This window comes from Oryza brachyantha, chromosome 1 (genome assembly GCF_000231095.2).
Source record: "Oryza brachyantha chromosome 1, ObraRS2, whole genome shotgun sequence".
Classification (NCBI taxonomy): domain Eukaryota; kingdom Viridiplantae; phylum Streptophyta; class Magnoliopsida; order Poales; family Poaceae; genus Oryza; species Oryza brachyantha.
In genome coordinates, this window is record NC_023163.2 from 22,678,659 (window position 1) to 22,795,012 (window position 116,354).

The window sequence follows — 116,354 nt, forward strand, 5'->3', positions numbered from 1 at the left end:
TTCATCAGTCATGTTGCATGGCCCAACCTGACGGTTCAGCAGGGCCTGCAAAATCTGCGTTGGGTCAGATCGATCAAAGGCGCTGGAAGGGATACACCATTGAAATTCAGACCGTATGCTGAAAAAACCGAGTAACCTCCATGGATCCCGCGGGGCCAGATTTTCTGATCATCGACGTTCCGATCCAACCCAACTGTGTGCAGACAAGGGCAAGATATGTTTCTTCGATTGGCTGGCAATCAAAGGAAGATGCCTCGCAGCTGATAATTTGCGCAAAAGAGGGTAGCCGAGCCAAACCTGGTGTGTAATCTGCCATTCAGCAGAGGAGAGATGTGATCAACTAATAGGGTATGGTCATGGAGATGTTGGTGCAGTTGGGCGAATGTATCGTTCCAAGTACCCGGCGAAATGGACCTGGCGCTCGATGAGTGGTGGCTGAAGACGCGCCTGAGGTTTCGGCGAGCGTTCCGGAAGTCCTTTAATTCGGTTTGTCTCCTAATCTCTTGGATGATTTGGAAGGAGCGCAACGCGCGTATTTTTGATAGTCGCTCAGGGTCGGCGCCACAACTCTTCAACAAGATCAGAGATGAAATCATTTTGTCGCTGCAAGACATTGAAACGTTTAAAGAGCGAGTTGTCATCCCCTACGTGTCTCTTCTTTAGTTCTTCCGGCTCCTTGTCGGACTCAGCTTCTCACGCTGAGTTACAACTAAGAGCAAGTTCAACAACTACTATCTTCAATTCATATATAGTCAATCTAATAGTTAATTTATACAATAGTTACCTATAAAACATTAGTACATGGTCCCATATGTCATACACACACTCTGTTTTGGAGCCCATGTGCAGCTGACTACAAATTAATAGCCTATCTATCTTCTTTCTCCCATCTTATCTCTTTAAAATATACTTATAGCTGGCTTATAGCCTGTTATTGTACCTGCACTAAGGCCCTGTTTTTTTAAGCTTGGGATTATTATAATCTAGATTATTGAGAGTAAGCTGAAAAAAACAAACAACTTATTAAAATAACTTATTATAATCTGAAGCCTAGGTGAGCTTTTTCTAGCTTACTGGGTGAAAAATTACCCACTTATACCACCCCACTCCCTCGCAAACCCAATAATCTAGGCTCTAATAATCTAGGAAAGAAACAACTCACCGCTTATTCTACTACAGATTATAATAATCTAACTTATAATAATCTGACTCAATAATCTAGATTATAATAATCTTAAGCGGAAAGAAACATGACCTAACTCTGTACGTGCTTCCCATCTTAATGAAATGAATTGGTTGGCCATTCCTGGGCCTTCCCCGCAAAAGATTGTCAAGCGTGCTGTTTGCTAGTTGTAACTACTATTGCAGCAAGTTAGTGGTTCCTTTTGTCACGAAACTTTCGTAGTTTTTGGCACTGAATTAGTACTATCCTAGAAGCATCTCCAATAAGAGACCAATATGATTCTTAAAAATTAAATTTTGGTATTAAAGGATAAAAATAGACTTCAATAGTTGTCTAAAAATACTTTTAAAATTTTAGCACCTCCAAGCATCAGTATATTTTTATCCAAATTTTGGCCTTGTCATGGGACTTCCAATCTCATGTTTTTACGCCATTTTTATCACTGTCGTCATTTTTTCATTCCATCCGCGCGCGAGAGAACAAATCCATCGTTGCCATCTCTCCATCTATCCACCACCGCCGCCCCTCCCCTCCTCCATCCATCGCCCCTCCCCTTTCTCCCACAGTTGGTCGGCGGCGCCGCCCCATCCACCAGCCGGCCGGCGGCGCCTCCTCCCCCTACAACCATCACTGCCCCCTAAAATTATCCTTAGATGTAATATATATTTTTGAATTCTGAATGAGTCGTCAATATTATTATGTTTGACTCGTGCATATGTTGGAATGGTTGTTGCAAAGGGCCACAATGATGAATTGATATATTTAAAGTTTTTGGGACTATATTTTTAGGCACCTCTTGAAAATGAAATGTTTTTTGAGTCCAAAATTTATTGACTAGCCCATAATATATGATTTTTGGGACTATAATTACCTATTGAAGATGCTCTAAATCGGTAGCGCATCTGCTCATAGCCGTGAATAAGTATTAGCTTTGAGCTCATCTGCTCATGGTTTTCGTGTTTTTCCTGTGGGCGATCCTGAAGGGCATCTTTTCGTGTTCAAACCAACCGGTTGCAGAGTTGCATTGCCTCGTAGATATTGCCATATTGGCAACTGGGCGCTCCATGGCAGCCAACCTCTTGGCTTGTCCACCATGCACTCCTCTCCTATGAATAGGACGATATGGAACTTGGAACTAATAAACACGGCTTCTCGGTGACACCCGGAGCAGTTGTCGAATACGGCAGCATTGGACATAAGATGAGGAAGTTACTGCTAGTCTAGGGCACGTCATATTTATAAACGAAACATAGTTCGTGTAATATTTTTATATATATATTTTTAGCAATATAAAAGCTAAAGCTAAAAAATAAACTCCGATGAAAAAACTAAAATCAACTCTAGTTTCAAGATTAAAAATTTAAATTTTAGCTTATAAGTATAAGCAGAAGAAAAGGACGCGTGTGAGTCTCTTTGCTGGTATGAGAATGAGGCCCTGTTTAGTTTCCAAAAATTTTTGGGAGAGAGGTTACATCGGACATTTGACTAGATGTTGAAAGGAGTTTTCGGATATGAATGAAAAAACGAATTTCACAGCTTCGCTGGAAACCGTGAGACGAATCTTTTGAGCCTAATTAAGACATCATTACCACACGTTGGTTACTGTAGCACTTATGACTAATCATGAACTAATTAGGCTCAAAAGATTCGTCTCAAGATTTCTCCTATAATTATGCGATTAGTTTTTTTGTTTCATCTTCATTTAAATGTCTAAAAATTCGATACGATATTTTTGGAAAAACTTTTTGGAACCTAAACAAGGCCTGAATGTGGACAGCAGGGACATTGCTGATGTTATATGTAGAGGATGCATAATGTTGTCTGAAAACAGCAAGAATGTAAATTATTGCTGGGGGTTTGACGCCGCCATAAATAAATTTGGATATATTTGTTTCGCAACTAAACAGCGACAGTCTGACAGATGTCTTGCATACGCAGATACGCTAGCTGCATTAATTAAAATTTTCTGGGCAATTGAAATTAATTGCTTCCCTTCGTACGTAGGCGTGCCTGCTGTTCATCGTCACTGCGGCCGGGCTGCGCTTGCATCACTTTGCATGTTTTTTGCGTAGACACCTACGCTGTGTGGTGCCATGGTGGTTGTCGAGGTCTCGAGGACATGGCATGACAGATTGCTCGAAAACGACTGATACCGACCATGCCGTAACTAGGTTTTTTGAGCGACCCCGTCGCTCGGCTCAACTGAAGAAAGAAGCGCTGCTTTCGTCAGTGCTTCGCTTGCATCCATATACAAACACAACTGAAAGCAGCGCTGCTTTCGTCACTGCTTTGCTTGCAACCCTCAAGGCATGGATTATATATATATATATATATATATATATATATATATATATATGTCAAATGGACCTTGGCTCGCTAGATCCTCTCTCACAAGAGACTCGAATAGCATATAGCAACTGGCATTATTTAAAAGATATTTTCCAAAGGATCCAGAGCTCCACCGACGGATTTAAGTCTACGTGTGTGTCTAGACGGCAGTCATCGTCTAGTTTGTCGACACTGTGATACTCCCTCCGTGACATCGTTAATTTTTTTATACACGTTTGATCATTCATCTTATTTTAAAAATTTAATAATAATTATTTATTTTTATATCATTTTATTTATTATTAAATATATTTTTATGTGTATATATAGATTTACATATTTTTAAAAAAATTAAATAAGACGAATGATCAAATGTGTATAAAAAAATCAATAACGTTAAATATTTAGAGATGGAGGTAGTAGTCAACTATCCTCTTTTGTTTTGCCCGTTGCCTGTTGTGCCGTGCGCGGTGCGCCCGTACTTACCTCGCTTTCCAAAATCGCTTCTGGGTGGTAGGGAATTGCAATGATTCGAGTGACTTAAAATTGCTAGAAATTTCAGTCGCCGCTAGAGCCACGAGAATGGATGCAGACGATGGTTGGGGTCAATGATGGGGCGAGGGAGGCCGTGGGTTGGGAAGACGGTGACACGGGGGATAGCACCAATGTTGCTTAGGGAGGACGAGACGGTGAGGGGGAGGAGATTGGCTAGTCGAGCGAGCTCGGCAATGCTGGCAGTTTCCTACGCCGACTAGCCAGGGGTAAAGCATGAGGTCAGGAGGGGAGCGATCGGCAGTGGTAAGCTTGATCTACCGACTGCTGCTCATGGGGAGGAGAAGAAAACTATTTTTTTGGGTGGGGGGGTGGGGGGGGGGGGGGGGGCAATATGAATAGTCCAAAAGTTGACTAAAATTAGTAGTATTTTCAGATTACTAAAAACCAGATAGTCCCCAAGTGCTAAGCTCGCATGTTTCTTCCCTTCCCTTCCTAATGTTGAGACTAACCTGCATCATCTTTCCATCTCCATTCGTTTGTAGATGAACTGAAACTTAGAGGCTTTTTTTTTCTCAAAAAAAAAAATCCTAGGTGTTATTGGAGGACAGGACCCCTTGAGGAATTTTACTACGTGCGCATGATTCTCTGAAACATATAATAATATGAACAAGGGTGCCAGATGTATATGTTTTTCTCATGCTCCTAATTAATTTGTTTGAAAAAAGCAAATGAGATGCACATCATTGGGCAAATGGGCAAGTTTAGTTCTTCACTGTACAAATATGGAGAAAATTACTCTAATGCCCCAAAATGAGGCGGCTACTCAAATTCTCAAATTTGCCCATGAGTTGGTTAACCTTTGCGAAATCATCTTATAGTTCAGTGGAAAACCCTTTAATTTGCCTAATTTGCCCTAACTACGCACAAATGTCCAATTCGACACCCTTTTGCTTCTTCTTGTGGCCCAATAAATCCATTGTTGGCTTCTATTCTATCTGTTTTCTGGATTTGTCTAAATTCATTTAGATATTAATAAATTAGACACATATACAAACCATATAGATAGATATATGGATGAATCTTACTAAACATAAAAAATCATATAATACGGAACGAAAAGAATACCTCTCTACCCTCGCCACTCTCAACTCCACCATTAGCCTTGTCACACCGAGTTCCGTCTCAACCGGTACGCTATCCCTTCTCCATCACTAGCCTCATCATGCACGATCTTCACCACTAACCCAAGATTCTTCCCGAACCCAAGATTTACCACTACACCCTTGTCACTAGTCTCACGCGTAGGGCTGCTGGAGCTCAAGCCTGTGTGCGATCAAATGAGATTCTCTATCTTTGTGTAGAAAAGTTAGAGATGAACAGTGCCGTGACTTTGGATGTATTTTCAGCCGTTTGATTCGCAACCAACGCGCGAGATTGATCGCTATAATACCGATGAACAATACATATGCTACAACATTTTTACTGCTTTAATTGTATTTAAAGTCAGAGTATCGTAGTGCAAGACTAATTTTACTATACATTTTTGTGACTTTTCTTTTAACAAAGTCAAAGAATCCGAATTGGTATGTGATATATTAAGTGGCAGAGCTCGGTCAAATACAGAACCAAGTAGTGATCGTTGCGGCCACAATATTGGTAGCAGGGTATTCCTGCTGCTGCAACGGTTTTGCCTTGTTAAATAGAGAAGTAAACATTGTGGCCACTATGTACAACGACCTCTATTTAGTACATATTGCTAAAACATAGTTTTATTACTTGGCGGAGTTGATGTAAATAATAAATATGTTGTCTAAATGATAAATGGTGAGTAAATTAACCATTAATCTACAATTTATAATTTCAAAAGGTAAAATGACATAAATTGATGATATATACATAGTTTACTAATATTTTGAGTGGTATTTTTTATTTTACTGTTTGGAATATAGCGTCCGCAATCCTCTATCCACTAGGTTGATGGGAATCCACTATGACCCCACTGTCTCCTACTACATAGATTACAAAATTTAAATATTTTTAGATTATTTAGGAGAGATTAAGAATAAAAAACTATAATACCCCTCAGTAAATGAGGAATGGGTGTGGTGGGAGAGTAGATGATTATAAAATGAGAAAAAAATTAAATAATAAGTAACTGATGAGATAAGTAGTATTATAAATAGTGTCATAAATACTTATATTTTGATATAAGATTTAGACCACATAAATATTTACATTTTAGAACGGATGGAATATTTAGTACCTTGGTCAACGTGACTGGCAACAGCCAAGCCGGTAGTGGTAGGAGTTGCACTCTATCTTTTCGTTTATGTTTATGTTTATAAGCCAAAATTTGAACTTTAAACCTTAATGTGGAGTTGATTTTGGGTTTTTTACATTATAATTTATTTTTCAGTATTAACTTTTAGATCGCTAAAAGTTTCATTCACATTTTTTTAAATATATTGTTTCGTTTATTTCTGGGCACCCAACAGAGCTGAGCAGGCAACCGAATCTGGACACTGGATCGATCGAAGGATGTGGTATTTTAGTGACATTGGGGCAAAAGAAAGGTTATAAGTAGTGAGATGGAGAAAAGATGGCTTAACAAAAAAAAAGAAAACTTTAATTTAGTAAAAAGGGCGCTTGCCTTTCTTGTTTTTTTTTGTTGTACTTAGGGCAAATTTGCAAAGCCGATCAACTTTAGGGGCAAATGCAAGTAGCTAATAGCACCAAACCTTAAGAAGTTTTTGCTAGCGTAACTGGTTAATTATTAACTTTTGGAAAATATTGACATCAATCCACACGCCTAGCTAATTGGAGTTTTCAAACAGTTGATGGGGCAAATTTTGGGTATCAAATCAGAACAGCCCATCAATGTAAGGGAGAGCTGGAATCCGGTCCAACTATATATTTTTGTTCCGGAGAGGAATCTGGCCCAACTGTCCCGGCAAAAAAAAAATCTGGCCCAACTGGTGAAAGAACTCACCGGACAAGTTCTCCGGCCCACCAGTGAATCCAGGCCCATAAAGGCCCAGTCCTCCTCTCTCGTCATCCCCTCCGCTCCGCTTCTCTCTCAAGTCTCACCGCAATGCCCGCCACCGGCGACGGCGGTTGCGCGGCGCGCGCGGTGGTCGCAGATGCCGGCCCCGCCGCAGGCGGAATCCCTGCCTCCCTTCTTCCCGGGGGACCGGAAGCTTCCTTCACCCGCCTCCCTTATGCGGCGGCTCCCCACCTGATCGCGCCGCCGATGTGACTGGTAAGTGCTAATTAATTTTCTTGCCCTGACATGCTAGCGTCAGAAGATCAACGAGCAGCTAGGGCCATAAGTTCCTCTTTCCTCGGTGCCGCAATTTTCACTTTCATTGATGCGCTCTCCTGCGGCGTTATTTGATTGGATTGGAGTTGATCTGGATGGCGATTCGGGATGTCCACGTTCACTTCATAGCACGTTTTGATTCTGTCTTGTTTAGTTCCCAAATTTTTTTTCAAAAAACATCACATCGAAATTTTAGACACCTAAATAAAATATTAAATATAGATAAATCAAAAAACTAATTGTACAGTTATGGAGAAATATCGAGACGAATCTTTTGAGTCTAATTAGTCTATGATTAGCCATAAGTGCTACAGTAACCAATATGTGCTAATGACGGATTAAGTAGGCTCAAAAGATTCTTCTCGCGGTTTCCAGGCTAGCCGTGAAATTCGTTTTTTCATTCGTGTCTGAAAACTCCTTCCAACATCCGGTCAAACATTTGACGTGACACTTCTTTCAAAAAATTTCTAATCTAAACGCCCCCTTAAGGATGGAACGCTAGAAACAACAATGCTCTCAATTATTGGGTATAGTACAGTTGAACCTGGAAATATGTGACTTTACTGGCATGACATCTATCTGCATATCTATCCTCTTTTTTTTTTGTAGGATATAATATTTAAAGTAATTTTAAAGAAAATCTTGTAGGAATTGTATCCTCCATGTCGAAAACAAAAATTTCATGCGCCTTATTTATTAAATACCATGGACCTCGTGTAAAACTTAACTCTCAGGATCATTCCTTGATAAGAAGTTAATTTCTTGGCTGAAATTTCCTTTTTTTTATAAAAAAAATGCTTTAGTCTATCCACACTGCTCGAAAAGTAATGTGAGCATCCGTAGTTTTCGTTTGGTCCAAAGTATAGCTAATGCACTATGTACTTTATTGCGTGTTCAGGACACACTTTACTTGTGGGGGGTCCGTTTCCTTCTGGTATACCCCCTCCGTGAAAGAAGAACCACCTTATGAGAATGTGAATACAATGTCCAGGTTCTGTTTTTTTGGACAGGGGGAGTATAAACTTGTTGTATGGGTTTTTCTCGTTGGAGTAAAGCCACAGGATAATCTAATACCTGTTTTTTTAACATGAGAAATAGATCATAAAATATTAAAATCCATAAAAACTTCCCTTGGTGACTTGCTGGCTGAGCTTGGGCAGCTGTTGGGGCTGGCCGGGAGCTCCACGACTGAGACAACATAAAAGTTGGCCTCACTTTCCAGACTTGGCCACCCAGCAAAAATTTATTGATCCAAATAAATGGTAAGAGTAAGAGAGTGAAATGTTCTTTGGACGGCCACGAGAGTGATGTGCAAAGAAAGGTACTGAAGAAAAAAGAACGCACCGTTTTATTTTTCTTCTGAGTGTGATGCATGAAGGACTGTAGAAAAAACAGCACACTTAACGTCGTAGAGCACTACTGTGTTGATTGATCTCTCCCTTATATATTTGTTTCACTGCACCATCTTTTGGGCAGGTTCACCATGAATACGCTGGTTCCTGCAGCCATAACTGATATTGCCAGTAGACTTGCATCCTCTGCCATCAAGAAATATTGGCAGCCGCCAGATGCTGAGGTGATTCTGGAGACACTAAGCAGACTGCTGCTAAGAGTTCACATCATCATTGAGGAGGCAGAGGGAAAGCGTCTTGCCAATGAAGGGATGCTCCTTCAGTTGCAGATGTTAATAGAAGGGATGTACAGAGGAAACTACTTGCTTGATAGGTTTAAATACCCAGCCCTTCAAGAGGACACAAAGGAGGTGAGTTATGTCTCTTTATCTTCAAAGTTCAATCCAGCCAAGCGTCTTTGTTTCTCCAGTCATAGAAAACCACTGTTTAGCAGCAGCCTAAAAGAGCTACAAGGAATAATTGCTACCATAGAAAAAGGCATTTCTGACATGACGGAGTTTGTTGTATTTTTGAGGAATTATCGAGTAGTGCACGACCAGCCTCGTTACACATACTCAGTTTTGGAAAATTGCATATTTGGTCGTCAAATTGAACAGGAGCAGGTTCTCAGTTTCTTGCTGCAAACAGATCATCTTGGTGATGAAGATTTGGCTGTACTTCCAATAATTGGTCCAAGAAAATGTGGGAAAAGTACTCTAGTCGAGCATGCTTGTCGTGATCATAGGGTGCGCAATCACTACTCTTCGATTTTGTTCTTTAGAGAAAACAACCTGAAGGATGTAAACATGTCAAATCTGAGAGAGTATGCTGTAGTCAAGCACCAAAACTATTCTTCAAGCAAAAGGTTGCTGATAATTATTGAGCTAGCTTGCGATATCTGTGAACAAACATGGGTAAGCTTGAAATCCTTGATGAGTTGCTCGGCCCCTGGGACCAAAATAATCATCACCAGCAGGTCAAATGAGATTGAGAGTCTGGGAACAACAGCAGCTCTTCGGCTAGACCTCCTGCATCCAGAAGCCTACTGGTATTTGTTCAAGACGCTTGCATTTGGAAGCAGGGACACAGATGAGCACCCAAGGCTCGCATCGATTGCCATGGAGATCGCGGCAGAGTACAGAGGGTCCTTTCTGGCTGCATACATCATTGCCGGGTTGCTGAGGGATAATTTCAGTGCCCTGTTCTGGTGCTCTGCTCTGAAGCACCTGAGGGCATACGTGCGCAGCCAGCTCCGCTTGCTTGGTGATCACCCCAACAACCTCTTGCGGAAGGATCAATCGGTGCATTGCTTGAGATTTGCCGAGGCCAGCTATCCCCTGTGGATGTCTAACTACTATGAGACCGACTCCTGTCCGGACCGGGCTCCTAATATCTCGGACATCATGCTAGGAGGTGACACACCTCGCGGGAGGTTTGAGGTTCTGGGATGGAAGTCCAGGATGGCGCCTTACTACAGCTACATGATATGCTGCACCACGGAAGCGCCAGGACACGCGGTCTGCAGGAAGCACAGCTAGGCGCTGTAGGGTTAGTTCTGTGATAATGGTTTATGCACTTTGTGGTGAACGAACATTTCTTTCTCCTTTTTCTTGTATGGTGAACAACCATTAATCGACACTGCTATTGTGTATTGTGGATCTCCCTGACATCCAAGTTCTGTAATCATCTGTGATCTGAACTACGGTAGTTCAGTCTCGGTAGTAATTATATAATTATATTGTGTTTCTCCCTGGCTAGCTGGTGCTGTGATGCATCAGGGTGGAGACCATCATCCTCTTGCAATATGTCTAGTTCTGTAATCAGTAGTGCAGTACTCATCTCTGCCTGCTTGTTTTCTTTCGCTAATAAGCACACTTTGGTTATAACAACTGCATTGCCGATGACAGCCTTAACAATCAAAATGGATTGTTTAGTTTGGAGCTAATTTTTCTCCGCTACTCGCATGTTTGCTTTGCTACCAATTTTTATCCACGTTTAATTTTTCGTAAAATCTACATGATGAACGCACATGATTTAAGCTTAACGAGCGACGAACGCTTAGATGTCCAATCCTGAGCGAGGGACCAGACCAGCAAAATAAGGAAATAACCTATCTAGGCCTTGTTTAGTTGCCAAAATTTTTTTGGCAAAACATCACATCGAACGTTTGACCGGATGTCGGAAGGAGTTTTCGGATACGAATGAAAAAACAAATTTTAGATACCGCCTGGAAACCGCGAGATGAATCTTTTAAGTCTAATTAATCCGTCGTTAGTATATGTTGGTTACTGTAGCCGTTAATCATGTCCTAATTAGGCTCAAAAGATTCGTCTCACGATTTCCCCAATAAGTATATAATTAGTTTTAATATTCATGTATATTTAATACTTCATTTAGGTGTCCAAAAATTCGATGTGTTTTTTTTGGAAAAGTTTTTGAAAACTAAACAGGGCCCTAGTCACAAGACCGAGGGTGTTCAACCAACCTAAAAATCCTATGCTTCACATATAATTTTCTCTTAAACTATTCATCCGGACGACGATCTGATTACACTGTTGCGTTCGTAACAATTAAATCTTTATAACAAAATAAGACATGATTATATTCTGATAAAAATTACAAATTACTTTTGTAATATATCCAAATTATTTTTAGATTTTATTAAGTTATATTTTAGACATATAAAAGTAAATTTAATACGACATAAGTAATTTACATATATTATAAAAGTAACTTAAAACAAAATAAGTAACTTGTCATTAGAAGTAACCCTCTGTTGTAGGGTGTTGATTAAATCTAATTTTTAGATAGACTTATGTTTTTATCCCCACAATAGATTTCTTTTAATGCCTAACAAGTTACTTTATTTTTTATTTTAAGTTACATCTATAATATATATAAATTGCTTTTAGATTTTACTAAATCTATTTTTATGACTACGAAGTAATTTAATGAAATCTAAAAGTAATTTAGGTATATTATAAAAGTAATTTATATTTTTTTATAAAAACATAACCATGTGATATCTTGTTATAAAGATTTAATTGTTACTAACACAATGATGTAATCGGATCGTAAATTGAATAAATAATTTAAGAGAAATTTCTACGGGAAGAAAAAAATGGTACAGTATAGTTTTTTTTTTTAGTTTTGGCTGCCGCCCGTTGATAAACATGTTGCGTCGTTGGTTAGAACTAACACGATACTGTGCGCTAGGCAGGCATGTCCTTAATTTTTATACAACAAAAATTTAAATCTACCAAAATTGTTTTGGCACTGCTAAAATTTTGGCAGCGCAAAAGTTTGCACCCGCACTGTGGAAATGGCCGACGGGTGGGCAACGAGCCGACAATGTTAGAGCAGGTACAATAGGTGCAATGAGGTACTACTATAAATATATTTTAAAAATATAAAAGGGTATAAACAAACTATAAACATATTTTGAAAAGGTAAGAGGGGAGAGAGAAGAAAGATGTGTTACTAAGCCAGTTATATATGGGCTCCAAAACAAAATGTGTGTATAACATATGGGGCTATATATTGATGTTTTGTAGGTAACTATTGTATGAATTGGCTATTAGATTGACTATAGTTGAATTAAAGCCAGTAGTTGCCTATACTATTGAGCCTAATTAATCCATAATTAACAAATGTTCACTGTAGCATTATATACGCTAATCATAGATTAATTAGACTCATTAGATTCGCCTCACGAATTAGTCCAAGATTATGGATAAGTTTTATTTACAGATTACGCTTACTATTTTATAATAAGTGTTCAAATATATGATATAACTAAGTGCTAAAGTTTAGCCCCGAAACAAACACCCCGTACGGCTTGGCCTTTCAGCTTTCCCCGTACGGCCGTATACGGTATATCCACTTCCCAGCAGCCAATCCTTCCACCGCGTGGTGGAGCGATGGGGGCCAGTCGGAGCCTTCACTCCGGCGATGCGCTCGGCCGCGCGGGCGGCGGACCTCCTTCGAGGGCTTCTCGCGCGGCGCCGGCGCACTGCACTCCACCGCGGCGGCCCGGTGGCGTGCGCGCGGACCTTGTTTGGCGTGCTTCTTCGTGCTGCCAGGCTGATCTCCGGCCCCCGCGGGCCACGCCAATGCTCGGGCCTATGGGTAAGCAACGAACCCTTGATTCGATTTGACTTTTGCAGATTGTCTACTTGTATCATTAGAAAATAAAGATGGATGCAATTGGAATGTTAAATTGGTCAAATATGAATGTAAAATGAGGTAAATGTAAGATGCCGTATGCTTGCAGTAATTGTAGATAGTTTCATCTTAGTTGATAATCCGTCAAACGCACGGCGTTGAACAAACCACGTGGTTCGCCTGCGTTGACCAAACAATGCACGCAAGATGTTTGAACTCATCCAGCCGGAGATCAGTTTGTGTCCTGAATCAATTTAGTATCCCCAGAGCAAGAAACCGCTTCCTCATCCATTGCGAGAGTTTCAGAATGGTTCTGGGTGATCTTTTGAGCAGATCCATATCCCTATTTGTCCACAAATTCTACCAGCATTTTATCTTAAAAAAAAACAAATTCTACCAGCAGAAGATGGGCATGGGGGTATACCTGCAATAGTGCAATGTCTGCACGATCGAGGCAACTGTCTGAGGGGCGGCACATTACAAATCAAGCGATGCTCTGGCAGCTTCGGATGCTAAGAGAACATGCACTATAAAGGATACTACTAGGTTGATACTATCAAGTTTACTGGGTTGATACTTTCAAGCATGGAATGATTGATAATGAGATGGTGGTCAATGATGAGGTTGGTGGTCACTCATTTTCCTTCCCCAAAACTTTGACCTTCCAAAGCGGCTCTGTTTCTTCAGTAGGCCGTTTAACATGTCATTTCAATGTGAGGAGGTCAAGATGCCTGGTAGCTGATGATATGAAAGAATTTGTTGTTTTCTTGAAGGGGTATCCTCACATATGCGTTAACCTGCCCACACTTTGTTTTGGAAATATGCATGTTTGGTCGCCAAGCAGAAATGGAGAGGATATCTGTTGTTACAAAAGTCTCTGGGGCAGAATATTTGGTGATTCTTCCAATAATATGTCCAGCAAGAGTTGGAAACTGAAGTAGTACTCTTGTCAAGCATGCTTGCTATAACCAGAGGGTGCATAATTTCTTCTATTCTATTATTTTCTGTATACTGGAAGTGATATTGGAAGCAAAAAACTTTTCTGATCTGACAGAGTGGTGTCGTCAAGAATCAAACTTGTGTTGCACTTGAATGGTCATGTATCCTTGTTGAATTTCTTGAGGATGGTAATGTAGATGAGGAAAACTGAGAAGGTCGTACTCTTCACGAAGCTGCATATCAAGTGGGAGTAAGATTATTATTATTACAAGTGGTCTGAAAGGTTCATGAATGCTTGAACAACTCGACCTCTTGTGCTAAAATTTTGAGAAATTTAAAGTTCTTTAGAAAGTACTTAGATGCATCAAATATAGCGTAAAATTTTGGTACCTTAGGGTACCTAGTACTTGGATACACTAAGTTTTTACACTATAAAATATAAAGTGTAGTGGCCTATTGGCACTTCCTCAGCATTCTTTCCTTCGGAAGCACAAACCCTGAGGAGAACCCATTTTTAGCATCAACATATATGAAACTAGCACCAGAGCTATTTGGTTGTTTCATAGGTGCAAATGTCTTTGTTTCCTTATACTGAGCTTTCCAATTCAGAAACACCCTGTTCTTTTTGGTGAACACCCACATACTCTTCTTTAGAAAAATCACAAAATACATCTTTGGGGAAATCTTAGGGATCCAAAACTTTTCTACCTATGGCTGTAAAACGTTACCCCAGCCCAAAGGAATGATGTTACTGGAACTGCTAATGCTCATGGGAAATTTGAAATCCTAGTGTAGAAAGCAAGAGGCATATAATGGTTAAGAGGAAGTGGTCTTGTCATTGGGGGGTGGGGGTGGGGTGGGTTTGGTTTGATATTCAGGTCCGTTGATTTGAGTATTTAGTTTCAGTTGAGCATGTTAACTTGGGCATCTCTTATGTGAAGGAATCACTATGTGTGCGCATTGAACGGATCCGGTGTGGTATTGTAGCAATTTATTGCTATTTTAGAAGTTGATTAGGCTGAATTGTTACCTATTTTCTTAATTCCAGAGATAAGCCTTTTGTGGGTCAATTCATCCAAACGATGTAAGGATGGGTTGTATCTTTTTCCGTTAAAATCAATATGAAGGAATTAGTCTGGTCTCCTCATATGTTTAGTACAATGAAAAATAAGGATCAGCTACCAATGTATATACAAACAGTATGTAAAACGTCATATCTCATTTCTTCAATGTAACTAGGGGATTACCTCGTGCAATTTTGGGTGGGCTGGATAATGAAAGTAGAATTATATTTGTTATGCAACTCTCAAATTCTATTTCTATATATTTAGATTTCTTAGACAACTCTTGGCCTATTTCCATAGATACAATTGTATTTTGTATACAACTAATCGATCAATTAACATTATTATAATTTGGATCCATCATAATCTAACGGTTCAAATTTTTATCTTTCTTCTTGGATTAATGTAGTAATATTTAGCCTCTAGAGCGAATGTGGTGGCTTCCCTTTTAGCTATATTTATATAGATAGATAGCAGTTTGCTTTTTTTTTTTAGGCAAAAGGCAGGAGCTCTTCCATTCATTGATAGAGGAGAAATAGTTATTTTGTACAAGCTAACACCTCTTATAAAGATCACATGTTATTATGTGAACAATAATTTGAGAATTTCCTCATCATTTTAGTTCTTAGCCCTGATCAATCTTCAAACTTTTGTTGCCAAGAGATACATGTCCATACATGTGTTTCTCCTTTACATTCTCAGTGGCACAATCTTCCCAAAAAGTGCGTACATGCATAGCCTCTGTTTCTGTGATGTGATAAAAGCATTTCCTTTAAGGTGGTCATCATGCTGTGTAGCATGTTTATCTGAACTGTGCCTTTTCTTCATCGTCATGCAATGTTCGCAGTGGTGTGTAGGACTGCAGGATATTAAGAAAGGCACATGCTGCTATGTATTAGTAACTTCTGCATAAGTTCTTAAATTACTCGCACTATCATAGTTCAACTGGACCAGTATACGGTACCAATGCCAACCAAGAAAGTTGCTCCTTTTTTGGGCACAACATTTTTGTCAGCGTCCCAACATATGGGAAGTTCTGTTAAGAATGTAGTGACAGCCCAAAAAAGCTATAACTAACCAAACATTTCATGCATCGAAGCCAACTTTGATCCAAATTTCCTGTGTGTACAATTGACTCCAGGCTATGTAGAGTTTCTTTTTCATTTTTGGATTGAAGATTCTTTTACTAATAGGGCTAGATGACCCCTTTCCATTAAACTGATCTTTTTGTATCTAAGGTGCAGGTCAAGAGAGTATTCTCTCCTTTCCCTTGACAATCTGGCATGCTGATTGCGAGGTTACCATGGGATTAAGGCACTTAAGACACTTCTTATATCATTTTCAGTCACCACGGATACAGAATTAGGTGGAGGATACTGCTTCCAAACAACTCAAAGTGCACAAGGCAGGTATGCTCCTCTCTGTGCCTGTGACTTCGATTTCTGACCCCTCTTCCCTGAGCTGCACATGTACGGTATTTGTGGAAATTTGCAATGTGTACCATTTCTGCTAATGCTCCAAAGTCCGAACTCTTTGAATGATAGTCATGAAAAATTAGTGGAAAGAATACACTGTGTTAGTGTGCGAGGTTACAAGTACGCCCACAGAATTTCAACCGGGAACACCATGCACACAAGAAAAGACAAGAAATCAGAGACAAATTCCAATAAATTGGCCTAGTACCGGGAAAGTGAAATGCGCCATTAGGTTCATCTGCACCGGTCTCTGTCTCACTGTGTCGTCTAGCTCCGGAAGCAACTGAGCAGCAGCAGCATGCGGGCAGGCATCCCTCTCGGCGCGGCCGATGTGAATTCGTAACGAATAAGTGCGCCGTCTGGATAGCTAGCTGCATGGTGAGCTCGCCGTTCCTTTCCTGATGTTTGCCAAGCATTGAATAGCCCAAAACATGTGTATCCCATAGTGTGTTCAGCAATCTGTCACCCTGTTCCTCACTCCTGCATCCGCCCAAGGTTTGAGATACCTGGAAAGACACCAGGACGGTTATTCTTAGTAGCGAAGACCACCTAAGCACTGTAAGTTAGTTTCAGTTCCAGTTCCAGTTCTTTTTTGGCGATGATGCTTGTGTTTTTCTTCTTCTGTTTACTTTATATCATAATCATGCAAGTTTTCTCTCCTCATCGGAAGAAGGTTGGGTGACCGACAGCATGGAGACATTCCTACCAGCGATCTTGAGCGACCTCCTCGGCCGGTCCATCTCGTACCTGGTGCAGCGATACCGGCAGCAGAGCAGCGTGCAGGACGACCTCGAGAAGCTGCGGCTCGCGCTGGTCAGGGTGCACGTCACCGTCGAGGAGGCCGAGGCGCGGCACGTCACCAACAAGGCCATGCTCCGGCAGCTCGACGTGGTCAGGGAAGCCATGTACAGTGGCTACTACATGCTCGATACCCTCACCTACCGAGCCCACCAGGAAGAGGCTTGCTCCTCGTCGTCGTTTGCGCCGTCCAGATTAAACGCCGCCAAGCGCCTCCGCCTGCTCACCGTCGACGACGGCGCCACGGAGGTGAGGCGCATGGTCGACAACCTGGGGAGAATGATCGCCGACATGAGGGAGTTCGTCGTCTTCCTCAAGGGCTATCCTCGCATCTGCAGTCAGCCTTACAGCATGCACCTGCTCCTTGACAAGTTAATGTTCGGCCGGCAGAAGGAGGTGGAGCAGGTCGTCGGCTTCCTGCTGCAGCCGGAGGTCTGCGGCGATGGCGTCGACGTGCTGCAGGTAGTCGGCGCCGCAAGGGTCGGGAAGAGCACCCTCGTCGAGCATGTCTGCCACGACGAGAGGGTGCGCGGCCGCTTCTCCTCCATCGTGTGCTTGAGCCGGGACGACGTCGAAGACATGGGAGACCATCGTGACCTCACCGTCAAGCACGGGAACCGCGCCTCCCGTGGAAGCTCGCTCGTCGTCCTCGACCTAGCCGAGGACGAGGAGCCCCTGGACGACGGGGCGTGGAGGCGGCTGCGCTCCTCGGCGATGTGCAGGGCGCGTGGGAGCAAAATCATCGTCACGAGCAGATCGCCGGAGACGGTCCGGGGCATCGAGCCGGCGCGCGCCCTCGAGCTCAAGTTCCTGCGCGAGGACGTCTACTGGTACTTCTTCAAGGTGCTCGCGTTCGGCAGCGTGAACCCCGACGACCACCCGAGGCTGGCGTCCATCGCCATGGACATCTCCGCGGAGCAGAAGGGCGGCTTCATAGGCGCGACCATCGCCGGCAGCTTGATGAGAGCCAACCTCGACGCCCATTACTGGAGCCTCATCCTCAAGAACATGAGGGAGTACACGCAGAAGCACCGCGCCCTGTTCGGCAAGCACCCGCACGACCTCCTGAGGAAGAACCACCCCGTGTACCTGTGGAGGCTGGCCGAGAGCTCCAAGATCTTCCTGTGCCATGGCTTCTACACCGCGTGCCCCGCCAAGCAGGAGATCCCCAGGGTGACGTTCCAGGAGGTGCTGTCCGGCAGGGTGACCCCCCATGGGAGGTTCGAGGTCCTGGCATGGACGTCGCAGATACCCCCTTGCCGGAGCTACCTGATGAGCTGCTCCCTGGACACGCCGTCTGCTCCACTTCGTGTCCTTGACAAGAAGAAGCGTCTCAGGCTTATGTAGATCCTGCAGTCGGTGCCTTTCTTCTTTGGGTAACTTTACGGTCGAAGATATCAAGATGTACTAAAAATTTAGCGTAAAATTTTAGTACCTAAGTATCAAAAGATACTAAATTTTACACTAAAATTTTGGTATCTCTCAAGGACTGTAAAATTGCTCTTCTTCTTTCTGTGGGGGTTAGTTAATCTTCAGTTGCTTGAAATTATGTATCCCAGGTCAACCGAAACTGTACATTGCTAAGTATTGCTACGTAAGTACGTAGTGTGTAGTTTTGCCTTTTCATATATGATTTTGTTTTTGCCTCAAGGGCTCAAGGCTTACAAATTTGGACACAAAAACTACAATTCTGTTTTCTTTTTCTTTTAAAAATTCTATATTTTGCTTGTGATAAGCAATCATTCATGTGAATTGTCGTTAACGAAGGCTAGTTCTACAAAATACATCAGAGACACTTTTTTCCCGTTCTTTTTGCCACCATTGTTAGCCTTCTAATAAACACGCTCTATTCCAGAAGTCCATTTTTATAGTATCTCAGCCTATGGAGTGCTTTGTATATTATAGTTTTAGGGCAACTAAAATAGACTTTTATAATGTACTACCTGATTCAAAATATAAACATTTATAAGATATTTAGTATATACTAAGATGATGTCAAAATTTTCTCTTCCAGTCATTTCGGTAGTCAACTTTTAAATTTTAAAATTGATTAGATTTTCTTCGTAATCATCTGATTGACTCTTGAATTATTAGAACGATTGAAATTATGATAATTAATGTAGAAATACATATATTAGATGATAAAATTTAAATCTAAAAATGCTTATATTTTAAGGCTGAGGTAGTATTAATGAAGTGCATTTAAAGAAAGAATAAAGGTGATGACAAAAATCGTAAAATTGATGCTAGTGCCAAAACAAATGTTCTATTCTGCTTAGTTTACGCCAAACAAAGTTCGTTTTTTTTTAAATCTCTAATACATCTTGGTTCGATGGGTCAGGGGGCATGGTTCACATGTCAGAGTATTCTAAAACTCTTTGAGAGGTTGTCCACTCTTTCGTTGCACTTCATCCGAAAACATTTTGAAAAATTAGATTAACAGGTGATACTCCACAAATATATAAATTAAAATATAATTAATATACATCATGACTCCACAAACATTGCCGCAAGAATTTAAAACACATTCCTCGGCTCTTGAGTGGGATGGCCTTAATAGTAACTAATAAGTTACTTCATTAAAATGCATGGATTTTATGGGGATTAGCTCGAAGTGTTTATTGCATGGTATTGTTAATGACATTTAAAATATTGAAAGAGATTTTTTGATTTAATAAATCCAAAATTCATATTAGTAAATACTGAGTTTTACTTAGTTTTTAGTCTTAATTATAACATTTCTATGTTTTACTAAGTCTGAAATTTCAAATTGCGGAGCAAGATAATGATGACATGGTTGTCCCTTTCCGTCAGGCGGTGATATGGTCGACATTGACAACGATAGTCTTAGCGCAATGTTGTATGATGTTGAGTAGCCTGATTACAGTGATAAAGGCTATGAAAACTTCGCTAAGTTGGTGAATGACTCAGAGACACTTCTATCTGATGGATGCAAGACAGAACATACGAAGAAATTATCTACTAACTTGGATATCATGAAGCTTCAGAAAAATAATGGCTTGTTAGATAAACGTTCCATGTAACTTTGGGTTTTCTACACTACCTACTTCTGGAGGATAACACGTTATCAAAGATGACGTACGGACCAAAGCAAGTATTGTGCCTATTGGATTTGGAAATTCGAATAATTCATTCATATACACAAATGATTGCATACTATAATACAAATAATATGTCAAGTTTGATACTGTAGGATCGAAACAGAGTTAAACAGACCTACCAGAGAGAGGGTGAATGGTAGAGAAAACCAAAACCCAAAAATCTTTCGCGGAATAAAAAATTACCTCTGTCGAAGAGTATCTTGATCGCCTCGCTCCTATGCCACCGCTACCTTTATCTCGCCGCTCCTGTGCCGTCGATCAGATCGTCGAAATATAGAAAGTCACCAGCGCCGATCAGATCGTCAGAATCCATAAAATCACTAGTAAATGAAAGTCGAAGACGTAAATCGAATGAACTTGACTTTATTGTATCAACTATAATTTACAAAGCGCACCAACAACGCTCCTCTCAAAATTGTTGATCTAGAACCAACAACTATTCAACTTAAATTTTCTAATTCTAAATCTCACAAAAAGCACACCGGGGGCATACCCCTCGGTACCTATTTATATCAACAAAATCTAACTCTGACTAGAAATCAGACTACTTATCCTAGTAAGACTCATCTCTCCAAAACTATCTCCAACTGCAATCCGATTTTATCTTCCGCGCTACAGTAACCGAACCGGTGCTACAGTAACCGATTGCGCTACAGTAATAACCCGCACGGCTACAGTAACCCGACCAACTCCTTTTCGCTTTTTCTCATCCGATCTTGATCCGATTTAATTCGCGAATTTTCCGATGCTTACACATGCAACATGTGAAGCCCGTTACGACTCTATCCCACACGGTGTTTCTCCACCATGTGCCATCTCGTATTCAACATCGTCACCCAGCATCCTTGATCGTCCGGACCTCAGCTACTCCCTGAGCTTAGTCACGATTCCACCGCCGGTGACCGATATTGACCTCTGAGAATCACGACTCTACTCCAACCATGTCACATGGCATTCCGACCATCCAGACCTCGGTTCCTTCCTGAACTTAGTCATGGTCCGCATCCCGACCATCCAGACCTCAGTTCTTCCCTGGAACCTAGTCATGGTCCTTACCAGCCATTGACCACAGTTGACCTCAAGTCACCAGCACACACAGAGACAAACCAACCGCTTCCGGGCACAGATATCACAACCTAACCCACATTAGTCACACACACTCACACCAACACAATAACTGTTTCCAAACTAAATCTATCAATTTACAAGCCAATTGTTCATCATAAAATATAGATCATGACTATGATCTTACAGATACATCCCTAGTATGCAAAACTTCACGATACAAGTGAAAGATGTAGTTCTAATGAAGACAGGGGATCCAACGACGTTCTCCAGCTTGCTAACGTGAAGCAGTGCTTGACTCCATTGATCAGACAGCTCCGGCAACTCTGGGAGGAGCATACGGCTGGTGGATCCAGCAGCGCGAACTGCTCCTACAGCTCTGCTACAACGGTGGCTTTACCGTATGCCCCCACCCATTCCACCCTGGCTGGTGGACATCAGAAGTAATATTGCCACTCCCAGGATTGCAGAGCGTGGATGAGCCACGGCAATTGCTTGTCTGTTGATTACTCGCTAGCTAGCTAGAGGGATACTGTCCGTTATGATGCGTCTGCATGGTTATTTATACATGGCTCCTCCATGCATGTTTAATTTATTATAACCGATTGACCGTGCTTTATTGAAGCCTTAATTGATGAGTCGATGCATGCATGCTTACTAGCTAGCTAGTGCGTAAATTGGTAATTAATTAGTTTGTTAGCAGTGACAGATCCAAAAGAAAAAATATTAGGAGAGGTTGAACGAAAAAGAACTGTTTTTAGCCCTTACTTCTCTTTAGTAATACTAGAAATTTTCTTGCGGGGGCTAAGGGGGGCTTCAATGGCGCAGATCGGACAGAGGGGGGGCTAAAGCCCCCTAGCCCCGGTGGTAGATCCACCCCTGTTTGTTAGGTATATCGGTTGAGTTGGATATGTTCAGTCGCCCTTATATATAATATGGATATATGTAGAGACGGTTTGGCAAGCGGCGTTCATATCCTCTATATTTTCTTTTCTAAGTTACAACTATGCTGCCAAACTAGACAGTCATACAAAGAGGAATATTTTCACAAGTGCTGTTCTAGAATTGGTTAGGTCGAAGATACATTAGGGTACTAGTTTGATCATGTGTGGTCGTGCTAACTCATGATGTGCACACTTGAAACTTGTGAACTCTGTTATTATTTGTGAGGTACGTTGATCCTCACTATGGAAGCTTGGTAGGGTATTTTAGCTCTGGCATAACAAATCATGAACCAATTTTTAACATATTTTGGAATACAATACTTAACTGTCTGTGGCATAATAATACTATTTTGTCGCTCCACCTCTCATAATATATTTTTTCCAACAAAAAGAAAAGCCCAAGTGGCCATTTTAACCGGAGTAGAAGGTCATTGGGAGAAAAAAAATAGATGGATGGTATTCAGCCCACAAATCATTCGAAGTCCAGGCCCACAACTGGCCCATAAGCCTCAGCCTTCTTCGTCGCAGCTCGCTAGCAAGCATCATGTTTCCAAGGCCCAGTTGGGCTCTCTCTCTCTCTCACTCTCGCCGCATCCGGTCCGGCGATGGTTGCGGGCGCGATCTCCGCCGGCCGGCGAGCGGCGCGGGCGTCCGCGGCGGCGCTGTGGTCCTGGCGGAAGCAGTGGTTGCTTCTGCACATCCAGTTCCTGCCGCCCATGCTCGCCGTCGCCGGCCGCGCGCTGGAGCTCGGCAGCGCGCTCCCCGCCGCGGCCCTGCGCGCCGAGCTGGTTTGCGGCGCCGGCCCGGTCCTCCTCCCCGCCTGACTTTCCGCGCCGGCGTGATGGGTAAATATCACACCTAATGAGCTATTGGGTGTTGAAATTTGTTGTGGCTTCGAACAGATGGAGCTTCGGTGCCCTAGATGTCGCGCTCTCTACGCTCGTAGTATTTTTTTTCCAGGTTGTATCGAGATCTCCTGCCAAGCTGCTATGGGTATTGGGGATGAAATGCCACACTCGGCTAGCGACTGGGGCACTTTCCTCAATTAATGACTATGATTTGATCTAACTATTGACTAGTCACCATTCTAAAAACAACTATTGAGCAGTCCAGGTCTCAGTGCCGAGTGCCAGAGTGTGGCATGTGATCAGTAACATCGTTGCTGACTCTGTGCTTGTTTACCCTCTGCTTGTTAATACAAAAAATTCCGGCAAAAAGAATTTCATGCTCTCTTACAGTGCTAGGTGCTAATACACATTGAACTTACCCATTCTTGCTGCAATGAACCAATGAATAGCTTCCTTTGATAAAGGTTAATGTATGTTAGCTTCCTTTGATTAGGTTAATGCATGTTATGTCTGATTATAGTTATAGCAAAGCTATTTTGTCTCACTGTTCTTAGTCAAGTATATTCTGGAAGAACTGTTATAGTCAATGCCTCACAGTGCCTTTGTAGAATCATGCTATCTAGATAGCAGCCATCTAATGATTTCGATGTGTCAAAAACGATTGTTTCTTCATGGCCTGAATGGCCAGCATGCCGGGGAACCTGATCTGGGAAACTAGAGCTTCACCAAGGGTCAGGTTCTTCGTATGGCTGGCTACGAGAGGTAGATTCCTCACAGCCGATAACCTCAGCAGGAGAGGTTGGCCCAACCAGCAGCTCTGTCCACTCAGCACATCGGAAGAAGAGACTTGCCGCCATCTCTTCTCGGATTGCGTTTTCGCTCGACAAGTTTGGGTAGCGATCAAGGGTTGGATTCAAGTGGATTGCCCGCTACAAGATCAGTCGCACGAAGACCTAACTTGGGCAATCTGGAAGGAGCGGAATGGCAAAATCTTCAATCAGAAACTGAGCACAACAGCCCAGATTTACAATGGCATTCGAGCTGAGGTCATAATCTGGAAAGAAGTGGGCATATTTAATGATGGAGAAGGCTGAGGGAGGGCCATAGAGGAACCCTCTCCCCACTCTGTTCTTCTTTCTTGTTTTCTTTTCCTTTGGACATGGTTACTGGCTAAAGCCTCGGCAGCATCTTGTCGTTGTACTGCACCCCCTTTCACCTGTACATTCCCCCTTCGGTCTTAATGAATTTCGGTTGGTTGCTTTCGGCCAACCCGGCAAAAAATTTCACAACAGTTTACCATGGAGACCTTCCTTTCTGCAGTTCTTGGTAATCTTGTCAGCAGTTCCATGTCCTTGTTGATAGATACTACTGGAAGCACCAGGGTGTGGAGGAGAATCTGCAATTGCTGTACCACGTGCTGCTGTTGATCCAAACCACCTTTGAGGAGGCCTAGGAGGCACATCACAAACCAAGTGATGATACTACAACTTCAGATGAGAAATGCGACGATGTACAAGGCTACTACATGTTTGATAGTTTCAACTTTCAAGTACCAAATTACCCCAGAAAAATCTCAAGGTGAGTTGTGATCACTTGTACCCCTTGATCCAATTTGGGCCAGCAAAGTGGTTTTGTTTATCTACTAGAACAAGGGAAATAGTATTGGAAGGGGAAGAGATAAAAGAGCTGCGAAAGATGGTTGGTACCTCGAAAAACATTGTTGCAGACATGAAAGAGTTTGTTAGGTTTCTCATAGTTACCCTCGTATGTTTGGCCAACCTTATTGCAGTCATTTATTGTTGGAAAACTACATGGTTGGTTGTCAAGCTGCACAGGAGAGGGTCATTAACTTCTTATTGAGCATGTCTGCTATGGTGAAAGGGCGTGTAAGCACTTCTCCTCAATCATTGTATGTAGGGGAAATGGTTTCAAGGGTAGAAATTTGGTACCTGCAGAAACCAGTGTAATCAATTATCAAAATCTTACCTCAGGCAAACAGTCACTAGCTATCATTGAACTTGTATATGATATGGATGATGGAACGTAGAGAAGAATACCGCACAACCTGAGGTTATGCTGCATAGTGCCTGTGAGTAAGATCGTAATAATCAGTCGGTCAGAGAAGATAGCATCTTTTGGAAATTGGAACAACAGAAACTCTTCAGCTAAATTTTCGGACCCAAGAAGCTTCTTGGTATTTCTTTAAGACTGTTGCATTTGGGAGCACAAATTCAGAAGAGCATCCATGTGTATGGAGATTGCCTCCCTGTTAAGCCAATCATCCATCGCAGCAAATGCCATTGAACATTGGTGGTGTACTCAGATCTAATTTTAATCCTCAGTTCAGGTACAAGGTTTTTCTTCGCTTGAAATATTTCACAGACAGACATACCGTTTTGCTTAGTGAATACCTGATTGTTTCAATGGTTTGCAATTGGTAATAGGTGTGCTGCTCGACATGATGATCTTCCCAAGATAACATCAAGTGATATTCTTAAGGAAGTCTGAAACCTCAAAGAAAATTGATGCCCTACTGTGGCAGTCGGGCAACCTCATTATGGGCACATTGCGAGATACTTGCACAGTCGCCATATATGGTGCCTAAGAGGAAGCATTTCCCAGCATCGGATGGTTACTTTGATCTGAAATTATGTTGATATTGTCAAACTTGTGTCGAAAAATATTGTCATGATCCAGCAGGTTGGACCCATCCATGCGGTTCACTATGTAGAATTCTGGTGTGGTCTATATATTGCTGACTTTACAATCTTTGTAACCCTTCACTGGGATCCTAAATTCAGATTCAAAATTCAGAAAAGAAAAATCAGCACCAAAGGTTTGCTAGGCAGAGTCTTGCTTCTCTGCCAATCTTTTATTCCAAGAGTCAAAGTAAAACATTGAACAACACAATCTATTCTTCAAGCAAATCATCAGTAGCAAGCAAGATAACGTCTGCTAATTCAAAGGTCCAACATGTGCGCGGAAAATCACCGCCTCTGACGAGGCTTTCGTTGGCCACTGATCGACGACCGATTGTGCAGTCAAAAGACCGATGAAAGTCCGGAGCCAACAAGCGGTCGCTGTCAATGAACGACCTAGAAAGCAGCGGCCTTGCAATGCCATAATTCAACAAAAAAAAACACGACAACCCCTTGCGTAAGTCGGATGCCCGATTGATTTCATTGTTTTCAGTCACAACACCTCACTGTGTCACCACCATGGACACCTTTTCTGCTGTTCTTGGTGATCTTCTCAGCAGGTGCATCTCCTTCGCCATTGACAGATGCCACCAGCAGCACCAGGGCGTGGAGGAGGAGGGGAACCTCCAGCGGCTGCGCCGCGTGCTGCTGCGGATCCAAGCCGTCGTCGAGGAGGCCGACGGGAGGTGCATCACGAACAGAGTGATGCTGCAGCAGCTTAGCACGCTGAGGGACGCGATGTACAGAGGGTGCTACTTCCTCGACAACTCCAGGTGCCGAACTATTCAAGCGCATGCTACCTACGAGGTGGGTGATCACTCTCCTGGCCTGTCCCCTTTCAGCCCATTGAAGCGTCTCTGTATCTCCACTGGAGCATGGAAAATTCTGCCCAGAGCCGTGGAGAAGAATGAGCTGCAGAGGATGCTCGATCACCTGGAAACCGTAGTTTCAGACATGCAGGAGTTTGTTGTGTTTGTGAGCAGCTACCCTCGTGTGCCTCGCCAGCCCTACTGCAGCTACTTGTTGCTGGAAAACTGCATGTTTGGCCGCCAGGCAGAGCAGGAGAGGGTCATCAAGTTCTTGCTGGAGCCACGTCCTCCTGGTGCTGCTAAAGGCATCGATGTGCTTCCAATAATCGGACCAGGCGGAGTTGGGAAGAGCACTCTTGTTGAGCATGTCTGCTTCGATGAAAGGGTGCGTAGATGCTTCTCTACAATTGTTTACTATGGCCCAGACAGTATTAGGGGTGGAAGTCTGACGGTTTTGGCAGACACCGGCATGATCAAACATCGAAATCCTGTCACGACGGAACAATCGCTAGTTATCATCGAACCTGGGAATGATATGGATGATGAAACATGGAGGGGGATATTGCACAGCCTGAGAGATGGCCACATAACTACTGTGAGTAAGATCATAATAACAAGTCGATCAAAAGAGATGGCAACTTTTGGAACAACAGAAGCGCTTCAATTGGATTTCCTCACGAAAGAAGCCTTTTGGTATTTCTTCAAGACAATAGTATTTGGGAGTACAAATCCTGAAGAGGAGCCGAAGCTAGCATCCATATGTATGGAGCTTGCAACCATGGTGGATGGATCGTTCATGGGTGCACACATCTTTGGTGACATACTCAGGTCTAATTTTAGTGCTCAATTCTGGTACAGGTTTCTTAAATGCTACAAATTTTACACAGATATGCATGTCCGTCAGGTAGGTGAACACCCAAGCGAAGTATATAGGGGAATAAGCGGACGCACGAGCATTTGGACATCTAAAAATCGGTTTGTCACCACAGCAACATATGCGGTGACATATAGGCTTTATGAAGCAAGTTCTGCGAATCTGGATGATCAATCCATCGTACCGGTAAACGATGTTTTTATTGGAAATTTTCAGATTCAGGGGAAAATTGATGTCCTGCTATGGCGATCAAAGATACCACCTTACTACAGCTACATTGCGCATTACGAGGTACTTGCACGACAGCCGCAGATGCTGCCTAACAAAAGAAAGCGATCCAGGCCGCTGGCAGAAGGGTTAGTTTGATCTGGAATTATTTTATGTCACTCTAGAGTTGGTTCGTAACAGCAACTGATAGTTCCGTGAATATGCTGATTCAGTTCTTAGCTAGTTATTTTAACATGCATTTTGCTCCCTTGTTTTCCCCTTTCTACAGTGTAAACTACACTATTAGTCGTGTACATCTCTTTTCATGGATGTAATATTATCTTCTGTTATCCGATCCTCTCGACCTATATGTTCTTTTCCTACATTGGGATATACTATATCATTGTATAATAAATAGAATGGTACTCCATCCGTTTCATATTATAAAACAATCTGGATTTGTCTAGATTTATTCATATATCGACGTATGTGTTTTGTATATGTGTCTAAATTCATTAGCACACGTATGAATTTAATCAAGACCAGAAAGTCGTATGATGTGGAACAGAGGAAATACATTTTATTTTACGTCCAATTTATAATAATTCACTTGTAAATTTTAAACCCACTTAATGAAAATTTGTCCACCCAGCTAGGGTTATAAGAAGGGTTGTTTTATAAAGAAAAAGAGAGTGGAGTGAGTGGAGTTCAATATTTCAACTTTTGTTTTAAGGCATCATTTTACCATGGTCATTTATATTGAGTTCGACATTAAATATGTTCATAACAAATTATTATTAAATGAGATTTGCTTCAGTCCAACAAAAAATACTTCTAGGTACCGGTATCTCGCGGTACCAAAATTATTTTTGATCATTAGATCTAACAGTGCACATCCTGCTCAGCTAGATCTAATAATAAAGAACAATTTGGTATCTCGAGATACCGGTGCCTAAAGATACTTTTGTTGGACTGGAGCAAATCTCTTATTAAATACAAAAATCTTGACCAAACGAAGGTACAACGAATCATAATTGTAGTGGTTCCACTTTGTATCACTAAACTTACGTGTGGTTAAGCTATTTGTTAGCAAAAAGTAACTTATCTCAGAATACAAAAGATTTTGTCAGTACAAATATATATCCAAAGTCTTTTATATTTTACGACGGGACTAGTACAAACTGTAAAGTTTAAACCTTGAAATGTGTGCATGTCGTGTAGATTTGTACTCCCAATATTGCAAAACATAGGATTGTTAAGCAGGGTTTAAAGAGGAAACTAATCATTAGACAAATAAAAATAAGGAATGTGCTTACATTTTTCATTGCACATAACTTTCTCAATGTAGACTAAATTTTTTAGTAGTGAGTTACTGTTTAATTTATTATTGCAACTTGTTTTTGAGAATACGCAACAACATATCTTTTTTATTGATGAAGGGGGAGGAAAAACTTTTACAACAGCCAGGAAGTTATTTACAAAGGGCAATGGAAAGGAAAAGGACTGAACAAAGCATTGTAAGTCTATGTCTTCTGGTAGACGCTGCGATCTATGGGTGAACTAGCATCCTCATCTTTTTACTTCTGCTTATGCTTATAATACAAAATATAAATATTTAACCTTAAATTTAGAGTTGATTTTGAGGCTTTTCGCTAAAGTTTATTTTCAGCCTTACCTTTTAGATCGCTAAAAATATATCTATACTACTTTAAATGTCTCTAGTGGTGGTGCCGGTAAATTTAACACTTCACTGCTTTCTACGGTTTTTTTTAAATTAGCCTATCATATTTCCTTATATTATAGAATAGCTCATATTTAGTTCAAACAAGTGATATTAATATAGTTGAGAAAGAAATACTATAACATTTTGTAATATATTTACATAGCAAGGTATGCGTATTTTCTTATATATATATATAATTTTTATTTATAAATTATTTTTTTATATAAATATGCCGTTTGGCCTTTTTCCCAACCCCTAAATTTTGTCAGACAGGCATGCCCGCAAAACGCCATAGTGCCACCTCAATTGCAGCATCTTCAGCCACCTGGACCATCGTTCTGCTGCAACCATCGAATATTCTCTCGTTTCTCTCCTTCCAAATTGTCCGAGCCAGCACGACGACGATGGTGTCGAATCCTCTGCGAGGCGCCAAGCAAATTTTCGTCCGCTTGTTGCACCACCAAGAGACAATTTTGTGTCACCGAGGGGAAGCGATTCGCTTGAGGGCATTTAACTTCTTGTCACTCTTAAGAAATAATATCTAACATATTTGTCATCTGCTGTTTATGACATATGAGCTCTTATATGTCTATGATATATGAGCCCAGTGACAAATATATTAGCACTATTTTTAAAAATAATAAAAAATTAATTATTCCTTCGCTTGGCCGATGCCCAGAAGCACTGTCCACCAAAGTTGCAGGAGTCTCTTAGACAGCCCAGCAGAATGTGATCGTTTGCTTCTTCGTGGTGATCGGAGAAGAGACATTTCGGCCGATGGGGGAGATTTTTCTTGCTCAGACGGTTGCCTGTCCAGCAGCGGCAATGGGCGACCAACTATGTGAAGTATCGGCACTTCGGTGGAGCGAAGTTCTTCCAAATTTGGGGCTACAATTACAATTGTTTATAAGCTAAAATTTAAATTTTAAAACTTAATTTTGAAATTGATTTTATAGTTTTTTTATCACGGTACCAAATTGCTCAAATAGAATTTGAGTGTTGTATATAAATTCCAAAACTTATAAAAATAGAAGCTAAAAGTTGTGTACTATACTTCTATACAATGGTATATATAGAAATAAAATTTCAGAGTGATGTATTGAATCTAACTCTATGTGAAGCTAGCTTGCTCCATGCAAAACTGCGTGGGGGCAATCTAGTATAGATTATAACCCAATATGGTTTCGAATTTTAAAGTTGACTTTTTTAAGAATAATCTTGGGGTGATCTTCCTTGGCGGTCATGAATGAGAACAGGACAACAAAAGAGACGAAGTCAGCTCTAAAGATTTGCCAAAAGTCAAGGAAAACGTGGAACATAACAGTCTTGTCTACGAATAATAATACGACATGGAGAGTAATTTACCAATGACCTGTTAATTACTTGACTCTGAAGCGTAAGCGAGCTGACGCTTGCTTATTCTAAGGTCTTGCACGTGCTCTGAAAATCGCCCATCCCCTCCACTGTTGTGCCAACACCCAACAATGAAATGAGCCAACTTTTCGACTTTTTTATTTAAAAAAATCAAATATTATATTTACTAACAAAAAATAATTTGCAAACGAAATTTTTATATATATGTAATTTTAGCAAACTAAAAGCAAATGCGAAAAGATAAGCTATAATAAAAAAACAAAAATCTTAAAAATTCAAATAGAAGAGAGAATACGTGGCTGAAAAATTTGGAACAAACTAGTTGTCGCTGTCAATGAATGACCTAAACAGCGGCCTTACAATGCAATCCAACGGCAATATGACAGCTCCTTCTGTATAAGACTATAAGTCGCATGCCTGATTGATTCTTCTAACACCTCCCCATGGAGACCTTCTTTTCTGCTGTTCTTGGTGATCTTCTTAGCAGGTCTATATCCTTCGTCATTGACAGATACCAACGGCAGCAGCAGGATGTGGAGGAGAACCTACAGCGGTTGCATCGTGTGCTGCTGCGGATCCAGGCCATCGTCGAGGAGGCGGACGAGAGGCGCATCACAAACCAAGCGATGCTGCTGCAGCTCAGGGTGGTGAGAGCCACGATGTACAGAGGTTACTACTTCCTTGATAGTTTCAGGCACCGAGTCATTCAGGCGCATGCTCAAGACGAGGTGCGTGATCACTCTCTCGACCTGTCGTCCCCTTTCAATCCATCGAAACGGTTTTGCTCCTCCAGTGCAACAAGGAAAACTGTATGTGAAGTCTCGGAGAAAAAAGAGCTCCAGAAGATGCTTGGTGACCTGGAAAGAGCTGTTTCAGACATGCAGGAGTTTGTTGTGTTTGTGAGCAGCTATCCTCGTGTGATCCGTCAACCTTACTGCAGCTACTTGCTGCTGCAGAACTGCATGTTTGGCCGCCAGGCAGAACAGGAGAGGGTCATCAACTTCTTGCTGCAACCACAACATCCTTGTGCAAGAGGCATTGATGTACTTCCGATCATTGGACCTGGCCGGGTTGGGAAGAGAACTCTTGTGGAGCATGTCTGCCATGATGAAAGGGTGCGTAAATACTTTACGATTGTTTTCTATGGTCCAGATAGTATTGGGGGTGGAGACATGGAGCTTCTTGCCGACAATGGTGTAATCAAACATCGAAACCCTGCATCAACCGAACAATTATTGGTTATCATTGAACTTGTCAATGATATGGATGACAAAACATGGAGAAGAATATTGCACAGCTTAAGAGGAAACCATGTGAGTAAGATCATATTAACGAGTCGATCAAACAAGATAGCGACTCTTGGGACAACAGAAGCACTTCATTTGGATTTTCTTCCAAGAGAAGCTTTTTGGTATTTCTTCAAGACAATTGCATTTGGGAGCACAAATCCTGAAGATGAGCCAATGCTAGCATCCATATGTATGGAGATCGTGACCGTGCTGAAGGGATCATTCATGGCACTGCACATCCTTGGTGGTATACTCAGGTCTAATCCTAGTGCTCAATTCTGGTATAGGTTTCTCAAATGCCTTAAATATTATACAGACAAGCATATATATGTGCTAGGTGAACACCCAAGTTACGCTTACCGAAAAAGAAATGGACTTACTTTCATTTGGACGTCTCAAAATCAGCGTGTCATCGCAGTAAGATACAGTATCTATCAGTCAAGTTCTGCTCGGCCGGCTGATCTACGCATGTTTACATCAAGTGATATTCTTACTAGAAATGTTGAGCTTCCTGAGAAATTTGATGTCCTGGACTGGCAATCTAGCATACCTCCTTACTACTGCTACATGACGCATTACGAGAAGCTTGCAAGGCAGCCGCATATGCTGCCTAAAAGGAAGCGATCCCGGCTCTTGTCAGAAGGGTTGGTTTGATATGGAATTTGTGTTGGTATTGTCAAACTCTAAGTGTATATGGCACATCAAACACAAACAATATAGATTTTTGGCAATGTCAACAGACAGAGTCTAGCCATTTTGTTGGTTCACTTCTTAGCAAGTTGTTTAAGCAATTAATTTGGAGGTTGTCGGTGTATTTTTCCCTTGACGATGTAAACTAAACCATATAAACTTTTGACATAGCCTAGGTTCAAAACCTCACTTCTACCTATTTATACACACACTAATTAAGCTAACCAAAGATCAAGGTGCTTTTTATTGAACCGGAGCAAAACTTGCAAAATTTTAGTATCTTAAAATATATTGTATCTTAAGGTACTAAACTTTTACACTAAAAAATAAAGCATTGCTCTGGTCATTCCTTCTGTACCGTGAGGAACTAGTAGCATGAGGTACTAAAATTCTGACCATTAGTGATGACAGATCAAACGGTCACGATTGTATGGTATCTTGAGTTACTAGCTTGGTTATGGAGTGGGTAGCGCGAGTGGGCAACGATGGGAGGGTAAAATCATATTTTCGCGTTCGGATTGATGTTTGGATCGATGCAAGGTTCGACTGAGGTGGAGAAGGACTGTAGAGTAGCAAAACCCAAGGATTGTTGTCGACGGCAGCGCGTGGTGGCGCATCCATAGCGGTCGACGGCAGCGCGTGGCGGCGCATCCATAGCTGTCAACGGAGGCATCCCCTTCACGGCGGTGGCGGCGCATCCATGGTTCTCCGGAAAGCACTGCAGAAGCCAAATCGATTGACCTTGTAGCGACGACGACTACAACTCGTGCGGCCGTGGTGCTTCCGGGATGTCACCACCCCTATGGCTACTATTGCAACACCATTATTTGTTCTGATTAACCACGACAATATGGATTCAACTTCGGAAAAAAAATTAAAGGTAGCGCTAGTAAAAGCAACGAGACAATGCTTATTGAGGACAGTGTTTTTCTTAAGTTAATCGGCTAGGGGCGTAAATACCATTTCACCATAAAAATAGTGTTAGGCCACCTCTAATAGGTACCTATAAGTTATTTATAAGCTATACTATACAATTTTTAATAAAAAATTTTTAATAAAAGAGAGATAAAAACTATCTTTTGAAAGGTGCCTCTTGCACATATTTTAATATCAAGTGAGAATGAATTGGAGGGTCATTTGTACTAAAAGTTATTTACTAAGAGCTAGATCTTGTCTTTTATAATGCTTAGAGATAGTATGCTCTATTGTTCGAGGTGGTATTAATGTCGGATTGTTTTTTCTAAATAAATAAGATAAATAACGTTTAATATATTACACCAGTTTAAAATAGCATTAGTAAAGTCAAAACTAGAAGCGACGTTCCCATCCTCGTCCTGATAACGAACAAATTTTCTTCCGTCCGTGTGCTGCTGAGCGGTGTGCAAGTGCAGCGCACTCGTGCAACCATGTTGCTGGATGACGCCTCCCCGCTGTGTTGCGTGACTGATGTACGCGTCATCATATACCCGCAAGCGCGACGCATCAGCAGCTGTACCAAAGACCTCGTCGCCGCCGGGTGGTCCGCTCCACTCCCACCCTCCGTAACGCAAACCGCTCCCTCCCCATGGCCGCCGCCGCCGCCGCCACCCGAGCCGTCCGCCTCCTCCTCTCCTCCTCGCGCCGTCTCCACGCAAGTACGCTCCCCTACTCCCGCGGATTAACTACGATCTCCGGTTCTCCACCGCTCTCACGCCCTGGGTTTCTGCAGGCGCTTCCGAGGGAGCGGCGACGGCGAGGGAGGCGCACAGGAGCTTCATCCACACGGCCGCCGTCGTCCACCCCGACGCCGTCATCGGACAGGTGAGGCCTTCCGCGCTCGCTCGCTCCCTCCCTCCCGCGCGCCGGTTTGCGCGAGATCATGAGCTGCCGCTGCGCTGGCACCGGTGTTCGTGGTACTTCAAAAAGATGCAGCACGGACGGCCAATATGTCGTGGAGCCTACGTGCTTGGCTGTTGGATTCGATCCATGTAGAATGCGTGCTTACCTTTGCCTGGCTGATGCAAATGCTCATCGTCTGAGATACTATTCGTTTGTGCTTCGTATAAAATTCACTGCTTTCTTGTAGAAAATCATTGTGCACATGTGCCTTGAACCGTTCTGTAGGATGTCTCAATAGGCCCGTTTTGTACTGTGGGAGCTTCAGCAAGGATTGGTGATGCTTGCCAGTTACACGCTGGGAGCCATGTCATGGGAGATACCGAACTAGGAGAGAGATGTGTTGTTTCCACGTAAGATCTCATTTTCCCCGACTTCCTGTTTTCCTCTCCTTTGATTGTGATACTGAAAATAGAACATTCGCATGATATCGAAAATGAAGAAGGATAGATAAAAAAAAAATCGATTCCCCCCAATAGAAATTCTAGTAAAAGTAAGTGGATTGGATTATCACTAGTGCTATCATGATTCAGTATCTTTACAGGCTCCAGATGGTGGAGCTAATATGCTGTTTTATAAGGCACTTTTAAATAGTACAGATCCCCTATTAGTCTCTCTACCAGGACTGCAGTAGTTCCAATTTTCTTTCCCCACTACACCGAGCTAATTTTTTGCCATATCTTTTCTATCAACAATCGAGCCATACCCACTTACCCAGCACCATTTTAAGACTGAAATTTGCAATATTAAAGAATACATCATTTTGCATATTTTTTTAAAGAAAATCTGACTCTTATGACATGTGAACAATATAATGTGGAATTTAACTTTCTGGCAGTGGCGCTATCCTTGGTGCAGACATTCCTGGGAAGACTATTATTGGTGAAAACAATGTCATTGGACACCACGCGGCAATTGGTGTGAAGTGCCAAGATCTTAAGTATAAGGTTAGATTCTTTTATCACCAGATTTTTAGTGATGATGCCATGCTGTGTAGCGTTTTGGTTTTCTTGAATGCAAAGTCTGTCTATGAATTATGGACCTTAATCATCATCTCTAATATTGCAAATCTTCAATTAAAATATAGGCACAGCCTCTCATAATTTCCAATTTAGACTATGAATATGCCATCTAGCTACTTGCATTTTTTATGCTTTCTGCTGAACTTTAATGCGTTTCCTACATTTTAGTCAGGAGATGAATGCTTTCTACAGATTGGTAATAATAATGAGATCAGAGAGTACTGCTCTATTCATCGGTCTTCTAAATCTTGTGACCGCACGGTATTCAGATCCCTTGTCACAAGATTTTCACTGAACTCACTTTCGCCGTCTTACTAACAGTCATCTTTTTGTAGGTTATTGGTGACAATAATCTTATAATGGGTTCATGCCATATAGCACATGATTGCAGTATTGGCAACAATAACATATTTGCTAATAATACTCTTTTTGCTGGGCATGTTGTTGTTGAAGTGGGTGATTATTTTTATATTTTACCATGATAATCTTCATCCATTTTCTTGGCCCATAGCCCATTTGTTTATTGATGGAATTCATTGTTTCAGGATTGCACCCGTACTGCAGGGGCTGTTGTTGTCCATCAATTTTGTCATATTGGGTCATTTTCATTTCTTGGTGGAGGCGCTGTGGTATGTTGTGTCAATAAACTTTCTTCTGAATTCTGTAAAATTACTAAAGTTCTTATATCAACAAATTACAAGTAATGATAATGATCAAATAAGACTAAGAAGCAGGCCTTGGGAACTGAAGTCATAGAGTTAGCATGCACTGCATGTGATGATACTTTTTTTTTCTAGAAATAGATGCATGATCATTCAAAAGTATGTACACCAGGCTTGTGTCATGTCAAGTGTCAGTCCTTTTGCATATATTTTCTTTCCAACAATATTCCTGTTTGATGCTGATGACATTGTAGTTCCGACCATACTTAGCTGTTCACTTATACCAGCACTGCAATTCCTTGCAGTCTATGAACTCTGAATAAAAAGGTCTGAGTGTATCAAATTCATTTGGTTCAATTCGAATCAGGTTGCACAAGATGTGCCAAGGTACATGATGGTTGCAGGTGATAGAGCAGAGCTTCGTGGTCTGAATCTTGAAGGTCTTAAGCGCAATGGTTTCTCAGACCAAGAGGTTTCTATATACTTCTCAAATGTGTAACCTTTATTCATAACATGCTTGAAGTCTTTATGTTCCTTTAGTACTTGAATCTAAGTTGTGTGGGAGTACTTGCCCGGTGTTCCTTTTACTGATATATAACTTAGTGGCTAGATATTTGCAACCAGTTATTTTGTTTTGCCTTATATAATATTGTCTCACTTCATAAATGAAGGTACAGATGTTGAGGAAAGCTTATAAAAAAGTATTTATGCCATCTATTGATAGTCAGAGTAGCTTTGATGACAGGCTTGCTGAATTGGTAAACACACTTTAGCCATCTTTCTTGTTACTGCCACTGAATGCATTTATTTATTTGGAAATTTGTGTAACAGGAACATGAAACTGCGTTATCAGAAACTCCTGTATCCTATATGGTGGAATCTATTCGTATGTCGTTTGGCCAAGGACGCCGTGGAATTTGCAAATTTAGAAATTGGAACCGCTGACAATTCTGAACTCTCAAGTTTTACTGGCAATTTCCAAAAAACCACTTAGGTAATGCATACAATCTTCCAACGTTTTTGTGTTGGATGAGGTGGGGTGGGAAGATAATATTGTTGGGTAGATGTGATGTCATCAGAATTAAGTTTTGCAAAATATAATCCCACTCCGGAATGAGATAATCCAACTCCAGAATGAGGAAATATCTTTCCAGGAAGGTTGAACACAACCATCAAATTGAAAGTGCCTGAAGATTAACCTTGACTTTCAAACTTGAAGCCAACGTCTTTGCTTAGGATAGTGCATGAACTCGCATACACATGTGGACATGCATTTATTTGCTCTGAAAGCTGCTCCCTGATATTGCATACTTTCTAGAATAAGTTTGGATTGATACTGGTATTGAGTTGTTTTGGTCCTCGTGTTTGCTGTTTTTTTTAGTATTCCTCGTCAAGGCTAAATTGGATTGTAACGTTGCAGGAAACACCGCTCATTCTTTGATAGTTAAAGCAAGGGTTTCCTGAGAACAGGAATACATCATACAGACGTTGAATGCCACGTACTCCAGATTTTTGCCATTATCGTCGCATCAGGATATAGGACACTCAGAAGTTGGTGTAGTTTCCTTTTCTTTTTATTTCCTCTTGAGATGAGTAGTGGTGTTCGTGGATGCACAAATGCTCCGTAGCTGTACACATTTGGCGCTGCCTCGATTTTCCTCTTGTACAGTTTATGTATGATGCCTCATAATCTCAGGCTGGAAGTTGTAGGGTATGGTCCAAATTTTGCATTGGTGTTGGTCAGACGACGTCCAGTTTTGCTAGCAATTCTGAATCTGCTTTGCAGAAACCTTCATTCCGAATAAGCTCTAGTCTGCTAGGGCCTCTTTAAAGAGGGTCTTGCAAGTTCAGATGAATGATAGCTCGACTGTATATACATTGTCAGATAGCCATAGGGAAGACGAATAAAGAGATCCACACGCTGTCATAGAGCGGGTTCGCTTGTAAATAGGCCCAGACCAGCGCTGGTGAACTGGAAGGTAGTATCAACCTATATCAAATTACTGGAGTCGGTGGTAAGCAAATTATTTTATTGGAAGGCAACTGTGGAAAAATTCGAGTTGGTTTTCGGATAGAAGTAATGAAAATAATAAATAAATAATATATCCGTATTTGACATGAAAGTTGCTGTGGTGTAGTGGTTATCACGTCAGTCTTACACACTGAAGGTCTCCAGTTCGATCCTGGGCAGCAACATTTTTTGTTTTATTTTTTTAAATTTTTTTTCCAAACGTTGTGTGCAACATTGTTTTATTTTATTTTTTTTTCAAATAATGTGTATTTCCTTTCTTTTGCAACATTTTTTCCAAATGATGTGTGCTTCTTTTGTACACCTTCTCTTGAATCTCGACTTAATTGCTTGTTATTCTGAGTTTTTTTAAGAAGTATGCAAATAACCTGCTTGGGTACAAGATTAAGCAATTCGATCATATATTGACCTAGCTATATGAAAATAACAATCTATTTGTCACCTCTTTCCTACTTACCAATAAAAATAGTACATGCTAAAAAAACAATGTTGTTACTAGTATTTATTCGTGAGTGATCTATTCTTAACGGAAATATTGTACATACAATTTGCATTAGTCCAGCCATGATATACTGAAGATGCATATGACAAAATCTTGGTACAATGGTATTCAAACTTATCAAGCTTCTTTGAAAGGGAATATAAGTTTCTTCGATTATGATTTTGTCTTCTTTCTATATATTTTAAAAGTGGCTTCAATTTCTCATCATTTAGAAGCATAAACAAGTACAACTGCAGCCTTCACGAAGGAGCGCTAGCTAGTGGATGTGATTATGTGCGCTAAACGTACCCCTTACACTCTAAAACAGCTTCGTCTGAAGAGAGAGAGAGAGGGAGAGAGATGACTATAATTTTTTTGCAACGTGTTTTCTTTTTCAAAGTCAGGACCAAGTAATTTATATTTATAGTATATCTTTTTTTTGCGAAGAGTACATTTATTTTCATCCCATCTTTATCCATCATGATTTCATAAACATAAGAGAAGTGGTCTTTTAAGCTGATGTTTCGCTTTTTTTTCTCCAATAAAAACAAGGAACTTTTACATCATGATCAAACATGCAACCATTCGGTGCCATTTTAATTAATTGTTTTCGCCCATGCTGAAAAGTCAGGGTGGGAATGGACGAATGGTTAGGTTTTGTCCGTTTATCCATATCATCCATAATATGCTCCAGTAGATTTAAAATGATAACACTAAAATTAAAATGGATCAAATAGTTCTAACCTTAAGTACCTAGGATCCATATATTGATCATTCTAGCCGTCGTACTCATTTTACCCACTTTATTAATAATCATTTAATATGTATACACTCGGCCTAAAATTTTTAAACTCATACTCACACTAATTTTTTTAAAAAATTTGACTGAAAGTTGGTGGGATGGTTTATTACATAGAAGAACATTTTTATATAAATTTTGATCTATTTTTACATGTGGAACTCATGTATGTCTTTTCTTTTACCGACTAGATTACCCATTTTGTTATTCATGGATAAATTATTCACGTAATGAGCTTGGGGATTGACCTATTAGACCATAGGTTTATAAACTTAATAAAAAAGGTTTAGGTTGATTAATATCCAAACCATTCCCATCCTTACTGAAATGGCGATGATGTTCTCAAAATAAGTTTTTGACCGGATATACGTTTGCGTCTGAGCAGCTGAGTTTGAGCTGCCTTAAACGTATGCATGACATGAGCTTCAGTTTTAAATAAACAAGACAATGAATTTGTGTTTTTTATTTGAAGCTCTTAGTCCACACATAGTTACACGTGTAAACTGTTGCCTCAGCCCCAGAACATATGAAATTTGTCATACTAATATAACAGCCACAATCAATTCCCTAATAGATTCATGTTTTATACGGAAGATGAAATTGCATCTTCGACCTTTACACGGTAGGATACACAACCATAGGTTTTGGCATACAAAAACTTCGACAAACAACAATGTTATGGGTACGGAAGCTAAGCACGTGCACTTTTAATATCATGTCATCTGAGGTGGCATAGCAAAACAATACATTATACTTGTTATGTCATGACATGTCAATAATAGTTGGTATGCTCTCTAATCTTTTGACTTATAAATCAAAATTTAGATTTTTTAATCTTATGTTTGGTGCTGATTTTAGGGTTTTTATAGTAGTTTATTTTTTAGTCGTTGCTTTTACATCACCAAGAATATGTGTATAAAATTTTATCTATAAATTACTTTTCTTTTGTAGATATAACATTCGTTTTTTTAACAAGCAAAAATATGACCCCCGTGATGAATCCTTGTCACGCCATGGTCTTTTTACCGGTATTACAACGCTGTCCAATCATGCTAATTGGAATGACATGGAAGAAATATTTTCTGGAAGTAAAATAACATAGAAAAATATTTAGATGTGGAAATAATTAAGTTTTAAAATTAAATGATAAAGAATTATCTAAAAAAATTAAATGATAAAGAGGTTTAAACAATAATAAAAATCTGGTGATCGCATTGTCCAAGAAAAATTGGGGCATCGTCTCATCCAAAACAAGGTTTTGGACTAGATGGTCATCATTTTTAAGTCTAATATTATTGCTGCACTTAAATCCAAAGTGATCAAACTAAACATATATATCCGCCACCCAATTAGAATTAGGTTCTGTAATTTGTCAGAAGTCGTCAAAATGATAATAGCCACAGGCTCCATTCAGCAATTTGATGAGGCAAAGCATCAATCAATAAGGTAATGGCATATGTATACTATGGTCTACTCTTATACAGAGTATATATTTTCTTCGTCGGGCTAATTCTATCTATTTACTCCATCTTTATTTATTTTAATTACAATTGCAGTTTTGCACGGCGATTGAATACTATTTGCTGAAAATTCGTATGTGTTAATTGGTTTTCCAGTGGACACTCATAAATTAAAAACAGTACTGGTACACCTGTTCAAAATGTGTGATTTGGAGATAAGATCATAAGATTTGAGGACCTAAAGAAATTCGATGGACCTGATGGCCTAGGCGACAATGAACATGCCACCTAATATATATATGCAGTACACAACTACGCATGCTAATTGTCTTCAAAAAAAAATAGTGCATGCTCCAATCCATCTATATATGCAATTTAACATTGCGACATGAATCACATCACGCAGCTCGTGTGTGTGTTTTGGTGAACATTATTGGCGTACGAGTTTTGACGAACGTTTTATATCTTGTAACATCATGATACATCGCACACTCTCTTGTATGGTCAACTTGGCGCAGAGTGGCGACCCTGCTGATTAGCTAGCTGGTGGTTGGTGCGAGATGAAACTAAGAGATAATAGTATACTAATTAGCAAGTAGCAACATCCTGACAGGGACGGTATTCAATTGATGCTTTGCACCTTAATTATATAATCAGTGGATGGATTGATCATCGTATATAGCCAAACATGAAGCATGAGACAGCAGCAAATTTCCACGACAGTTAGTACACCAACTATACTTCCATTGGCTTGGCTTTTTCTTGCAGTAATAGTGTAATACTTCCAGCAAAAAAAAAAAACTATTCAGGAACAGACTCCAAAACCAACATGGTCTTAGTCGAAACCGAGGCAGCTGTTGTTTTCGGGAAACAACAGAATGCATTTTAATTTTGTTGAATGAAAATATGCACTTAAGAACAAGAGAAGCGTTAAATTGGGGGAGTTTTTAAACGGGACTTTTGGCACGGCTGTGGAAACAGAATATGTAGTTTCAACGTGCTCTGTTTATCTCTACATCTACTGGAACAACTTCTCGACACAAATTGGCCACTTGATTGTATCCTTTGAAGGATTTTGTTTCATGTTCTTATCGCTTGGACGGTCCACGTTATCCGTACCCAGCAGATGGAAGCATTATCCGGTGAGATTTGGATTTCCGGAATCGTTACGTCTTCAGCAGCTGAACTGTCATAAGTTTCCCTGTACGGTTTCTGAATCAAAACAATAATCACAATCAGAGAGATGCCACCATTCTTTAATTGCATTGGTCATCCACAACAGCTAGCAGCATCCTGATCCTGTACGATGAAGCAGCTTGGAGGTTTGATGTTAGCTAGGGAAGAGACAAGAAGACAACTAATTAATGGCCAATTAAAATGTTTCAGATATATAGCATTGCAAAAATGCATCAGAATTCTCAGACGCGTGTATACAATGTGCGCGTGAGAAAGGTCAGGAATAAAAGTTTAAAAAGGGAAAAAAAGTCAGGAATATTACTGTGAATTATTGGACACATACATATATTGTGACCGCTTGCGTGCCTGCATACAGCATTCACATGTGTACTCTATTCTCGTATCTGGATTGCTAAACTAATTAAAGTTCGATCAGATGAGAACAGTGTGCATTAGCATATACAAACGATAAAAGAAAACATGCATAATTAATTCTCTACATTAAGTATGGATAAAACAAATTGCATCAACCAATTGGAGCTGGAACCGTAAGAATCTTAATTAGAACATTCTACTACTCCTGCAGCTAATGATCAATTCAAGAAGAACATTCTACATATGTAATAGAAACTTTTTTTAACATACGCCATGCTTAGCTAGTAGCTAGATCAATAGGTGGGTCAATCTAGGATTGTCTAGTTGTTATTTGACAGAAAACTACTTCAGCAATCATGCGGATTTTGGCCATCAGATCGTGCTTAATTTGAGATTCACCCGAAACCTAACCGCTCCTAAGGGTTTTTTTTTTTTTTTTTTTTTTTTTTTTTTTTTTTTTTTTTTTTTTTTTTTTACCTCCGACGATACCACCGCCATCTTAGTGCGCTGCCGTGCCTCCCCGCCCCACCCATGTAAGGCTGCAAATGGATCGTAATCCAATTCAAATCCGCTTCAATTCATTTCTTTGCTAATTAGTCTGCCAAACCAACCCGTACTAATTATTCTTCATTGGGATCCAATCCAACTTTGATTTTAGCCTAACTCGCACCAACCCATTTGTTTAAATGGATTCAACCCACCCTTATAAAATGGATGCACCATTTGATATGTATAAACTCGGACCTAAAATTTTAAAACTCGCGTTCACACTATAAAAGTTTATCAAATTTGGCTGAAATTTAGTGGAATGATCTATTATGTATAAAAGCAACTTTGTGCAAATTTTGGTCGATTTCTACATGTGGGCCCCACGTATGTCTATTATCTTATCCATTAGCTATCCAATTAAAGGATCCATTTATCCTCCATGGGTTAAATCCATTTAGAACATAAAATAATCAAACCAAATCTAGTCCATACCAATCCATTTGTCTCTATAACCCAATCCAATCTAGACCATTTGAAGTTACAATCCATTTGCACCCAACCAAGCACAATTCAAATTAAAACCAACATATTTAACCCATTTCCATCCAACCCATTAGCAGGCCTAGACCATGCTCTCGTCCCCCGCTCTACTGTCATTTTCATCTTGGGCGGCTCCTCGCCATCAAAGGCGCCATCGTCGCCGCTTCGAGATATCGCCGCCCCCACCGTTAACATGGGCCCATTGCCAAGCCGCCTCCTCTTGCGCCTATTTCATCTAACCAAAGGGAACTCCCTCTCTTTCCAATCTTAAAAACCGATATATTATGACAAATCTGTTATTATTTAATCCTAAGAGCGATAAAAAAGTTAAATGCCCTCAAAGAAAACTTTTACAGTACATATACGGCTGGTGTAAATGACCGAACAATGTATATTGATTTATATATCAACTTAAATTTATTGAAGAGTAAAATTAAAAGGGCAAACTAGTATTTCGATATTATTGTGTGTCGAATAATTTGGTAAATCAATCTATTTGAATAGCTTCCTCAATAGGTGGGGGAATGCCAAGACGCATAAACTAAGAAGGAATGGTGCCAACGACACACGTGTCAATGTCGATCGCTATCGTGGTTCGATTTTTATGCTTGGCTTTAAACTAGATTACCGTATTACTAAACTACCTTTTTTACATTGTAGTCAAATCTAAGCACATCATTGTTTATACTAATATATATACCGCTAGTATATCATACCTTGAAATTCAATCAGTTTTCCTTAGGGCGGATCTACCACCCGTGCTAGGTGGGCTAGAGCGTGCCCTATCCTATCTGTATCATTGGAATCTGTATCATTGGAGTTACCTCAGTTTCCCCAACAAAATTTCTAAAGAGAAAGAAGGGCTGAAGGCGTCGAGAGACAGTCTAGACGAAGGTTGAAGAAGATATCGGTCTCTTCTAATATTTTTTCTAGATCTGCCACTGATTCTCCTCCCACTTCTTTCCCAACCCCGAAATTTAATTGGTCGTGTACCGCTAATCGCTCTTGCCGTTGCCATCTCGTCGGACCTAAAGAAGAGGAAGGCCAACACGAATCGTGACACGGATTTAACGGTTCAGTAGATCGGAGTTAGTTCCCCCTTTTCCTGACATATTTCTCCAGCTACGTTATGTATACGTAGAGCTAGCATATAGGTGACGATAATCACGTACGTATAGGTCATCAGATGCCACTATTTTCTTTTCACAGAGACCAGATCAATAGGGATTAATCAAACCGTCCAATTGTTTACAGTAGTCATTTGGCTTGCGACATTACCAATTACTTACTGTTCGTACCTAAGTGCACGTATTCGCATTTCTGCTCGCCGTGGACCGAAGTTACGACGATGGACACTGACGAAAAGCCACTGACTACATGCAGGCGTCATCGATCTTGCTGGCTCTTGTAGCACAGAGTGAAAAAAAAAAACCGTCCAGGTTCAGTAGTTTTAGTGAACCTGGCCATTTCTACCAAGTTCAAGAACTCTCCTGCATTTCATTTCAGACTAAAAAGAAGTACGGGTAGTCTTATATTCTTGATACACTCTAAAATAGGAAAAATAAAAACAAACATTCCAGCTTTTCGATTTTCCTAGAATATTTTAGCAACAATTTGGAAGTCTAATAAAGCGCCTCATTCAGATCATTGCCGTGTGCAACAAAGAGCTTTCTTGTGTGTTAGAAGTCAAAATTACCCTTCAAGAAATAAAGAAATCAAAATCGGTTGCAACAATGGCCAATGGATTATATGCTCATCTAGATAGGAGCATATACGTACGACGGTAGTTGCCAAGTTATCATCAAGTTAGGTCTCCTAGGCCTGTAGAATATATGTTTGCTGATCAGAGGACACAAGCAAGCGCCTGCCTATGGACATTTCTGTCGCTTGACCAAGCATTTCTATATGCTGCACATACACCTTTCCTATACGAAAAAACTGTCGCTTCGACCTCTGAAAATCCTGCAAGCACAAAATAATTAGTCGGCGACAAGGACGGGCTAAGTACAATATAATTTTTCTTAGGAACTAGACATCCAGTATTTATTCAAGTATTTAGAAGTCCAAAAAAACAATAGAAGACACGGTTATCTCACCATCGGCGTCTCCCGTAAAATACACAGAAACGAAGCTGACCGGTGGTGGTTGAACTTTTCTATAGCTTTCCTTGACGTTTAGATTATGAGATGAGACGGAGAGAGATGTGTGGTGTGTGTGCGGCGCGCGGTGCGCTCGGTCAACTTGGGGGCTCAGCTCTCGCTGCTGCCACGCGCTGACGCTGCTCGTTATAACCTCCGGCCTCGATCGCCGGGGCCTCACCAACCACGCCCGCGCTAGCTAGCTTTCTTCTTCCTCCGCGCGCCCGATAGCTAGCTCCTCCTCGACGTCGTCGTCGTCATCGTCGTCGTCGTTGATTAGCAGAGAGAGGTAGCTGTAGTGGAGTGAGAGCCGAAGTGCGAGCGTACGTGCGGTGTTGTGGGGGGGGAGAAAGAGAGAAAGGGAGATGGGGCGGTCGCCGTGCTGCGACAAGTCGAGCGTGAAGCGGGGGCCGTGGTCGCAGGAGGAGGACGCCATACTCAGGAGCTTCGTGGAGAGGTTCGGCAATGCCGGCAACTGGATCGCGCTGCCCCACAAAGCAGGTACTGCATGCCACTGCCGACCGACCTTGCGTTGCGTGCGCTTCTTTGGTTCTAATTTCCTTCTCTTGAAACCGTGTGCTACACTTGACAAGGTAGTTAGTTAGGACTGTGTTCGTGCATGGTTCGATGAATAGCGGTCAAGGCTTCTGTCACATGTAACTTTTTAACGGCATGGTGCATTTCTAGTCAAAAGATTGTTTAACAGTTCCATTGCTTTGGTGGAACGTCTCTGAAATGGTTCCTAGTAATAGTATCTCGGTTTGTCGGTGGTTTGGGACGGTTAGTTAATTGACACTGGTATGTACACGCAAGGATGATGTCATTAATGTGTTACCATTTGGTTGTCATCAGGGCTTAAACGATGCGGCAAGAGCTGCCGCCTCCGGTGGCTCAACTACCTCCGCCCGGCGATCCGGCACGGCGGCTTCACCGACGAGGAGGACAACCTCATCCTGTCGCTCTACGGCGAAATGGGAAGCAAGTACGTGTGCTCTAGTGATATACTCCACTTAATTGCTTGCATAGTTTTCATGCATGATCGTACGTCTTGTGCGTATACTGATTATTATGGCTGTGCCTGCGATGCACACAGGTGGTCGGTGATCGCGTCCAAGCTCCCCGGCCGGACGGACAACGACGTCAAGAACTACTGGAACACCAAGCTCAAGAAGAGGTACTTGTCCACCACAAGAGAAGTGACGACACCACCGTCCCCTGCCGCCGGCGACGACAGCATCGCCGCCGTCGACAGTCCATCCCAAGCCTCCAGCCAACCCTCTCCTCCTCCTCCTCCGGCCATCGTCAACCTCGACGCGCCCATCCTCGACAGTACCGGGGACGACAACGCCGAGCTCCTGCACAAGTCGGAGCAGCTGTACGCCGAACTGATGGGCCTCATCGAGCAGCAGTCGATGATCACCGCCGCCGCCCCGTCGACCCGGGATGCGGCGACCACGTCGTGGTCGCCGCCGGGAACGAGTCCAACCGCTAGCAGCAGCTGTGACGGAAGCAGCATGCAGATGCAGTGGCCTGTGGACGTGCATGAGAGTACGGTGCCGTTGTCATCAGAGTCCAGCAACAGCAGCAGCAGCAGCAGCGCCAGCAGCTTGTGGTTCTTCGACGCGTTCGGTGGCGGCTCGTTCCAAGACCTGCTCGGCGCTGCTTCCTTCGACGATGTCATGCTGTCGCAAGAGATGCTGTACTACTAGCTACTAGGAAAAAGAAATATCTGTGTCATCATTAGCATGGATATACGTACTTAGCAAAGTGGTAATTGAATTACTAAGTCCTGTGTGTGTTTAAGAACTCATATAAGTATGCATAGCTATATAGTTAGTGACGAAACGAGACGTAGTCATGACATGTACTATATATGCGAGTGTGCAACCAAAAGACTAGCACTGCGCGTATACGTTCGTGTGATATAATTGTGCCAAGGTCTCATAATTCACAGGTAAGAAATAGCCATGGGGTACTGGAAGATGACATCGGGTGTGCTGGGTCGCCCCAGCTTCTAGCTGTGTTGTAAGGTGAATCCATTGACTTGGCACAAACTTTTATAGGAGTGTTCAATCAACTACTCCTTTAATGTGTTACTTTTATTTGACGCCGTTAACTTTTAAATCATTCATTTTATTCAAAACTTTTATCCAAACATGTAAAATTATAAGTCATGTTTCTTTACTAATAAATTAAATCGTAATAAAATAATTCATAATTATTTATATTTCAAATATGACGAACGATCAATCATAAATAAAAAGTCAACGGTATCATATAAAAAATCGAAGAAAGTATTATGGATCCCATTGTTTTGTTTTTTGGAAGAAAACCAAAACCAGATTGTTGTGAATAAAAAAGAATGTCAGTAAAACTTTGTCTATAAGAACTTAAAAAAAGGTAAAATAAATCACGATAAATTATAAAATTAAAATTTTGGTTTAGGACATGTCGTAACTACGAAACGATTAATGGAACCTATGACTACGTGAGTAGTGGGTGTATACGTGTACATTAGGAAGGTCGTGGATCGATCTACGGGTACTTTAGAGTCGACTCTAGTTTAGTTCATTTAGTTGAATTAGAGTTTGATCCTAAATTGCCCGTGCATCGACTCATGTCCATCCTTAACGTACGTGTGACATGATTGTGCCAAAAGTCTCATAATGTACAAGTTTTAGCTAAGATTAAATCAATCCCATCATCGACCGGCTCGCACTGGGTCATTGTACGTAGCCCAGCTGAGGCGTACTTAGCGATGACACCTTTTGCACGTACAGTCTCGTTGGCAGTTTCATCCATCTTGCTCACGCTAGCTTACCCTACTACGCCGTCGTCGTGCGTAGTACGTGGTGCCATTATGCTGCTGTTGATTATTGTCCGATTTCCAAACCTAAAATTGGAGCACAAATCCTGAAGCCTATGTCCATCCTTTGTCCTGCCAGTCGCCAAACGTCATCCGCGCACGAGGAGTCAGGAGAGCTGGAGAGCCGAGAGCGGCGGTTGCGGGTCCGCTGCTGGGCCAAAAGGCGAAACTTGGCTGGACGAAGTCTCAGCAACAGCAAGGTCAGTACGGGGTGATACCGTAGCGGGCTCGGGGAAAAGCACCGGCCGGACCAATTCACCCGGGGAAAGCGCAAAGAACGATTGCCGCGGCGGGATCGCGGAGGCGATGGCCGCGTGATGAGCCAGTGCCAGTGCGACGCAGCACAGGCGCACATCGCGCGAGCTAGCTTAGTAACGCAAGCCGCAAAGGTCACCCCGTCACCGGACTCACCGCACGTTCGCAGTTCGCACCGACCAATCGATCGAACGAACGAGTGCGCCGGATAGCGGCGGACGGCCGGCCGGGATACCCCTTCTGACCGTGTTCTGAGTCTTTTGACCGAGCGCCCGATGCGCGAGAAAAGAATCGGACGCAGGAGGCATAAGAGCAGTTCCAATAGCAAGCTATAAACTACCTATAAACATATTTTAAAGAGATAAGAGAGGAGAGAGAAAAAATGTGAACTACTAATTTAATTTGTAGCCAGCTGCACATGAGCTTCAAAACAAAATATATATATGACATGTGGGACCATGTATCGATGTTTTGTAGGTAACTATTGTATGAATTGACTATTAGATTGATTATAAATAAATTGGAGCTAGCAGTTGACTATACTATTGAACTTGCTCTAAACCCACCGACGGTGCACGGAAACTTTGACATCATGGCTTTTCACTCCGGCTTATACTTATATAAGTTAAATTTAAATTTTTAATCTTAAATTCAAGTTGATTTTAGAGATTATTTATTATTTATTTTTTAGACTTTGCTTTTAGATCACAAATAAAACTTTTATAAAAAATAATTTCTTTTTGCAAATAATTCGTTCGCCTTTTTTTAAACAATCACCCTCTGACTCTATGTGCTACATGCTGCTCTATATATGCATGCATGTATACTGGTAAGTTGTTAGTAACTTTTAAGTAATATATTTTATTAACTACTGAATTTGATTATTATATTTATTGTAATGAAATCGCTATGACAAGATTCTACATGATTATATTATAGTAACATAAAAATATATGTTTCTTTCTATTAGACAGAGAGATGTTCCACTAAATACTTTGATATTATTCTATAGTCACTGGAGAGAGGAACTGCCAGATCTGAAATGAACTTTTATGTTTGAGTCAACATTTTTTAATGTTATCGTGTGTTAAATAGACAATATTGTATGCCGCTGTTTCATCAAATAGCCCATTGTTGAGTTTTTTTTCTTTCATGTTTTTAGTGCTAGAACGAAATACGTCATGTGAGATATATCCTCCAGTATGCATGTGAAACTGACGACGAAGCAATTACAGACCAAATTGCACCCTGAACAACCTACATGAGTTATCGTGTGCCTAGGAAGTAAGCCTTCATCTTTTAGCATATGCTTATAATCGGGGACGAATCTAGCGTGAGGCTGCGGAGGCTCCAGCTCCCTACACGTTTGGATCCCCTTAAAAAATAGGGGAAATATGAGGAGACGAAGAGGGAAGGAAGAAGAATAGGGGTTGGAGAAAGAAGAATGTAACCAACTCCCCCAACCTTCATATTCTAGGTCCGCCCTTGCTTATAATTATAAATCAAAATTTAATTTTTAATCTTAAATTTAAAGTTAACTTTAGGGGTTTTTATCGTAGTTTATTTTTCAGCCTTGACTTTTAGATAGCTAATAATACGTATATAAAAGTTATATTCATAAAAAGAAATTTCATTTATAAATATGTCGTTTGCAAATATACCCCCTTGCCATCCTAAACCCTAACCCAAAACACCCAGTACAAGAACAACAAGGGGAGCACCTACAAAATGGTCAGGCCCCCCACCCCTTCTTGCGAGCCGCATTGCCACTTCTATATATGTTTTTAGCGATTTAAAAGCCTATGTTAAAAATAAACTATGATTAAAAGACTTTAAAAATAATTCTAAATTTATAGTTGAAAAATCCAAAATTTTGTTTATAAGTATAAGAAAAATTGAAAAGATAAGAGTGCTAGATTGCTAGTATTAGTGACTGTTGCATTGTGTACCAAAATCTCCCATCTTGCATACATGGGCGTTGTAATATGCTTAAGTTTTCTTAGATGAAATTGAGTTGAGCTTTCGTATAGTACTCCTTTATAATTTCTATTGTTCTGGAGAATGACACAGCCTTCGGAGCCTCTACGTGAGTATGATTTTCTATAACAATATATACAAGCATATTAATAAATTTCTTTTATTTTTATTGAAGCACATGTTGTCATCTCCTAACTAAATATTTCTAGAGTTACTAACAGTTAAAGTTTTAAAATTTTAACTTTAATTATTAAAACAATAAGAATTAAAGTAGTAGTGCTTCAGAAACGTATCTTGACGAGCAAAGAGCCTAACGAAATCAGCCAGTTTTCTGTGGATCGTCCGATGCGCGTATGCAACGGCTGGATGCGCGTATATCAATTTCACACGTACGGCTGCCTGCATTGACCCCCACCGCGTCAGTCCGGACGAGCGTTGACCGCATGGCTTTAGTAAACCCACCGACTCGCCGCGCCGAGCCACCAAGGCCGCGGGGCGAGCGAACACAACTCCGTCGGCGATGAGGAAAGCGGCGGCGCTGGCGTCTGCGGCGATGGTCGCGGCCGTGGCGGTAGCGTCCGCGGTGTCGCGCCAGTGGCAACGTCGGGCGGTGAAGCGGTTGGAGCGCGCAGGGGCCGTGCTGCGGGGCCTAGAGGAGGGGTGCGCGGCGCCGGTGGAGCTGCTGCGGCAGGTGGCCGACGCGATGGCCGCGGAGATGCGCGCAGGGCTCGCCTCCGAGGGAGAGAGCGACCTCCAGACGATTGTCACCCACGTCGACTCCCTCCCATCCGGGTAAGGCCCCCCAGGGTTCCCCTTACCGCACAAGCCGCCAAAACCGCGGTACCACGCTCCCGCGGATCCCGCACGGTAACCGCAAAAACCATAAAAATCGTAATGAATTTGAATCCAAAAAATTTGAATTTAAACTCGTGCGGTTTTCACGGCTTATCACGCGATAAGCCGCGAAAACCGCGGTAACTACTTGCTGGAACAACAAATGAGAACAGCGGTTACCGCGTCTTACTGCGTGGTTTTTTAGCCAAAACCGTGGTTACCGCGAAAAAAACCGTGGTTACCGCGGATGTGATGTTAAATGCAAAAAAAAAACTTTAAAAAATCTAAAAAAATACATGAAAATAAGAAAATATTTTGTGACTATATTTACGATAATAGGACATGTATAGAGAAAATAAGAAAATTTCACATGACATTTTCTAAATTCTTAATATTGCAACATACAAACATACACTGGCATATCACCCTTCACCAAATAATTCACTCCAATAACAAGTAACGACAACTTCATTTTGATTACTGTGTCACAACTATATGTACTAAGATGCACGTATAATTTTTCTCTCTATATATTTTTCATATATCCATCGTGGTATATTTGTATTTCAACATTATGTACCCAAGTGTCTAATGTAAATTAATAATGACTTAACACAATATATTCTTGACAATCTTCCTATAAAATATTACTTGCAATAGGCTATTTTTTAATTTTGTTTCCCGAAATACTCGTTTATGATTTTTAATTACGCCGAGAATACATTTTTTTTCATTAATTTCTTTGACAAAACTATGCTATATATCAACATATACAACATATATTTTTTTCATTAAATTTTTTCTCAAACTTTTTAAATTCTCCTTAAATTTAAACTCAATTACCGCGACTTACCAAAATCATGCCTCAACGGAGGGCGTAACGCGAACCCTGAGGCCCCAGCCTCCTCACCCCCAGTACTGCACACTACAGTAGCACTCACTACCCCACCTCTTCGATTCAATTGGAGAGCGATTGACGTCGGCTGAGGCGAACTACTCCTTTCTTGTTACTTTCTCTTTCGTTATCGGGAGACAGGGTGAGGCAAATCCCAAAAGAGGGACCATTTTTCTGTACTTGACTGCTTGCGCTGCCTCGCTTTCTGAGTTGGATGCCGCTGTGCTTTCCTAGGATGATGATATGTGTTGTCAACAATATGCGAAAATTTCTGATTTACTTGATTGGATAGATTTTTTTTACGGATGTTTTCACATGCTCATTTTGTCTAGAAATCGATGTGACATTGTGACCTAAGGGTTGATACGTAACTTGATCAGGGGTATGTTTATGGCTTTCTGTCTTCTGTATGAATTCAAGGGGGAAATGAATGGTGTGTCCTAGATTCCCAGGAGTTAAAAGTAATTGAAGAATCCTGTAAACACACATAGTCCTGGCTTAATTTACATTGTAGAGTAGGTTAGTAGGTTTTAGCGAGAGCACAATAAATTTACCTTAGCTATATGGTGCAAGCTGAAATAAGCAAAGCGCCATGAATCCATCATCCGTGGTATGACTACATGAAGAGATTGTATGGCTGCAGCGTACATATGTCTGTCTGAACTTGTCAAACTGGATAACTTGTTTGGTCCATGGCTATATTTAAACTGTTTCGTGAATTTGCACTTTCAGCTCACTGTGTCTGATATCTGTTAAAAAAAACTATTGAAGGGATGAGACAGGGATGTTTTATGCACTTGACCTTGGAGGAACAAATTTCCGTGTTTTACGAATTCAATTAGGAGGAAAGGAACAGCGAGTTATCAAGCAAGATTCTAAAGGGATGTCCATTCCACAACATTTAATGTCCAGCAGTTCACATGTAACCATGTCCCACTTCTGCAAGTTTGTTCTAACCAATTATTTCTATTCCATACTAAGCTTGGCATATTTGGTGTAATTTTGATCAGGAATTGTTTGATTTTGTTGCTGCTGCATTAGCAAAATTTGTTGCCTCTGAAAGTGAAGACTGCTGTCTTCCTGAGGGTACCCAAAGAGAATTAGGTTTTACATTCTCCTTTCCAGTGAAACAAACATCATTGGCATCTGGTACTCTCATCAAGTGGACGAAGAGTTTTGCAATCGATGAAATGGTCAGTTTGGTTACCTCATTATGAAAACCAAATTAAAATCCTAAGTGTATAAGGCAAAGACAATATCCAGCTTCATTTTGAACAAAATAATAATAATGTGGCATCCTGGATCAAAATTTACAAATTATGAGTTTTCTTTTCGTTTTGTGAGATCTTATGTATCCTGTTAACTATTTATAACTTGCATGTTGCATTGAAGTCAGGTTGGCAAGTATGTTGTGGCTGAATTAAACATGGCTATCAAACATCAAGGACTTAATATGAAAGTCACAGCATTGGTTAGCTTCTTTTGATACCCATTTTAGCTTAATGGTAGAAATACTACTAGAAAACAATGTTACGACTAGATGTCCAGTTTTATTGGACTGGCAACATAGAAACTAAATTATAAAACACTACCTTTTCAGGTTAATGATACAGTAGGGACATTAGCCGCTGGGAGATATGTGGATCATGATACTATTGCTGCTGTTGTACTGGGAACTGGCAGTAATGCAGCATACATAGAGCATGCAAATGCAATTCCTAAATGGCATGGCCCCCAGCCCATGTCTGGAGATATGGTGCGTTTCTTTAGTCTATACTTCTGCAGTTATGCTTGCTAGTTACTTCAGCTCACATTATCCCAAGGTAGAAGCATACATGAAAGATTGTGCACAGCTGCTTATATTTTGTACTCCTTCCTGAATAACAAAAGGACACACTAAAGAAATACTTTTGCCTTATTGATAATTTTGATGTGTTTATGAGGATGTTTTATTAGTTACTTGGTTTTGTAAAAGGTAATAAACATGGAATGGGGTAACTTCAAGTGCACTCATCTTCCACTGACTGAATTTGATCGAGAGTTGGATGCAGAAAGTTTGAACCCTGGAGAACAGGTACTGCCCCTTGATATTTTGTTTCTCCCTTTTTTGGGTAATCCATATGGTATTTTCCCTGCCAGATTTACGAAAAGTTGATTTCCGGTATGTATATGGGGGAAATTGTCCGAAGAATCTTGCTAAAGATGGCTTGAGAAGCTGCCATTTTTGGTGATAATATACCTCCAAAACTTGAGAAACCATACGTTCTAAGGTATGTTCAGTGTTTTTTTCATTTTCATTTTGATCCAATATTTGTCAAGAAGCTCGTGATAAGGCGCGACAGCACTTGTAGCTATCATTCACTAATCTATCATGTAAAAAGGAAAAAAAATCCAGCTGAACTGCTGATGAATCTGTAGTTGCCTTCATATAGCCTATGACAAACTTCAGGGTAGCTATTAGAATTCTATAAAAGATCACGCTGATCAGGTAAGAACTGAATTGTATCAGCAAGAATATAAATTGAAGAATGTCCTCTTAAGTGAGAACACCCTTCAGATTGATATTTCTTGTAGTATAGATATGGCTAGACTACCAATGAACAGAAGCAATTTCGTCAGTTGAAGATTTAGGTTTTACGTAGCTTGCATTTGAAACTTTGCTGAGTAAAGCAAGCATTTGAAAATATTATGTGATTAAATAGAAATAAACAGACAAGTGAGAAATTTCTCTAGGCTTTACATAACTAATTTATCATATTTCCTGGATTAAAACCTTAGTGGGTAGCTCTTAAAATTAAAACCAAACTATTTACTTTTTCGACAATTGCCATTTAAAGACTAGATTTACATTGCATTCCAGGACAATCGACATGCTGATGATCCATCGTGATATATCGTCTGATCTCAGAACAGTTGCCGACAAGCTGAACGAAATCTTGGGGGTATTGCTCATATTTGGACCTTCACTAATACTGCCATTTGTTCAATTCCTACAACCGAATGATCTTATTTGGTTTTCAGATCAAATGTACCTCTCTCCAAAGTCCAAACGAGGAAGCTGGTTGTGGATGTTTGTGAGGCTATTGCGACACGCGGGGCACGACTTGCTGCTGCCGGGATATACGGCATCATGAAAAAGCTCGGTCGGCATCCTGACAGAAGGTCCGTGATCGCTGTGGATGGAGGGGTCTATAAATACTACACTTTCTTCAGTCAGTGCATGGAGAGCACTCTGAGTGACTTGCTTGGGCAGGAGCTAGCATCCTCTGTTGTGATCAAACCTGTCAATGATGGCTCAGGCGTTGGGGCTGCTCTTCTGGCAGCCTCCTATTCTCAATACCGCCAGGCTGATGAGTACTAGCTGAATCTCATTATATTCCTCCCAAAAGCTAACCCTATGTACAAGGATGATCAATATGCAATACTGGATTCTGAAGCGATAGAAGCTATACAGTTCCCTAAAGGGCTAAATGTGTAGTAGTACTTAACATGTGGCAATTGTACATTAACCCTATGTGCAATATCTGCAGTCTTCGGTGTATATGAGTTCTTTTTTTCTGCATATGGTACTTAGGTACTGCAATGTTTGTTCACCTCTGCATTGCAAGATCTGTTCAGTCTCAGTGAGTTAATAGATTGATTACTGCCATATAAAGCATGATCTTAGCAAATCGAACACGGTCATAAGATGAACTGAGACATAACGCAGCGAACAGACGAACAACACTTCTATTCATGCTTTAGTAGTAGCACACAATATTCATAACAAAATCTGCTCAAAGGTTACATATTAAGCACAACTTGCTACTTAACTTAAGTTTCCTTCCTAAACTTAAACTGACAAAAAACAACGGCTACTCACCCTGTCATGCTCGAACAAGAACGAAGACAAAAATAGGGATAGCATGTAAGAGGCAGCTCAAAGCTTATCCTCGTACTCTGACAGCGGGACCATGATGTCCTTCAAACCCTTCCTCTTCCTGATATCGGCGATCACCTTAGCCGCATCAGAGTCCTCCACGAGCGGATCAGACGGCATGATCTTCCAGTGGTCGAAGACGCACTGCGGGAATGCCTGGCCGGACGTGTCGGCGCGGAGCCTCTCGGTGAAGTCGAACGACTCGGCGACGGGGAGGTAGAACCTGAGGTTGACCAATGGCGTGCCGGGCCTAAGGATCTCCACCAGACTGCCCCTCCGGCTGTGCACCACGGTGTAGACGTTGCCCGCCACCGCCTGCGGCACCTGGATATCCACCAGGTACATGGGCTCCATCAGGCGCGGCGACGCCGTGAGCTGCGCGGCGTACATGGCCCGGCGTGCGGTCGGGATGATCTGGGCGCCGCCGCGGTGGATGGAGTCGGAGTGCAGCACGACGTCGCAGAGCTCGAAGCAGACGCCGCGCATGTTCTCCTCGGCGAGCGCGCCTTCCTTGGACACCCACTGGAAGCCGGCGACCACCGAGTCCCTGATCTCGTTCAGGTACTGGACGCCCTTGCACATGTCGACGAACATGTTGGGGCCCTTGGTCTCCGGACCGAAGGCCCAGATCTTCTTGGCCAGGTCCTTGTCCCAGCCGAACTCCTGGCAGAGGATCTTGGCGCGCTCCTTGACGTCGTCCTTGGGGCCGATGCGCTCGTCGTCAATCGCATTGGACAGCGCCTTCTTCTCCTGCTGCTGATCCTCGTCCGTGTCCAGCGGCCGGGCCTCCATGTACAGCCTGTTGTGCTTGTTCGGCGACTTGCTCAAGACGGTGCGGCACGAGTTGCTGACGACGGTCTCGCGGTAGGTGATGATTGGCGGGCCAACGATTATCTCGGTGCCGCTCATGAAGTCCTCTTGGAGATCCTTGAGGCAAATCTCCAGGTGGAGCTGCCCCACTCCGGCGATGACGTGCTCGCCGGACTCCTCGATGGTGCACACCACCAGGGGGTCCGACTTGGCGAGGCGCTTCAGCCCTTCCACGAGCTTGGGCAACTCGGAGGCGTTCTTGCAGGCCACCGACTTGCGCACGACCGGCGCCACGGAGAACTTCATCGCCTTGATCGGGTGAGCGTCCACCGCCTTCTCGTCGCTGAGCGTGGCGTTCTTGGTGATGAACTGGTCAAGGCCGACCATGGCGACGGTGTTGCCGCAGGGGACATCCTCTACGGACTCCTGCTTCTTGCCCATCCAGATCACCGTGCGCTGCATCGTCTTGACGTACAGGTCCTTCTTCTCGCCGGGCACGAAGTTGGGGCCCATGATCCGCACCTTGTTGCCGGTGCCCACCGTACCGGAGAAGACGCGGCCGAAGGCGAAGAACCTCCCCTTGTCGCTCGCTGGGATCATCTTGGACACGTAGACCATGAGGGGTCCCTTGGGGTCGCAGTTGCGAATGGCGGTGGCGTAGGGGTCGTCGAGGGGCCCCTCGTACAGGGTCTCGACGCGGTACTGCTGCGCCATGGCCGGGGACGGCAAGTGGAAGATGATCATCTCGAGGAGGGCGTCGCTCGCCGGCAGCCACGCCTGCATGACGCGCTTCATCAGCTTTTTATCGGTGAGCTCCTTCTCGTCGGCCCTGAGCGTGACCTCGAGCTTCGCCAGCATCGACCACAGCTTCTCCTTGTCGTCGGTCATGCACGCCGAGATGATCTGGCGGATGGGCTCGTAGCAGAACTGAACGAACCCGCGCTGGCACGTCGGCGAGTTCGTCTCTGTGTTCGTCCACTTCTTGGTGACCGGGTCGAAGAAGTTCTCGCCCCAGAGCCGCTCAATCATCTTGGCCTCGTCCACCTTGAACTTGGCCGCATATCTCTTGGCAAAGCTGGACAGGGTGAAGGCCCAGCCGTGCAGCCCGGCCGAGAAGGCCACCGTGCCCTTCTCCGGAGCCACCAGGCAGTTGCCCAGCTTAGCATCCTCGTACGGCGCCATGGTCACGTTCACGTTCTCGATCACGCGGGAGAACACCTGGTACGCCTCCTCGCCGTTTTGCTGCGTGCGCGCGCACACACACACGAGATTGGTGAACCAAACAGAGCAGGCAACCAACCATGTCAGAGCGCGCGCGAGGTGTCGGGAAGAGCGCGTACCTGGAGCTCAAGGAAACAGCGATCCATCTTGTTGACGGTGAGGACGGGCTTGATCCGCTCGGCGAGCGCCTGGCGGAGCACGGTCTCGGTCTGGACGCAGACGCCCTCGATGCAGTCGACGACGACGAGGGCGCCGTCGGTGATGCGGAGCGCGGCCGTCACCTCGGAGGAGAAGTCGATGTGCCCGGGCGAGTCGATGAGGTTGATGAGGTACGAGCTGCCGGCGCGCACGCCGTCGAACCTCTCGAGGGACTCTTCCGCCATCTCGTAGTAGAGCGATATGCCCGTCGACTTTATGGTGATGCCGCGCTCCGCCTCGTCCGCGCGCGTGTCCGTCATCCGCACGTCGCCGGCCACGTCCTGCGCGATGATGCCAGCCGCCGCCACCAGCGAGTCGGTAAGCGTCGATTTCCCTGCAGATTTCCCAACACAAAACACAGTCAAACGAATCGCATGCACATCCATTCTACATTACTATCCTTCGGACCTTCACCCACATGCGAAGCGACGGATAGAATAGAATCGATATTTTGCATCACTGAACAACACACCATGATCAACGTGGGCGATCACGGACATGTTCCGGATGTTGTGCTTCTTGTCCATGCTCGCGCGGAGCTCCTCCGCCGTGAACCTCACCATCTTGGCCCGCCTCAAAGATCTGCAAGCAGACGCACACCCGCGTTTCAGCGATGAAACTTGAGTTAGAATTAATTCAAATACATTATAATTCAAATCGGAAAGCAAAGATGGAGAAAGGTAAAAATGAAAACCTGACGACGAGCAGGGAGGCGCAGCTCAGGTGAGTGGGTGGAAGGACAGTGTCAGGCGTGCTGGCGATACCGCGATATATAAGCCCGAGGGCTTCTTGACGTCTACGGAAACTCAATCTGACCGTCCACCTGCGCAAACGCGGCCAAGCGGGATACTTGGGCGTATCCGCGACGTCCATACCCTTTCCACTACGGGACGCGGACGAGAGCTCTCGCTTTTAAACCCCCGGCCATCTCTCCCGGTCCCACCTCGAAATGGCCCGCAACAATGGAGTAAAATATTTCTTTTTCACTTTTGCTACTATCAAAAGTTTGATTTTTTTTCTGTTAAACGCGCGCAATACATGGGACTGAGAAGAAGATATGTATGAGTTTTTTTTGACTTACGTGCATGTCTTAAAACTATCATCTAACGGCAATGATCGGATTTGATCGATGAAACTAAAATTTTCAAACATTTGACCACTAGACGGGCCCTTCCTTTTCCAAGACATGGAAACCAAGGTTCAGTGATTTCTCATGTACTGGTAACTTTTTTATTTTTTAACTTTTTTTAATAAATAATTTCATATCTAAACCTCGGAGAAAAATATTTTCACCATATTAACCTTTTTAGCCACGGCACAAATAGCGTGGCTAAAAGGTTTATACGATAAAAATATATTTTTTTTCAAGATTTAATAATAAAACTATTTATTAAAGTTAAAAAAAAAGCCAGGTGCACGAGTGAGGCAGCCGGGTTGTAATGCCATTCACAGTGCGACGGACGTAGCGTTTCACCACGCCACTTCCGCCGCCAGTCGGCGTGGCGGAGAGAAGGGGAGGAAGATGTACCCTCACCAAGTTGCTCGTGTCCTCTGCAAGACGCGAGCGCCTCGACAGAGATTGCAGCAGGGGGCGGTGAGAAACCGCGTTGTGGAGGTCGCGTCCTCGCCTCCACTCGGCCCGACGTGGGTCCCAACGTTTCCGAGCAAAGAAATAGAGTGAGAAGGCCGGCGATCGGAGTGAGGGGCATGTGCTCGACTTACCTTCGCCGAGCAGCGGCCACCACATATCTCTCAAGCTCACAGGACGTCGTCCGTGAAGCTCATCCCACCACTGTCGCTAAGCTCAGATCTGCGCAGCTCCGTCGGTGGCCGACGCCTCCTCAATCCCGAGCTCCGCGCCACTCTGCCGGAGGCCATCGCATCCTCCTCCACCCCTAGCTCCGAAGCCGTGCCACCGAATCCACGTCGTCGGAGTTGCGACGCACTCGGCCGCCCCGACACACTCACCTTGGCGGCCCCAAGCTCACCCCCGTTAGAAGGGTATTTGTGTAAAATATTGTACTAATTTTATTATGATTCTCTTATCTTTAGGGTTTTTAGGGTTTTTATGGTAAATATTTAGACTTTATACAAATAGGAAAACTATGAGGGCTAAAATAAAAAAGTGCAGGGACTGACTTACAAAATATTAGAGACACTTGCACTATGATAAATGGTTTTTTTTTTTGGATGAATGGTCTCATCCTAGTTGGAGGGTGAGGATCCTTAACGAGGATCCATGCACCGTAAATGCCCTAATGTGATTTGGGCTGACAGAATGTGATCCATAGGGAGCCAGGTTGATGGTGGGCTGGATGGCTGCAAGGGAAGAACGAAAATAACCGAATGGATGGGCTTGACCGAGAAAAGGATGAGGCCTTAAATAAAGGAATACGTGCAGGAAAGAGAAACTGAGAAAGCCGAACCAGTTCGTTCAATGGAATATGAGAGATTCGATTAATATTATATGGCTACATTAACTTTGTGAGCCACCAAAATGTTTACATATAAAAGATAGTGCCTTTTAACTTTTCACGGAAAGGCTTGCATATGGATGGTACCGAGTGCCGACTATGGTCGGCACAATCCATGGCCAAAACCGTGATCCAAATGCTCGTGCTGCAAATGACGTAGGGCTTCGGGTCTTCGGCATTTAAGATTAGAATCAACGACTCTCTTTGTTTAAAAATACGGCCATTTCATAAATTTGAATCTTATAATAAAATGAGGGACTTTACCGCTATTAAAATATATACATATTTTTTATTACTATTTGTCTATTTATCTCATCAGTTACTTATAATTTATTTTTTTCTGTCGGTATAAACACATATTTCCCCACCACCTATCTACGTTTTCTTCATAACGTTAGTCTCTACTAAATAAATACTGAATAAAATTATCTAATCATATGGTTCTTTTGAGGCAGTAAATTAACCTAAAGTTGTCTGTGTTTGTATAAATGGCATTCTTACCTTTTTGTTGAACATTTGTACTCCTAAATACCACCTCGGTCTCAAAACACTTGGTGGTTTAATTTTAGGACTAATTGAATTATAACGATACGAGTATTTTGAGACTAATTAAATCACAACATTAGAAGTAGACTAAGATAATATACAATATACGATGAAACGAATGTTTGGAACCTGGTTATTCCAATATCATCCTCTCAGGCGCGAAAGAATGTATTAGCCACGAAGAATGGAATAAAGGCACACCTCTCGGCCGCAAAAGGGACGAGAATGCTCGTTGCCTGCTGCAATGGAATTATTCGATGCCCCTCTTCTGTTCGAGTTTTCGATATGTTTGAGAAAGCTAGCTACGTGATCAAGAATGGCTGCCTATATTAGTGGTTCAGTTCATCACAGCCTCGTCCTCTGAATCACTCGCCGACTTCGCGTTTGTGTAGCCGCCACCTAGCTCGCTCTGGGCATGGCCTGCTGCGGCGGCATGTCGTCGACGTCGAGGCCGCCGAGGGGTATCCGCGAGGAGACGCTGCTCCGCGTGCCCGGCGCGTCGGTGCACCTGCTGGACGGCGCCGAGGGCCCCGTCGAGCTCGCCCGGGGCGACCTCGCCGTCGTGCGGATCGCCAAGGACGGCGTGGCCGTGGCCACCGTGGCGCGCGTCGGCCGCGACCTCGGGTGGCCGCTGACGAGGGACGAGCCGGTGGTGAGGCTCGACCGGCTGCACTACCTCTTCACGCTGCCGGACAGGGACGGCGGCGCGTTCCTCAACTACGGCGTCTCCTTCGCCGCGCCCAACGACGCGCTGCTGGCGTCGCTCGACGCGTTCCTCAGGGCCAACGCGTGCTTCTCCACGCCTTCGGCCGGCGCGCCCGCGCCATCGAGGAGCTACACCGCCACCGCCACCGCCACTAACACGCCGCCGGCGACGACGGACGGATACTGGAACGACTACGCGCCGAGGATGGAGGGCTACAACAACGTGCTGGCCAAGGCGATCGCCGCCGGCACCGGCCAGCTCGTGAGGGGCATCTTCATGTGCAGCGACGCGTACGCAAGCCAGGTGCGTGCCCCTCTAGCCCCTCCCCTCTTGTCTGCTCTGAGCCCTCTGACACCTCCAATCCGTAGCTTAATCCGGCTTCAATTCCGTGTGCAGGTTCAGCGCGGAGCCGACCTGGTTCGTCTTCAAGCTGCCGGCAGCGTGAGCAAACGAGTCGGCGGCGCAGGCGGCGGACCTGGCCGGACAGGCCAGGCGGACGCGAAGCGTGGAGTCAACAAGAGCCTCAAGAGGCAAGTGATCCAACTAGCTACCGGAGAAATATGATGCTACCTGTACTGCATGATGCTACTTCTTGCGTTGGCTTGTTCTTCAGGGTCAGGAAGCTGTCGGAGATGACGGAGAAGATGAGCCAGTCGTTGCTCGACACGGTCATCGCGGTGACGGGATCCATGGCCGCGCCGCTGCTTCGTTCCAAGCAAGGGAAGGCCTTCCTCGCCACCGTTCCAGGGGAGGTCATCCTGGCCTCTCTTGACGCTATCAGTGAGTGTCCTGCCGCCAATTTGCTTCACCCTCGAGTTCTCCACGGATCGAGGCTTTGCTACGTCAATCAGAATAACGAATCTTAGTGCTCGGAATAACGAAGCTTATGCCCAATCTTTTGCATTGGTTGGCTTTTGTTTTGGTAGATAAAGTTATGGACGCTGTGGAGGCTGCTGAGAGGAGATCACTCGCTGCCACTTCCAATGTTGTCGCTGGTGCAGTGTCGAGGAGGCAAGGAAGTTCAGACATCGCTGCCTTATATATTCTTCCGTGTATTAGCAATTTAGCATCAAATTCTCAATCTAGCTCGGATATATCTCCAAGCAGTTGGGAACATCGGTTGTCAAACGTCAATTAGCTTTGTGCTTCGTAGGTATGGAGAGAGCGCCGGGGAGGCGACGGAGGACGCGTTCGCGACGGCCGGCCACGCCGTGGGGACGGCATGGAACCTCTTCAAGATACGGAAGGCCGTCACGCCGTCGTCCTCCCTCCCGGGGAACATGGTGAAGAGCGCCGTCAGAAACAGAAAATGACGGGCGGCGGCAGAGAACAGCGGCTACACACGACGCCGCGAGTGTGTTGCGTAGGCTGAACGATGTACTGCTAAGTTATAAACTCTCGGTCCTCTTACTTGTTCACTGCCTGGTGAAGCAACGAGGACATAACTTAATATTTACATTAGCTCTAAACTGCTACGAATTATATAAAATGTCAGTATACCGTGTTGCCCCGCAGAAGACATTCTGGAGTCTGGACATAACAGAGGAGAACGGCCAAAGCAACTAGCTAGGCTAGATTGGGCATGCATGCTACGAGATCAAGTAAATATATTAAGCATGTGCAACTGACAAACTGATATGCTGGCATGAAAATATTAATACAACAAAGCGGCTACGAAGCATGCAGGTCCAATCCACACAAATACACAATCAGGCACAAGATCAGGTTTTAACATGTAAACAAATTCTCAACGAGAGCCTAGTTCAAGGCTTTATGCAGCAGTAACTTGTGTACCAAACGAAGTCCACCTTTAGCTTGGCCCCATAACCGTTAAGACTTGTTGAGGGGAAGAAGGGATCATCAAACCACAGAATAATTTGCAAGATAAAACAGGTCGGCTTGCAAGTTACAGCCTTCCAACGAGGACTTCTAACTCTAGCATAAATAAATGTTAAAAGTCATAACATGCTATAGCCAAACTGGCTAAGTTCCTTCCACAATCACAAAACTTGACTTCAGTACTGAGCGAGGGAAAACAACAAAAACTAACAGGAACATGATTATGCCATTGCCATTAGAAACCACAGAGTTCCCCAAGACAGTAGTACAAATGACTGTTCACTTCTTTTTCCCAGCATCACCAGCCTTGGTCTGCAACAAAAACCAGCATGTCCATTAGTATTGCAAAGCAGCCAACATCTATGCTTCAAGAAATGGCATATCCCAAGTAACCAATAGCTCACCTTCTTGACACCACGGATCTTCTTAGCCCTGTTCTTCCGTTCTTTCATTTGCTTGCGAGACTTCTCAACCTTAGTAGCAAGACCATTCTGAAAAAAAGGAACAAAGGGAAATGAACTTACATGAATAGTCATAAATGAGAAGCATGGAAAAATAAAACCCAGAGTGGTGGAATAAAAATACAGTACTGGACATAGGTGGTGTCCATCACTTTCTACAACGATGAATTGCACAACTCATAGACATGAAGTCCGCTTTAATCAAATGTTACAAAATAAAAAATTACCATCAGTTTCTAGCCATTTATTACTCACGATGAGCATGAAGAAACAATTGAGTGGCATTCCTTTCTAAGGATTTATTACTCATGAGCACAAGAAAACAATTTACATTATAAAACATGTTGCTTGCTTCGTGCTGTTTCATCTAATCAGAAGAGATGCAAGACATTTCATGGGAGTACAATCTGAATGAAGCATGCTATGATATATTTCTAATATTAAAGGAATTACTCTTATTAGCTTCCAATATCACGCCAGAGAAGTGAAACAAGCACACCACAGAACGTAAAATGTTGCAGGTGTAGCCCGCATCCTTAAATTTTCATTGTTTATGTACTCAATTGCATCCGTCATACACACAGCATGATGATGCAACTGAATGACCCATGCTACAGCAGCACAGATAACGAAATCTCAGCAGTTATGGTTTACATTTTGAACATTTATTACTGATCCTGATACTAGTCAGTAGCGCGTGTTGCAACAAATGATTCGAATTCTACTAATTACACGAGGCACTGGCTACGCAGGGAAAAGGCACTATCCGGCCTCAAATAAGGAAGGACTAGAATGATACATACCCTGATGAGGCGGTACTTGGGCTCGTACTTCTTCGCGGCCTCAAGGTTGTCGTAGATAAGGCCGAATCCCGTGGACTTGCCGCCTCCGAAGTGGGTGCGGAACTTGAACACGAAGATGCAGTTCGCGTCCTTCACCTCGTACAGCTTGGCCAGCCTCTCCTTCAACTCAGCCTGCACAGCAAAACCCCCAGCCGCTGAGATCCGAAACACCGCACCTTAGCAGCACACATGTGTAAGATTTTCACCACCGAGATCTCACCTTAGACACGTTGGGCCGGCCGGGGTGGATCACCTCGAGCACCTGCGAGGGGGATAAAAGGGAGACGTGAGAGAGCCGCGGCGGCAAGGAAGAGGGAGAGCTCGGAGGATGGATAGTGCGCTCACGAATTGCTTGCGGGAGAGGAGGCGGTTGGTCATGAACTTGCGGGTGCGGAGGGTGACCGCCGTCGCGGCCTTTGAGTCCGACATGGCTGGAGTTCGCCGCGCCGCCGGGGGAGGAGAGGAGAAGTTGCGGGGGGCGTGAGGAGGAGCGCGGTAGAGGTTTGGCTGGCTGGCGGCACGAAAACCCTAGGCGAGGGTGCGGCGGGTACTTATATATGGTGGGCTTGGAGCCGGAGGCGGAGGAGCTTTGAGATTTGGGGGACAGGTGGGCTGTGGGCCTGGCCACATTAGGCCCATTAGCATTAGCGAGGTCTAAATCTTTAAGCCTATTTTCATCTTGTTCCCAATCTGATAAATAACTCGAGATTTGAAGAGACCATGTGTACGCATGCATCCTAAAGTCAATGAGATGATTAAAACGCTATGTCGGATGAGGATAAAAGAGACTCGTGCTATTTGCTCTCAGCCCGTATAGTGACATCTTTCTTTTCGTTTTCTTTGACATAGTGCTACTGCTACATGCCTACGTGCTCTGGCCTTGACTGTGACTGTAACTGTAATGTGATGAATTATCAAAAAAAAAAATAATGAGATTATGACAATATTATCTGGGTTGATATTATGTTTGACTAGTTTTTTTCAGTTAAGTTGCTAATGGATATTTTTTGTGTTGTAAAATACTACATCCGTCTCAAAATAATACTACTGTAACTTAAACCATTTGTTGTTAAAAAAACAGAGGTTGGGCTTAAGAAAAAGTTATAATTGGTTAAGATGGGAAAGCAGGTGGAGAAGTAAAATTAGGAGATAAATTTGAATCATATGAATAGTAATAGTTGCAGGAAGTATGTATCAATAGAATGTGAAAGAACAGCTTATCTAACTTAAACCTGATTTACCAAACAAGCTTCATTGGATTGAAAGACACACCGCATAAAATTTGAAACTGCTTCATTTTTACATCACCTTAGAGAAAGCAAGATTAGCTCAAAAAGAACGTTACAATACTTAGGCTCTTTTTGTTTGGGTCTAGGTTCATCGGCTTAAAGTTTTAAGCCGATTTTTTTGGCTTATATAGTTTATAAGCCAGTGGCTTTAAAACTTTATAATTAATAGTGGAGTGTCACCCCTATTCCAAATAAACCAAAGAAAGCTACTGGAGCCTAACTTTTGGTTGAATACTATAAAAGTGGCTTATGTTTTTTAAATAAAAAACTGAAGAAACTGCTTATTTGTTTTGGCTTATGTGACTTGATTAAGTCAGAATAAGCCCAAAAAAGGGCCTTAACCTTAATTTCAGCTTTTTGGGTCACACATGACCTTCTGTTATGATTCTTTTGTTACCGGTGATGATAGGACTTCTTTGATCTCATCCAAGTATCCAACGAGGCCCATATCAAAACTCACGAGAACTATATGATTTTCTATAGTTGGTGAACTTGTTCGAATAAAATCTTCTCATTATTCTATAGTACTGTTGTTACTGTGATATGTAGTACTCCACTTAACACTTGCACACATATACGTACCCCATCAACATTTTCTATCCACCTCAACAGATCGTGATGTAGTGATCTTATTGGGCTCAACACCTCAATAGATCGTGATGTGCTTTGGAGGGGGTCGGTCCCCTCTCATCGCTGAACCATTTTTTATCCACCGATTCACGAATCCCCATTTGCGAACCGATCGCTACTGCTAATCTGTGATCACCTTCCACCGACACAACAAATATTTAGTGGAGGATTAGTTTTTTTTTTCAAGATTATTCGTTGGCGTATATACGCATACTTCTTATATTGATAAATGATAATCTTTTTGGGAAAATAATATAAAAGTTAATTATCTAACATTTTTAAAATAGATTTTTTAACTTTGATATCATCATTGTAACATAAAATAGATATACAAAATCAAGTAATCTTTTATTTAGTTAACAAAAGAACACAGTTAGTAAAGAAAGGTGACCCATACATTACAAGACGTCCCTGTTGCCTGTTGCGTGGGAGAAACGAGATTACCATGACTCTCTCTCTCTCTCTCTCTCTCTCTCTCTCTCTCTCTCTCTCTCTCTCTAGTCGCTAGTGCCTGCTCCGTTAACCGACGCTATTGATCAGAAAAGTCTAGCAAAAAGACTATCGTTTTTTGGCCTTGTCACAGATGATACTGCGAGGAACGTGCTGCAATTTCACCACAGTGCAAGGAGGGCGTAGCTTTTGGAAGCAGCTGCTTATTCGGGGCAACTGATTGCAACATAAAACCATAAATCTGGCGGTGGATTGGAACGTGCTAGCTAGGTCCTGCAAATCGTTGGGAGAAACAAAAGAATGGTCCTCTGGCTACACGAGAATTTCACCATTTCGGGGTAATCAATCAACGGCTGAACTCTACAGTACAAGCACGCCACGGAATCAGAATCTTCTCCCTGCGTGCTGGAATTATCCCCCGCGAGAGGTCCGTTTCAAGTTAACAAACATCTTACGCGAGGATGATCCACTTGGCGCTACGCCTAGGCTGCCGGGGCCTGAATGCCTGATCAGCTGATCAAAGTTAACATCGCGCACGTTCCTCTCGGCGTTAAGGCTCTTTTGTTTTTCTGCTGTTCGCCTTCGCCGCAACGCAAGATGGACAATTATTGAACCGGACGTCGGACGTCCTGATTGCTCGTTTCAGAAAAATACGGTACATATGAATCTTGTTAAAGACCTGTGCAGCTCATGTTCTTAGGGTGTTAAGGAATTGCTTGGCATGGCCTAAGCCCAATAATTTTAGAAAAACAAACCCCGAGCGTAGCCCAACCCGTGGGATTTCTCGGGCTGTGTCAGGCTTTGTAGTTTTTTTTTCTCTCAGGCTTTTTCATAAATTTTGGAATTATTTTGGGGGGCTTTCGGTCATCAATGGCCTGACCCGGCGCATAATCGGACAAGGTCAGGCTTTTTTGGGTCGAGCCGAGCTTGAACAGGCTTACATCCTTCAATTTAACAATGTATCCTAATACCAACCTCTCTTTTACTTCTTTCTTCTCCCTCATCTTTTCCCTCCCTACATTCAACCTCTCCACCCACCAACGGAAGGCGGGAGGGGCGACGACCATCGAGTGTCGTAGCCTACGGGGCAACCTCAAAATTAGCTATTAACAACCTTCTCCCTCATGAGAGGCGGTGATGCTCCTGGGCCTATTCCGTTGAGGAGGACGTTCAAATAAGAGGCGGTGTCTCAGTTGCACACACCCAACGAGGAGGAGAGCTGCAAGAGGAGGGGTGGTGGCGCTCCTCATATCTTGTTCCGACACTAGTGACGACGTCTGCCATAAAGAGAAAAAAAAAGTTGAGCGCTTTAGGATCTAGAAGACACGCCTGACGCCATCTGTCAGGGGGCGAGAGGAAGCTCGGGTGGCTCGGGTAGTGTCATCCATCGATCGCCTTCATAATCGTTCTCCCTCGTTTAACTCCACCGACCCCAATGACCCCCTCCATCACCTTTGGCTTGCCTTGTCGAACTCACTTCCTCAACGGTGTTGCCACCCGACACCCTAGGGCCTTCATCCACCCACCATCGCCACACGACACCCAGAGAGCAATCTCCGCCTTCTCTAGTCGTTGAGGTTTGCCTGTGTGCAACCAACCTCTGTGGTCATAGACACTGAAGATTAATTGGGGAATGAGATGAGGCAGGGCCCATAGCTAGCAAGTCGTCACAAGTTGTCATGTTTGGTCACGGATGGAGAGATTTTTTTATCAGTCTCACAAGTCTGTTGGAGGACGAATTTTCACCAAAATTTTTAAATTTGGGTTTAGAGAGCCAACTGGCAAAACTGCTAGAGATGCTAGTCGATGGAATGATGGGGCATCGAGCCAAAAGACCACGTTTAGCTGGTCTTTTATTTTTCTGCTTATCTCTGTGAACATTGCTCTCTGATGTCACGTTGCACGTTTGTTCGCAACTTCGCATCCAGATTCTTCAGTTTTTTATAGTTACGACAAGATGGTAGGTTGCATAACTTTATTTTTGTCCAAAAGTTGCATTAGTAGATAAACTTCTAGTAAAAGACTTCTGCAGCCCATCTAATCATATTATATATATTCTCGTTACCTTAAGACTTAGAGCTCAGTAGCTCAGGAATCATGCGCTGGAATCCTGATAAACAATTCACAAGCACCAAAATGGGTTCAAATCCAGATAATCCGTGGCAATTGTCTCCGGCAAAAAGAACCTCCTTTTCGTTTTTTGAGAAGGAAGGAAATGGAGCTTGTGGTTTTATGACTACAGAGTATATTGGATAGAGATTTTTTTATTAGAAAATGGGATGAACCCTGCCTCTACATCCATATGGATGTACACAGCTATATATTGGATAGAGATGAACTAATAGAAAAGTCTTTTGTGTGCTCTTGATTCTTCTCTCAAATCCAAAGCATGCATGCAAGTAGTTTCCTCCCAATTTTTGTTTTGGTTTCTGCATATCAGTTCCGATAGTGTGTCATGAATCAATTGTTAGGTTTTTTTAATAAGTAATGCCTAGTGCCCCCCCCCCCTGCAATTCGTGCAATTTTCACAAAAGCTAATGTTAACTAATGTAAAAAATGTCCTTTCTGTTTCACAATATAAATATTTTTAACATTACCTAAATTAATATGTATGATAATGAATTTAGAGATATATACAAATTATGTATATTTATTAATAAATAAATTTAGACACAATAATAAAGTTTTACAATACGAACCTCAAGGTTGTGACCTCAGTTCAGGCTTATGGATATCATGTGGCTACGTAAATTATCTTATTATTTAGTAAAATTATCATTTGCTAACTTATGATTATCATGTGGATTATAGAGAATAAAAAGTGTGAGTTTGTTCTACTTTTATGTCTTGCTATTCTTTTCATAGTATTTTTTTATTTACAAGTTTTCTATAGAGGGATATTACTGGGAGGATTGTGAGCCAGGTCGAGCTAGGAAACAAGTCGAGCCAAACCAAGCTTAGATTTTAGCTTGTTTCCTGACCAAGCCGAGTCAAGCCAAACCAAGTCTATTTTCATGCTAGCCTTCATCAGTCGAGCCGACTCATTTCCGCCCCTAGGTGAATCATATTTAGACTATATTTGAAACGAACTCGAGGATATAAAAGAAATGATTATATTCGTCGTATAAGTTTCGTAGGAGTTTTAAACCCAAAGAAAGGGTTTCGGAGGCACTTGCAATACAATGAATTAATAAATGTCTTTTCGGTACGGCTAAAATATAACAAATTTGAGTTTGCAATTCTATATATGTATGAATAAAGAATAACTACCTGTATTACTTTTTTAAGAAAAACACTAACGTTATTTAGTATCAACGCATTTGGAAATACACCTAAAACTTCAAGTTTTAGCTTACTTTTTTGAAAGGTATATACCTTGTATAGCGACACTTCTTTCCGAAGAAGGTATAAAGTTAACACTACGAGCTATCTATTAGCTTTAAAATTTTTGTCTTTGAGGGATGTATTAAGGGGTTGTTTGTTTGCCAACCATATCTTGGCACCATTTATACTATAACCAAAATTGCCACTTGCCTAAGTTAATGTTAATCTTTGGCAGCTTAGCAATCTCAACAATGCTTCACTTCTATCTTTACTTCTATGTTGACAATCTCAAAAATTCTCCCGTGAAGCATCATTAAAAATTTAATTTTTTATTATTGGACAAAGTTGACAAGAAAAAAAAATTTCTACATAAATACTTTATTTATGTATACAGTTATGGACAAAAAAAAAATTTATTTGTGTTTAAATTTTGTGACTAGAAATATTTTATTTATATATAATGTTTATGAATAAAAACATTTCGTTTATTTATAGAGTTTACCGATGGAACCTATTTTTCCTATATATATTTAAGTAGAAGTTTGAAATTTTTTATTCACTTTTATTTGATAAGAGAACCCAATCTAACAAAAAAAATGCTGAGAAGGTTTCATACTAAATACGAGAAATTACATTTTTATTTTCCATAGATTTTTTTACGGTACAATGAAAATATTTTTTAAAATATTTAGTGGGGGTAAGTTAACAAAACCTCAAATTAAATTGTTAAAATAATGACATAACAAATTGCATGCATGCATGAGCTTTTGAGTTAGCTCTTTTATGCACTAACAGAACTAATATCCATGACGTGTTGAAGTATTCGTGGATTCTTGACACACACAACATCTAAATGGAATCAGTAAATGGGAACACAATTTACCTTTTACTTTTGTAAAATCCAAGTAAAAACACAATTAACAATAAATCTAGAATTACAGTAGCACTATGATTACATTCTACATTTTTCTATAAACAAAACATATGTTTCGCCTGAATAGGATGAAAATTCATGTTCAATACAGCTTTCGATCCACGACTATAGAATTTGCGTGGGGTAGAAGGGCTTGCACACGCAGCGGGGGGGGGGGATGGAAAAAAAAAGAGGAAAATGAAGGATAAAAGATAGAAAAGGAAAAAAGAAGATAAAAGAAAAACAAAAAGGACAGAGCGTGTGCCTAAAGATTTACGTGCCTGGTGCACTGCAATAGCTCGGGGGGTCCTCCGCCGACGGTAACGGCGACGGGGTTGGCGGCACGAGCGCGTACCCGAAAATACGATCTCGATCACCAAGTACATGTCGGTGAGTTTTGTGTCTAAGTCATTGGTCAAGTAGTTCCACCGTGCCACCAACTACTTCTTTCTTGTCGTCGTCTACTTCTCCTTCAGCCCGTTCGTGCCTTACCAGGCAACCTCCGTCTTAGTCCTGCTCATCATCGTCGTCGGGGTTGTCATGGCCAAGGGGGGCGTCAAGGACCGATGGCGCAGGTAACAGTGTCTGTCACTGTAATCTACATGTATATTTGTAAATATAATCTTTTATCTTTTATTTATCATAAAAGTAGTTTCGTTACGAAGCACGTGCATATGACTAGTCTAATCAGAGACGAACTTTGGGAGAAACCACCACATTAGCTCTAGAGGTTATAAATTCTCACATTAATCAAAGAAAAAAAAGAAAAACTTTGAAATGAACCACAACGTTTAATTTAGAGTATAAAAAATCTTACATCTCTACTACTCAAAAAACCAATTTTCCGGCACTCCCTCCCTCCTCCACATGTAGAGTGCTCACATAATGAGAAATCCATCCCCACATTGAGAAAACATAATAGAAACAAACCATTCCCCACATGGACAGTGCATCACGTTCACGACAAAAAAAATAGAACAAATAAGAAACAAGAAAAGATAAAAATACTAGGAGTTATATACAAAATCTAATTCTATTTTTTTGTTTAAAGAGTTGTATATGAACTTCAATTGTACGCCTGTTGTATGCTTTCAGCTCGTCAGTAGATTTTTCAGGTAGGGAAAACAAGTTGTTCTTCTGTCTCTTGGTCTGTAGTTGATGTATAGCTGGCTGTTGCTCGAGGCTGGACGGATTGTATGGCAAGCCGGTCGTTTCCCCGATAGATTTTTGTTTGTTTTGTATCCTTGGTGTTTTCTAAAAGCTGGGCTCAGGCCTCCTTCCAAAAAAATAATAATTATGTTTATAGAAATAGAATATGTAGTATATCATAAATTATACTTTTCTCAAGCTATACGCAAAATTACACATGAAATCTCTAGTTCTGACAAATTTAATATGTTTTTATCTCTTAAGTGCCACATATGTACCTCATGTATAGTCCAGATAGAGAAAAATTCCAAGTAGCGTTATTATTTTAGTCTGTTTAAACTGTTACACTTGCACGTCTCCCTATTTGTACAGGTGGGCTTATCTAGTCAGGATGCCTTGACTAGTCTAGTACCAAACGGCGAGAAAACAGATCAGGAAAAGAAAAAGAGACACAAAAAGAAAAAGAACCAATCAGGTGGAACAGCCGTCAGCCGCGGCGAGCCACCTACCCAACCCACGTTCGCGGCCTCTCCGTCCACTAGGCCCCTCTTCCCCGTCTCCCCCGCGCCGCCGGGGCGACCAGGGCCAGGGGCGGCTTCTCCTCCACCCTCCCTCCGGTAGCTTTCTGCGCGGCGGGGCCCGCCCTCCAGCCGCCGGCCATGCGCGCCCTTCGCTCCCGCTTCCTTCCGGTAATTTCGCTCCCCTCCCCCCACCCACACTGGCTGTGCGTCGTCGTCTCTCTCTCCGGTCAACCTCCTTGCCACAGCACCGCTCCCGGGCGTGCTTAGCTTAGCCTTATTAATTAATCATCGCGCCACTTGTATAAACAAATATCTCTCTCGCTCGCTCGCTCTGTGCTTCCCGCACTAACCACGCCACCTTTCGATCGATAAATACTCCCGCTTCCGGTAGCTGCTAGCACGGCATTGGCAGTGGCAGTGGCAGTGGGAGTGGGAGCTCCAGGGAGGCGTCGGCGTCGGCTGCTTACGTAGAGCGCCGCGCGGCTTGTGCGGGGAGGCGCGGGAGGGAGCGGCGGCGGCGGAGGAGGAGGAGGCGAAGATGGAGAGCATAATGAAGGGGATCCGGGGCGACAACGCGCCGTGCGTGCTAGACCTGGACGACTCGGCGACGGTGGGCGGCGGCGTCGGGGACACCTACGGCGAGGACTGCGCCACCGAGGAGCAGCTGGTCACGCCGTGGACCGTCTCCGTCGCGAGGTGAGCCGCCGGTAGGATAACTGGATAAGCTTGCCCTCTTGATCCGCCATACGCTGGGGCCGCTTCGGGTTTCTGTTTCTCCGCCAGAGACATGATCAGTTGGTGGGGGTTGTCATTTGTGGTGATCGCAATTTTGGCATTTCTCCCGTTATCCTGTGACCTGTGCATGTCGAGCATATTGCAGCACAAAAGTAGTGTTTCGATTAGATGCTTCGGGTTTCGATCGGATCACACATCGCTATGTTTTTGACGTTTTAATCCCGGAGTATTGCCAAATTAATTTGGTGTATGGGGATCTGAGACTGAAGTACTGGACAGTGCTACTCTGCCTAGTCGTTGCCATCAGAGGATAGGGCAGATTTGGGATCATCTATAGAAGTGCTAGATCATGTTTAGAGAAGGAGAAGCTAATCACTACACATCTTGAACTAAAGCTGCTTTGTTTTTTTGGAGCTTTATTTGGTGTCCGAAAATTTTGACCTGTTTTCTTGTGCGGCAGTGGTTACAATTTGCTGAGGGATCCTCGCTACAACAAGGGGCTTGCCTTCAACGAAAGGGAGCGCGAAACGCACTACCTCCGTGGGCTTCTGCCACCAGCAGTCGTATCTCAGGAGCTCCAGGTTCATTGCTCCTCAATTCTTGTTTTATGAGTCGTTTCATGTTTGTTCAGCTATCTGATCCATTGTGCTCTAATCTCAACAGGAGAGGAAGATCATGCATAACATCCGCCAATACCAGCTGCCTCTGCAGAAATACATGGCTATGATGGACCTTCAGGTAACTTTCCTTATTGTTCATAGTATAGCATTGTAGCTAATGTGAATTGTCCAGTTTGTTTATGCTGTTTTTTCAATATGTATTGCAGGAGGGGAATGAGAGGCTTTTCTACAAGCTCCTTATTGACAACGTTGAGGAGCTACTTCCTGTTGTTTACACTCCAACAGTTGGCGAGGCCTGCCAAAAGTACGGCTCCATATTTAGCCGTCCTCAGGGTCTTTATATCAGCTTGAAGGAGAAGTAAGTTTCTCTTCCTGGGTTTGTATCATTTATATACTATCATGTTCATGTGCATATGTAATTTTGCTTGCATTCGCAGGGGAAAGATCCTCGAGGTACTAAAAAACTGGCCAGAGAGGAGCATTCAGGTTATCGTTGTCACTGATGGTGAGCGAATTTTGGGGCTTGGAGATCTTGGATGCCAGGTAACTTAGCATGTGTATTGAACATTCATGACAAATAATTAAATTACCTCTCAGGATTTTGTGTTAATTACAACTTCTATATAGGGAATGGGTATCCCTGTTGGTAAGCTTGCCCTTTACACTGCTCTAGGAGGAGTCCGGCCATCTGCTGTAAGTTGCCATATCCAGTCTCAACCATCCTTTTCCGTTGGGTTACCATTAGCATTGACTAACATGTTATCTATAATCCTAAAGTGCTTACCAATCACATTGGATGTTGGAACAAATAATGAGGAGCTTCTGAATGATGAGTTCTACATTGGCTTGAGACAAAAGAGGGCCACTGGACAGGTTGGACATTCTCATTTGATTCTGCCTGTTTTCCTAACTATATTACAACCTGAGATTCTTATATTGTCATTTTTGTGTTATCAGGAGTATGCTGATTTTCTGCATGAATTCATGGCTGCTGTGAAGCAAAACTATGGGGAGAAAGTACTCATTCAGGTAACCTGCCTACTAAAAAGAGCTTTAATTAGAAACCAGAACGAAATATGAAAACATAAAAAACATACAAATGCGAAATGACTTTCATCTGATTCCCCTCTCTGTTTGAAAAATGTCAAATGGTACTATAGTTATTCTAAAGCTTGTTTGTGATGCAGTTCGAGGATTTTGCCAACCACAATGCATTTGATCTCCTTGCAAGATATGGAACAACTCACCTTGTGTTCAATGATGATATTCAGGTATTTGTTCTACTTTACTTGACACCTGTTAGCTTTCCTTGGATGTGATTAAGTTTACATTGTTGTCAATATCTAGATAATATAATTTATTTATTGTATCAAGGAGGTCCCATTAACTTTGTTTGGTCATCTAGGCAGACATACCAATATTATTTACACTGTTTTTTTTTTTACAGGGAACGGCTTCTGTGGTCCTCTCTGGGCTTGTTGCGGCACTGAAATTAGTTGGTGGTGCATTGGCAGATCACACTTATCTGTTCTTGGGAGCTGGAGAGGTTTCTCTTTCTCCCTCTCTCATATTCGGATATATCATTTGTTTGCACCAAAGATAGCACTCCTGTTTAATTTAGATTCAAAATTGTCTTAAATGTTACTATGTTAGGGGCTTATGTCATTACTATTACTATGTTTGGCACCAAAGAGGTGGCATCATCCCCTCGTCCACTTGAGTTCAAATCCTAGGACTCATCTGGGTGTTTGCCTCCTCCTTAAATGAATTTCAATTCCCTTTTTCCAACTTTTTTTAGAAAGAAATATCTGCTTGGGTAATGCTAGTTAGTACTTGTGAGCTGCAATATTTGACGTGGACCTACTAAATTAGCTAAGAAAACTCCAAATGGCATCAAATGTACAACTCAGACTGTCTTAGGTTATTTCTCTGCTTGTCGAGAGCCTTTTACTGGACATTTATCGCCTATTTTATAGGGTAATACAATGCCCTTTGCTTAATTGCATAATTTTGTTTAACAGCTCCTTGCAGTTTTGTATTTAAAACACTATATTATACTTACTTTATCAGGTATAGTTCTTCCATTTTTCTAGTGGATATTCGTGGAGTTTATTTGTGGACATGTACTTCAATGGAGTTTAATTGATTCTGTATTTCTCAATATTGATTCCATTTAATTTTCCTCCCAATCAATATCTCGGCACATGATTTTTGCAGGCGGGGACAGGTATTGCGGAACTTATAGCACTTGAGATATCAAGACAGGTGGTGCATCTGTTTCTGTTGTGTTTCTGTCCCTTACATCTTCGACACATGTCTAGATGAACTAATATTTTTTTTTTGCGCATGCAGACCAAAGCCCCAATTGAGGAATGCCGCAAGAAAATATGGCTTGTTGATTCAAAGGTTTTTTCTTTCTAAAAAAATATCTCCTTGCTTAGTTTAACTATTTGGGCCCAGAACTTTCTTATGTTTCTATTTGCTAAGCATATGTGTTAATCAATTGACAGGGCTTGATTGTAAGTTCACGAAAGGAGACCCTTCAACACTTCAAGAAACCATGGGCTCATGAGCACAAACCTGTCAGCAACCTCTTAGATGCTGTCAATGTATGAATAAACCCTTGAAAAACCCCATTGGATTACTAGAACTAGGAAACACTCTGTTCTGACCCAAATGCATCTTCCAGACTATCAAACCATCAGTGTTGATTGGCACATCTGGAAAGGGTCAAACATTCACGAAGGAGGTTGTTGAAGCCATTTCCTCAATTAATGAGGTAAATTTCACCATGTCAATTAATATTTCCGAGTTTGTTGAACCACTGAATTCAGCAACTGATGGTATGCTGTACAAATTCATAGAGGCCTGTCATTCTTGCCTTGTCCAACCCAACATCGCAGTCTGAATGCACTGCTGAACAAGCATACACGTGGAGCAAGGTATGATCACTATCAGCAACAGCTGTGTTTTCTCTCGAAGTTTGTGAGCTATGCAATTTTATCACTAACAGTTTTTTGTTGCTTTAACAATCTGAAATAACAGGGCCGGGCAGTGTATGCAAGCGGAAGTCCATTTGATCCAGTGGAGTATGATGGCAAGACATACGTCCCAGGCCAGGTCTGAACAACAAACCCCATCCAGAGAGATTTTATCGGTTTTAACTGAAGTGAGTTAAAATATACAATCATGTTCTGTCCTACAGGCAAACAACGCTTATATCTTCCCGGGTTTTGGCCTTGGTGTGGTGATGTCTGGTGCAATCCGTGTTCATGATGACATGCTTCTTGCAGCTTGTAAGTGATCCAAAGTATAACTAATGCAACTTCTTTTTACGCTGATTACAATTGTTTTGCTGGGATACTGTGGTTACATTTTTTTTCAATGTCTCACTTGAACTATTTGTTTACTCCAAACCAGTCAAAATGTGTGGTAAAAGTTAGAGAAGGAATTCCTTCAAATAAATCATTTTTTTGTAATATGTTCTTCCCCTGGTGTGGTACAAATTCTAGTGCAACTTCATTGATTCATGCATACTTAGGTTTTCTTTGACACATGCTTAACTAGTTAACACTGGTAACACATCCTGATCATGGTACAGCGGAAGCACTGGCTCAGCAGGTCACACAAGAGAATTTTGACAAGGGACTCATTTATCCTCCCTTCTCAAACATCAGAAAGATCTCTGCCCACATTGCAGCCAACGTTGCAGCAAAGGCATATGAACTTGGTCAGCATCCTAACTTGTCTAATACTTCTTTAAAGATAAAACCGTGTTTTTTTTTTGCTGCTAGACTTATCACCTGCTCTTCTCGACCGTAGGTCTGGCAAGTAGGCGCCCTCGTCCAAAGGACCTGGTTAAGTATGCAGAGAGCTGCATGTACAGCCCAATTTACCGCAACTACCGGTGAATTCGGTCATCCGGATCTATTCCAGTCATGTATACCTACGAACTGTTTACCGCAAAATCTCTTTAAGAACACTACGTGTTCAGTACCCCATGCTGTATTTCAGATAAGCCTACCGGAGTTTGTTCAAGCCCTTTTTTTCCCGTGTTGTTTCTGTCTGTTCTGTAATACTACTTCCTTTGCGACGTGGTGTAAAGTGCCTTGTAGCCAGTTAAGCATTTGTATTCTCATCGCAGAACGTTATTTTCGTCCTAGGGATCGATGATAAATCTGGAATAAAGTTTCTGAGACCTTTTACAATATTTACATTTCTAAAATGGTAAAGATCTGACAACTCACGATGAAAGATATCTCATAAAAGTTCATAAAAGGTACTAGAGGTACAAAGGTACTAAGGGTAAAATGATAAGGGTAAAATGATAATCGATCACATGAGTAATTATGTCCAACAAATAATGGAGGTATCGGTAGGTACGACGGAAGTGGAATCGAAGGTACCGTTCCGTGTCAATATGTTTTCAAATTTCGGCCCCAACATGGTACCTAACAAAATATATTTTTTTCTAATATATCTGGCTGTAACAAAAACTTTATATTTTTCTCTTAAAAAAAGGTAATCATGCATTTATCCTTGTTACTGGTTTATTTACCTTTTCGTTAGCTAAAAAAGATAATATTTACAGGCAATTAAAACCATGTTCTATGACTCTATTGTTTAATCTTGTAAGTTAAAAAAGAGAATAAACCTCCAGGATGGTTTAAATCGCCACCATCCATTTTGTCATCTAATTATTTATGACTTACATGGTGAGGACAAAAATGACTTTCTCTTCTATTTTGTACATATCTTCGACCATTTTGATTCAATCAATTCCCGAATTTTGGTCCAACAGAATTATGAATTTCAGCACATATAAACATTATTAGAACTGAACAAAAATATTATGATAGTCAATAACTCAACCCAAACCAAATTACATATGGTCTGTGCCGTGCGGGATAACTTTGCGTAATTAAATATTGAAAGAACAAAAAATTAGAAGATTTACATACCGAATGGCAACAAAGCAAGTTTAATGCGGAACATTTGCGAAATATAACTAGATCGATCTATCGTGCGGCCGTCTCTAACTTCGTCGAACAAAGGCAGTCCTGGACCACTTCCTCCGGGTCCTCTTCATCTATCGCCCCTCCCTCCGCCAACCCACCAACCAATGGTCAAGCCCCTAGTCGCACAAGACATCATCGGTAAATCACAGATCGAAAGAAGAAAAAATATGAGAAAATTTAAGTACATAGGCGAATACATACAGTATAGGATTACCTTTACCGGCGAACGACTGCAGTCCTGGACCACTTTAGCCGGCCACTCTTCCTCCGCCACCCCTCCCTCCGACTCAACTTTGGTCGGCGCCCCTAACTCTGGCCACGCGTCGTGCTGGCCCTGGATTCTCTCCACCTCCCTCGTTTGGGAACCGAGATCACGTAACCCTACCTAAGAATAGAATGAACTGATACGTAACCCTAACTATGAAGTGAACGAACAGAACGTAACTCTCCGAAAGAATAGAACGTATGGTAATACCTCCCCATACTTTTTTATTTGTATGAAAGATACTTATGTCCTTCTAATAAAATCGTATTTACACTAATGTCACCTATTACAATTTTTTCTTTCTATACCTTATCCCTCGTAGATCAACGGCTCACGTCACCCCCACCTCCCAATACCTCCCTGTACATCGCAAACTCAGTAAAATCTCTCAAAGTTTCTACCGTTCCTTTCTCGGTACTGTGTCTATGTTCACCTCGATGCTCTTGCATTTGCTATTGTTTTCTGCACGTACTTGCCCGTATGCATGTTTGGTTCTTTGGTGCAGACACCAGAAAAGATTCTCCTGGGGGTCGTGAGTGCGACGCCCAGACAGGAACTATTGGGAAAAGCTGGCATTCATAGTAGGGGGACATTGCTTGAAATGGCTTTGGCCACTGCATGTTTCCAAAAGCAAAGATCCAATGTGATGGTAGTACCTGACCAGGCTCTCTTTGGAGGGTGTTAAAATTACGTCCATCCGATTGACACTGTGCGTGCTGGCCCCGATTCTTCACCTTGCTGTAGCCCCGAAAGTTGAGAACAATCATGGAGGAGATCTTATGAGCAAATTCCATTTGATTGAATAGGTACCTAGCTACAGCAATCAAATTAAATTGGCTAAAGTGAGGTAAAGGAGACAGGAAATGAACTGTTGCAAATTCGGCCACCCGTACTACCACTTCTGGCATAGGTAAAAGAAAGCTACATGCATGTCTATGCAGAGTCTTTTGTCGTGTTGTGCCCAAGTTAGGCCTCGTTTAGTTCACGGAATGAGAAATTTTTGATGTCATATCAGACGTATGATCGGATATTGAAGAGGGTTTTTGGACACGAATGAAAAAACAAATTTCATAGCTCGCCAGGAAATTGCGGGACATTTGAGCCTAATTAATCCGTCGTTAGAACATATGGGTTACTGTAGACTGTAGCACTTTTAGACTAATCGTGGACTAATTAGGCTCAAAAGATTTGTCTCACGATTTTCCTTCCTAACTATGTAATTAGTTTTTTTTCATCTATGCTTAATGCTTCATTTAGATGTTCAAAGATTCGATATGATTTTTTTGGAAAAAAGTTATGGGAACTAGACGGACCCTTAATGGGAGAAATTAGATTAAAAAATTAATTAGCTGACAAAGAACATCGCAACTAGAAAATAATAGTGTATATGAGATTAAACCTCAACAATATACCATCAACAAGTGTACAACTTGCTCAACCTAAGTACCCTTTATCCAACTCTTATAGGAAAACCACTGCATAACCTCTATTATTGGGCAAAAGCTCTATTATTGGGCACTTTTGCTGTGATCAAAATTTTCACCACCAATGATAGGTGTTATGTCCTTGATGTGACAACAAATTGAAATATACACTCCAGTCACAAAAGACGAGCTCTTACATAGGGATATCATGATGTTCGTGGCATGCAACACTATATGGTATTGATATGGTTTATATATTATTGAATGCGTTGCATCTATTCTTGTGTTGTCGAATACATATCCTTTCACTACAACAATATCTCACATTTAATATGACACCAGAACATACTTTTTTACGCGAAAAGTAATGCACACTATGTTATAATTAACCCAAAACAATAATCATCCTGCACAAAGAAACACTCCTCCATGTAGCATGGTTTTCATGAGCAGCCTCCCACCCTGTGTGTGTATTCAGCAATATCAGCCGGCCCCATGGAGCGTCCGCTACGAACGATATGCCCCAGACAGGCGGGCCCAGGATAGCCCTGCAGCACGGGAGGGCCCAGATGGCAGCGGCTTGGCCCTCCCGTTTCGCGGCGCCCGTTCCACGGCCGGAGTCCACCGCCCCGCGATATCCGGGGGTTTTGGGCGATTTTATTAGCCTTAGCCGCGAGAGGGAGGAGAGTCCGACCGCGCTAGTAGGCTCAACTTCACTTGGCTCGGCGGACGGACGGACGCTGGTGAAGTGGTGATGAGTGATCGATCGCGACAGCCAAAAAAACTGGCCCCCGCCTCAAAAGCCGAGCTCTCGTGTCTACTCCTCTGATCAGAGAGGAGGGCGGGCTAGTATTTCTTTTCTCTGATCTAGCCCGCCCTCCTCTCTGATCTAGCACCGCCATCGCTGATATGTTGAGCTCACGCGACGCGGTGTAAGTATATATCCGTGGTGAATGCGGGGTGCTGATCACCGGCGCGCGCGCATGAGGAGAAGGTAGCTTAGCTCCGCTCAGTGCGCGCGCGCGAGGGAGGCGATCGATCGAGCAGTTGAGTGGGCCGGGAGAACGGAGAAGGCCGGGCCGATGCCGGGGGCGGGAGGGACGACGAAGTCCCTGTGGGCGTCGGCGGAGAGGCGGCCGCACTTCTTCAAGGTGCTCGTCGGCGACTTCAAGCAGCGCCTGGTGAGTGCACGCGCGGGTACTGCATGCCAGTTAAATTAGCTGCTTAGCTAGCTTGATGGCTATAAACGATAGCTAGCGAGCTCTCTCTCTGCAGAATGCTTGCATGCATGAATTTTCTGCGGGACGAGCTTAGCATCCGTCGGGCATATAGTCTCAAAGTAATCCGTCGACGAGTTTATATGAACCATGCATGCATGTGTGAGATTAATGCAGAAAATCCCGCCAAACTTCTGCAAGCACATCCCCTGGGAGGAGTCGAGCAAGGCCAAGAGCCTCAAGGAGGCGTCCATGGCGGCCACCCTGGAGGGCCCCAGCGGGCGGACGTGGCTGGTTGTCATCCACCGGACAACCGAGGGCACCTTCTTCACCTCCGGCTGGCCCAAGTTCGTGCAGGACCAAGCGCTGCGTGACCTCGAGTTCGTCGTGTTCCGCTACGACGGCAACACGCACTTCACCGCCATGGTGTTCGACAGAACGGCGTGCGAGCGAGAGGACCTGATAGGCGGCGGCGGCGATCGGCCGCGCAAGAAACGGGGTCGCCGCCCGAGGGACGCCTCGCGTGACACCCCGCGGCCCAAGAAGGATTCGGTTGGGAAGGAGCTGGTGACGTACCGCGCGTCGCCTAGTGGCCAGCAGTTGCAAATCTTGGATTCCAATTGGACGACGGAACCTGGTAAGCGCTCTCTGAATTAATGAAGATCGAATAGATAAGAGTATTAACATCAACTCAAAAATGGAGTACCATGTTAAACAACTAAACTGTCGAAATATGTTTCAAAATGGATTTAATGACACTAATTAATTTGATATAAGGGCAGCCACACCCACAGGCCACAGTATATATATTTACCAAGTGGCTACTAAGGATAGAATGCACAAAGACATGTAATACTTGTTTTAGTTCTCATAAATAATATGCATTTCCTCCGTTCTAAAATATAGTTATCCAGTATATGATTAAATGTATCTTAATACTCAATTCATCTCATATAAAATAAATCTAGCACTGGTTGTGATATGTTCTACTACAACAAATCTGAATGAAAGAAGTATTAGACTAGCACAGTTATAAAATATATCCAATCATATGCTCGGCAGCTATATATAAAACGGAACTAGTCAACTACATTTTATAATGGAGATAAAAGTAAATAAATAGTGCGTGCAGGTTTTATAATGGAGATAAAAGTAAATAAATAGTGCGTGCAGGTACAATAGCAGACTATAAGCCAGCCATAAGTATATTTTAAAGAGATAAGAGGGGAGAGACAAGAGAGGTGGACTAGCTGCACGTGGACTCCAAGACAAAATGTGTGTATGACATGTGGGATCATGTATTGATGTTTTGTAGGTAACTATTGTAAGAATTGGCTATTAGATTAACTATAGATGAATTGGAACTAGCAGTTGGCTAATCTATTTGAACTTGCTCTAAGCTAGCTTGGTCCTACATTTAAGAGTGATGGATGTGTGGAACAGTGGAAGAGAGAGAGAGTGTGTGTTTTAATATCTGTTTATTTCTTGTTGCTAGGAAGCAGTGATAGTGCTAGATACTACTGTTACTCTCCTACTAGTAACTAGCTCCTCAAGAGTCAACCAAGCAAGCCTTCCTAGGCTGCTTGAACAAGTTAACTTATTTTGTCATGAAAAAACGTAGTAATAGATTAGTATATAATTAATTAATTATTAATTATTAAAAATTATAAAATAGATATGATTTTTTAAAACAACTTTCCTATAAAAAGTTTTTGTAAAAAATACAACGTTTAACAGTTTGGTAAGCGTGCGCATGGAAAATAAGGAGGTAAGTTAACTTATAGTGCTTGAACAAACGTGGCCCTAGAGTATGCCCAATAGTTCTCTATATATTTATTTAGACGTTCATATAGAAATGATTTTTTTTCACATCTATTTGTACTCTAACAGATCATCCATATAAATATTAAGTATCAAGCTCAACTATATCTTATTAATATATATCAACTACCCAGTTCTCATTAAGCATATACAGTAAAAAGAGAAACTTCTGTCTTCGCATATGGATGATGGTTAAAAGTAAAGGATGTGTTAGATAAATGGGTGGACCATATTTTTTACCCTTCTCCCCATATGGATAATATGCTCCATCATCTCATACTCCATCAATAAAATAGATGATAAATGTTAAAGCATGTGGCCCGATAGTTTCTTCAACGCATTCTTTATTTTTAGCCACCATTTATATGGGAAGAGAGAAACTCAAAATCTAAAGTTTCTCTCTCCTTACCTCGAATGGAGTTGCAGGATTATTTATTGAGTAGCATATAATAATAAAAATATAGTGGGGTGTTATGGAGTATGTAATAGAGATGATCTACTAGAGTATAAACAAATACGAAGAAGTATATACACACACTTATCATTTCTACTTATTTAACATGTATTCATCTATGTACTCTCTGTCTTAAAATAATTTTTATTTTATAGTTTAAATTTGTATCCCAAAATAAATTTATTCCGGGACAGAAGAACTATAGTGTAACAAAGCGTGGAGCATCGTTTAGCTATTATGACGGATATGACAGTGAACTCAGAAATCAAATTAAACAGAATACGACATTGAAAATATCATAGTTTCTTTAGACTTAGCTCCCTCGAAATTATTGTTTTCCAAATGTAATTAATAAATATAGAGCTATACAAGTACTATCTTTGGATAGTATGTTGGTAATTGACGTCGGCTCTTTTCTTTAACTGTGTAATAATTCGTAAAACAGATAGTATGCTCATTTTATGAATATAGTTATGATATTAACAATATCAATAATAATAACACGTATTATTTGCGCGGTATACAGAATCATGGGTACATAACTTCAATTCACACGCTAGTGTCCAAATCCTATTACTCACAAATATTATAGTAGTACATGCACAAGCTAGTAAGCTTTCAATAGAGTTTACTGAAGCTCTCTCTTTGAGTGTGTGTTAAGAAAGTGCACTTCAAAGGTGTTTAGTGTACGTGCATAGTGTATTCCATGTAGAAAAGAAAACAATATCACGTGTAAGCATACTTTGAGTTCATTGGGCACTCCAAGAAAAATCTTACAGTAATAAAAAAATTTGATCATTGATTAAGAAGACCGTATTATCATGAGCAATTTTATCGAGGATTGTGTTTAATAAAACATACCCATAAGATAGTCCGATATGTTGGATCCGTGCACTGTATTTCGTCATAAATATATTTGACTACGTGTAGAACAAGATTCACTCAAATTTTGGAAATTTTACTATTAGAGTAAAGGGTCTATTGCACAATTCCAATTGTGATTTTACCTTTACCTTTTCAACTTTATGATTTTACCCCTTGTTTTTTCAAAGTAAAGCTCATATTTGGTCCTATTCGATCCGTTAAGTCCTCCTTTGTCTATATTTTCTAAGGATTTGGGGATTTTTGCTCCTGTTTTGATGTTAAATATTTTAATATTATTTTATCCCATGTTTTATAATAATTTTTTACATATTCAGTTTTTTAGAATACAGTTAAACATAAGATTGACATGAATTTTGGGCCTATTTTTAATTGGTTGCAAACATAAATTTCTATTTGAAAAAACGAGGACAAAATCATAGAGTTAAAAAATTAGGGTAAAACCAACAATTAGAGTTGAAATTAAAATAGGGATGATAATTTAATTGTCCCTAGATAAGAGAAGTTTGCGTACAATTTCAATTCCAAATGAAACCCTTTGCTCTGAACATCACTAAAATTTCTGCCCTGGAAGATGGGCTTGAAGAACGAAGGCCTAGCAAAGCAGCATTTATCTGAGGGCCCAATAACTAAACCCCACAAGAGAAACATCCCAGGCCCACTCTCGCGCCTGATTGGTACTCCCCTTTCGACGCGATCAAATCATCAAATCCCTGGACAAATTTACCCGACGTCGCACATCATGTCAGCTGTCAGGCATACGCGGCAGCTAGGCCCAGAGATGCGGCCCGTTCGCCTTCGAGAACGCCATGACAGATTTGCCAGAGCTGTTTCGTGTTAGCATCATGCAACCACGTGCGTTGCTGAACGCTGAATTGCTGCTGATCAGAGAGCAAAGTACTCTTGTGCAGGATCAGCTGCGGTCAAGAACGAGGAAGACGCCGAGGAGCCCCCGCTGCGCGCGCTCCCCGCCGCGCCGGCGCAGCGCGCGTCGCCGAGGCGCGTTCCGGAGGGGGCCCTGGACGTCGACGGCGCCGCGGCGAGGCGGGGCTCGGTGAAGACGCGGAGCCTCCAGGACGACCTGGCCCTCGCCAGCATCCCGCCGTCCATCCAGCGCTACAAGGGGTACGTGTCCCGCCGCCGCCCCGTCACCACCGCCGAGCGGCAGCGCGCCACGGAGATCGCCCACGCCTTCCGCTCGCCGCTCCCGTACTGCGTCATCCGCATGAGCACCATGCACGTCTACTACTCCTTCATGATGGTGAGCTCAAACTCTTGCACGAACACGATCGAGGAACACGCACACAAAGTTAACCCCTCAACGTGTGAAGTGCAGAGGTTTCCGACGGGGTTCTCGCGGCAGCACCTGCCGCGGGAGAGGACGGACGTGGTGCTGCGCGACCCGGGCGGGAAGGCGTGGGTGGTGCTCTACATCCCCAACACGAGGGACCGGCTGTCGCGCGGGTGGTGCGCATTCGCGCGCGGCAACTGCCTCGAGGAAGGCGACTACTGCGTGTTCGAGCTCGTCGCCGCGGCCGAGTTCCGGGTCCACATCTTCCGGGTGGTCGAGCCGGCCGTGCCAGCGGTCAGGCTCCGGAGGGTCACCGTGACCTGTTCCCGCGGCACCACGTAACGGTGATTAAGAAGAAAAAAAACTGTGGATAGCTGCGTGCAGTGCGATAGGCAATTCAGAATGGCAAGCCCTCTATGAACAAGGCTTAATTCAGAATTCAAAAAATAAGGCAAATAAGCTGGATCGCTCTCTGCAAGAAATTTCTCTGTTTTACTCTCATTTGGTTGGTGTGGTTGTCGATTGTGGATCTGCTTGGTCAGCGTGCAGGACTGCAGATGTTTGGTCCAACACGTACCCTGTCCCGCAGACCCCCAGCACAGTACGGAGGTTTGGAGCAATGGAGCTTCCGCGTGTCGACACTTCGAACTGCACACAGAAGTACTACTACTAGTAATATAGGTGTAAGTACTAATTAACCACCTTAATCTTCTCGTGGACAAACGTTGACAGCTACTTGCCGGCACGTGAAAATCGACGCCGATCGTCGAAAAATCGTGCAACGAACGGACCGAAGCCTGCGTGACTGCAATTTTACTGGCTGTACTACCTACGTGCTTCTGCATCGACGATGACATTGGAAGGAAGAAATGTTTCGCGCACTCGTGGACAGATCGAGTAGCGTTACGTTAGTCCTCAGTACTAAAAGTCCATCCTACCAAACCCACAAACGCCGTGCCACCGCCGGAGGCCAACCTCGCTTCCCGGAAAGTTGATCGGGTTCGGGTCGGATGGCCGCCGTCCCGTCGCACGCCGGCCAAAGTGATATCTGAATTCTTATTCTCTACCTCATTTTCTTGCTGCCAACTTAGAAAAATCGGCAGGGTAGTAGACATGTTTACAAGTGGGAAATCTTTCGCGCGTACACTTGCGCGTCAGTTTGTACTCATGGTCGCATACTGCCGGTCTCCTACTGCATTGGCGGAATGAGTATGGGGTGCTATGGGGTGGCTTTAGAACTCCTCGGAGAGTCAGACGTCATTTTCCCAGGCTGAAGTTAACGGTTTAGAGGCCATTATTCTGCCCAAATTGATGCTCAACCATTGGGCAATTTAACCAAAGTAGGAGTAAGCTTTTTGGGTGACAACAAATGCAGGCTGTGACCATTTATGTTGTTTAATCAGGGTGCTACCCGTCAACTAATGCAACATCAGCAAACAAAAAAGAATTCTAAATTCCGCCATCCAGTATTCCGTGGAGAGGATTTACTAATGGGACGAAAAGAAATTCAAAAGGCGACGCGCCCCTAAACATGTGTGACGCGAGCCGCCGAGAGGGCGAGCGTCCTGAGTGGACGCGTCCCAACAAAACCCGGCGATCCCCATCCTCATCGGCTGGCCAGTTGGGCATACGCCACCACGGCACCCCCTCCCGTCATCCACCGCCGCGAGCGGCTGCACGCCCCGCGCCGGTGCGCGTACGCCGCTCCGCGCGCGACCGGCTATAAATCACGCGAAATCTCCGCAAAAAAAGGGCGCACCATCTCCCGGCACGCGCCACACGCGTCTGTAACGCACGCACGAGCGCGCAGCAGCAGCACCGCACCGCACCGCAAGTCCGTCCGCGCGCGCGACCACATCCCAACCCAACGACCCCCCGTGGCAGCGCCTCTCGCGGGCTGCGGCCGAGCGGCGCGGCAGGATGGCAACGGCCGCCTCCGCCACCCCGGGCGCCGCGTTCGGCGCCAAGACCCCATCCCCGGCCACGGGCCACGCGTCCGCCGCATTCCCGAGGCCTTCTCCTCGCGCCGCCTCGGCCCACGGCAGGCTCCACGCCAACAGCCTCCACCTCGGCGGCGTGAGCGCGACGGGCAGCAGCAGCGTCGTCGGCAACGCCAGCGGTATCCACCTGGCGGCCCCCGTGCTCGCGCCGTTGGCCGTGCCGAAGATGTCCGGCGCCGTCGGGGCCCACAAGAGCGTCCTGCTCTTCCACTGCGAGGAGATGCGGGAGCTCGCCGAGCAGGTCGTCGCCCGGAACGACGACATCGAGCTGCGCTCCATCTCCTGGAGGTGCCGAGTCCCCCCCACCCCCCCGTCCCTTGTTTGTACCATATCGCTGTTTTTCCTTCGCTTAAACCCTTAATGCTGCGGTTTTTGCTCGTGCGTTCGGAATTGGGATCGTCTTGTTTACACATTTGTAGTCCGAATCTTGCATCTGGCCAACTAAAGTATCCCAATTGCTCCGTAGTCCTTAGTCGGTTGGTAATTTTAAAGCCTGTCGGATTCGCTGAAACCCAGACAATGGCATTTTCTTGCCTGAATGGTTAAAAATAACGCTCAGTGGAAAAAAAATGTCTGAACTGGACGGAGTTTTCTTGATGGATTTGCGAATTGATCAATCAGCGTTGGCTATTTTTGCTTGGTTTCACAATTAGTACGTCTTGATTATAAAGGGAACAGGGAAAGGTCAGTATGGAAAATGAACCTTTGTGGTGTTTGATTGGGAATTGGGAGTTGGGACAACACAACCTTTCTGCAATCAGCCCACTGTTATTTTACTTTTTTTTTTTGCATTCAAACTTTAGCTCGAATGTATACATTATTGAAAAATTGACTGCAAGAGACCTAGAATTGGAACGATAACTCATTCCTATGTTCCGATTATAGTTATACTGTGGGTAGGAACAAACTTTTTATTTTGTCAAATATTTCATAAAATCTGTCTCGGAGAAACTTCTTTACTTTAGCAAAAATAGACCAAGCTTATCTCTTACATTTACTTTGGTACCTTTTTCAGGACATTTGCTGATGGGTTTCCAAATTTATTCATCTCGAATGCTCACACAATCCGCGGGCGACATGTTGCTTTCTTAGCATCATTTAGTTCGCCGAGTGTCATATTTGAGCAACTATCAATCATATATGCTCTTCCAAAGTTGTTTATTTCGTCATTTACTCTTATACTCCCCTTTTTCCCAACTGGGACTTCGGAGCGGATGGAAGATGAAGGAGATGTTGCCACAGCCTTCACACTAGCTAGAATTTTGTCAAATATACCAATATCAAGAGGTGGTCCTTCAAGTTTAGTGATCTTTGATATTCATGCTTTGCAAGTAAGATTCTTTCATATGAAATTAACATACCTTTTTAAACAACAACATTAAAATAACTTGTACTTAACAACATTCCAGGAGAGATTCTACTTTGGAGACTCAGTCTTGCCATGTTTTGAGAGTGGCATTCCCCTACTCAAAAGTAGGCTTCAGGAACTACCTGATTCGGATAACGTCAGTGTTCTGATTACATGATAAAAGCTTTTTTTTACAGCATTGATGAAACACAGACTGATATACTCCTCCGTAATTTTATCAGATTACCATAGCTTTTCCAGATGATGGTGCATGGAAACGCTTCTATAAGCAACTTCAACATTTCCCAATGGTAACTATTTTGTCTGAGCACTTCCAAATCCAAACAAGAAATGTTGCTCCTATGCACTGAATAATGCTCTGATTTCATAAAATGTATCTTGATAGGTTGTATGCAACAAAGTTAGAGAAGGGGAACAGAGAATTGTACGGATAAAAGAGGGAGATCCTAGGGGACGCCATGTCGTTATAGTTGATGACTTGGTACAGTCAGGTGGTACATTGATAGAGTGCCAGGTAATTAAATTTGCCGATAGCTTGAACTTATTTTTTTTCTAGTGACTTCTTGTGGATCCTCAGCTCATCTGGTTTTGTCATTGTGGAAGTTTATGTCTGAACTTTTTTGAAGTGTACTTCATAACAGTTTATAACTATGAAGTTCGACCTACCTTCCATAAAGTGCTAACTTATTCAATTTCTTACCAGAAAGTATTGGCACAGCATGGAGCAGCAAAGGTTAGTGCATACGTGACACATGGCATTTTCCCCAACAAGTCATGGGAGAAATTTCAGCCTGATAATGGAGGTATGTACACACAAACTCTTAATATTAGCATGCTAGCAAGTTTCTTATATATTTTTTCTTCCTTTTTATTCTTGGATCTAGAGGTGATTAATACCAACAAAGTTGTTTATTTCTCATTTGACACCTTTTCATAAATTCATTGGTATATGACCAAAAAGGTGTGCATGGGTCCCTGACAGAGCTGGTTGGTTGAATTATTTTCTTTGTTTTGTTAATAATCAGTAATCACTTATTCTTTCATCTGCCTGCTGCCATGCTGTTTCACTGATCAAGTACAATTTTCCAAAAAGTAAAAAAAAACTACCCTTCACCTTGGCAGTTGAGGTCATATTTTCCTATTCATTAAGATAGCAGACTCATTCGTCCTCTTCTTCACGTAAAGCACACAACCACCGTCTCCCTTAAGATCAGAAAAGCCAAGCAATTGGTTAATCCACACTCCGGGCCCATCCAGTAGCCTGTTACAATGCATGGACATGTTACTAGGTAAATAAAGAGCATTGAAATAATTCTTCAGAGAGATGCACAAAGACTTTTGAGTTCTAAGTGGAACCCAAAATAAATTTTCATTGAATACCTCGACAATGCAGTCGTGCTGAGTTATAATCCTGTAACCTTTTCTTATTAATCATCATAAATCTTGGCACGAGGGCTCTTTTTTCTTGCCAATTGACTAGGAAGCTTCAACTTAGAACTTCTGTCACATGGTTACCTCTGTATGCATTAGATTATGGTTGGAGCAGCTTGATCGAATGAATTTCTGCTTTTCTTTGCTATTCTGGCACCTATTGTTGTTGAAAAGTACGTTATTTATTTGCCTGAATACAATTACTTGCTATATTGTGTATTGTAAAATTTCAGAGGGTCCGGAGCATGGGCTGAGCCACTTTTGGATTACTGACTCGTGCCCTCTCACTGTCAATGCGGTCAAGGACAGGCAGCCATTTGAAATTCTCAGTCTGGCAGGACCTATTGCTTCTGCTCTTCAGATTTAGGAAACTGATAGGTCTGCTTGGCCAACCCGGATATTGTTTAGTTCATTCTTCTCACACATTTTCAGGCTCTTGGATTTGTTCCTCTTTCTAGAAAGGATCTGTTGTTAATGTTATTGAAAACCTCATGGATTGGTTAAACGGCAAGGATATTCATAGGATAGTTTGCTTAATAATGTGACTGAAAAAAGTCACCGAGTCGAGCTATGTTCTACAAATAAAACTGCCCAATAAACTTTATGAGTTGTTCTCTTGCGTTTCCTTATCAGCTTACGCCATATTTTAATCATCGTATCTCTTGTGCCTGCTGTTTTCGGCCAGTGATGCACTCTCTCTTGATTTTTATTTGACTATTTATCTTATTAAAAAGAGATTTACTTCGGTTTAACAAAAAGTACCTGCCTCAAGGTACTAAATTATTCCTTACCATTAGATCTAGCTGAGTATGTACGTTGTTAGATTTAACGATCAGAATAATTTAGTACCGTGAGGTATCGATTCCTCGAGATATTTTTTTGTTACTTTTTGTTAGACTGTAAAATTACTCTATTAAAAAACTTATATGATCCCTAACACGATCCTAGTCGATGGATATGTGCCACTATTTCTTTAGCTTCACGCGAGGCGCATGCGGTGGGATCGCGTAAGCAGAGAGGCGGAGTCTGTATAGCTTCACCCTGGTTTTACTCTTGCCGTAGCTGAAACACAGCCACGCCTAGAGTGAACAAACCTTCGACTTTATAACATTTGATTCAATTGTCCAGCCATTCAGTTATTGAGCATACAAGAAACATGCTCTTAAATCAAGAACGATAAGAGCACGTATAAAAGGCTAGGCTCTCATTGTTATATCTATGCTACATGAGCTGATGTAGAAGAGAGATGGACAATAGTAGAAGAGAGAAAATAAATTATTTTATATGGAGTCAGCAAAACATTGATTCTTGGCGCATAAAATGATAAGACAACCAGAAAATTAATTTTATATACGTGTTGACTCTAATCAGAGGCGCCGACCAGATGGAACGCGAACGAGAAACTAATTAATCTATAATTATGAAGAGTCAGCTTAAAAAATTGTTCTTTATACAAGAAGTTTTTTTACTAACATGGCTTGAGATAGAACCTATAATGAGTTCTACCGTTAAATATACCCTAAGTTAGGTCTACATCAGTTCAAATTATATCAAGAGTAAATTGCTTAATGAGTCATCTTTTATTGCTAAGTTTCATTTTGAACCACCCTTAAACCTATATTTTTTTATGATAGATCTGGTAAATTTGTCATTGTTCTGGTTTACACCACCCAAAAAAACCTTTTCAATATACACGACGACCTTCAATACATTGACTCTACTATATCAACGAACTCTCCATCTATATATAATTTATATATTTGTCAAATGAGATTGCATGGGTAGAAAAGCGATTTGTGTGATTTAAACTGCAACAATAACGAATTTACTTATTCAAAAGCGCAAAATAGGTTCAATGGTAGTCCAAAGTAAAATCTAGATAATGAAAGGCAACACAATATGCAATTTATTTATTTATGCTAAGTTGGAGGAGAGTGAATGATAATAAATGGTGATTTATAACTAGCTATAACACATACTTAAAAGAACATGCGAGAGATTGTAATGGACCATACATTAATGATACAATTCCTCCATTTCACAAGTCAAAACACTATGCTCGAATAAATTTACAGAAAAATATGGTAATAAATATAAAATAAATATACTATTAAAATATATTTAATGGTGGATATAATAAAACTAATTTGATGTTGTGAATATTAAGTATAATTTTCTATAATTTGATCAAATTTAAAAAATTGACTTAAAAGAAAAATTCAAAGTGACTTGTAACACTACATCAATCCCCAAATAAAATTATTTCTACCACTCATCCTTTGTTTCAAAATAGAGGTTTTTTAACATCCTTGAAAAGGTATCTCAAGATACCATACTTTTTAGTGTAAAGAGTGTGGCACCTCGAGATAATAAAATTCTTGGTACCTTGAAATACTTAATACCTTCAAAATAAGTTATTTTCCACCTACTTCTCCATTTCAACGAGTCTAACCATACTACATTTAATTTTATCACCTACATTATTTTCTCGACAAATCACAACATTTCTCTAATTATTCACACTTGCTTTCTTAATCTCTGTACCCAATTCTAGATATTGTTATATTTTAATATGGATGGAGTATAAAGTAGGATGAGTAGTATGGTGTCCATATAGGTATGACTTTTTTGCCGTTCTTGAAAAGTATATCAAGATACTAAGAATTTTAGTGTAAATTTTTGGTACCTTAAGGTACCACATTTTTTACAATGCAAAGTGTGATACCTTGAGATATTTTTTCAAAGATGATAAAAAGCTCGTATAGATAACTTAGGGCACTATAGTATGTATGAAATGTGGGTAATAATAATTTTTACTACCTCCTTTACTGTCATGAAAGTGGATAGTAGTGGAGGTAATAGGCAGTAACTAGCAATACGGTGACTGCCTGTTAACAATGTCTTAGAAAACATTAAAACTCCCCTGTCTCCTTCACCCCACGAATAATCTTTAATGTGAGACCCAGCTTACTACCTACCCACTGTGAGAAATAAAAATAGTTACAATCTAATTATGTTGATCTCACCCTTATTAGCTCCGGTTATATATTTTTTATCGTTTTAGATAAGAATATGATAGAACTTTTAAAATTTTAACTATTAATAAAAATTTCAAAGTATTTAGTTTGAAAACACCAGAACAACATGTATTGATGAATTATAGAGATCATTTTAATAAATATAAACATTTATTTTTATATGTTTTAAAAAATACTATCAAAAATATATTTAGAAAACCATATCTTTATCTAAATAATACTAATAATCAATCTAGAGGGAGCAATGAGAATTCCCTAGGAGAACATGGTAGATGATATGCACACCATATTTTCCTTATACTTATGTTTATAAGATAAAATTTAAATTTTAAACTTAAATTTAGAATTGATTTAATAGTTTTTTTACACCAAAATTTATTTTTCAACTTTAACTTTTAAATCGCTTAGAATATATATACAAAAATTTTACTCATAAAGTTTTTTTATCTATAAATATATTGATCGCAGGGCAACCTCGCACTCTCAAATGGACAGTACCGCAATATCCGCAGTCGAGAGAAAAAGTTGATGTTGGCTGTGGCCCTGTACCGTCGAAACGACCGAACGCAACGCGACTACGTGAGCGGAAAGCGCGGGCCAGGTGATGGAATCACGCAAGCGTGTGCTCCTCCGTGGGCTGAAAGACAAGTCAAGTCGCATCCGCCCTGGCAGCAACAGACGCCCCGCGCCGAGCGCCTGCTCCCAAGTAGCAGGCGGCCCGCGCCGCCACGTGCCGGTGAAGACGGGGGCGGAGGCGCGGGCGGCTGCTTCCGGCGATTCCGCCCGCCTGTTAGGCTCGCACGACTCACCTAACGAGAGAAAGAAGAGGCGAAGTAAAGTGGGGGGCGCTCGCCTCATTCACTCCGCCATCAACAACGGCACCCACCACCGGCACGCAGCCTCTCCGTCATCCTCCATCCCCCCGCACCACCCTCCTCTGCCTCTGCCCAGGAGAATCGAACCGAGAGAGGGATCTGCATTCCGCAGTGCGGCCTGCTAATGGCGGGGGTGAGGAGGCATCACTTCATCAAGGTCATGGTCGGCGAGTTCGCCCGCCGCCTCGTGAGTGCTCCTCTCCTTGTGCGGTTTTTGTTTTTTTTTTCCTTCGGGGTCCCCTTTCTATCCAGGGGGGCCAGCATCTATCGTTGCTTGTGACATCTGATCGCGCCGGGATCCTTGCACCTATTTTTGGCAGAGCATGACATGCCCATGGATGAATGAATGTTGCATCGGTGCCCGCCATATAATTACTATATATATCCTCCTATGAAAACATTGTTTGCATGTGCATTTGTGTGCTATGTGATCGTTATTTTAATAGCTGAGATGCTGGCAGGTGTACAAAAGGGAAGTATTTTGTAATGTCTTGTTACATGATTATTTGTATAGATAGGCGAGGAAAAAAATTGTTGGTATCATTGATATTAATTTCTTTCTGCATGCATGTGGTGTGAGAGTGGAAGTGACTTTCAGATCATGAATATTGATATTGTGGTTAAATGACATCTTTATACGTGCTAATTACCTGCTGCAATAGCTTCCACAACCAAAGTGCTATTTTTAGTCGTGTGGAAACGACTTAAAATACGCCCTAACTCCTAAAGCCTCTATATGCAGGAGATACCTCAAGACTTCCTCATTCACATTCCAGAGGTGGCCTCAAGTACTTCTGACACGTCATTGCCATCATCTGCTAAAGGCACGCTTCAGAATTCAGAAGGGAAGAGTTGGCCTGTTGAGCTAGAGAGACTCGACCGCCGTGTATTTCTTACCACTGGATGGGCAAAGTTTGTGGAGGATACTTCTTTGAGAGCATATGAGTTCCTTCTCTTCAGATATGATGAGAACATGCACTTCATGGTTTTGCCGTTTGGTCTGAATGCTTGTGAGAAAGTAATTCAGTCTTCAGGAAGTCCAGAAGGAAAACTTCCAGGTGATATATTCTGCTGTAGTAAGAGGGGCAGGGATGGTGATAAACTAACAGAGGCAACCTACAGTCTCACGCCTAGTCACTCACAGGTAGGTTGAGATAAAAGATAAATCCATTATGAAGTAACATTATAATCTAATATCAAATATTTAAGTCAATCTTGTACATGTATTGTTTTTGTCCTATGCTGTAGTACATAGTATCCAGTTCATATGGAATCACTTTGTTTCTAAATAGCTATAAGTTTGATTTGCATGTCTGTTAGAATAGATTTGGAATACCAGAATAGTTGACTATCTATAAAAGCACAATAAAATTAATGTTCACTTGGGAAGATTAAACCAGGTGCAGAACAATTATTTTGAGTAACGTTAGGATGTCAAGCTTTTGAACTGTTCGCAACTTGGTTTTTCTGTTTAATACCTTTTACCTTGGGAACAGAGTGGACATGAATGTTTACAATTGTTGGTAACCTTATTAGTAATGTTGTCTCCTTGAACTGAAAACCTTTTACAACTTTTAGGTTGTTACTTTGCAAAGGAGTGCTCAAGGCCATGAGCATATTTCGTCGCAGAGTTTCCCTGATCAACATGAAGTATGTGGCTCAAAAGACGGGTTAGATGAACACTTATCATTGAAGGGGGCAATTGAGGATGATAAAACTAATACGGTAGCTGAAGTAATGAGAACATTGGATGTTGACAAAGTGACAGTTGAATTATTCTGTGCAATGCTCATTTTCTATAAATGGAATGTGGATGCGGTGGCAGAAGATTTGTACATATGTAGGGGCAAACCACAAATTCAGAATGTGTTTCTGAAGAACAAACTTCTTTTTCAGTGTAAGTTTTTAGCACCTCATGTTTTTTCATTCTGGCATCGCTAACATTGGTAACACATATCCTTTTGTATTTCAGTTGATATTGTAAAGAGGAAACTACAAAACTTCTTTCTTCCGGATGATTATTGTTCTTCTCCAATACTTGAGAGCGAGAAGAGAAGCCTTGAGGAGCCTAAGTTGTCTAACCAACCACTGCAATGTGACTCGACAGCAGTGAAGTGTAGGCTAATTGATGAGCATGATTTATGTAATTTTTCTCAGAACAAGAGAAGGAAGCGAGGTTCATTTTGTAGTCATGAGACTCCACGAAGATCACCAAGACTGGCACGTCAGAACAATTCTCGTGACAATGCAAAGGACACTTCGAAAGAAAGATCTGAAGAGCAACAACCATCACCAGCCAGCACAATAGATCAGGCGGAGGGCATAGCAGAGCAAGCATGGCTGTGCCATGATAAAATGGTCAATGGTATTCTTAGGCTCCTCTTGTTAGAAGTATCTTTTAATGCTTGATCTTGTAGTTTCTAGTTAAATCAATTTCTTTTTTGTAGTTAAATCAATTTCTTTCATTTTAGGTTCACTGTTTCAAGACTCTGAGAAAGTTAATCCAGTACATGGCGATGTGGGTTTATGTGAAGAGCCTCAACATAGTCAAGGAGAAAATGAAGGGAATTTAGATCAAGTCAACAACAAAGAAACTGGTGAAGAGCAAACAGAAAGAAATGCTGTGGACACCTCTGAGTCATTCACAAGGAGAGGTTGCATCGAGTCATTGCCAGCCAGCTGTGAGGTGCCAGAATGTTCGAAAATAAATGAGTTATGTTTTACATGGATGCCTGATGAACATGTCAACTCTCTTGAGAAAGTTTTACTTGATATCCAACGAGACAACTTCATGAAGACCATCTCACATGTTCAAGGAATCATTCGAAATCATCCTATAGACATACTGACTGCTGATGTAATTACAGCTGTTGTGCAGAAAGAAATTCTTAAATGGGATTATTGTCTTAAGGATAGGGATGCTCAAAGGATAGTGAATGCATTACTGGAACATGCTAAAAAAATCAAGGACATGCACAATTTTAACTCGGAGATGCGGAAGGAAGAGTTTTCTACAAAGCTACAGATTCAGTTGAAGTGGCAGCTCAAAGAACTAGAAACTGCATACACTTCCCTGGAATTAGATTACAAGAAGGCTACAATTGATGATAATATTGCTTTCTCGATATTGCATGAACAGAAGAAGAAATTGCAGAATCTTAAGGGCGAGATAACTGGCCAGCAGCAGTCTCTGGAGATGAAGAAGGATGAAATGCAGAAATTGGCTCATCAAATTGCTGATTATGAGATTGTATTTCAGAAGTCTTTAATGGAAAGATTAAGGATTAAGGAAGTTATGAAGAGTTATGAGCAAACTCTTGCTGAAGTTAATGTTCGGCTAACTTCAGCTGAAGTTGGATCAATTGATGTAGAGGCATTGGTGAAGGCAGAGATGGATAACATGACCAAGGAAATTGAAATGTCTAAGGAAAGCGTCCTAAACATCACTTTCAAGAAATGACAGAAATGATGATTTCATAATCATTTTCAGTTGACAGTAGTTCTTCTACCAGCAATGTTCTACTTTATGGTAATCCTCTTTTGTTATCTTAAAAGTTTGAACCTATAACATGTAAAGCAACTAGCAGAAGCAAAATATAATATGGTCATTAATGGATATATCGGTTTGTTTTGCAGAACTATGCTATAGTACTGATTGGTGAGTCTAGTTATCTACTTGTTTGCATTTATTCATATCTTAGGCCTCTTCAAAGACAAGTGCTAGGTCAGATACATTTGCTTACGACAGAAGAAATTACACCAAAACTTGTTAAGTGCCACTGACATTATGCTATATTAGGCTATCATGTCACTTATGGCAGTACTTTACATTATATAATCAATTTATTTCTGAAGAGTCGCTAGGTTGTAGAATGCTCCTTTCTTACTCATGAGGTGTGGGTAAGTACCACGTTCCACTACCTTACCCTCTCCTAAGAAGGCAATTGAGTCTACATTCTTGATTGTGTTCAGTCGATGTGCCACCACAATTGTAGTCCTTCCTGACATGATTCTATCAAGGGCCTCCTGCACAACTTGCTCTGACTGTGCATCGAGAGCACTTGTTGCTTCATCAAGTAGTAGTATTGATGGATTCCTGATTATTGCCCTCGCAATCGCAATACGCTGCTTTTGTCCTCCCGATAGTTGTAATCCATGCTCACCGCAGTCAGTATGATATCCGTCCTTTAGAGATCTGAAAAAGAATAGACTTTAGTATATCCATAACTGGGATTCATTTGACAAGAACATTGCCGCAATGTATATTTGGAAAGGAAAACTTTGAAGACTTACGAGATGAACTCATGCGCATTTGCAGCTTTAGCAGCTTCCACAATCTCGTCTTCATCAGCTTCTGGTTTACCAAAAGCAATGTTGTCCCTGACACTACCAGAAAATATTGCAGGCTCCTGGCTAACAAGAGCTGTAAATCCTCGATACCAAAGGATATTCATTTCTCTCACATCCATACCATCAACCCTTACAGCCCCTCTGTCAACATCGTAGAACCTCTGGATCAAACCTATTATAGTAGATTTTCCACAACCACTTCTTCCAACTAGACCAATACTTGTTCCTGCTTTCACATCCAAGCTAAAATCCTGTAGGATAAGGCATTGTGGTCTTGTCGGATATGCAAAATCTACCTTTTTGAACTCTATTCTCCCTTGTATTTTGTTCTTCTGATTGTCCTTTTCCACCTGCAATTTAGCTTTGTTATTTTATTCTAATACAAGCTAGGGGTGCAAGGTCATTATTTAGCTAGGCTGTGGTCTATTAATATTTTATACAATGCTTGTCTGAAAATACTTTATATAATGCTCATGAAAGTAATCATGAATATGATACCTGTGAATTTTGTGGAGAGATAGATTTCCTATCTAGCACCTCAAACACTGAAGCAACAGCATTTGCTCCCTTTGCTAGGTCGGATGTCATGCTGCCAGCATCAGCGATCAACTTTCCTGTACTCACCAGGACAAAAAATGTTTTGAAGACATCACCTGCAGAGATCTCCCCAGACTGTGCCAATTTCCCACCATACCAGAAGTCAAGTGCCCATGACAAGAATGAGAGGCAAGGTGACAGTCCAGTGGTGATCCCAGCCACCCATGACTTCTTCCTTGCTTTCTTCAGTGGCTCCTCCTGTGTATGCTCAAAGAGCTGCAGAACCTTTGATGAGCATCCAAAGGAGGTCACCATCCTGTGGTTGTAAACAGCTTCTATGGCAATCTGAGTACTTTGATGCTGAGCCTTTGCTAAGTCCCTTGACACATTGGAGAGAACTATCTTTTTGGCGTAGTAGCATATCATCGTAGTTGGCTGTACAGCGATCATGACAAGAGCAAGTTTCCAAGCTACTATAAGGCCCATTGTCACTGCAATTATAATTCCAGAAGCTGTCTGAAGCAGTAGGGAAATTCTATCTGCAACAAGGGTTTTGACAAGAGAAGCCTCATTGCTAAGCCGAGAGCACAGTGAACCACTTGAATTAGTTTCTTCATCAAACCATGCCGCCTCAAAGGTTAAGATCTTCTCAAGTACTTGGACTCGGATACGCCTAACTAGATGCTCCCCCATGTAAGCAAAATTGTAGTGTTGAAGTAGATTAACAGCAATGGATATCACGGACAATGAGCAGAAAATCAAGGCATAGCGGCTGATAATTGCATTCATCTCATTGCGGTTTTGAACAAAAAATGCAGCAATCATTCCTCCGATGGTTATAGCATAGATGGGTTGCAAGGAACCATATACCAAAGCAGACAGACTGCCTATGACTGCTTGTCTCCACTCTGGTGCATTCATTGCAAGAAGCCTGGAGAAAGATGGTGCAGGGGGAGAACCAGGGGAATCTGTTTCCTTTGAAATAGCTGGTGTAAGTGGCATTGGACTTGCTCTAGACATACTGAGACGGCTGGTACTGGTCCTTGCCACTGAAGAGGCCCTAAATTGGTCACCACCTTCTTGATCGATGTAGCTCACCATCTTCTGCAGCTTCACAAGTCGTGAATATGGGCCGCCCTTGTTGATCAGTTCATCGTGTGTGCCAATTTCTGCTATGGTACCCCCATCAACCACAGCAATCTGATCGGCATTCTTCACTGTGGAAAGCTTATGAGCTACTACCTGATGAAATTAAGTATATAATCAGTACTACGATGCCAAACAATTGTACAAGTAACCTTAGCATTGTAAAGCAAGAAGTGGAAGTGGTAACGTAGTTTACCAATGTTGTTCTTCCCATAGATGCTTGGTCAAGTGCATGCTGCACCAGCTTCTCTGATTCTGAGTCAAGTGCGCTTGTGGCTTCATCAAGCAAAAGTATAGCAGGGTTCTTGATGACTGCCCGTGCAATGGCAATGCGTTGCTTCTGGCCACCTGATAGCAATGCTCCACGCTCACCAATCTGCAAGGGCAGGAGATTGCAACCATACAGCATCAGAGGTGGAAATTAGGTGCCATAATACTTGTATTTCTCGTGATGCACATACCTTAGTCTCATATTCCTCAGGAAGCCCTCTTATGAAGTTGTGAGCATTTGCTGTCATGGCTGCCGCATACAATTCATCCATTGTTGCATCCGGTTTGCCAAACAAAATGTTCTCTTTTATGGATGTGCCAAAGAGTGCATGATCTTGGCTGACAAGCCCCATCTTGCTCCTGATCCACTTGAGCTGGAGTTCTTTAATGTTGACACCATCAACCTTGACTGTTCCTTCAGAGGCATCATAGAAGCGTTGAACCAACGCTATTGCGGTTGACTTGCCGCTGCCACTGGACCCGACCAAGGCGACAGTTTGCCCAGCAGGAATCTGGAGGTTGAAGTCCTTGAGGACTGTCATGTTTGGCCTCGATGGGTAAACAAAGCGGACAGACTCAAACTGAAGCTCTCCCCGGACTTGATCCAAAATAAGACCCTTGGGGTCATCGGCATTAATCTCTGGCACACGGTTTATCCGATCGAGGATTCTTGTGGCAGCAACTGATGCTTCTGTGAAATGCTTCAACTCAGGGAGTGCCATTCCAAGGGATCTGCAAAATTTTAATAGCTTGGTCATGGTTAAAGTTTTGTCTATCAAATGGATTCATAAGTTCAGAAAGGAAAAGAATAGAAGAACATACAGGCCACCCAAAACGAAGGAAATCCCTGCAGCATATATCCTTCCTCCGCTTTCATGATGGTACATCACCAGTCTACTGCCATACCAGGCAAGGAAAGCCCAGATGGCGAAGGAAAGGCCTGTGAATCCCACAGCCAGACCTTTGGCTATACCTTGCCTGATCCCCAGCTTGATTGTCTTGTCAAGAACCGCAGTGTACCTCTGGATGATCCTTTTCTCAGCAGTGAAAGAGTAGACGGTCTTGATCGAGCCGAGTGCTTGCTCAACCAAGGAATTTGCATTCGCATACTCGTGCCGTGATTGTCGGGAAAGGTACAGGAGATACTTGCCATAGATCAGCCCTGGAATTATCAGGAGCAGGACCAGAGGGAAAGAAACCAGAGCCAGCCTCCAGGAGAAATAGGTGGAGAATGCCAGCCCGGAGATGAAAACTGTAGAGTGCATCAGAAAGAGTGGAACCTGTTCCAGATTTTAAAAAAATGCAAGCAAAGAAAAGGGATCAGTTCAGTTCTCTGGTGTTATTTCTTCTTGAATAATGAATCCTCAATGCTAAATCCTGCTGTGGTTAATTAGTATTTTTATTTTCACACCCATGTTTCAAACTGTGCAATGTTTGTAATTGTAGCTTTCTTAATTTCCTCAACTCGGCTACGTCGGTGTTTTATTAATCAGGAATGATTATTGAACCTGTTTAGCTCGAACACCTGGAGCTATTGGCCTTGTTAATGCCTTGATTTGCTCCCGTTAGGACTAGGATACTGCTCATGTTTATATTAGAGCAGGTATGGCTATAGCCATAAGCATATTTTGAGATGGAAGGTGAGAGAAGGGAGGTGGACTACTAATTTATAGTCAGTTGCACATGAACTCTAAGATAAATTGTGTGTATGATATGTGGGACCATGTATTGATATTTTGTAGAGGCTATTAGATTGACTATAGATGAATTGGAGCTAGTAAATGGCTATACTATTGAACTTCTTAGAGCAAATATTATAGCAGGCTATAAGCCAGCTAAATGCTGATGTGGAAGAGAGAGGGAAGGAGAGAGAGGAGAAGCTGCTATAAACTTGTAGCCAGCTCAGGCACAAGAAACCAAGACACTATGTGAGAGACATGTGAGTCCTGTATTAAAGATGAAGAGCTAACCATTATATGAGTGGGCTATAAGAATACTATAAGAAGTTTCATAGTTAGCTTGTTGGCTATATTATTAACTTTGCTCTTACGGCCAACCTCCGGATCCTGATCACCAACTTTCACATTTCCGAGAAAAAAAACCAAATGCATGTGATCCTACAATTCAGATCGTCTAACTCTATATACTCGCATTACTATCATGACACAGTTCTTGCAAAATAAAATATCCCAGGATGCTGGATTCCAAAGCAAGCTGGAGAACAGCAGATTAAGACTATGTTTAATTGTTTTTATGACCAGGTATCATTAGTCAAACTATTTGATTCACTGCTGATGCATTAGAGACCTAGTACTATTATAATTAGTAGAGACCTACACCGCTCTGCAGTCTGCACGTGCCACTTCGTCTTAAAAAATAGTAGTAGTAGTAGTGCTATACCAAACAAGGAAGAAACTTCCAAGGTAGTACTGTAATTGTGTGTACTTAATAGACTGAAGATTATGGGGCATAGGGTCATTAACAAACAAAGCATAGACTAGTTAATAAAGATATGATAGAACAAGGTAACCCATGAAAACCAGGCCAAAGCATGGTTTCAGACAAACAAAATGCAAGCCCGGGGCTTGAGATAACAGATGTAAAATTTATTGTAAAATTTAATATCTTTTAGTATTTTACACTAAAATTATGATACCCACTGATATATTTTTTAAGTGCCGTAAAATTAGTCAAGGTGGAGAGCCAGGCTCCGAGATTAACCTTCTCACTGAGAACCTCCTGGATGAGCGAGGCGTCCTTGGAGATGCTGTTGATGATCTCCGAGGTGGTTGCCTCCTGCGAGTCGAAGAAGCCCACCTCCTGCCGCAGGATGGCCTGCAGGTACAGGTACCTGATTCTCAGCACCTGCCTCTCGCTCGTCCTGCTCCAGCAATACCCCTCTGCAGAAAAAAAAAATCAAGCGACCTGATTAAGAACATGCATGATGTGTACAGTGTACACATGTGTGCTCAGTGCTCATCAGTGATGAACAGATGATGCATAGCTAGACATGTCGGGTAAGTAGAAAACACTGGAAGTGATGGTGTTTACTTACCCATAAACGCCACTGCCAGCACCGCGAATGCCAGGTAGACGAAATTCAGGCAAGACTGCACGCACACGAAGAAAAAGGCAGAAAACGCATTCAGCAGAAAGCTATACAGAAATGTTGCTCCGGCGAGTGCACAAGAATATGCATATGCATGTGTGTGCGTGCAGCAGACGAGGTGACAAATTCACTAGCTAGACAGTGCACGCGGTCGGCACAGCGCGCGCGCGGGCGAACGTGACGCGACGGACCTTCTCGACTGCGCGCATGAAGTCCACGCCGTGGGCGGCCTGGCCGGCGCGCGCGTACCCTAGGGAGTTCATCACGTCGCTGGCGAAGATGAGGAGCAGGTTGGTCGAGCACCCGTCGCCGATGGCGCCCAGCGTGCCCAGTGCCATGAGCAGCACATCCAACCTGTCCGCGAACTTGAATATGCCGCGGAGGCTCCGCCGCTCCCCGCCGCCGCGGCCGCCGGCCTCGCCGCCGGTGCTCATCCTCCTTAATTCCACTACACGATGGTAAGGAGGAGGTAATGGTGCAACTGATCAAGGGAGATTTGAGAGGAGCTAGGATCGGAGAAGCAGCAGCAGCACACGGATCACTTGATTTTGCTCTGCTGCTGCAATGGTCTTGGCACTCTCAAGCTAGGGCTTTATATAGTACTGCATCTCTAGCACGCGCGGTGTTTTTTTTTCTCCTTTTCTTCTCCTTGTCTTGTTGGTAATTTGCATGATGAGAGGATGCACACCGTGCACACTGCATCACCGTGCAACAGAAGGTGGGTGACTGGGTGAGTTGGAATTCAAAGCATGTGAACAAAGTTGAGCTGCAACTAGAGATGCCATAGGCTCGCCAATGAGGCGGCTGATGACTTTGTTTATGTGCATAATAATATAATTAGCAGCGGTTTTTTTACTTTTAGTTTCCATTATGTGCTGCGTAATGCTTCTTTTTAGTTGATATATATGTACCTTATCTTTAATCATCCTACACTTTTGATGCCAATTGGACCATAGTGTGTGTGGTAGCGTTTTGTCTGTTTTTTTTATCTCTGATAAAAAGTACAGGTTTGACAGCTGATCAGTCAAGTGATGTTGCTTTTTTGGAGGTAAAGTTGACATGACAAGGTGGGTTTTTCAACGCTATCAAGCATTTAATTCCTTCGTGAATTATAATTATTTATCATACTTGGGTGTTTGGATTCAAGGACTTTTTTTTCCCTTGTTACATTGGACATTTGAACATTAATTAGAAACATTAAATATGAACTGATAACAAAACTAATTGTCTAAATAAATACTATTTCATTAGACAAATTTTTTAAGGCTAATTAATCCATCATTAACAAATGTTTAATGTAGCATCACATTCACGAATTATAGATTAATTAGGCTCATTAGATTCGTTTCGTGAAATAGTCCAGAGTATGAGGTGGGTTTTATTAATAGTCTATATTTAATACTTTTAATTAATGTCCAAACATTTGATGTGATAGGGACTTAAAAAAAGTTGCGTGGATCCAACCAGGGTCTTAACTTATTGATCAGCGAGGATATTTGTCTTTTGATACCCCTAAACGTTAATTCATTTTCTATGCATTGTCGCTGATATACAACTCATATAATCCCTCTAATGCATCATTTCTACATTGTGCTAGCTATTTTTGCCTACTATAAACATGACTAAGATTTTAGGCAAAATTGGTTTGGTGATAAATACCAGATTTAATTATGTATGCTAACTAGGAGATTCATGGAAAAACCTAAAAATGTTTGACCACTAATTAGTACGGTTTTTTTGGAGATCAGTGCTTGACCCACATAATTTTAGTGTGCACAACTTATACTAACCTGCAAGCATATACATCATGCACAATTACCATGAATGAGATGCGTTGCGTGTAATATAATAAGATAGCTTGTCATTTGCAAATAGCAATGTGATGGTACCCCTGATCGAGTAGACTAATCAAGGAAAGATAGCTACTAGCTAGCTTGTCATTTGCAAATAGCAATGTAATCATGCCGATCATCGAGTAGACTCATCACAAAAGTATGGCACGTAAAAGCTAGCACAAAATCTTAATGAAAGCACTTTATGTTTACAAAAAAAAAATACTTTGAACGAAATTTGCTTCTTTACCCAACCCACTGATGAATTCTCATATAGCTTGTAGCTGCAAGTTTCAACATGTACATGATGTACATCGAAAGCAACTAGTAATAGCCCCTTTGTTTGCTAGGACATTAGAAATGACGGTGGTCTAGGTCAGTACTATACTACTATATTATTTTCTTTGGCCGGGTCGGCTGAGATTAGCCAACCAAATTTCATTAAGACTACTATTAAACTGATCCATCGCTTTTTAGATCAGTACCTAAAGTTTTGCATTCCCTAATGTTTGAATTTCTGAATACCCACTAGACTGGTCAGTCATTCTGAATCAATTTCTTCTCACTCCATGCACGCAAAAACAATGCTACGTTGCTAGATCGCCAGGAATCTTAGTGAAGATGATCTGTCAGGTTTTTATATTTCGGGTACGGCAAAGTTTCGCAGCCATGGATGATTAAATTAGTTCGTCTTCTGGATTGCTTCAAGACAGCTATGCATTATTGGCTATATTCACTAGTACTCAGTAGCCAATACTGCTCGAGATCGAATGCAGCTTCAACCTTCAAGAAACGGGTGCGTAGCTGCATTAAGAAACTAACCGAGAGAATTTCCTGTATGCCACTGAAATTATACCCGGTTCCTTTTATGTTATAAAAAAAATCGAACTTCCTTCTGTGCCATTCACTTTATTTTTTTCCTTATATACCACTGCTGTTAACTTTTTCATCCAACTCCGTTAAGTTATTTCGCTTATGTTCCTTCTATGCCACTACATGCCAAATGACATGAAACATAGAATTGAAAATTGATATTTTTAAATAAAATTTGAAATTAAGACAGAAGAATTGAAAATTGATATTTTTAATACAATTTGGAAATTGTTATTTTTGGATAAATTTGAAATGACCCGCAACATAGAATTGAAAATTTAAAAATATCAATTTCCCTACTTTGAAGAGTACTAAATAGCAATATTTGACCTCATTCTCTAACTATCACAGCCTGGGTATCTTTTTTAAACCTTTTGAAAAATTCCAAAAACTAAGATGGTTTTAAATCTCTGAAAAAAATTAAACAAGTAAACAAAGTGACAGAAAATCTTGAAAAAAATCAATGTAGGGAAATTGATATTTTTTAAATTTTCAATTCTATGTTGCGGGTCATTTTAAATTTATCCAAAAATATTAATTTTCAAATTTTATTCAAAAATATCAATTTTCAATTCTGCTGTCTTAATTTCAAATTTTATTCAAAAATATCAATTTTCAATTCTATATTTCGGGTCATTTGGCATATAGTGGCAAAGAAAGAACATAAGCAAAATAAGTTAACGGAGTTGGATGAAAAATTTAACGGCAGTGGCATATAAGGAAGAAAAAATTAAGTGATTGGCATATAAGGAAGTTTGATTTTTTGCATGACATAGAAAAAACCGGGTATAATTTCAGTGGCATACAGTGAGTTCTCTCATACTAAAACCGTGTACACTGTAGAACTATTGTATCCAGATGTCACCGATCAATTCTATCAGCTATATGTTCTTAATCACTTAGGTTCTAGGAGTGATAATAACAAGTAAAGTGGAGTAGTAATAGATTTTAGATGATTTGCACGTGCCGAGTTGTTTATTCTGGACTGGATCGGTCGTGTCTCCATGTAGATCAAGTGGTAGACTGGTACTAGTTAGCATTGCTGATCTTGCTTCCACTGAGAAGAGCCTCTGTTCATGGCTTTTGTCCGACCAAGGTCCAAATTGTTTATGAACAAATTGCATCTGGATTTCACAGGTGGTCATCATAATTCATGACCACAATGTAGAAGCACGCAAACGAAAGGGCACATATCTCAACCAAGAGAATTGTTGAGCCGCCAATTGCACAAAAAGAAACCATTTCATTATTCTCTTGTTGTTCCTTTTTTTTTCTTGTCGTGTTACCAGTCATCTCTGTCATGAATATTGTTTTATGCCAGTGGGCAACCTGACAAGTAATATAGATGATATATTCTACTACAAAGTCCTCAATCCGTACTGTATATATTCTTTTATCTCGCTGTCGATGAGATGAAACAAATGGAGACTACTTTTTGTAAATAATTTTCAAGAATGTTAATTGTACACTCTAAAATAATGCCCATTTGGGAGCAGGAATACTATCTAATGTTAACCACTTAAGGCCTGCACATGAAGATTACACAAGAACCATGCATGCTCCCTACTTCCCTGGGTCAATTGACAATTGAGCATGTGCCATAACTAAACAGACCGTACTTTGTAATTTATGCACATGCATACTCTAGTCAACAACTAGATCACATGTACTTAAATCTTTTAAAACTTAAAAAATAATCAAATTACCATCATAGTCTCGTCAATATATAGACATATAGGTGCAGACTGATATTCCTCACCAAAAAAAAAAAGTACACCCATGGTGGTCAGTCCTGGTTGTTACGTTCTCTCAATTGCACTGATAAATTAATTAATCACGTACAACAAAGAAAGAATAAGCAGGTAAGCACCATCCCATTGGCTACTGGAAATAGGCTAGTGATCAATGATTAGGTATGTTGGCCACCGTGGGCTAATTATTTTGCTGTTGTTCTTACTGCTGTTGTTGTTGTGATGGTGGTGGCGTGTGTGTCTGAATTTTGTGGCAATCTAATGTATTTTGAGTTAGATTGTACTAGCAACTGTGACGTCTATCGACTGTCAAAATTCAAAAGCAGACAACATTTAGCAGAGCAAACGTGCAGTGACAAATTAAGAGAGGGACTTAACTTTAGCTTTATCGTTTCTTTTCCATATTCTGTATTCTTGAAAAGGACTTCAAAGCTCTTCTAGGATATGCAATTAGCTGCTTTGGAGGGCACTTCAAAAGGGACGAAGGAAAGGAGGCTGTCATATCAATTACTCAATCACGACCAGATCCATGATCCATCTGATGCAGTTAAAAATTCATTAATTTGCAACGAATGCTGACGATTGCATCATTTGATTTAAAGAAGCTACGAGGTCGTGGTTCACATGCTTAGGTTAATTTCGGTCGATTCATCTAGCTACTAATTACAATCTTTAGTTAGGGATTATATATATATAGTCTGAAATTATATTTATTAATCAATTTCATTCATGCTTCAAGATTTATATATGCAAAGATTTTCTTTCCTATAAGTTTAGTGCACAAAAAAGATTCAGATGAACATCACACACTGTACGCTTTACAGAAGACAACAGTATGCAAATCCTAAAGAAATATGCTTGGCAATAGGACTAGTGTGACTGACAGTTCATGTTTTGAGAAAGCACAGAAGTATTCGTACATGCAGAGATTGAAAAAGCAAAATAATTTGTAAGATCATGAAATCTCTCTCGAAGATCATGAAATCTCTCTCGAAGATCATGAAATCTCTCTCGAAGGAAAAAAAAAGGGGTATATGCAACAGTCCAATAAAGCTAAAACATAGCAGGTTTTGGTGGCATGGAGGGCCATACGCCATTGGGTTTTAGTAAACCCTTTTGTTTGTTTTTTGGTCGCAGTCCAGCAAAGATTGCCTTCTATGGCCTCACAGCCGATCAGGGGCGAATCCAATATTTTAGCTAAAGATATATCAGTCTAAAAAGTATCGTATGTAATTTGTTAATCCATTTTAGCAAATCAGTGAAAATGATAAAATTAACAACATGATTCAATATACCTACACTATGTAACACATATTTATATTCAGATGATTTTTTTAAGAAATATGTGTATATATTGGTATATACCAAGTATTGAGCTGTTCATTTCCTTTTTTATGAATATTGCGAACACATGCGGAGTGTCCATGAATGTACCAGAAACCATTCAGTTGATAATTCCAGATTATCGGATACAGCATTAAGCCACGACCACGAGGCAGCTTGGTTTGCTCTGGCTGTCTAATTCTCCTTTCATTTTCTTTCTTGGCTGTGTACATCCCTGACAGAATCGAACTCCGGGTGTTGTAATTTCATTTCTTAATAAAATCTTCCCATTATCTCTATCAGATATAGCATTGGCAGCTTATCAACACCAACACATGATGTTGGAGTATTAATCACTCCAAACAAAAAACAAAGTGGGTGATTTTCAACTCTTCTTTTTTTTCCAATGGATAAAAAGAACAGATGCGACATTACGACTGTACACCTTAAATTAAGAGCATTTTTTCTATTCTTGAGGCGATATCATAAGGTACCATTGTTTTCTCATAAAATTTAGTATCTCTTGGTACCTCAGATATTACAAGGTACCAAATTTTATATAGAAAACAGTGGTATCTCCCGGTACCTTCTCAAGGACAGTAAAATTGCTCTTAAATTAAAATTAAATTAAAAGAAGTAAAGTAAGAACCGAACAATCCTAACAGTAGGGGCAGCAAACCTGGCACAAACTTTTCCTGACAGGCAAACCACATTAAGGTAATCAATCCAGCAGGAGCAGCGAAGATTTGCGCAGTGAAATTTGCTTGCCACTACGGCTACCTACGTGTTTCTTCAGGCGGCGAGATGCCGCAGGATTTGATCACCAGTTTTAGCCAGTCTTCATGGAAGAATCTATGCTTTTCTTTCTCATCTTTATAGGCCGGGTCCTCCATTAGTCTGTGTTTGCCTGCTTTTCACTGTTTAGCTGTTGCCTGTTGGCAATGGCAAAGTCAGCAACGATCCCATAGAACAAAAGCAGAGGTGCCAAAGGCCGATGGAAGGATCTCTCGGCCTTAAGGTCACATTATTGTATTTCAGATTGATGCCTCGTGTTTTTACGTTCTTGGAAGTGTTATGTGGAGAGTATCTAGCTCATCAACTTATTTTAGGGAACTTTTTTGTCGCTTATAAAGATATTGGGTAAATTTTACAAACTACACGTATTATGGGTTAAGTTTACAAGACTAAATGGTTTTTTATGTGGCATATAACCCTAGGTATCATGGTCTTAAAGTTTCATAAAACCACACTATTGACTATTCTTTATTACATATAATTATGTTATAAAATTACATGTAAAATTATACCAGGTTTACGTGTTCTTTCACATATGGGGCTATTTCGTTTCTGCCCCTGCTTCAGGTTCTAATACTGATTTTATCCCTTCTTTTTAGGGTCTTTGTTTTTGCCCATACTTTTTTGAATTGAACGAACCAGTTGCCCCTCCTTTGGATGGAAGTACTAACGGTGCTAAATGACATGTTAAAGGACTATTTTACCCCTGTACGAGAATATCATTTTTATCTTTTTTTTAGTTATTTGTGTTGTTACCCTCTGTTATAAATCATAGAAATATACAAAAGCAATATATTATTAATTCAAATGACATGTTTAAAAACTTGTAATTTTTTTAAAATATTTGACAGAGTTTCAAAACTATGTCAATTTTTTTAAAAAATTATAAGTTTCATAGAAATATACAAAAGCAATATATTATTAATTCAAATGACATGTCTAAAAACTTATAAATTTTTTAAACAGGGGTAATTTCGTCATTAATTATTTCAGGAATTAAATCTTTTATTTTTTAAACTAAATATATTGGTCAACTAACAGTCAACATAACTTCCATCCAAAATAGAGGCAAACGGTTCATTCGGTTAAAAAAAGAGGGGCAAAAACGAAAACCCTAAAAAAGAGGGGTATTAATATTAGACTTGAAAATCAGGGCATAAATAAAATTGTCCCTTCACATATCATATACAAGTTAGCCATATAAGATTTAAAAAAACTTTTATTATGCTATAGTATTACATTAAATTTGTTAACTGTGTGGGTTTGTGAAACAATTTAAGCATAATACCCAGCGTTATGTGCAAGATGTCAAAACCCGCATGATTTTGTGCAATTTAGATTATAATAAGTATGGTTTTGTAAAATTTGCTCAAATATTTTGAAGGGGTTAGTGAAATGTGCTCAGTGAGATTTTCTTTTCCTTTTCCTTACGCTTTGGAATTGGGTGCTCTTATTTACTCCTATCATTTGTGCACGAATAAATCACAAACAGAGGATATTTGACTTGAATCGAATCAGTGGAAATGCTAACTTTTACTTATGGAAAATAAAAAATAAATAATATTTGGTAACATGAATAAGAGCATCTTTGCTCGCACATAATTACGTTATCAGAAGAGCACTTCAAAATGCCAATCTAACCTATGGACCCGCAAAAATCCATGATCTTATCTATGTAATTCTTTAAAGATGTGCATGCTGGCGCAGCAGTAGGGCGTGTTGTTTCAACCCTGAGACTCAGCATTTGATTATTAACTGTTCACTCCGTTCCATATTATAAGACTTTTTGGTTCGTATAAATTCAACGTATATGTTATATATATATATGTCTAGATTTATTAGCATATATATGAATCTAGACAAAGCCAGGATGTCTTATAATGTGGAACGTACGAAATGCTACATTTTTCGCCCCCATCTTTTCGCTTTTTCTTATGCTTACAAGTCAAAAATTGAATTTTTAACATTTTTGGAGTTAATTTTGAGTTTTTTCACTGAAGTTTATTTTTCAGACAACTTTTAGATTGCTAAGAATATATATATATATATATATATATATATATATATTGTATTCATAGATTATTTTTCATATGCAAATATGACATTTGACTTTTCATAAAAACAAATAATCACGACTAAGCATTTGTGGGATTTTAGTAGGAATCAAGGTTGAGAAGAAAATATTATAATGATTCTTAATAAATGATGAATGGATGAGAATGAAAGAGTAGATGGATGTAAAATAGGGAGAATCTTGAATGTGAAGTGCTTTGTGAGATAAGCAGTAATGTAAATACTGACATAAATAATTATATTCTGTTATAAGATTTAAATCCTAAAAATACTTACATTTTAAAATAGATGGAGTATTTCACACCAAGTTTTAACTTGATTATCCTACGTTTTTATAACATTTTTCACTCCTCGCTTTTTCATGGCGATTTCTAAAGATGTGCAAGCTACCTTAGTAGCAGGGGATGTGATTTTTAAAGATGCATTCATGCACATGCTAGCACACTATGTATCATCAGGTATTAAAATTATCTAGAGGTATTTTATTTTGAATTTAAAATTTCCAAATATTATATTTCCTATGTTTTATATTATAAGACTTTTTGGCTTTGCCTAAATTCATATGTGTGAATCTAAACACATGTATATTAATACATGGATGAATCTAGGTAAGCCTAAAAAATCTTATAATATGGAACAGAGAGCGTAGTTGTGTGTTTAAAGTGTTTTCTTTAGCATGGTGTCTTCAATTTCCCCTATATAGTTGCCTCAAGATGTCAAAATCAAAATTCTGAAAAGAATACACAATGATGTCGAAAAGACGATGAGTAATTAATCAAAAGAGGCTTAGTTCTTGTGTAGATATCAGCTTTCTGGTTGAAGCGAAGAATCTCGCCTTCTTCCTTTGTGCGTTGGTGGACACTGCGGCACGTATGTGTGCTTTAGAGATAACCCGTCCCTTCGCTTTTATGATTACCTTTTCTTTTCTTCTCCAATTCCAGAAAACGATTGATCTTTTTCCGAAACAAACATTATTTTCCTGTATATACTCCCTCTATATTTTTATATATGACACCGTTCATTTTTAGGTCCACGTTTGACCATTCATCTTATTCAAAATTTATATTCAAATATGTAAAATTATAAGACATACTTAAAGTTACGATAATAATAAATCATATTATAATAAAATAATTAATAATTATATATTTTTTAAATAAGACAAATGGTTAAACGTATATCTAAGAGTCAACGGACGTAGAAAAGAATCAGAGGGAGTATGTTTGTTTCCTTTGTAACGTCAGAGGACCGTGAGTCTGATAAGTATGGTCCGAAAGCCAGAAGATGCCTCCTTTTTCCCTGACTTGGAAGTCATTCTATCAGACCAAATTACTTCATCTGTTCACAACTTCACATCAGTCTTGCATACAATTTTTTTACTTCGTCAGTGCGTGTCCATCATGTCAAATACTCTTTCTTGCCCGTCTCAACCAATTCTGTAGGAGCATTGCCAATCTGAATCCTGAAACACTGATGCTTTTTTGTAGCAAAATACCAAACCGATGCCTTCGTATAATTCCTTCAAATTCTTGCATTGCAGACAAATTAGTACTACTATATTAATTAATTGAACGCTCAAACAAGTTCATTCATTAACTGATCTGCGAGCCTCGATCGGTCGTTCCAAAAAAAATAAAGTGAGATGGACTCTTGCCAACGTTGTATGCATGAACCATGCATATTCCTTCCAACCAAGGCAAAGGGCGCAGCCGTGCCACAGTGCAGAACATAGCAGCAAAAGCTAGACTAAAGCGATCAACAACTCGTTGTTGAGGCCAGCATATGTACGGTATTGTGTTTTTATGTTTATGATACCAGCATATCAACAGCTACGAAATTTCTTCGAGAGCCAACAAAGCCAAAAGATAATTAATCAAAGTGTTTTTTGTG

The 116,354-nt window shown here is 41.7% G+C and overlaps 15 protein-coding genes, 1 non-coding gene and 1 pseudogene across 26 annotated transcripts; 14 read left to right on the plus strand and 3 right to left on the minus strand.

The window, feature by feature from the left end:
• Positions 1-7,114: 7,114 nt before the first annotated feature.
• On the plus strand, positions 7,115-10,617 carry LOC102717661. 2 transcript variants are annotated; one of them, XM_015838887.1, is made up of 3 exons: positions 7,115-7,265; positions 8,802-9,087; positions 9,334-10,617. In XM_015838887.1, exons 2-3 carry the CDS (start codon positions 8,809-8,811, stop codon positions 10,252-10,254), a joined length of 1,200 nt encoding a protein of 399 aa, XP_015694373.1. In that variant the 5' UTR covers positions 7,115-7,265; positions 8,802-8,808; the 3' UTR covers positions 10,255-10,617. The 2 variants fall into 2 exon arrangements, with proteins under 2 accessions (XP_015694373.1, XP_006644637.1); XM_006644574.2 differs by having other exon boundaries at positions 8,802-10,617.
• A 2,023-nt stretch (positions 10,618-12,640) lies between these two features.
• On the plus strand, positions 12,641-18,902 carry LOC102719828 (putative disease resistance protein RGA3). 4 transcript variants are annotated; one of them, XM_040529606.1, is made up of 3 exons: positions 12,641-12,844; positions 16,128-16,916; positions 17,009-18,902. In XM_040529606.1, the coding sequence occupies exon 3, from the start codon at positions 17,049-17,051 to the stop codon at positions 18,501-18,503; it is 1,455 nt and encodes a 484-aa protein (XP_040385540.1). In that variant the 5' UTR covers positions 12,641-12,844; positions 16,128-16,916; positions 17,009-17,048; the 3' UTR covers positions 18,504-18,902. The 4 variants fall into 4 exon arrangements, with proteins under 4 accessions (XP_040385540.1, XP_040385537.1, XP_040385534.1 ...); XM_040529603.1 differs by having other exon boundaries at positions 17,029-18,902; XM_040529600.1 differs by having other exon boundaries at positions 17,032-18,902.
• On the plus strand, positions 12,884-14,539 carry LOC102719547 (annotated as a pseudogene).
• Positions 18,903-22,876: 3,974 nt separating the features above from the next.
• LOC102717941 (putative disease resistance protein RGA3) lies at positions 22,877-28,151 on the plus strand. 2 transcript variants are annotated; one of them, XM_015839412.2, is made up of 3 exons: positions 22,877-25,482; positions 25,580-27,471; positions 27,548-27,611. In XM_015839412.2, the coding sequence occupies exons 2-3, from the start codon at positions 26,354-26,356 to the stop codon at positions 27,549-27,551; spliced, it is 1,122 nt and encodes a 373-aa protein (XP_015694898.1). In that variant the 5' UTR covers positions 22,877-25,482; positions 25,580-26,353; the 3' UTR covers positions 27,552-27,611. The 2 variants fall into 2 exon arrangements, with proteins under 2 accessions (XP_015694898.1, XP_006644638.1); XM_006644575.3 differs by having other exon boundaries at positions 25,580-28,151.
• Positions 28,152-31,264: 3,113 nt separating this feature from the next.
• LOC102718220 (putative disease resistance protein RGA4) lies at positions 31,265-32,931 on the plus strand. 2 transcript variants are annotated; one of them, XM_040520018.1, is made up of 2 exons: positions 31,265-31,549; positions 31,778-32,931. In XM_040520018.1, the coding sequence occupies exons 1-2, from the start codon at positions 31,265-31,267 to the stop codon at positions 32,762-32,764; spliced, it is 1,272 nt and encodes a 423-aa protein (XP_040375952.1). In that variant the 3' UTR covers positions 32,765-32,931. The 2 variants fall into 2 exon arrangements, with proteins under 2 accessions (XP_040375952.1, XP_040375951.1); XM_040520017.1 differs by having other exon boundaries at positions 31,265-32,931.
• Positions 32,932-34,303: 1,372 nt separating this feature from the next.
• LOC102720108 (probable acyl-[acyl-carrier-protein]--UDP-N-acetylglucosamine O-acyltransferase, mitochondrial) lies at positions 34,304-38,194 on the plus strand. Of its 2 annotated transcripts, XM_015838468.2 has the most exons (11): positions 34,304-34,434; positions 34,509-34,600; positions 34,904-35,028; positions 35,514-35,622; positions 35,866-35,958; positions 36,033-36,149; positions 36,243-36,326; positions 36,727-36,831; positions 37,031-37,117; positions 37,191-37,353; positions 37,780-38,194. In XM_015838468.2, the coding sequence occupies exons 1-10, from the start codon at positions 34,365-34,367 to the stop codon at positions 37,302-37,304; spliced, it is 996 nt and encodes a 331-aa protein (XP_015693954.1). In that variant the 5' UTR covers positions 34,304-34,364; the 3' UTR covers positions 37,305-37,353; positions 37,780-38,194. The 2 variants fall into 2 exon arrangements, with proteins under 2 accessions (XP_015693954.1, XP_015693959.1); XM_015838473.2 differs by lacking the exon at positions 37,031-37,117.
• A 288-nt stretch (positions 38,195-38,482) lies between these two features.
• Positions 38,483-38,555, plus strand: TRNAV-UAC. The gene has a single exon. It is a non-coding gene; the product is annotated as a tRNA-Val (tRNA).
• A 7,656-nt stretch (positions 38,556-46,211) lies between these two features.
• On the plus strand, positions 46,212-47,913 carry LOC102718500 (transcription factor RAX2-like). Its single transcript, XM_040519971.1, has 3 exons — positions 46,212-46,347; positions 46,699-46,828; positions 46,940-47,913. Exons 1-3 carry the CDS (start codon positions 46,212-46,214, stop codon positions 47,553-47,555), a joined length of 882 nt encoding a protein of 293 aa, XP_040375905.1. The 3' UTR covers positions 47,556-47,913.
• Positions 47,914-51,464: 3,551 nt separating this feature from the next.
• Positions 51,465-56,034, plus strand: LOC102720391 (hexokinase-9-like). Its single transcript, XM_015834287.1, is given in 9 exon segments — positions 51,465-51,736; positions 53,445-53,595; positions 53,684-53,866; positions 54,070-54,144; positions 54,274-54,429; positions 54,649-54,747; positions 54,813-54,943; positions 55,534-55,625; positions 55,712-56,034. Coding segments are annotated over 9 exon segments (1,482 nt in total).
• Positions 56,035-56,387: 353 nt separating this feature from the next.
• Positions 56,388-59,384, minus strand: LOC102718781 (elongation factor 2-like). The gene is made up of 3 exons (XM_040522428.1): positions 59,294-59,384; positions 58,743-59,155; positions 56,388-58,644 (listed from the first exon to the last, which is right to left on the minus strand). The coding sequence occupies exons 1-3, from the start codon at positions 59,382-59,384 to the stop codon at positions 56,593-56,595; spliced, it is 2,556 nt and encodes an 851-aa protein (XP_040378362.1). The 3' UTR covers positions 56,388-56,592.
• A 2,708-nt stretch (positions 59,385-62,092) lies between these two features.
• LOC102719056 (senescence/dehydration-associated protein At4g35985, chloroplastic-like) lies at positions 62,093-64,016 on the plus strand. 3 transcript variants are annotated; one of them, XM_040522433.1, is made up of 5 exons: positions 62,093-62,850; positions 62,944-63,077; positions 63,161-63,327; positions 63,474-63,599; positions 63,701-64,016. In XM_040522433.1, the coding sequence occupies exons 1-5, from the start codon at positions 62,257-62,259 to the stop codon at positions 63,832-63,834; spliced, it is 1,155 nt and encodes a 384-aa protein (XP_040378367.1). In that variant the 5' UTR covers positions 62,093-62,256; the 3' UTR covers positions 63,835-64,016. The 3 variants fall into 3 exon arrangements, with proteins under 3 accessions (XP_040378367.1, XP_040378371.1, XP_006644642.1); XM_040522437.1 differs by having other exon boundaries at positions 62,094-62,850; positions 63,474-63,566; XM_006644579.3 differs by having other exon boundaries at positions 62,099-62,850; positions 63,474-63,558.
• Positions 64,017-64,273: 257 nt separating this feature from the next.
• LOC102719337 (40S ribosomal protein S24-1-like) lies at positions 64,274-66,205 on the minus strand. Its single transcript, XM_006644580.3, has 5 exons — positions 66,035-66,205; positions 65,910-65,951; positions 65,651-65,821; positions 64,791-64,877; positions 64,274-64,698 (listed from the first exon to the last, which is right to left on the minus strand). Exons 1-5 carry the CDS (start codon positions 66,116-66,118, stop codon positions 64,666-64,668), a joined length of 417 nt encoding a protein of 138 aa, XP_006644643.2. The 5' UTR covers positions 66,119-66,205; the 3' UTR covers positions 64,274-64,665.
• A 7,689-nt stretch (positions 66,206-73,894) lies between these two features.
• On the plus strand, positions 73,895-79,545 carry LOC102719626 (NADP-dependent malic enzyme). Of its 2 annotated transcripts, XM_040521554.1 has the most exons (20): positions 73,895-74,133; positions 74,357-74,661; positions 75,161-75,281; positions 75,364-75,438; positions 75,527-75,678; positions 75,758-75,863; positions 75,948-76,013; positions 76,098-76,193; positions 76,278-76,349; positions 76,508-76,591; positions 76,768-76,866; positions 77,538-77,585; positions 77,673-77,726; positions 77,831-77,929; positions 78,010-78,099; positions 78,185-78,262; positions 78,366-78,440; positions 78,526-78,616; positions 78,922-79,050; positions 79,143-79,545. In XM_040521554.1, exons 1-20 carry the CDS (start codon positions 74,104-74,106, stop codon positions 79,229-79,231), a joined length of 1,959 nt encoding a protein of 652 aa, XP_040377488.1. In that variant the 5' UTR covers positions 73,895-74,103; the 3' UTR covers positions 79,232-79,545. The 2 variants fall into 2 exon arrangements, with proteins under 2 accessions (XP_040377488.1, XP_015699358.1); XM_015843872.2 differs by lacking the exon at positions 74,357-74,661 and having other exon boundaries at positions 74,117-74,133.
• A 3,564-nt stretch (positions 79,546-83,109) lies between these two features.
• On the plus strand, positions 83,110-88,157 carry LOC102719906 (B3 domain-containing protein Os01g0723500). Its single transcript, XM_006644582.2, has 4 exons — positions 83,110-83,208; positions 83,422-83,881; positions 87,313-87,662; positions 87,738-88,157. The coding sequence occupies exons 1-4, from the start codon at positions 83,110-83,112 to the stop codon at positions 88,032-88,034; spliced, it is 1,206 nt and encodes a 401-aa protein (XP_006644645.1). The 3' UTR covers positions 88,035-88,157.
• Positions 88,158-89,576: 1,419 nt separating this feature from the next.
• Positions 89,577-93,117, plus strand: LOC102720667 (ribose-phosphate pyrophosphokinase 3, chloroplastic). Its single transcript, XM_006646212.3, has 7 exons — positions 89,577-89,980; positions 90,708-91,023; positions 91,102-91,197; positions 91,283-91,351; positions 91,447-91,575; positions 91,765-91,864; positions 92,726-93,117. Exons 1-7 carry the CDS (start codon positions 89,613-89,615, stop codon positions 92,857-92,859), a joined length of 1,212 nt encoding a protein of 403 aa, XP_006646275.3. The 5' UTR covers positions 89,577-89,612; the 3' UTR covers positions 92,860-93,117.
• Positions 93,118-96,463: 3,346 nt separating this feature from the next.
• Positions 96,464-100,012, plus strand: LOC102720941 (B3 domain-containing protein Os03g0120900-like). Its single transcript, XM_006646213.3, has 5 exons — positions 96,464-96,592; positions 97,148-97,549; positions 97,984-98,302; positions 98,378-98,770; positions 98,877-100,012. The coding sequence occupies exons 1-5, from the start codon at positions 96,530-96,532 to the stop codon at positions 99,863-99,865; spliced, it is 2,166 nt and encodes a 721-aa protein (XP_006646276.1). The 5' UTR covers positions 96,464-96,529; the 3' UTR covers positions 99,866-100,012.
• Positions 100,013-100,073: 61 nt separating this feature from the next.
• Positions 100,074-106,455, minus strand: LOC102720187 (putative ABC transporter B family member 8). The gene is made up of 9 exons (XM_006644583.3): positions 106,009-106,455; positions 105,764-105,818; positions 105,430-105,608; positions 103,531-103,988; positions 102,900-103,440; positions 102,635-102,814; positions 101,254-102,534; positions 100,699-101,105; positions 100,074-100,600 (listed from the first exon to the last, which is right to left on the minus strand). Exons 1-9 carry the CDS (start codon positions 106,249-106,251, stop codon positions 100,249-100,251), a joined length of 3,696 nt encoding a protein of 1,231 aa, XP_006644646.2. The 5' UTR covers positions 106,252-106,455; the 3' UTR covers positions 100,074-100,248.
• Positions 106,456-116,354: the final 9,899 nt, after the last annotated feature.

What these genes read in the sequence shown, in the direction of transcription:
- LOC102717661 (XM_006644574.2), top strand. Translation starts at nt 8,809, where the DNA reads ATGAATACGCTGGTTCCTGCAGCCATAACTGATATTGCCAGTAGACTT.
- LOC102719828 (XM_040529597.1), top strand. Translation starts at nt 17,049, where the DNA reads ATGGAGACATTCCTACCAGCGATCTTGAGCGACCTCCTCGGCCGGTCC.
- LOC102717941 (XM_006644575.3), top strand. Translation starts at nt 26,354, where the DNA reads ATGGACACCTTTTCTGCTGTTCTTGGTGATCTTCTCAGCAGGTGCATC.
- LOC102718220 (XM_040520017.1), top strand. Translation starts at nt 31,265, where the DNA reads ATGGAGACCTTCTTTTCTGCTGTTCTTGGTGATCTTCTTAGCAGGTCT.
- LOC102720108 (XM_015838468.2), top strand. Translation starts at nt 34,365, where the DNA reads ATGGCCGCCGCCGCCGCCGCCACCCGAGCCGTCCGCCTCCTCCTCTCC. An exon ending in GCCAAGATCTTAAGTATAAG is followed by an intron (nt 35,623 to 35,865) that starts GTTAGATTCTTT and finishes CCTACATTTTAG; the next exon opens with TCAGGAGATGAATGCTTTCT. An exon ending in CTGGGCATGTTGTTGTTGAA is followed by an intron (nt 36,150 to 36,242) that starts GTGGGTGATTAT and finishes TCATTGTTTCAG; the next exon opens with GATTGCACCCGTACTGCAGG.
- LOC102718500 (XM_040519971.1), top strand. Translation starts at nt 46,212, where the DNA reads ATGGGGCGGTCGCCGTGCTGCGACAAGTCGAGCGTGAAGCGGGGGCCG. An exon ending in CGCGCTGCCCCACAAAGCAG is followed by an intron (nt 46,348 to 46,698) that starts GTACTGCATGCC and finishes GGTTGTCATCAG; the next exon opens with GGCTTAAACGATGCGGCAAG. An exon ending in TACGGCGAAATGGGAAGCAA is followed by an intron (nt 46,829 to 46,939) that starts GTACGTGTGCTC and finishes CGATGCACACAG; the next exon opens with GTGGTCGGTGATCGCGTCCA.
- LOC102718781 (XM_040522428.1), bottom strand. Translation starts at nt 59,384, where the DNA reads ATGGTGAGGTTCACGGCGGAGGAGCTCCGCGCGAGCATGGACAAGAAG. An exon ending in GATCGCCCACGTTGATCATG is followed by an intron (nt 59,156 to 59,293) that starts GTGTGTTGTTCA and finishes GGAAATCTGCAG; the next exon opens with GGAAATCGACGCTTACCGAC. An exon ending in GCTGTTTCCTTGAGCTCCAG is followed by an intron (nt 58,645 to 58,742) that starts GTACGCGCTCTT and finishes GCGCGCACGCAG; the next exon opens with CAAAACGGCGAGGAGGCGTA.
- LOC102719056 (XM_040522433.1), top strand. Translation starts at nt 62,257, where the DNA reads ATGGCCTGCTGCGGCGGCATGTCGTCGACGTCGAGGCCGCCGAGGGGT. An exon ending in GCGACGCGTACGCAAGCCAG is followed by an intron (nt 62,851 to 62,943) that starts GTGCGTGCCCCT and finishes TTCCGTGTGCAG; the next exon opens with GTTCAGCGCGGAGCCGACCT. An exon ending in GTCAACAAGAGCCTCAAGAG is followed by an intron (nt 63,078 to 63,160) that starts GCAAGTGATCCA and finishes CTTGTTCTTCAG; the next exon opens with GGTCAGGAAGCTGTCGGAGA.
- LOC102719337 (XM_006644580.3), bottom strand. Translation starts at nt 66,118, where the DNA reads ATGTCGGACTCAAAGGCCGCGACGGCGGTCACCCTCCGCACCCGCAAG. An exon ending in GCCGGCCCAACGTGTCTAAG is followed by an intron (nt 65,822 to 65,909) that starts GTGAGATCTCGG and finishes TTTGCTGTGCAG; the next exon opens with GCTGAGTTGAAGGAGAGGCT. An exon ending in CCAAGTACCGCCTCATCAGG is followed by an intron (nt 64,878 to 65,650) that starts GTATGTATCATT and finishes CCTTTTTTTCAG; the next exon opens with AATGGTCTTGCTACTAAGGT.
- LOC102719626 (XM_040521554.1), top strand. Translation starts at nt 74,104, where the DNA reads ATGCGCGCCCTTCGCTCCCGCTTCCTTCCG. An exon ending in TATATCAGCTTGAAGGAGAA is followed by an intron (nt 75,679 to 75,757) that starts GTAAGTTTCTCT and finishes TTGCATTCGCAG; the next exon opens with GGGAAAGATCCTCGAGGTAC. An exon ending in AGCAAAGGCATATGAACTTG is followed by an intron (nt 79,051 to 79,142) that starts GTCAGCATCCTA and finishes TCTCGACCGTAG; the next exon opens with GTCTGGCAAGTAGGCGCCCT.
- LOC102719906 (XM_006644582.2), top strand. Translation starts at nt 83,110, where the DNA reads ATGCCGGGGGCGGGAGGGACGACGAAGTCCCTGTGGGCGTCGGCGGAG. An exon ending in GCGACTTCAAGCAGCGCCTG is followed by an intron (nt 83,209 to 83,421) that starts GTGAGTGCACGC and finishes AGATTAATGCAG; the next exon opens with AAAATCCCGCCAAACTTCTG. An exon ending in TCTACTACTCCTTCATGATG is followed by an intron (nt 87,663 to 87,737) that starts GTGAGCTCAAAC and finishes TGTGAAGTGCAG; the next exon opens with AGGTTTCCGACGGGGTTCTC.
- LOC102720667 (XM_006646212.3), top strand. Translation starts at nt 89,613, where the DNA reads ATGGCAACGGCCGCCTCCGCCACCCCGGGCGCCGCGTTCGGCGCCAAG. An exon ending in AACTACCTGATTCGGATAAC is followed by an intron (nt 91,198 to 91,282) that starts GTCAGTGTTCTG and finishes TAATTTTATCAG; the next exon opens with ATTACCATAGCTTTTCCAGA. An exon ending in ATTTCAGCCTGATAATGGAG is followed by an intron (nt 91,865 to 92,725) that starts GTATGTACACAC and finishes GTAAAATTTCAG; the next exon opens with AGGGTCCGGAGCATGGGCTG.
- LOC102720941 (XM_006646213.3), top strand. Translation starts at nt 96,530, where the DNA reads ATGGCGGGGGTGAGGAGGCATCACTTCATCAAGGTCATGGTCGGCGAG. An exon ending in GCGAGTTCGCCCGCCGCCTC is followed by an intron (nt 96,593 to 97,147) that starts GTGAGTGCTCCT and finishes CTCTATATGCAG; the next exon opens with GAGATACCTCAAGACTTCCT. An exon ending in TCACGCCTAGTCACTCACAG is followed by an intron (nt 97,550 to 97,983) that starts GTAGGTTGAGAT and finishes TACAACTTTTAG; the next exon opens with GTTGTTACTTTGCAAAGGAG.
- LOC102720187 (XM_006644583.3), bottom strand. Translation starts at nt 106,251, where the DNA reads ATGAGCACCGGCGGCGAGGCCGGCGGCCGCGGCGGCGGGGAGCGGCGG. An exon ending in CTATGGGAAGAACAACATTG is followed by an intron (nt 102,535 to 102,634) that starts GTAAACTACGTT and finishes TAATTTCATCAG; the next exon opens with GTAGTAGCTCATAAGCTTTC. An exon ending in AATGCGCATGAGTTCATCTC is followed by an intron (nt 100,601 to 100,698) that starts GTAAGTCTTCAA and finishes ATTCTTTTTCAG; the next exon opens with ATCTCTAAAGGACGGATATC.